General features: G+C 36.2%; 1 long non-coding RNA gene across 1 annotated transcript; it reads right to left on the bottom strand.

Annotated features, from left to right (window-relative positions):
* Window positions 1-80,029: 80,029 nt before the first annotated feature.
* On the bottom strand, window positions 80,030-143,197 carry LOC129059347 (uncharacterized). The gene is made up of 5 exons (XR_008525163.2): window positions 142,750-143,197; window positions 115,598-115,680; window positions 115,072-115,227; window positions 109,283-109,702; window positions 80,030-80,578 (listed from the first exon to the last, which is right to left on the bottom strand). It is a non-coding gene; the product is annotated as an uncharacterized LOC129059347 (long non-coding RNA).
* Window positions 143,198-144,179: the final 982 nt, after the last annotated feature.

The following is a 144,179-nucleotide window of genomic DNA, read 5'->3' as shown; positions in this document are numbered from 1 at the left end:
TTCACATAAATACCTTTTTGAAATATGAGATGCAAAAATTCCCAGAATATGTTTAAGATGGGCTCAGTTTTACTTATTTTAATATCATGTGTTGGGTACTTTCATACTGACTATGTAAAATGGGATTTCATCATAAGAAAGTTATAATTAGATCGGTATTTGCAATTATTTCTTCCCTTATATGTGTTCTCAATCTTCCCCAAAAGTTATCTTCTGATTGTCTATGTTCTGTGCTCCTTATATACCATCTTCATTATTTTCTATTTTTCAATTATTCAAATATAACATAACTCTATTATGGTTTGCTTATGATATGACCCTATTTCATACATTGTGTTTTTCTCTCAGCCTAAAAATCTGCATTCTCACCTAAAATTGTATTTTTTGGCTATTTTTTTATTAAGACAACTTTCCTAATGTTTGACATTTCAAAATTCAATGATTTCTAAAGTCTATTTTCAAAAGTAGTTTTTTTCAAAAGTGTTTTGTATTTATGCTTCCTAGCTGTCATGCTTTGTAATATTTGGTAGGTTCTATATTGGCAAGTTTGCATTTAATTATTTGAAGTAAGACAGGTGTAATCAAGCCATTCCCTTCCATGACCTCTAGTTAATGGGGATAGGTCTTACGGCCAGAGTTCTAGTCACTTGTCCTTCCAGTGAATCAGTGGATTCAATGGAAGATGCTTTTCTCTGATCTTGGAATACTAAGTATATTTAGGTGTCAAAATGTATTCATCCCAGGGAAGAGCCAATTTGGATCTGAATTAATGTCTCCATGAGGATCAGGAGGCAGCAAACACAATGATCTTATTTGGCTGACTGACATGGCAAGAAAACACCTTTGTGCTGTACACTTTTATCCTTCTCGACATCTGGTATTAACTGTATGCTCAAATTTTTAACCCCTGATTATATTGGTGTCTAGATTATGTTTTAAGAATAAGACAAGCAGCTGGGCACAGTGGTTCACTACTGTAATCCCAGGATTTTGGGAGGCCGAGGTGGGCAGATCACTTGAGGTCAGGAGTTGGAGACCAGCCTGGCCAACATGGCAAAACCCCGTCTCTACCAAAAATACAAAAATGAGCCCAGCATGATGGCATGTACCTATGGTCCCAGCTACTTGAAAGGCTGAGGCACGAGAATCACTTGAACCCGGGGTGGGGCGGAGGTTGCAGTGAGCTGAGATCCTGCCACTGCACTCCAGCCTGAGTGACAGAGGGAAATTCTGTCAAAAAAAAAAAGACAAGCAAAATGTTGCTCATAGTGTTTGATGAGTTTGTGGTGAGTGCTTCCCTGTGTTATTTTATGCCACAGTCATCTTGAAAGATAAAATAAAATCAAAAACCGCAGGTTCTCACTTATAAGTGGGAGCTAAATTGTGAGAACACATGGACACACAGATGGGAGCAACGCACGCTTGGGCCTATCGGAGGGTGGAGGGTGAAGGGTGGGAGGAGGGAGAGGATCAGGAAAAATAACCTAGTGGGTTCTAGGCTTCATACCTGGGTGATGAAATAATCTGCACAACAAACAGCTGTGAAACAAGCTTACCCATATAACCAACCTCCACATGTACCCCTGAACTTAAAAGTTTTTTTAAAAAAAGAAGATGGTTATTGTGAATAGTGCCACAACAAACATATGTGTGCATGTGTCAAAGACTTGGAACCAACCCAAATGTCCAACAATGACAGACTAGATTAAGAAAACGTGGCACATATACACCATGGAATACTATGCAGCCATAAAAAATGATGAGTTCATGTCCTTTGTAGGGACATGGATGAAGCTGGAAACCATCATTCTCAGCAAACTATCGCAAAGACAAAAAACCAAACACCACATATTCTCACTCATAGGTGGGAATTGAACAATGAGAACACATGGACACAGGAAGGGGAACATCACACACTGGGGACTGTTGTGGGTGGGGGGAGGGGGGAGGGATAGCATTAGGAGATATACCTAATGTTAAATGACGAGTTACTGGGTGCAGCACACCAACATGGCACATGTATACATATGTAACTAACCTGCACATTGTGCACATGTACCCTAAAACTTAAAGTATAATTAAAAAAAAAAAAAGAAAAAAAAGGAAAATTGTTAGGCAATCAAATTTTAAGGGAGCAATTTACATTTGCATAGCTGAATAATAAATATACTCATCAATTTACAGTAAAAATTTGTATAGAAAAATAATGAGAATTAATGTTGGAAAGGTATAAGGAAACATATGGCAATTTACAAGTGCGAATTTAAGGATCCTGGACTTTATTTTTCTGGGAAAAAAACATTTTGTCTTGTGCGCACTTGGAAGTGTTAGGATGTAAGAATTTCTTGGGAAGCAGGGACCTGAAAAAGAAGCAACTAGGACGCATAAGAAAAGAGGAGAATAGGCAATATTTGGAGACACAGAGAGGTCGTGACATTGGTTGGAGTTAGAATAATGTAAGCTAAGTTGATACAAATTACAGTAACTTTTTTTTTTTTTTTGAGATAGAGTTTTGTTCTTGTTGCCCAGGCTGGAGTGCAATGGCATGATCTTAGCTCACTGTAACCTCTGCCTCCCAGGTTCAAGCGATTCTCCTGCCTCAGCCTCCTGAGTAGTTGGGATTGCAGGAGTGCGCCGCTATGCACAGTTAATTTTGTATTTTTAGTAGAGATGGGGTTTCTCCATGTTGATCTGGGTGGTCTTGACTGCCAACCTCAGATGATCCACCCACCTCGGCCTCCCAAAGTGCTGGGACTACAGCCGTGAGCCACTGCACCTGGCCTAACGTGTCATTTTTATATAGTAATGTTCTTCTTTAAAGACTTTTCAAAAAATTGAAAGCATACATTTATCTTGTGGAACTTATTTCATATATCAATAATTCTACTTGGATGTTTGTGCTCACTATATAAAGACAAGCTCCTCAGGGAGCAAGACTGTACATAAATCATCTTTATATCTTCTAAATTCAACAAGATGCTTTATAAGAGGATCTTAAAAAGTGATAGTCATATATAATTATATTAATGGAAATAGGAGCTTGTTAGTTATGATCTAATCTAACCCCTTCATACCAAGATGAGGAAATTAAGACTCAAAGAGTTTTAATACTTTCTTCAAGGTTGTGAAAAGAGTTGACTGAGCTGGAATTTGATGTCAAATTTTCTAATTCCTAATAGAAATCAATTTCTATTATAGCATGCTTAATTACTGAGAGAATAATAAAACTTTTAACAAATAAAATACAAATATATTTGAATATAATTATATATGACAAATCATTTTCTAAAGTCTGGATGTTTGTCTAAAAACAAGTAGCCTAATTAAAAGAGCTGTAGCATTAAAATATTGTTAAATATTAAAAGCTATGTGTGATCCCAATGCACAGGATTGAGGGTAAGTCATAGTTAAAAACTTATGTGTGGTCAAAAAATATTAAAGATGGAAAAATGTTCAAGTTAGAAGGCCTTAGACACTAGGCAGAATTATCTTGGGCAAAATACCATTACTGCTCTCATATTTATCCATTCAATGTGTTTAAATCATGGCACATTATATAGATCATTATATACCATTATATGTAAATATACATATGTATTAATTGCCATCCTGAGAAATTACTCAATTTAAAAAAGGTTTTCTGAGCACTTATTTATTTAATAGAGAATTATATTTTATAATTTAAAAAAATCCTTTTGAACCTAGCCATTAATGTGAATAATGACTTAATATTTGGTTCAATGTTCATTTTAATGCCACTTTTTAGTAGTAAGAGCTTAAATGCTATAAATTAACAAATGCATTTGTGATGTAACAATAATTATGTTTGACTCATATTAATGAAGAATGCTGCAAGGATATGGTGGCAGAAATCTGAATACCATCATTTTAAGTTCAAGAACATTAAATAGTTCGTGTAATCCTGCTAAAGGATACAAATACTTTAAGTCAGTCAAGTTAAACGGAAATGTTAATTCCATTAAGTTCCTGACAGAAAAATCTGTATTATGTTTACCATAAATTTCTTATTAGATACACTCATAAAATGGATGTTTAACCACTGTGCAATTTTATATTTCAATTAGTTAGTATACATTTAATGTAAAACAATCTTGAAGACAATAAATTTGAATATAATTTTTCTTTGAGAATAAGTATTGTAACTAGATATAATAAAATGAACCTGATATCCCTCAAAAGAGAAGACAGTGGGCTGACAATCGATACCCCCAAGCCCAATCTTCTCTTTTCCCTTGAGAAATTGCTTGCCTCCCATTTTACTCTTTCTTCTTGTGTAAGCTAGATTGTGAAAAAGAGACAAGATCCTAGGGAATGGAAGAGCAAGAAGAGAGAAGCAGCCGGGTTTCTGAATGATCACATAGAACTGAGCTAACTGTTTCACTCTGCACCACCTAGTTGGCTTTGAATTAGTACAGAAGAGAAACATTTGCAATGCTATGCATCATGGCCATTTGTTACTGCAGTTTGAGCCCTACAATAAATAAAACAAGCAACAACAGTACATAAAGTTGAATATGCCAGGAAGTTTGGCAAACAGAGTATGTGATAACTAGTAGCATAAAAAACCTAAAATATGTCTATTTCCTTAAAAGTAGGCAATAGATATTAATAAATATTAAGACTTTTTCATATGTTAGAATGCTCAAGTTGAATATATTCAAATTTAGCAGGAATATTACTGAGAAAACTTAGTAAAAGCTAAAATTGTATTCTTATGGGGACAACCATAATGGATTTCACTGCTGTAAAATTCAAGACAGATCCATCTGTGAGCACCACTAAAAGCCGCATAATAGCAATGTAAGAGATGAACTGAAATTCATTATTTCCTCCCTTAGCTACAGTCACAAGAGTTAGGGGTAGAAAAGGTCAAACTTTCATAATGACTATAGTGATAGAAAACTTTTTAGATAAAATTTTAAATGATTCACAAGTCTCCAAACTGGTTTTATATTAATGTGACTGACAAAAATGTGCATCATAAAAAGTGCAATAATTTATCCAGTTAGTCTTTTTTGTTCTAAAATATATCTTGGGAAACTGGACATCCTCATAATTGCCTATAAATTAAGATGCTCTGTTTGAAAGCCATTCATTTGCAGAAAGTTTATTATAATAAAATTAGAAAGGCATGAAAACAATTCAAGATGTGTTCTCAGAAGTCTAGCAGATTCTAACTAATCCATTCAGTTAAACAATTAGTTTCAGTTTGTAAAATACATAGTGGTTAATCCATCTTTTTGCCAATGTATCATTTTAGATGTGCAAAGATGCATTAATAGTGTCATAAAACATGCATAACTAACAACTCCATGGAACGCTTTATGATCAGATAATTTGCATAAAGGATAAACAGAATATGTGAGGAGGATGGATATCATAAATGTTTCCTCTTGAGGGCTGAGGTTATCTAAAGTACAGCAAATAAAAAATGGTTTGTTTCACATCCAAGTTTTAACTTTTCCTTCTTGGACTATTAATTATAAGCCATTAAAAAATTAAACTAAAAATGTTAAGAAAAGCATTCTCATAAAGTTGAAGGCTGAGCTATAGTAGTATGTGCTTTTTATTAGTCTGACTATTCAATAGGACAATGGATGTGTGCAGCTCACATAAAATTGGACATAAATTGTTTAAATAATATCCTTGAGCTTTTGCAGCTCAAGAAATCATTAAAAAGTGTCATCACCCTAATGTTTCTGCTCAGGAAAAGCTCCGGTTTCAGTTTTCATGTGAATTATTGTCCACCAAATAATCAGCAAAATAAAACAGCCCTACTCAACAGCTTGGAAGATACTTAAAATATGCATGAGGGTGATACTGCCAAGCCAAACCAACAAATCAGAAACATACAGGCTATTTCCTGATTTGGGGTCTTTAGGAGTAGGTTATTGAGGACCAGTTTTGAGAGTTGCCTTGGAAATTTTTTCAAAGACTCAGTGTTTATTGTAGACATTGAACAACTGCAAAAAAGACAGGAAAATTTCCCTCATCTTGCTAGAGAGGTAGACATCCAGGTAAAAGAAATTCAGAGAAGGCCTGGAAGATACTGTACATGATGATCATCAAAGCATATAGAAAAAAAACAATCCCATCAAAAAGTGGGCTAAGGACATGAATAGACAATTCTCAAAGAAGATATACAAATTATCAACAAACATATTAAAAATGCTCAATATCACTAATGATCAGGGAAATGCAAATCAAAACCACAATGTGATCCATCTTACTCCTGCAAAAATGGTCATAATCAAAAAAATTTTTAAAAAAGATAGACGTTAGCATGGATGTGGTGAACCGAAAACTCTTCTACAGTGCTGGTGGGAACATAAACTAGTACAACCACCGTGGAAAACAGCGTGGACATTCCTTAAAAAACTACAAGTAGAACTACCATTTGATCTGGCAATTGCACTACTGGGTGTCTACCCAGAGGAGATGAAGTTATTATATGAAAAAGATACCTGCACACGCATGTTTACAGCAGCACAATTCACAATTGCAAAATCATGGAACCAACCCAAATGCCCATCAATCAATGAGTGGATAAAGAAACTGTGGTATATATATACAATGCAATACTACTCAGACATAAAAATGAATGAACAGCATTTGCAGCAACATGGATGAGATTGCAGATTATTATTCTAAGTGAAGTAACTCAGGAATGGAAGAACAAACACCAAATGTTCTCACTGATATGTGGGAGCTAAGCTATGAGGACACAAAGGAATAAGAATGATACAAAGGACTTTGGGGACTTGGGGGGAAGGATGGGAGCAGGGCAAGGGATAAAACACTGCAAATAGGGTGCAGTGTATACTGCTCAGGTGATATGTGCACCAAAATCTTACAAATCACCACTAAAGAACCTACTCATGTAGCCAAATGCCACCTGTACCCCAATAACTTATGGGAAAAAAACTCATTTAAAAATTAAGCTATGGTTTTAAAATACTTTCAGTGTACATTTCTGAAAAATAATTAGCCACAATATATAATAAACAATAAAAATCAACTTTAAAAGATAAATCTTCCAATAGGAAATTGGAAAAAAGTATACGAAAATAAAATTTAAAGCATAAAAGATCATTATGGCCAATTGACCTAGAAAATATGCTCACCCTCAATAATAATCAGCAAATTAAAATTAAAAGAATCATTTTCAGTAGAACAGACTCCCAAAGATGCCCAGGCCCCAGTCCCTAAAAATTGTGACTGTTACCCTACATGGAAAAAATGATTTTGCAGATTAAGATTTTGTACCTCAAAATAGGGAGATTATAGCCTGGATTGTACAGGTGTGCCCAACCTTAATAAACGAGACCTTAAAACCAGAGAACTTTCTCCAGCTAGAATGATAGAAAGAAGATAAGTGAAGTTTGAGAAGTTCAAAGTGTGAGAGGGCCTTGAACCACCATTGCTAGAGGAGAACCACATGGAAAGAATGAGAAAAATTACAGGCAACTTCTAGTAGCAAAGACTACCACTGGCTGCCAGAAGAATTTGAATTGAACCAATAACCTGAATGAGCTTCCAGAAACATACACACACCTGTAAATGCCTCCATTTTGCCCTTGCCTGACTCTGAATGCAGGACCCAGCTGAGCAACACACTATACCCAGACTTCTGACCTACAGAGCTATAGAAAATAAATGCTTATTTTTTCTTTTCTTTTTTTTTTTTTCCTTTTTGAGAGAGTCTTGCTCTATCGCCCATGCTGGAGTGTAGAAATGCTTGTTATTTTAAGCCACTAAATGTGTGGTAATTTGTTATGACTGCTGTAGAAAACTACTAAAGGAACAGTAAAATATTTTACATCTATCAGCTCGGCAAAAATTAAATAAAGTGTTAATGAAGATTTAAGGAATGAGAAAATATATGCCAGTAGTATATTGGTCAGTATAAGCTGATACAAACACCCCAGACAGCAATTAGTCTTTTTCTGGTAAGATTTTTAAAGTGCATATCTTTACAAATTCCACTTCTAGGGCTCTGTCCTGGAGATTGAGCATATGCTCATGGAGACATGTTATCATGTTTTCTCTCTTCCTTTAGCAATAATTAGAAAGGTAAAAAATGGACAAAACCTAATAATTACTCAGTAAGAGAATTTTAAAAGTGGTTTATCCATTGAACGGAATGCTAAGCAACGGTTGTGACTGCTTCAAATCTCATTTAATAAAATTAATTCAAAAACAGAAAAATATTTAATAGCATTGAGTGCTTACTCCATAGAAGGCAGAGTTCTAAGCACTTGATATATATTAGCTGTTAATCGTCATAGCCATTGGAAGTAGCAATAACTATTCTTATTTAAAAAATGAGAAAATCAAGACCTATGGAGACTAAATAACCCACCAAGATCATCAGTAATGAAGACTCCAGTGTTGACCATTTACCTTTTGGGTTATATAAATGGTGCCCCCTGGAGTCAAGCTGCAGTTAAGCCTTGGGGTCCTATGTGGAGGTTCTGAAGGGTTTCACAGTTTACAAGCATTAAAACCTGGACTCCAACCCAAGCATTGTGGCTCCAGAATTCATGCTTTTAACTATCTGCCTATACTTGCTTCAGTACAGAGTTGCTAAGTTCCTAAGTTTCCGGGCACTGTGAAAATCCCTGGGATGTCACAAGCAGCGTGCAGGTAAGGGCTGTGCCATGTTGAAATACGTGGTCTGGGAGAGGCCAATATGCAGCTATAACACTAACACTGTATGATGGTGTTCACCCAAGGATGTGCTGGGTGTAAAGGAAACACAAGGCAGGAGATCCCAGCCTAGGCACGGGCAGAAGGTTGGAAAAAGACTAAAACAAACACACTGCAAAGAGTTCCAAAAGAAGGCAGCTTCACAACAGATAGAAAATATACATTCGCAGCTTTCATTAAAAAAAAAAAAAATCAGTCAGATATATTAATCCCTACAGATATCCAAATGAATTGCACATAATGTCAAAAGGAAATACTTGACATTAGGGGCAGGTGCTTCCTGAAGACTTTCAGAAAACCCACAATCTCAAAGAGAGACCATCACCCAGGGCTTTTGTTTTTAGAAATGTTTTAAGCTAAATTGCATTACTTTTTCCACCATTGGAGCTGGAATTATGTGTATGTGTTGGGGAGGGGGATATTTTAACAAAGAAACAAAAGGGTTTTTTTTTCTGTTTTGGAGGTTTTTTTTTTTTTTAGATTCAGAAGAAAGAGCACCTGTGTAGAGAGAAATCAGGCACATGTAACGAGTATGCCTGGTGGTCGGCTAAGTTCACTCTCAAATACGTGCCTCGAAACACTTATGAATACAGATAATAAACAATAAACAATATCACTCATGAAAAATTGAAGCCCCAAATAGTAAATCTGCAATACCAAGAGACTATTGAATAATATTCAGGACTTTTAAAGGAATAATTTTATGTTCTAAATATAATAATTATAATAAATAACATATCTGAAATTGTTTCACAATGATAATATGAAACAAAACCTCACACTTGATAAGTGGGGTAAACTAATTTTTTATTGCCTAAGGTAGGTATTAGAGTTTAACAACATTTCAAAATGGGTTATGTAAAATTACATCACTGCAAATACTTGGTTTTGTTTTATGTTTTAATAATGGATGTGGGGAAAAGAGCTTTGGGACTGTGAGTTTCTTCCACTGCCTGGCAACATGGACAAATATGGACTGTAGATGCAAAACCAGTGACCTTTCTGTTATGTCTGCCTCTAATGTGTTTAAATGGTTTTGACTGTATCAGCATTACATATACATTTAAGGGACACTCTAGACATGGACAATGCATTGTATTGTCTTTTAGCATACACATTAAATGAACCAATGAGCCCATCCATTTTCAAGAAAAAAAAAGTAACAGAAAACCAAAAAGTGGCTGGGCACGGTGGCTCATGCCTGTAATCCCAGCACTTTGGGAGGCTGAGGCAGGCAGATCATGAGGTCAAGAGATCGAGACCATCCTGGCCAACATGGTGAAACCCTGTCTCTACTAAAAATACAAAAATTAGCTGGGCATGGTGGCGGGTGCCTGTAATCCCAGCTACTCAGGAGGCTGAGGCAGGAGAATCTCTTGAACCCAGGAGGCAGAGGTTGCAGTGAGTTGAGATCACGCCACTGCACTCCAGCCTGGCAACAAAGTGAGACTTTGTCTCAAAAAAAAAAAGGAAAAACAAAAAGAGTACACATTAAAAATTAGCATCCGTAATTACTATTGCAGCATTATTTTTTTTTTAAATTTTTATAGAGACAAGGTCTCACTTTGTCACCCAGGCTACAGTACAGTGGTATGATCACAGCTCACTGCAATCTTGAACTCCTGGGATTAAAAGATTCTCCCGCCACAGCCTCCCAAGTAGCTAGGACTGCAGGCAAGTTCCACCACACCTAGCTCATGTTTTTAATTTTTTAGAGACGAAGTCTAAGTTTTCCAGGCTAGTTTGGAGTTTCTGGCTATTGCAGTAATATTTCTGACTTTAAAAATGTGGTTATTACACCACGCAATATGAGAGATAAATCTACAATATGGATTTTTAGGACAATGTGTTAATACTCTATTTCACTGTGAGAGTATATTAGTAAAAGTCTTTCCCAGAAAACTGAAATATCACAGAGAAGTCTTAGTACAAGATTAATGACTCAGTATTTAGTTCTTTTTCTGGGAATGTTGGCTGGTATTTTGCATTCATATGTAGTCATTAGATATATTTTGTAATCATGAAAATATATTGTTTTTCATAATCATGAATATTTTTGTGAAAATATAGAATTAGCCAAGAAAAATTTTCATGATTTACATTCATAACACCTAGGTAGGATCAATAGCTTCTTATAGTTGTGTTATCTTGGAACAATGAGATTTTTCATTTTTATTGCCTATTGAATTCTCCTGAAGCACTCAAACTGTATATATAGTAAATATTCTTCAACAATGGGATCTCCCTTTTTTATTACCTATTGAATTCTGGCCAAAGAATTCAAACGAACTCGATAGAAAATTTGACTATGCAAACTGGTCAAAAGTATGCTGTAATTAAAACTCGTGGAAAGATGTGGGAGGGGGGCCGGAGTGGGTAAGGGCCCAGAATTCCATCCCTTCACCACTTCCACCAACAGCAACTGAGTGTGCTCTTCCTCCCCGCCCTCATACAAACCATTGATCCACCGCTTGATATGTGACTTAAAGTGGCTTAAATGAACATCTTGCATGAGAATTTGTTTTCACTGTTTGTCCACCCCACTAGACTATGAACACTCTTCTATTCATCTTTCCACCTCTAGCACTAACACATTCTTGGGGCTGATACTTGGTGTCCTTTAACATTTCTTAAATGTAGTACTGATAGCTTCTTGGTGGAATTAGGAACCAAGACACACAAAACACCTTGACAGTTCAACTGGGAAAGAAAGAATAACCTCTATTAATTTAACAGTCTTAGCTCGTATTAGCCGTGGTTGGTGAGAGTGGGGAGGAGGGAAGGCAGGAACTCCAAAGGTTCTAAAAGAGGATTTCTAGTAAGTATTGCCCTTTAGAGAGGTTATTCCACTGGACATATGTCTGGGAAAACTCCTATTTTTTCTTTTTTTTTGAGACGAAGTGCCTCTCTGTTGTCCAAGCTAAAGTGTAATGGCATGATCTCGGCCTCCACCTCCTGGGTTCAAGCAGTTCTCCTGCCTCAGCCTCCCAAGTAGCTGGGACTACAGGCAGAGGCCACCACGCCTGGCTAATTTGTGTATATATTTTTTTCTTAGTAGATATAGGGTTTCACTATATTGGCCAGGATGGTCTGGAACTCCTGACCTCAGGTGATCCACCCACCTTCGCCTCCCAAAGTGCTGGGATTACAGAAATGAGCCACTCCACCTGGCCAAAACTCCATTTTGAAACACACTGTAGCAACCTGACTTCTCCCTCTTCTCAATCCAGATCCCCTATTTTCATAGCATCGAGCCAGCTTCTTTGTTTTCCCCAGGGCTTAAGGCTACCCACTTCATCACTCTCTTCCTTTTCATCTTCAATTCTATTAATTTCAAACCTCTGCTTTTATTTAATTACCATTTTTTAAATGAAGAAATGAGGGAGGCGGTATATTCAAGTAAGTCTCAATTCAATTAAATGACTTGAAGAACACACCTCTACCATTATAATTATTTCAACATCCTAGACCCAAGACCATACCCTGAGGAAACATCAAAATGTAGTGTATTCATCTGTTTTCACGGTGCCAATAACGACATACCCAAGACTGGGTAATTTAAAGAGGAAAGAGGTTTAATTGACTCACAGTTCCACATGGCTTGGAAGGCCTCACACTCATGGTGGAAGATGAAGGAGAAGCAAGACACATCTCACACGGCAGCAGGTAAGAGAGCGTTTGCAGGCGAACTCCCGTTTATAGAACCATCAGATCTCGTGAGACTTATTCACGACCAGGAGAACAGTATGGAGGAACCCACCTGCCCCCCACCCCGCCCATGATTCAATAACTTCCACCTGGCCCTACCTTCAACAGGTGGGGATTGTTACAATTCAAGGTGCGATTTGGGTGGAGACACAGCCAAATCATATCATATAGGGAGTGAGATTTTTTTGAAATATCAAGAATACCACAGATATTTTAAATTTCACACAGAAAAGCACATTTTCACATGACTCAATAAAAGGAAAGTATATTTTTATCTTGTCATTGTGAAATTCTAATAGAAATCAGTAAAGATGATGGCTGAGAAAAGATATTCCTTACTTCAACAAGCGGACTTAGTTGCTCCTTCATCCATGTTCCCACTGCAGCTTGTTCATCCCTTCATCATAGCTTGTACAATGTCATCTTTTGATAGGTCAGGTTTTATCCTGAGTTCCTGTCTCCCCAGCTGGTTCATACTACTCTTGTTGTTTCAGTCTTGTGACTCAGTTCCAGATCATGGAACGAGAGCAGAAGAGAGGTCTGCACCTTCCAGATCACTTTCTTCTTGTCCACAGGCTGAGTCATGGCATGATGGCAAAATGCTATCTTCATCCACTGGGGTAGCCAAAGCCAAGGGCATATCCTAGAGGATGCTCAGTCCCTGATTTAATCACCCATCTGCCCTGGGCAGTGCATAGAACCCCTTGAGTTAGAACAGCTGGGTCTGTGCCACAAGTAACATAAATTATAGACTACTTCACTTTTCTTCATGAGCTTTGCTAATCGTTACTATAAGTCAGAACATAACATGTATCACAAATGTTTGAAAGCTGAAATTGTTGAAACAATTTCAAAGGCGATCAGAAAAGATTCGTAATTATGGAGTTAATCTCTGCACAGAAATTTTACACACAGCATGTTATGTACCACTCAAAACAACACTATCAAGTTGACACTTTTCTCTAGATTTTATGGGAAATAAAAACAGATTCTGAGAATTTAAGTGTCCTCAGTATCAAAGAAAATAAAAAATAGTGAAGGCACTAACTAGATAAAGAAACTACAAATTTAAGATTCCAAAAAGGCTGTACTTTTCCACTCTACTACACTGTCACCTCCTCCAAACATTAGATGTCTACAGATAATTATACTGGTCTACTGCTACCTTTTTCCCAGTTGCACTTATTAGGTGGCTTCATGGGAGATCCCTTGCATTTCAAAATTGGAATCAGCCACGTTGTATCCTCTGCAGGAAAAATTCACTCATGATATTGACAAATTACTCCAAGTTACATTTGCTTTAGCAATGCAGAAAGATGTAAGGTCTGTGGTCTTTTTCTGAACCTGGTTATCAATCTGTTCCTTAGATAAGTGCCCAAGTAACATTTTGAACCTTTAGGAGAAAAAAGAGCTTACATAGTCTATCCAATAACATTCCTTTTTTGTTATTTGGGCTCCCTCTAACAGTCCTTTACTGGTTCCTTCATACCTTCTGAAGGTATGAAAATTCTGACAAATGAAAAGCCCCTGTGTATTTTTGATCCACTGCATGAGGAAGGTACTTTCTTCTTTGCTCTCCTGCATGCCCTCGTCCAAATTGTCCCTGGACTTCAGATTTTCCTGCCCTAATCTTGATGTCACTTCTTCCCTTCCACAATCTGTCTGAGGTGTTCCAACTTTCCAACTACTGACAGTTAAATCATCACCCTAGTAGATGCCTCAGCTAGTTCTGTGGCTGGTTCTCATAGGAAACAAAGCATACCATGCTCTTTTACATTAAAATATAACCCCAGCTTCTCTGATATCTGCCTTTAATTTTTTCATTAAAGAGGCAGTAAAGACTGCAGATTTTGTAACCAAAATATCTATGTTCAACTGGATCTACCAATTAACTACCTGTTTGACCTTGAACAAATTATTTAATTTCTCTGTGATTTGGCTTTCTTATCTGTAAAATGTGGCAATGTAATCATGCCTAGCTCATAGTATTTGATAAGTATTAAATTGTTTAATTCATGTGCACTACTTTAGAAGAGTGTCTGCACATACTCAGCCCTGCTCCTTTCTATTGCATTAACCTTGTTTAAGAACTTGCATCAGACTTCAGGCTCCAATTCCAAAAACACTCCTGCTGAACCTCACATCCTCAGCTCGTTTTTTATGTTTTAATCAATTCTTTTCATTTTATTGTTGGCAGATGTTTCTCATTCTCACATTAGTCTGTGATTCATCTTTAATTTTTATATTCTTCCAGAACTAATAATCACTTCCAATTTCAATTGACTGAGAATACACAGAAGAAATGAGAATTATAATTTCCACCTCAGCAAGAGCAGAGTCATCCTCCAATACCTGCCTTATAGCAGATTGCATAGAGTTAAATTTGCTTGCCTTGCCTAGGTTCTTACTTTCTATCCAAACCAATAGTGCTAGAGAAGGAAGGCAGACAAGTCATAGATAAGCATTTATTTCACCTGTGTCCTCCTTCTGATTCCAAAGAGGTTCACATTGCAACCCAGACCCAGCTGTCTTTGTGACTTAATGGTAACAGGTTACACCTGGTCTGCAATAGGAACTGAAAGTGTGCTTCAAATCAATCTCAAATGTAGTTTGCTTTCAATTATTTATTTTACTGTTATTCTCCTGATTTCCCTGGACATGTATATAGTATATTAATGCTGACACATTCTGAGTGACTGAAAGGCAATTTTTAAAATTCTTATGCTTCCACAGAATTATAAATACCCAGAAGTTAATTTAATCTTTTATGACCTATAATTATCAAAAAGACAGTAATACTAAACACATTTATTCTACACTAAAAGTAGACTGTAAACACTATGATTTAGAGTAATTGACATCTTAGTGAAATCCAAACTGTCAAGTAACTGAAATTATGATTTAAAATGCAATATATAATTAGTATGACTTTTTTCAAAAAAATGGAGATAGTCTTACAGCTCAGAATCCCAATAAAATGCTATTTTTAAATACTATAAATCATGTATGTGATTACATTTTTTTCTTCACAGTATACAGTTTCTTAAATGTCAGCTACTATTGGTGGAAAATAAATATTGGAATTTCCTATCATTTATTTTCTTCAGAATTTACTTTAGCCTTGTCAAAAAATGCTTTGTTTTTAGTAGCACATTTATATACTATAATCATCATAAAGACAGCCACCAAAAATAATATACTATGACAACAACAACAAAAATGCCTAAAACACATACATTGCTGATATTTTAGCAGCTCTATATATTATACATTAATCAATATGAACATAATAGTTTCTCAATGGCGAATGTCAGATTTTTCTTTGTAAATTGAAAACCAGTCTTAGAAAACACAAACTAGCCATAAATAATATATAGAAACATTGTTATAGATTGTTTGTTACTAATGTGGTAGAAACTGATAGTTGTCTCCTTATGGCCACTCTCCACATTTTCTACAAAAATAGGCTCAAGTTTTTACCTAAACATATGACTCCCTAAAATGAAAATTGCATATCCCAGCTCCCATGTACCTGGATGTGACCAAATGATTCAATTTTGACCATTGGGAACAAGTGAAAACGATGTGAACAGCTTCTAGAAAATGTCTTTAAAAGAGTGTGCCTGCCTCCTTCTTTCCACCTTTTGTGCTGCCCAGAATGTGGATATAATGGCTGGATCCTGAGAAATCATCTGAAGCCTTGAGATATTTTTGGTAATAAAAATGATACATAGCAAAACAACAAGAAAGAAGCCAGCCTGGCTGACTTAAAATTCCACATTAGTTAACCATGAAATTCTTTACATTTTCATCATAAATAGAATATATTTAAAAATTTTGGTAAATTTACAAAATGGAATCCTAAATTTAAAAATGTACTACAACTATATGTATAAATATGGTTTTTTTACTAACAAAGCTGAGCAAAGCAAACAAAAACAGTGTAATAGATATGATTTCATTTCCTATATATTATTCTAGAGTTTGGATTACTAACATATATAATAAACATAAAAAACAAAGTAAGAGGGTTGTTAACAAAAATTCTATAAATATAAAACGTTTCCATATCTAAGTAACATGTAACAGAAAACCAATTTTCCTAGTGTAATTATTAGAAAGAAATAGATACATTTGGAAAGTCATATTTTAGAGATTAGAGATCTATGGAAACAACAAGAATGTGATAAACCAAAATCTCAGGCAAGGGAGACCCTTCTGTAGCTGATAATCACTGGCTGCTTTCATCCTGTAAAGCCTTAATTTGGTGCATGGGTGAGGCTCAAGCTAAGCCCTAGTAGACATCCTCTAACAGGAAAAGAGAATCCAACAAAGCTATTGCTTATCTCATGAGGCTGACCTGAGACATGTGAAATTAAAGGAACTCCAGACAGTCAGTAAGTTTCCCCCACAGGACATGTGCTGAAGAAAGTGGAGACTGGGGGATAGGTAAAAGGTTTTTTAAAAGGAGAGTAAAATATCCCACATCCCTACAATGCATAGGAGAACAGTTATACGAGAGAATGGAAGCCCACCACAAATACACAGCCAATCTCCTCCTTGATACACATGCTACAATTTGCATAGGAGAGAAGACTAAAGAGTTAAGCTGATAGTTATATAGTTAAGTTGTAGTTATTCAGCACTGAGGAGAAAGAGATCAGCCAGAGTTTTAATCAAAACCTCAAATGGCCACACCCCACAAAAGTACCAGAAAGAATGTGAATCTTTTTAAAACTGCAACACAACTAAAAACTTAGCCCAATCTGTGCAGCATACAATGGTTCTTTTCAAATATTGTCTAGCAAACAATCAAAAATTAATAGATATATGAAGTAGCACAGAAATTTGACCAATAATTTAAAAAACAAAGCATGAATTATACAAATAGACTCATAGACAATCCAGATACCGGTGTTGGAGGATGAAGAGTTTAATATATTATTAGCATACTCAAGACAAATGAGGAAAAGACAAATAAAATGGATGAAAATGTGGCAATTTTAGTAGAGATTCATATGAAAACATAAAATGAAAATTCTAAATCTGTTAGGCAAACACAGGATCCTCTGTATACTGCAATTAAAAAGAAAAGATTGTTAATCTAAATGACAGTAACAAAACCCAATTATACGCTGGCTTTAGCACAATTTAAACATACACTTTAAATCTTAGGACACAGTTACTCTAAAAATAAAATTATAATGTACTATGCAATTCTATCATCAACAACAATGAAGAATGTCTGGCTGTATTCCTACTAGACAAAATAGATTTAAAACCAAGAGGTATTAGAAAAGATTAGGAGAGATAATTCATAATAATAAAAGGATCAATCTTTCAGGAAGGCATAGCAAATTAAATATGCAGGTACCTAATGATATAACTTCCAAATTTATGAAGTAAAAACAAGGAAATATTTAAAAAAGGAACTATCAAAGTTGAAGATTTTGACGTTTCTTCTTTAGAACACACCGCATTGACTTAATAGACATATATAGAACCCTGTATCCAACATCTAAGGAATACACATATTTTTTAAGTGAAGGAGTATTTAGCAAAATTGAATGTATATTGAATAATCCCAAAATATTAAGAAATTAAGCAAGGCCGGGCGCGGTGGCTCATGCCTGTAATCCCAGCACTTTGGGAGGCCAAAGCAGGTGGATCACGAGGTCAGGAGATCAAGACCATCCTGGCTAATACGGTGAAACCCCGTCTGTACTAAAAATATAAAAAATTAGCCAGGCATGGTGGCAGGCGCCTGTAGTCCCAGCTACTGGGGAGGCTGAGGCAGGAGAATGGCGTGAACCCCGGAGGCGGAGTTTGCAGTGAGCCGAGTTCATGCCACTGCACTCCAGCCTGGGCGACAGAGCGAGACTCCGTCTCAAAAAAAAAAAAAAAAAAAAGAGATTAAGCAAAAACACTTCAAAAATGTATGGGTCACAGAAGACATCATAAAGAAAACTTGTATGTAGGTGAATTGAATGATAATACAATTTATTCAAACTTTTGGCATGTAGTGACATGGTATCAGACAAGTTTTTAGTTTTCAATTATATTTTACAAAAGAAAAAAATTGAAATGAATAGTATATGCTTTCATGTCAATAAACCACAAGAAAATCCAGCAAATTATTCCCAAGAAGAAAGAACTCTAAACTATCAGAAATCAATGAAAATACAAAGCAGACAGAGAGTAGAGAAAAATCAAAGCCAAATTCTGATTCCTGGAAATTATTAATAAACTGATAAACTACTACCAAGACTAATTACAAGGAAAAAATTAAGGAAAGCTTAGAATAGTAGCCTTAGGAATGAAAATGGGGTATCATCAGTGATTTTTTTAAAAAAAAGATAATGAAAGGATACCATAGTCATCAATTTATTAAAAGAATAATAGCGTGCTCATAAATTTGACAACCTAGTTAATATAGGCAAATTTCTTGAAAAACATAATTTACCAAGCTGGACTCGGTAAGAAATACACACACACACACACGCACACACACACACACAGACACACACACAGAATTTTTTTCTGCTCAAACATTTCAAAGTAAGAAGTAGGCACCATGACACTTCATCTCTCAATATTTCATCATGCACTTCCCAAACTGGGACATTCATCTGTATAATGACAGTAACATCATCACACTAAATAAATATTTAGATAATATTATTTTTAAAACAGCGCACAAATTTATTTATTCATCTCAAAATTTTTCTTAACTTTTTCACTATCCAAGATCCAAAGATCACACATCACATTTAGTTTTCATGTTTAATCTTCTTTGATCTAGAATAAACAGCCCCACTTTCTTTTCATTTTATACAATTTTGATATTTTGAACTGTCATGGCAATTGTTCTTGTAGAATATTCTACTATCTGGACTATTTTCACGTAAATTTAATCAGGTTAAACATTTTTGTCATGCTACAACACAGATGACAATACTAGGAATGATACTTCACATTGCCTTAAACTATGAGCCATACAACATCAGCAAATCACATTTTGTGATGCTGAGCTTGATGATTTGTTTAATATAGGCCTGCCAAATGTGTTTTGTAAAGTTTCCATTCTCTTTGTAATTATTAAATAATCTGTGTGGTAATATTTTCAGGCTTTCTGAATTTTTTTTCTCCATCTAAATAATCTGTGTGGTAATATTTTCAGGCTTTCTGAATTTTTTTTTCTCCATCAACTTTTCAACCAATGGTTTCAGCAACCACCGATGGGCCTTGCAGGAATCAATTAATACCATGGTGTTTTCAACATGGCAATCTTTCTAATCCTACTACCCTTTTCCTTTTGAATAGCCAGTAAAACTTATCAATTCCTTGTTATTTGATGTGGTGTAAGTCATTACCATCATTATTTTTTTTCTGATGCTCAGATTAGATGCTCAGTGTGGGAGCCCATTCAAATCAAATCCATTTTGTTTCAACAGGAATTCATTATTATTTGAACATCTCTTGTTTTCAAGCATAATAAGATATCCTAGGCTCACCTCATCATTTATATGTAATGTATTTGGAATTAGATATTTCTCCAAGGTGAGTGGTTTCTATTAGTGGAAGCAGATTTTTTAGAAAACACCATCTGCACTAGCTGTGTTTATGTGGTTGCTACTGTGGTTATCGCTTCTAGGCACTTCCAATGAACATATATGCTAAATATATTGTTCTAAAAGTCATGCATTCATTCACGTTGTTATCTCTAGTTGAAACCCAACACCACAAGGTTCTTCAGTTTCACCCACTCCTGATTTGCATAACCTTCTCCCACAGTATGAATCCTGATTTCAAGCATCAGAACACATTCATTTTCTGTTAGGTTGGTGCAAATGTAATTGCAATTTTTGCCATTACATTCAATGGCAAAAACTGTAATTACCAACCTAAATATATCCATATCATACATAAACTGATAATTTCTACATAAAAGCCACCATCCTCAAACCCACTAAGAATATTTTGAGTTCTTTGCGTTATTTTTGTCACCAGTTTATAGTCTAACAAATCTGTAAAATTAGAGTAATGTGATCAAATGTTACCTTAATTAGTTTAATTTTGTTTGCTTATGTTATCTATTTGATATAGTGCTAAGATGGATTTCTTGAATGGGAGGGAAATAATCTTGTATTTTTTAGGTCACTATTGTTTCAAAGTTTTCTCTTAAAGTTAAAATTAATCCTACAGTTTACACTAGGCATGCTGCACCAAAATAATTGCACTATCTATCTATCTATCTATCTACCTATCTATCATCTATCTATTTATCTATATACTTTTTAGGATAATATAATTATATTGTTATAAATCTTTGATTTAACTAATTCTTAAAAACAATAAAAGGTTAAGTGACATTTTGACTTCTGCTTTTGTGAGAGTTAGCTAAACAAATTCTTTATTTTAATATCTCCTTATTTCATAAAGTGCTGGGAGAAAATATGTGTGATTTTAACATCTGTGTCTCAGTTATTTTGAACCACCCATAAGAGTTTTAAAGTCAAATACCATTTTTAAAGAAACCTATAGAAGTAGCTTCCTTAAAATGAAGAAATAAGTAATAGGTACAATCTGAAAAATTGGAGATTTAACATGAGAGAGCGCTGAATGGAGTCTCCAGTATGACAACCTTGAAAAGGCCTTGAAAGCAGTCAGTGCTAGTGTAGACTCAAAGCAGGAAGATGAAAGACAGGTAAGAAAATATTGCTAGCAATAAAAAGGATCAGATACATTGTCAGGCAAGTTATTAGAAATATTTTATTGAGAAGAACTTTAAAAGGTGGTAGAAGGGTTAGAAAGACTTATCTAAAGGCTCAAGGAAACTGAAAAGTTACATTACAAAAAGTTCTAAAGAAAAAAATATATAATCATCCTACTTTTATCTAGTTATAATAATGAAAATATTGAGAAACATTTTAACATTAAACCAACATATAAATTTAATGGGAGAAAGAAGGAAATAAAGTAGTTTAATTATATTAAAATCCTTATCTACCCTAAGAGGAAGTCAATAATGTTCACAATTTGTAGATCTATAGATTGTACTGTGTGCATAATATTTCGAAAGATGAAGTTAAATGTCAGGGGAAAAATACAACTAACACCTAAAAATGTCTCAAGTTCTATCTATTGAGAATCAGTAATGGGACTACTGGTTACTATATGAACACTTTTTAAACCATGCCTCCATTTTAATAAAATTCAAATTAATTAAAAAAAATAAAATCTTTTACTTCCCTTCTTCATGCTGCTTCTCTCCTTATTTTTAGCTTTTCTATAGTTGCGGTACAATGGCAGCCACCGTGCTATTGATTTGTATTTAAAACATCATTCACATGAACATTGCTCTCAGATGCCATACATAAAATAGCTTTGACATATTTCACCCCTAAAATGAAATGAAATCTTTTTGTGTCACTCTTTGAGTTAAAGGCTGTGATTGTTTTCAAGAGATTTTCTTCTCATTTTGAGCCCAAGGTGCATTTAGTGAAGAGAAGAAGGGTGGATGGCTGAGTTGTATAGCTGGCAGGCTTTATAGAGTGTTGAGTCCACACTCACTTCTGAAATTTTGTGAAATGTACTCATTCTTCCTAGTAAGGGCTTTATGTTTCTACCATGTTAGGATGCATTTGGACTACAGATTGTTCCCACAAATCAGTGGCAAGTCCTGAACAATTGTGAGCCCCTGAAAGTTTCTTCTTTTGTTGAAGGATTGTGTTACTGGTTTATACTATAGAATATTTTACTGGACTATTCCCCTGGCTGATTCTTTTACTCTTCAGCTTGCCTCTATTCAATTTAGAAGGTTTGAAAAGCAACAGTGCGAATTTTGTTAACTCACTGACTTTATCTTCTATCACCTGTGGAAAATGAAGACAGAATGAGGAGGTGTATTATAGCGTAATTGAATTACTGGGTTTGTTTTTTTTTTTTCCATGGCTGCTACTTTTCAGAGTTTATGGCCTGTTAAATGGAGATGTATTCTTATTTCTTTTATTTTTATTGTTACTTGTGAGGTTTCGTTCTCCTTTTTACTTCTGGATTTACCTATTTGTTTTTGTTACTCCATTAAATTTTAGGTAAATAAAATTGTGTAATTCATCATTATTTTTCAAACATTCTTCAGAAATCTAACATATTTTTTTAAGAAAATAAAGCATATAGGAGTCAACACAGATTACGGTTAGTTCTTATATATTTGCTACAGTTGGAAGAAATTTTCTTCCCAGCTAAGGTTTTAGTTAGGGGCAGTTCAGTTTGGTTTTAGTTAAGGTGACTCTGGGTCCGATTTGGACAATTGTCCAAATTGAGACACATTTGAAAATTAAAGTGGGCAGAATTAATAAACACACTTGGACAATAAGTGTGAACAAGGATTGTCCAGAGCACACCAGGATGTGTAATCATTCAAGGTTTAGTGGAATATACAGAAGTCATTTGCAGTCACTTCTAAGCATGCCTAGGCGATTGCTGTCATCTCAAAGGAAGCATGGCTTTCAGCAGTACCCCTACTGCCCACTATGCTGACAGAGCCAACATCGTGACATGAAAGTTCAGGGCCAGAGGTCATAATGCATTGTGACATAGCCAGTGACTGTGTGGCTATGTGGGAAGCAGGTAGCTCCTGGGGAAAAGGAAGAAAACAACAACAGCAAAAAAAAAAAAAAAAAACAGGATATGAAATACATGTAAAGAAAAGCTCTTCTTTAGCAATGTTTCCTGTTATCATATTGTAGAATGGTACGTGAAGATTTTGGTTCCTAGCCAGGCTTAGAAAAAACAGAAGCTTTCTCCTGTCGGAGATACACGAAGTTCATAAAATTATAAATTAATCATGTAGGAATTATCTAAAATAAAATTTGTCAGAACTTTCTTGGTAGGGCACACATCTATAGCAAAAGAACAATGGGTTCATTTATTATGAAGTTGCACATTTTATGCATCCAAATATTGAATTATAAATAATAAACTTTATGTCAAATAACAGATGCAATTATTTTTATTTTGTGTCTGTAGGAAATAAAAGTATGAAATACTTGTCAAAATACAAGTCATTCAAAGACGTTTGCTAGGTCATTAATAAAAAATAATTTTTCCTGTTGTGATGTTTGCAGCATTTGTTGTCTTTTAAAAATTTGTAATTTGTTGTGATTTATTTTCTTGTAGGTACTCATATTTGTATCTAATTCATTGTTTGTAATTTTACATTCTCTTTTGTTAACGGGTGGCCCTCAACATTCTCTAAGCTTCAGGTTTCACAAAACCTGAAATTGTCCTTAAGTGTAGCCTACTTGCTTTGGGTTCAGTCTTAATTCCAAATCCAACTCTGTTTTGTATTACCCAGGTTTAATTTATCTGAGAGTCAATTCCTTCCTTTGCAAAAATGGGGATTCAAATAATCATATGTGTTCAAGTGTATGGACAATTTTGTTCTCAACCAGATACCTACCCCCACGGGGTTGTATAAGTTAAATATTTCTTTAAAAATGCTTAGATCAATGCCTAGCAATATCAATCAACCTAAAAATTGTAGCTATTTAACGATTACTAATCAAATAAAGAAAACACTAGTACATATGATGACTGCTCCCCAAACTTGTCTTCTTTTCACTAGCACATCCTGCTTACAGTTGAAAAGGCCAAACCAAATCAAGAATGCAAACAAAAGAGGGATATTAACAGACCAGTCATTTCCATCAACTATTTATTAGCTTCCTTGCTGCTTTTTAGTTTTTCCAGTTATGCTATAATTTCTCCAAAACTATGAAAAAAAAAATCCACATTTCTCATCACTAAAGCTCAATCATTTCTTCCGAAAGCTAGACTAAGAAAAGTGGGTGATATTTTCAAGAAAATAGAGCCCTACCTAACACAGAGCAGAAATAAACTTTATTGCTCTGGATATAAAAAAGTTCTCATCTATTCCAATTAATATTCTCAGAATATTTGTTCTGCTTTAACTAGTAAATGTAGAAGAAAAGTGCTTTATATTAACAAAATAAGCACATTGAAATAAATTTGCTAATTCATTTTCACTGGCTGAGATAGGTTAAAAAATCAGAAAAAAAAATTGGAGGCTGGGCGCAGTGGCTCACACCTGTAATCCCAGCACTTTGGGAGGCCAAGTCGGGCGGATCATGAGGTCAGGAGATCCAGACCATCCTGGCTAACACGGTGAAACCCTGTCTCTACTAAAAATACAAAAAAAAAAAAATAGCTAGGCGTGGTGGCGGGCACCTGTAGTCCCAGCTACTCGGGAGGCTGTGGCAGGAGAATGGCATGAACCTGGGAGACGCAGCTTGCAGTGAGCCAAGATAGCACCACTGCACTCCAGCCTGGTTGACAGAGTGAGACTCCATCTCAAAAAAAAAAAAAAAATTGGAAAAATATTTCTATCTTTCTGTATTCTTTATATTCTCTTCAGTGTTCACAATTTTACAAAGAAAAAATTTTTTAAAAAAATATATAGAAGTCAATTAGTGTGCCAAAAACTTTAAAATTTCAACTATAAAATATATCAATCATTTCCTATAATTGGACCACCTAATAAGTTGTTGGCTTTCAGAATTAGTTACATGTATAATGTTTATTTATTTATTACTTCTTTCAACAGGACGGATTTGAATTTTGGCAATTATGTGAGAATTTGCAAGCTGAAAATTGGCAGAGAACTGGCTCAAAATATTTGTTGACTGAATGGGTGATTTAATGACTAGATGAATAAATAAATAGAATAAATTATTTCAGATATACTTTCTATAAAATTCGATAAAATGAAAATTTAATTCTCCCATACTTATCTCTGAAATATTTGTTCAGCTATGCTCTGTTTTCATTTTTCAAAATACTTTAGATCTATTTTTATTCTAAAAGAAAATTATGCAAATCATACTTAATCACCCCATAAAACAGTTCTGAATGAAGTGTTTCCAGTTATTCACAATTAGTTTGATAGCTAAGGTTATTAAACCAGTTTCCATGCTTATTTCATCTTGCTAGTTTATGCACTCATTTGCAATTTTTAAGGTTTTCATAGTAATTATAGGGGAGGAAAATTGTTTATAATATATTGAAATACCCTTCAATAAAATAATTTCTTATTGCTGGCCATATTTGCCTCAAAACCAGACATGCAAATAAAACCTCTATGGATAATTGTATTCAGTATCATTTGGGGCTCAGAAAAACACCTAATTTGAAGAGCTTTTGGTCAAAATATTCAAAGAATAATTAGTCCTTTATTTTGTTAAACTTATGGCCTTTATGAGTATAGCTGTAAATCACAACACTTGGATCTCTATATTATAATTAGTCTATACTTAAACAAGTTAAAATTTCCCCTACTCTTTATAGAGAAAATAAAAACAATTTTTTACTCTTGGTAAGTAATGTTTCTGAGAGTTCCAATGTTAAGTCACCATTTACTCCCACCACCATCCTTCCACATCAGCACATGCACGTGCGCACACACACACACACACACACACACACACACACACACGCTCTTTTGAGTACTCTCCTTAGGTAATTTTTCTTTGTTTATAAATCATTTATGCGTTGGAACTAGGATTTTAACTCACTTAGGTAATATATAAACATTTTACCTGAATTTCTTAGAGCAAACCTCAGCAACTATTTAAATTATTCACGGAGTATGTGGAGAAGATTCACTGGGACAAAAGCCCCACTAAAGATTTTAAGTATGAATTTTCAGCCTTTCTGCTCTGGTTTCTCTCCATCTTTGTGGTTTTATCTACCTTTGGTCTTTCATGTTGGTGACCTGTAGATGGGGTTTTGGTGTGGATGTCCTTTTTGTTGATGTTGATGATATTCCTTTCTGTTTGTTAGTTTTCCCTCTAACAAGCCCCTCAGCTGCAGGTCTGTTGGAGTTTGCTGGAGGTCCATTCCAGACCCTGTTTGCCTGGGTATCACCAGCGGAGGCTACAGAACAGCAAATATTGCTGCCTGATCCTTGCTCTGGAAGCTTCGTCCCAGGGGGGCACCTGCCTGTATGAGGTGTCTGTCGGCCCCTACTGGGAGATGTCTCCCAGTCAGGCTACATGGGGTTCAGGGACCCACTTGAGGAGGTAGTCTGTCCATTATTGGAGCTTGAACACCATGCTGGGAGAACCACTGCTCTCTTCAGAGCTATCAGGCAGGGACGTTTAAGTCTGGAGAAGCTGTTTGCTGCCTTTTGTTCAGATATGCCCTGCCCACAGAGGTGGAGTCTATAAAGGCAGTAGGCCTTGCTGAGCTGCAGTGGGCTCTACCCAGTTCAAGTTTCCCTGCTGCTTTGTTTACACTGTGAACATAGAACCATCTACTAAAGCCTCAGCAATGGTGGACGCCCCTCCCCGTGCCAAGCTCCTGCATCCCAGGTCGATCTCAGACTGCTGTGCTAGCAGCGAGCAAAGCTCTGAGGGATGGGACATGCTGAGCCAGGCACGGGAGGGGATCTCCTGGTCTGCCAGTTGCGAAGACCATGGGAAAAGTGTAGTATTTGGGCAGGAGTACCGCTCTTCCAGGTACAGTCACTCACGGCTTCCCTTGGCTAGGAAAGGAAAATGGCCCAACCCCTTGCACTTCCTGGGTGAGGTGACGCCCTGCCCTGCTTCAGCTCACCTTCTGTGGGCTGCACCCACTGTCCCACCAGTCTCAATGAGATGAACCAGGTAACATGAGTTGGAAATGCAGAAATCACTTGTCTTCTGCGTCAATCTCACTGGGAGGTATAGACCAGAGCTGTTCCTATTCGGCCATCTTGGAAATGAAGGCAAAAATAAAGATGTTCTTTGAAACCAATGAGACAAAGATACAACATACTAGAATATCTGGGACACATTTAAAGCAGTATGTAGAAGGAAATTTATAGCACTAAATGCCCACAAGAGAAAGCAGGAGAGATCTGAAATTGACACCATAACATCACAATTAAAAGGACTACAGAAGCAAGAGCAAACAAATTCAAAAACTAGCAGAAGACAAGAAATAACTAAGATCAGAGCAGAACCGAAGGAGATAGAGACACAAAGAACCTTTCAAAAAATGAATGAATCCAGGAGCTGTTTTTTTGAAAAAGATCAACAAAACTGATAGACTGCTGGCAAGACTAATGAAGAAAAGAGAGAAGAATCAAATACATGCAATAAAAAATGACAAAAGGGATATTGCCACCGATTCCACAGAAATACAAACTACCATCAGAGAATACTATAAACAGCTCTATGCAAATAAACTAGAAAATCTAGAAGAAATGGTTAAATTCCTGGACACATACACCATCTCAAGACTAAACCAGGAAGAAGTTGAATCTCTGAATAGACCAATAACACGTTCTGAAATTGAGGCAATAATTAATAGCCTACCAACCAAAATGTCCAGGACCAGACGGATTCACAGCTGAATTCTACAAAGAAGAGCTGGTATCGTTCTTTCTGAAACTACTCCAATCAATAGAAAAAGACAGAATCCTCCCTAAATCATTTTATGAGGCCAGCATCATCCTGATACCAAAGCCTGGCAGAGACATGGATGAAGCTGGAAACCATCATTCTCAGCAAACTATCACAAGATCAGAAAACCAAACACCTCATGTTCTCACTCATAAATGGGAGTTGAATAATGAGAACACATGGACACAGGGAGGGGAACATCACACACCGGGGCCTGTGGGGGGTAGGAGGCTAGGGGAGGGATAACTTTAGGAGAAATACCTAATGTAGGTGATGGGTTGATGGGTGCAGCAAACCACCATGACACGTGTATACTTACGTAACAAAACTGCACATTCCGCACATATAACCCAGAACTTAAAGTGTAATTAAAAAAAAAAAAGATTTTAAGTATGAGCCATCCAGATCTTCTATTTTAAACTATAGAGCTAAGAATGCTGGGGAGAAGAAACCTAACATAAAGAAAGAGTTTTCATGGAGAGATTTGTGAATGCTGTCTTTTGTCTAAAAAAGTAAACTCAAAAATATTTATGGAAGACCTACAAAGATTTTAGGGGAATTATATTGGTGTAAACACCATTAGCTTGGATTTTAAGAAACAGAAACAGTTCAAGCTGAAAATAGGTCTTGGACCCAAACTTCTATAGACGGAAAGCAGGCTAAGAAAACTGCTCACCTGTAAACATGGGCTATCCTTTATGAAAAAGGAAGAATAATGAAAAGTTGAAAAAGTGGAACCAAGAACCCAGAAGGTAAAGCCAAGAGCTATGGAGAGTCATTACTAAAGAGCAGTAGAACTGAGTCCTAATCAAGGAACTTCCAACCAATGCCCAGCTGTATTTTAAAGGCGCTATAGAACAGCAACTCCTGTGTGCCTCTTGTTTTTGTTTGTTTGTTTGTTTTGTTTTTGGGTTTTTTTTGGAATAGTATAACAATTATGCAATTTTTTCCCATCATTTTGTATTGACAGTATGTCAGAAGGGGATGCAGAAAACTCATCTCTATTTTACAGGTCTTTTGATTTTAAAAAGCTACGCTTGCAAAACTATACTCTAGGTAACACGATCAAGGAGTTGTGTCTGTACCTGGATCTGGGTTAGATGATAAGATTCTAGACCTAGAACTGTTGCCAAGATGAGACTTTTGGGAGCTTTGGAAGAATTGAGAGTGTCTTGAATGTGAGAAGAACATAAATTATTGAAGTCCAGCGTGCAAACTATGATAGGCTTTCCCCAAAACGGACAGCAACAATCCTAGCCTCGTGGTGTTTATACACCTCAATAGTTTCCTTCTACCTTGAGTCATGGATGGTTGTCTAATGTGACTAATAGAACACATAACCACACTATTAAAATTATTGACAGACCTACATAGTTGAATATAATAATAATAACTTATTTCACTTCAAGTCAGTGTAATGAAAGCATGAAGGCTTCTACTTCGGCAATGTATTGCTCAGTCTGGAGGAAGCTGGCTGTCATGGTGGGAGGGTGCAGGGGCAACCTGTGGTGAGGCTCACATGGAGCAAAAGCCATTTGCCAGCAGTTACTTGCCCACCATAAAAATTGAACACTCCAGCCCTAGGCAAGCATTCAGATATCTCTAGCCACAGTCAATTTCTGACTGCGAACTCTCAAAAAACTCAAACAAGAACTTTACCCACTGGATTTTTCCGGAATTCATAACTCACAAACTTACACAAAACTCACAAACTCACAAAACTCACAAAAAACTCAAACAAGAACTTTACCCACTGGATTTTTCCTGAATTCATAACCCACAGACATTGTGAGAGATAATAAATGATTATTGTTGCTTTAAATCACTAAGTTATGGGGTGATATGTTAGGCAGCATCAGATAACTCATATAAATTCTCAATTTATGATGTCATTTATATAAAGTTTATAAACATTGCAAAACAAAATTATAGGGTTTAGGGTTGCATAGTTAAGTGGTAAAAATACAAAATTATAAATAGCAAGAAAATATTCATTAAAAAAATAAGCTCATGGTTTTCCTTGTAAGCAGGGAGAATTTGCATTTCCTTCTCCTTTTCTTTTTCAATAGGGGTGGGGTCTTATTATATTGCCAAGGCTGGTCTCAAACTCCTGAGCTCAACCAATGCTCTTGCCTTGGCCTCCCAAAGTACTGAGATTACAGACATGAGTCACTATGCCCAGCTTGCATTTTCAAATACCCTATCACATGTAACTACACTTTTCAAAAAACATTTTAATTAAAATAATGAAAAGTAAAGTAAAATATAGGATGATACATTTTTTTGTCTGATATATTTTAGATACTAATGAAAATTTTCTGGAGGAGCAAGGACCATGGGTGACTCTTGAAAGAAAGAGTTAAATAAGAATATAAAACTAAGCAAAGAATGGAAGAAGGTTGTTCCTGCAGTGGAAACTGTAAGTTCAAATGCTTAGAGACATATCAGAGTTTGAGTATTCTTCCACAGGCACTTGCAAGCTATTGAGATTTTACATTCAGGCATGATAAGAAGAGATTTGCGTTTTCAGAAGGAAAAAGCTAGTGATGTTATGGAGAGTAGTTTGGAAGATGTCAACAGTAGAACAATGAGGAGGTTTGTATAGTTCTCTATGGAAAAATTATGAGGGCTTGAATTAAGAAAATGGCAGTAGCCATGGAAAGTATTTGCCATACCAGTTAACGACAACTCTTTCTAATTTCTGAAATCAAAAAAGTAGGTATTATTGACTGTTCTCTCCCTCTTTCACACCTCATAGCTAATATTTTGCAAAATTCTTTGCCAAGTATATTTTACTTTCAAAATATAACCATATTTCAACTACTTCTCATCAGCTCCTGTGCTACTACCGCTGTCCAAGTCACATCTATCTCTCCTTTTGGCCATTACTGTAATTTCTTAATCGGTCTTCCTACTTGCATGTTTGCCCTTCCTCCTTCAGGCTATCCAGAGTGACCTTGTAAACACAGAAATTAGATGCTGTCAATCCTCTACCCCCAAACCCTTGAATGGCTTCCAATATGGCTCAAGATAAAAGCTAAAGTGTTTTAAGTGGCCCTATACATGCAGGTCCCCCATAAACTGTCTTTCACTCTTGTTCACTTTAGTGCAGCCATCCTAATCATCTTGCTCTTTCATACTTAAGATATCACCCCTGTTTCAGGGATTTTGCAATCTCTGTTCCTCTCCTTTCAGTGCTCTTTCCCCAAATATCTGTAAGGCTCACTTGTTTGCCTCCTCCAGGTCTTTACTCAAGTATCACTTTCTCAGAGAATCCTTTCCAGAACATCTTATATAAAATTACAGTCCTTTCAACCTCTTCTATTCCCTCCCCTACCCTATGATTTTTTCTGAGATGTCATCTCATTTATTTTACTGAATTATGCTATTTATAACCTGTTTATCCCACCTGATCCATGGAAGCTGAAAATTTATATACAAAGCTTGTAGGAAAAGGACTGGCACGTGGTAGGTGCTCAATAAATTTGTTCAATTAATTAATTAATGGATGGATTTAAAAGGTACATTTTATTATTTTTGTGATGAATGAGGACAGTGAAGAAGTCAAAGTTAGGTTCCAAATTTTGTCTGTGTTAGAACTATCTGGGACCTCTTGTCACTATATACAAACCATATACAAACTCCTTTTAGTCACAGGTCCTGAAAAGCCCATGTCAGTTAAGCTAGAAACAAAAGACTCAGAAAACTGAAATCTCCACACGATATTTTTCTATTTCTACAAAATTTTAAAGAATTGTCTGAACGTCATTTGGAATTTTTTATAGCTAAAACAAACAAAAAATAGTTAAATATATCTGCTCTATATAATTTTTAAATTATTTTGAGAAGAAGAAATAAAGAGTGGTAAAATACACCTGAATATCTAGAAAAGACTAAAGAATGATGTCAGCAACTTGGCAGAATAAGAGGCTCCTGACTCTCACCCCGTGCATGGAAGCACTGAATAAACAACTATCCCTAGACAAATTCCCTTTGAGAGAAATTCAGAAATGAGTCAAGAGACTCCTACCAATCGAACAACTGAAAAAAATCCATTCAGATGTGTAGGAAAAGCTGAGGCATACTTGGGCATGGGCCCCACCCAAGCCACTGTACCATACAATCTGGAAGGAGTTCCCAACACCCAGCTTCTCCCTGAGAAGTGAAGGGTTTGAACCACACAAATAGTGCCCTAACTGTAAGTTTACTCACAGGCTGGCTCTTAATTCACCAACTTTGAGAGTGGAGGAGATTAGGCACCCATGTGTCTCTCTAGACCACAGAATACAATGGCGGTTTTATGTAGGCACACGGGCACTTCTAGGGGCTGGAAGCAAGGCAGAAAAGGGGTTTAAAAATTCAGCTTCCTTTTTCTGCCTAGAAGGAGTTTATGACACACTCTTCCAGTGTCTACTTGACAGCCTGGCTTCTAACTAACTTGCATTGGAGAGTTGAAGGAGCAGACAAACCGTAGCCCTCTGGCAGCCTCTAAACGCAGATTGGCACTTCCCAAGTATTCGCCCCCCAACCCCTGGCTTCTGAGTGTTCCACTTCCTGAGTATTCCCTCTCCAGCAAGAACTCCAGGCCTACCAATCCCTCCTGAAAACAGCTTATACACTTTGAGTTCCCTGACTTTCATAGATACCACAGGGGAAAAAAAGAGAGAAGACGCAAATAAATAAAATGAGAAATAAAAGACTGGACATTACAAGTGATATCCCAGAAATTCAACAGATCATAAGAGGCTACAATGCACAATTACACACTAGCAAATTGAATAGCCTAGAAGAAATTAATGAATTCTCACAAACATATCACTACCAAGATTGAATCATAAATAAATCAGAAATATGAACAGACCAATAATGAGTAAGGAGATTGAATCTGCAATAAAAAGTCTCCCATCAAAGCACAAGACCAGATACCTTCATGGATGAATTCCACCAAATATTTAAAGAAGAACTAATACCAATTCTTCTCAAAAGCTTTCAAAAATGAAAAGGTAGGGCCAGATGTGCTGGCTCATGCCTGTAATCCCAGGAATTTGAGAGGATGAGGTGGGAGAATTACTTGAAATCAGGTGTTTGAGACCAGCCTTGACAACATAGAGAGACCCTGTCTCTACAATCAATCAATAATAAAAAATAAACAGGAGAGATTACTTCTAAACTAATTTTAAGAGACAAGTATTACCCTGATACCAAAGCCAAAGACCCTACAAGAAAAAAGAAAAACTATAGGCCAGTATCACTGATGAACATAGATGCAAAACTCCTCCATAAAATACTAGCAAACCATATTTAACAGTCCATTAAAATGATCATTCACTATGATCAAGTAGAATTTATGCCAGGATGTAAGAATGACTCAACATATGCAAATCAGTAAATATGATTTACCATATTAACAAAATTAAAGTCAAATGCATTATGATCATCTAAATAGATGCAGAAAAAGTGTTTGACAGAATTCAATAGCATTTTATAATAAAAAACTACCAAACTAGTATATGACTAGCATAAACTAACTAGTGTTAGTTTATACCCGGGTATAAAAGCTTGGTATAGAAGGAATGTATTTCCACACAATAAAGGCCATATATGACAAGTCTGCACCTTATATCATACTCAGTAGTAAAAATCTGAAGAGTTTTCTTTAAGATCTGGATCAAGAAAAGGATGCCCATTCTCACCACTCTGTTCACTTCTGTTCTAGCTAGAACTGGAAGTACTAGCCAGAACAATCAGGAAATTTTAAAAAATAGTAAGAGGCATTTGGATAAGAAAGGAAGAAGTGAGATTGTTTCTGTTTGCTGATGACATGACCTTACATATGGAAAACCCTAAAGGTTCCACAAAAAAATAATAAATGAATTCAGCAAGTTCCAGTATATAAAATCTACATACAAAGATCAGTAGCATTTAGATGCACTAAAAATGAACTATCTGAAAAATAAATTAAGAAAAAACCCATTTATAATAGGATTAAAAATACCAAGGAGTAAGTTTAAGGGAATAAATGATCTGTATATTAAAAACTGTAAGACATTGATAAAATAAATTGAAGGTGACAGAAGTAAATGGAAAGATATCCCATGTTCATGGGTTGGAAGAATTAATGTTAAAATGTCCATATGACCCAAAGTAATCTACAGATTCAATGTAATCTCTATCAAAATGCTGTGTAATTCTTCACAGAAATAGAAAAAACAATCCTAAAATTTGCATGGAACCACAAAAGACTCCAAATAAACGAAGCAATCTTGACCCAAAGGAACAAACCTGGAGGCATTGTGCTGCCTGATTTCTATACTACAAAGCTATATTAATCAAAACAGCATAGGACTGACATAAAAACTGGCACATTGACCAATGGAATAGGATAAAAAGTTTAGAAATAAACCCAGAATATCTACAGTCAATTGATTTTCAACAAAGGTGCCAAGAACACACAATGGGTAAAGGACTGTCTTTTCAAGAAATTGTGTTGGAAAGACTGGCTATCCCATGCAGAAGAATAAAATGGGACCCTTATACTCACCCTGTATACAAGAATAAATGCAAAATAAATTACAAATTTAAATGTAATACCTGAAACTTTAGAACCACTAGTTGAAATCATAGGAACAAAGCTCCATGACATGGGTCTGGACAGTGATTTCTTACATATAACCCCAAAAGCAAAGGCAACAAATGCAAAAAATAAACAAATGGGAGTGTCTCAAATCAAAAAGCTTCTGCACAGCAAAAGAAACAACAAAGAGATAATCTACAAATTGGGAAAATGTTTGCAAATCACACATTAAATAAAGGCTAACATCCAAAATAAATAAGGAACTCAAACTACTCAATAACAAGAAAACAAATAACGCTATTAAAAATAGACAAAGGACCTGAGTAGACATTTCTGAAAAGAAGATATATAAATGGCCAACTGCTATATGAAAAAAAAATGCTCAACATCACAAATCAGAGGAAGGCAAATTAAAAACTCAATGAGATAACACCTCACACCTGTTATATTGGCTATTATCAAAAAGATGAAAGATAAGTGTTGGCTAGAATGTGGAGAAAAGGGAAAACTTGTACACTGTTTATGGTATTGTAAATCAGCACAGCCATTTTGGAAAACATTATGGAGGTACTTCAAAAATGTAAAAATAGAACTACCATCTGATCAATCCATTAATTCTACTTCCAGGTATATATCCAAGGAATTGCAATCCATGTGTGAATGAGATATCTGCACTACCATGTTCACTGAAGCTTTATTCACAATAATCAAGATATGGAAACAACCAAGTGCCCATTAATGGAATAAAGAAAATGTGATATATATATGTACACATAATGAAATACTATTCGCCCTTTAAAAAAAGGATATTTATCATTTGCAACAACATGGATGTACCTAAAGGACTTTATGCTAAGTGAAGTAAGCCAGGCACAGAAAGGGAAATACCACATGATCTCACTTACATGTGGAATCTAAAATTGTCAAACTCATAGACGTAGAAAGCAGGATGATGCTTACCAGAGACTAGGTTGGGGGAAGAATGCAGGGAAAGGGAAGACATTGGTCAAAGAGTACAAAGTTTGACTTAGGAAGGATAAGTTCTGGTGTTCTACTGCACAGCATTGTGACTACAGTTAATAATAACACATTGTATATTTCAAAATTGCCAAAAGAGTGGATTTGAAATTTTCCCATCACAAAGAAATAAGTATGTGAAGTGATAGATATATTAATTAGCATTATTTAATCATTCTGCAAAGCGTACATGTACCAAAACATCAGTTTGTACCGTGTAAATCTATACAATTATTATTTATCAATTAAAAATAACATTTAAAAAACTGAAGCAAATGACACATTTGGTTAGTTTCAGTTAGAAAACTAGAAAGAAAATGCATTCTATACACAATAATTTTGTCTATGTTTGTCTCTGAGAAGTCTAACATATTAATTTTTATTCCAGATATATAACATATATGAAGAATTTTCAGGATGTTACAATAATGTAAAAGTTTTTAGAATTAAGTTTTTGAGAGTAATAGTCTAAGGAAATTGCCAAGACTTTTTCCTTCTAATAAAACTGTTTCCTACGTATATACATTGATCATTATCGTAAGTAAAATACTTTGCTTGTCTTAGTCCACTATAATCCAATTAAATTCTCAATAATATTTAAAACAATATCACTCATCTTTTTATGTATTTCTCAAAACTGAGACATCTAAAAGAAAAAAAGTTCACATAGTCTAGTTGCAGATTTCTGAAGAGTCAACATGATATTAATATTATGAGACTATTTTGTAAATCTATGTCAAATTTTGGCCAATATTTCAGAGTTAAGTTGTGCTCCTGGCACAGGAGAATCTCTCATAGGAATCAAGTACAAGAGCATCCATGTGGATAATGAATGCTGGTCTATTTCCCAGATGTATAACAAAGCTATGGGGAAAGTGGAGTCAGCTCACACTTCAAACATAGTCTATAGATTCTGGTGATTAAATGCAATTTCTTCTCCAGTATATTTTTCATACTAGTGTATGCATTTGACTTGTAATTAATACATCCTGGAATAAGTTCTGGTTTATAATAAAGACCATGTAGTTTCACCAAATTTTAACATGTAATGTTTTTTAAAATAATAATTACAAGTATTTTTAAAAGTTTGTTACCAGGACAAAAATCCAAGATACACTTGTTTTGTTTCACCTATAGCATTTTCTATGTCTTTTGTACTTAGAGCACAAAATACTAAGTTTTATAGGACACTGGGGTGAATTTGAGTAAAGCAACCCAACATATTTCCTAGAAATAAAAATGTAATTTTAAACTATAATAAATATAGCTGTGCAAAGAAGGAATCTAAAAGCAAGAGCAATGGGCCAGCTTTAAAATTACAAGGTGGTTTATAAAATCTTAACATTGCTTTTTGTACATCTAATAATATTCATCTTGGCAATTACATCAGAGTGCAATTTTATGGAAATGTATATGTACTCTTTTTATGGTCAAATCAAATATATCTTTCAGATCTTGAATAGTCATATAATTTCTGCTATCCTTAACAGTTATAATCATTTTAGAACTGTATATTCATGTTTTGTGTTTTTATTGCAAACAGAGATCTAAAACCATCATAAATAGCTGATGAGAAGTATACAATGGAATCACTTTGGCAAACAATTAGACAATTTATTTTCAAGTTAAACGCAAACCTATCATGTGACTCAGCAATTTCATTTCTAGATATTCAGACAAGAGATGAGAGAACACTTTCACAAAAAAAAAAAAAAAAAACTTGTGTGAAGATGTTTATAGCAATTTCTTTTCATAAAGGCCCCCAATCGAAAATGCCAAAATGTCTATCCATCAACAAGATAATGAAAAGATTATCTGAGATATTTTCATATAATAAAATACTACTTGGCAATAAACAAGAACAACTTAGTGAAACATAACCAACATAGATGAATCTCAAAAGCATTATGCTGAGTGAAACAAATCAAATACAAGTATATTATATGATTCCTTATATCTGAAGTGACATAGAGAAACTATTCTATTGTGATAGAAATCAGAACAGTCGTGGCCAATTGTGGGTGGTGGTTGACTAGAACAGAATGTGAAAAAACACATCTGGGATGAAGGATAATTGAGATGTTGTTTACTAGGTGTATACACTGATCCAGGTTCATTAAATTACACACTTAGGATATGTGGTTTTCATTGTATGTAAATTTTATTTCAAGGAGAAAGTAAAAGAAAACATGTCAAGTGATAAACAGGTACGAGGATGTACACGTCCTTAAAATTCCTAAAATGTACATAATTCTTATTCCAGGACTTGTACTTCTACCTCCTAAGGAAGGTGTACAAAATATACCTCCTCATTGGTATATAAATAAAAAGAGCTATATCCACTTATTAATTTAAACTCAAATCATTATATATTAGTGAAAATTGGAGCTAAATTAAACCGTCATTTGTGCATTGAAACACTAAGCAAGCTGTAATCCCAGCTGCTTGGGAAGCTGAGATGGGAGGATCACTTGAGCCCAGGTGGCAGAGACTGCAATGAGCCAAGGTCTTGCCACTGCACTCCAGCCTGGGAAACAGAGCCAGACCCTGTCTCAAAAAAACAAAAAGAATTTTTAAAAAGGATATAAATAATTTCTCAATATATATTTTACACTCCTAAACTCCTTAACTTTGTTACCTGCTATCTGTGAAACCTTACCAGGTTACTTCATTCTTTCTATAAATTGGTGATAATGATAATGTCTCATTGAGTTTTGTGAGTATTAGCTACATTTAAAGTACATAAAAGTGACACGGAATATATAAGAGGTTTATAACATAGTTAATAGACTTCTTATTATTATTATTACCATGAGATTTGTAGGCTATGTTGAGCAGGAGTGGGTCCCAAACAAAATTAAACTTTTATTAGGATAAATGAAATTTTCAGTGAGTAGTTAACTGATGGTGTCTTCTACCAATACTTACTTCTTAAGATACTCTACTGAAACATAAGAGATTGGTTTATTTTTAAAGATGGTTAAGGCTGTCATTGATTGTATAACTTATAAAAATTACTTTGATGAAATTAACAACTCATTCCTTGGTTAGTCATTCAGCTTTTTGGTCACAATGGGGCTCACATGCCTTTCCTTAATGTTCTATGTAAAAGGACAAAATGGTAATGAGCAACTTTAACGTGACTCACACAAATAAATTATTACAGTCCCTCTGGATTCTTCAGTTGATCATTTTAGAGAATTAAATATAAAGTATTTGAAAAAATTTAAAAGGAGACTTTCAATACATGAGGTTGACTTTGGTAAGGAGAATAACAGCTTAAAATCTGTCATCATTTAAAAGAAATAAATTAATTAATTAAAATTGAGTGAAGATTGTAATTTCAGCACTTTGGGAAGTCCAGGCAGGCAGATGGCTTGAACTCATAAGTTCCAGACCAGCCTGGGCAAGATGACGAAATCGTGTCTCCACAAAAAATACAAAAATTAGCCAGATGTGGTGGTGTATGCCTGCAATCCCAGCTACCTGGGAAGGTGAGATGGGAGGATCACTTGAGCCCAGGAGGCAGAGGCTGCAATGAGCCAAGGTCTTGTCACTGCACTCCAGCTTGGGCAACAGAGCCAGACTCTGTCTCAAAAAACAAAAAGAATTTTAAAAATAATATAAATAATTTATCAATGATATATTTTACACTCTTAAAGTATATTAACTTGCATACATTTTTATTAGCTGAAAAATAAGTATCCAGAAAAGGATAATGGGACCACAATGTTGGTTTAAATCAATCTGAATCTCTGGGACCTGGGTACCTTGGATGGGGGAACTCCAACTAATAATATCTCCCATGATTTACTTCTAAGTATAGAAATAAATTAAAGCTTTTTCCTCAGATGTCATTTAAAAAAATAAATGTTTATATAAAATAAAAATATTTAATGTTCAGTTATTGCTAACATATGTCATATTGCTTTATATACTTTTTCATAAGGGTAATTCTATAATTTTTCAACTATTCTTCCTCAGTTGAATGACATTTTTAATTGTGCACTTGCTCATTTGGGGTTTTAATGTAAAATAAATAGATGATATTTTAAATAGTTAAGTAGAATTCTGCCACTCATTATTGAGCTTAACAATTGTGTTGCCTTATTTGGATAGATCATTTTTTTAGTGTTCAGAGATAGATTGATTGGAAAATGTCTAAGTTCCAGCCAATAGTCATTTTGGGAAATACTTTGTACTTAAGAGAAGTAAGAGTTGCAAATTACTTAAGAAATTAATGAATGTGTATTATGGATTTAAAAATCATAATTTAAAAACAATTTTAGCTAAGTCCAGTTTATTGCAAAAATTTTTGTATATTCACCACTTTTTATTCCATAAGATTCATGCCTTAGTGCACATTAATGTCTACCTTTTAAAAGGCAGTTCATTTCCATTGCTACCTTGTATAATGGGAGGTCAGATAAAGTATTTGCATGTGGTAGCAAGTGCTGTGGTATAAGCCTTTTGTTTATTCAAAAAGTGTGAATAAACCAGTCACCATAGCAGTCATTGGGAATACAAATTTCAAAAGAATCCACTTCCTTAAATAACTTTGAGTTTGATGCTGAGAATTAAGATTGTCCCACAAAATATCACAATAAACTTACAAAGAAACTGTTCTTTTTTCTTTACTGGGGGATGGGGGAAAAGAAGATTCAAGGGGAAGGGAGCAACACACTATTTTAAGTGTGGTAAAATAATATCAAAAGTGAAGGCTTAGAATAATTTATTTCCAAAATTGACCAGGCAAGTTAATATTTAAAATGGATTGACTAATTTTAATAAGTGGGAACGTTTTCTTCCCACATCCCGTGAACACCAGTACCCTTTTACAAGTATATATACCAAGGGCCACAGAGATTAATTTTTCATAGGATATTTTTGTCTTTGTCCCAAAATATTATTTTGTGAATCAAAAATATAATTATTTGTTAATAACATGTCTTGAATCCCATTAGATTGAAACTAATTTTGGCCACAAATTATATATTATGCTATCTAGGCTTAGACCTCAATGCTTAGAGTCAGAGTTGAAGCAGAGCCCTCCTGCTGAATGTGATCAGGCTCTCTCCTCTACTCCAATCGCTAACCCTATATATCTGGATACATTTCTTGACTCCATTATCTACTTAAAATGCTCACATTCAATCAACCATCATATGTAACACTGCCACATGTTTCTTTGTCTCATGAGTGTCCAAAACTCTCCATCCCCAGTAGTATCACTACTGTAGTTCTGAAACTTATCATTTCTCTCCTAGATTTCTACTGCAGCCTTTATTCCATTTCTACTGCACACGGGTTGGTGCCAGTACGGAAAGCCCTGGAGGCTTGCTACTTTGGTCAGGCTTCTTTAAACCAAAAAGGCCTACACTTGAGGGCATTCCAGCTTGTTGGCATTTGATATGACGGTCTTCTCAGTCAAGAATTAAAGCCTTATTAAATCTTTACATTCCAAATCTCAGATAATAGGCCTTGAAGTAATTAACAACAGATCTTTTTTATTTCCTTTTGAAATATAGTTACTTCACCTGGTACTTGTGATGAGGTAGAACCTTCATATTCAACAATTAATAAAAAAAAATCACATAATATTTACAAAGTGCTAATTTCTGCAAGGAATATTATGAAGGCATTGATTGTATATTGAACAGCATAACTTTTATTTGACAGAAGCATAAAGTATCTCCTATAAGAAAAACAGTATTAAATACAATGAAGCCAGCACACACACACCAGCAGCCCGGGATCTGGCGAGGCAGCACATTAACAGCATGGAGTCAGCCTCAGCATGCTGTGAACATATTCATAGCAGCCTCATGAAAGCCCCAGGACTGCTGGGCCAGCAGCTGCTCACCAAGGAAGCTCCTGTTATTATAGGGCAATCTTTTTCAGTTATCCATACAATCTTTTTATAGCACGGGGCTCCATTGCCACAAGGGCTCATCACCAGTAAGGGACTGATTGAGCAGAGAACTACTAAACATAAATAGCACCTAGTTAGGTGGACACACAGAGCCATGAAAAAAGCAATCCTGTATATCAATATAGCAAGCATGTTTCTATTTACATCCAAATCCAATCATGGCAAAGATGTCTGAACAATGCAAATTAACCAGAAATTACATTTTCAACCCTTAAGAAATAAATACAGACAATAAGATGATTAGAAAAATAATTATTTTAAAGCACACTTCATCACACTCTTCCTGTCACTCTAAAGAAAAGATAAGTTGTATTCCTGAGTACTTTATGATGCCTTTCTCAGTCAAGAGAAAACAGGATATATTTTGCAAATTTAGTGTAAGATTAACTAATACTTCTAGAAATGGAAAGAAATCGGGAGACGTTGATTCCCTGATGTTCCATAGATTATCTAGGTGACTTGACACAAGTCACTTATATGTAAAATAAAGATAATAGCTGCTCTACACTGATTACCTCAGAATTGTTTAGAGAGCAAATGAAATCACGCAGATGAAGCCCATTATATTTTATAAAGAGCTATAAAAATATAAGGTTTTAATACTGGTTATAACTAAAGTAATCCCCTAATCCTTTTAGAACAATTATCTATATTTGTACTTCTGGGATAATATATAATTAATATACAGTATAAGACTAAATAAACATTTCATAATATTTTTCAATTTTAGAAGCTAAGGAATACCACCTATGTATATACAAAATACACTTGGTTTTTGAAAAATATATATAGCCTGCTTTTTGCTTCCATCGTATAAAATCCTTATATTTTGACTGCTTCATATGCATATGTTATTGTTTTTGTAGTGCCTGTATTCCCAAGTCTGACTACATATCAATCTCATGTTCTCACTAATTTACCTTAAAATATTCTCTTTAAAAATCTTCACAATTAAATTTTGTATTTTTGTCTCAACATAATGGTTAACTCTCTTGATGTTAATTTTATAACCTACAAATGAATCCAAACATATATGTTTCTTTTTATAGCCCTGCATACATTAACCAATGTTTCTAGAATATGCTAGGTGAAACTGACATTTTTGGAATAAACTGCTATAAGAGGGATTATTATAAGTATCTCTGATGTACACGTACACACCTGTACATGCACACACACACCCACGCACACGCACACATACACACAACAGAGAAGAAAGGGTGTGATCCAGCTCTCTCTCCAAATGCACATCCAGTTAGCATTGCATGTAGCAATGCTCCCTCTCATAAGCTTATTGTACATAAAGGACAATCCAGAAAATTTAATTTAATTTTTTAAATTAAATCTTGATTTCTATTTAATTGCACACTACACCTTCTTCAGTGCTGAAACATAATGAGCAGGAAGCAATTTCAAACGTGCTTAAAGGTCTTGCACTGCTCCAATGTGGAACTAGTTTCCATAGCAACTGGCATACCACCCTCTATTTATTCCAAATAAATGACAAATCAGAAGTGCAGCTGTAATATCGGGGGATTCCATTTCTCCCAACACAATATAAAGCTACACATACTTCTACTAGTATGGTTGCTGCTTGCTATAACCTAATAAGTGAAAAAAGGAGGCTTCAAAACACAGTCTGTGGCAGCAGCTTTCTGCAGTGTGACGTCCGTTACAGTAACCTTGACTTCTAATTCTGGAAAACGCCCTTGGATGAGAAAGCAAAACAGAAGGCATTATTTTAGATAGTTTACACTGTAAATGAGATTTGTTTGTCTTAACCTAAGAAGCAAATCCGATTCCAAATTACATCATCTAATAGCTACTGCTGCTAGATGCCCTCATTAGGATTATTAATCTGGAAACCCAACATCTGCAAAAGGCTAACCTGGCCTATTAAGCTAAACAAAGGCTTTAAGGATCAGCTGATCCCGTTTTGTCGTCTTCACCATGCTTTCTGTTAAATGAGTCTAACACAGAAAATAAGAAGAGAGGTTGGTGAGAGGCCATCAAGCTGGTCAGTGACAGTACAGGTGAGTATCAGTCCTATCTCATGGAAAATCTTCATTCCCACACAAGCATGCCCATGAAATCCTTGCCTTTTGTGTGCAAACACACCCACACCCACCCACACACACACACTCTCTCTCTCCTTTTGAACACCTGAGCTATAGTGCTTAAGAAAAAAATATCTGGACCTTTTAATTTGTAAGTCTCATAAAATCTAAATGTTATAAATGTTCAAAGCTTACTTTGAAACAGAAAATGCAAATAAATTTTACACCATTTTCTCATAAAAGCTGACAATGTATACTCAGAAATATTGGCATCTTTATTCGTTGAAAAATATGCTTAAAGATTTTAGGTGTAAGTCACCAGCATAATTCTGATGAGATTGTTTGTGACCAGTTATTACCAAAAAAATCTATTTTTCATTTACACATTGGAAAGATACAATTATTAATTAAATGCTAATTAAAACACACACACACACATAAACCCACATACTCATGCATTTTGTTGCAGTTTATCAGCAACGAAAGCTAGGGGCCTCCAGAAGAGGTCGAGTCTGTGGCCTGTTATCTTCTGCCTGCTCATACACTGCAAAATGTGCTATATTCTGGTGTCAGCCATATATCACTATGTTCATTTTGCCCATTGTGTGTCTGCAAGACTGTCCTTTGTTCATATGCACAGATGAATTAATGGAGCTATTTTACCAATGGACTATTAATCCCTTTGTAAGTTTTCAGCATTACTGTTCTTCTTTGACACTCTCACTTGTTTTCATCACAGCAATAAATGCAGAAAATCTAGAGAGAACATAGTCAATTTTGAGATTCTTTAGAAATGATTGTCAAAAGTCCTAAATATGCTAAAACATATATTTCTTCATAAACAGTAGTTAGAACAAAATACCCTTCACTTAAAAATGAAGATAGTACATAAAGCCATAAGCTTATATTTAGCAAAGCCTCTCAAGACTTGGCAGAATATCAACTCTATGCTAATACATCATTAATTATTGATTTATTGCTAAAATAGTGTGTTAAGATTTAATCAAATAGCAATAGATAAATCAAGTTGCCATATAATTAACTAAAAATTATGTAAGCATCCAATACTTACATTTAGCAAAATCTTGTTTTTAATTAACCACCTACACCTATATTAAATTAAATGAAAATTGATATAAAATTCTAGACTTGGCTATTTTACAAGAGCAAAACTGAAAGTTACCTTTGAGTTGTCTATTTCTAATGGAATGAATGTAAACAAGATTGTAGTGGGCATATTTAATTAACACAATGAAAGGGGTTTTTATTTAGTAAATGAAGCAAATTTTACATGCAAAGAGTTGCTGCTACCCACGGATTCAGTTTAGAGCCCTGAACAACTGAGGCTTTTGGAGTCAGTTATTGCTCTGACACTAAGAGGCCTGGTTTGTTTGAGCAAGTTCTTTAACATCTTGTTATTAGTCCCCTGCTCTAGAACATGGGGCAAGAAATATCTGTTACAGTGTTACTGTTATAAGTAAGTGAGGAAACTGAGTAAAGCATCTTCACAGTGCCTGGCACGCTGTGGGCAATTATTGAGGTTCTTTGTCTGTCTCCTGCCTTCTTCAAACACAACCGTAGGCCTGGCCAGAATTTTAAAGTTACTGAAATTTATTCTTCCTAATTTTATACCTGGTCCCTTCTCCATTAGCTGTCCTGCTATTTCTCCTGTTCTATCCAATCCTCAAAGATTCTTTCTCCTTAAAATTCATTCACAGGCTTCATAGTCTATGGGACATGGAGGAAGTAAGGAGATTTTTTTTTTTATTATACTTTAAGTTTTAGGGTACATGTGCACAATGCGCAGCTTAGTTACGTATGTATACATGTGCCATGCTGGTGTGCTGCACCCATTAACTCATCATTTAGCACTAGGTACATCTCCTAATGCTATCCCTCCCCCCTCCCCCCACACCACAACACTCCCCAGAGTGTGATGTTCCCCTTCCTGTGTCCATGTGTTCTCATTGTTCAATTCCCACCTATGAGTGAGAACACGTGGTGTTTGGTTTTTTGTCCTTGCGATAGTTTGCTGAGAATGATGATTTCCAGTTTCATCCATGTCCCTACAAAGGACACGAACTCTTCATTTTTTATGGCTGCATAGTATTCCACAGTGTATATGTGACACATTTTCTTTTAACAACAAATTTAGACTTATATAAATTTTATAAAAATAAATTCAAGTAATACTAAGGTTTATGAAGTAAAATGTTCATATTCTCATTATACTTGCTCTTTGTTATCTTTATCATGATTATATAAGTACATAGTTTGAAAAACTTAAATTAAGTGTATGATTAAAAAAAGTCAATTTTGCTGAATATATATATAAATATATATATATAATCTTCCTGTGTATTTGCCATAAGCAATGATTTTCAGCTCTTTAATTCCTCCATTTATTTACTGCCATGCTGTTCACAATTGTGCTTCCATTGTCATCTTTATCTTTTTAGTTTTCAATATTAACATATTGATTCCTTACTACAAAACATGAAGATGTTGATGTCTATTTTGCTTCCCCAACCCTATACACACACATACACACCTTCTCTGCCGAACCTCCAAAATAATTTTACTGCACTTTTGGCGGATTCAATACTTAGCATTTATTATTTAATGTTTATACAACTTTTTGTTGTCGTGGGGATTTAACATTGTATCTTTTTTGCTTTGCCTATTTACTATATCAAATATATCAAGAAAACGATTTTTTTTTTTTTGGAGATATCTTTTCTGGAGACTCTTTCTTCCTAGTTAAGTTTGGATGGGACCTGTGTCTGTCCAAGCTAGATGCATACTTGCAGAGGTGCAGTGACCACCACTGACGTGCACCACTGAGGTGCTTCATCCCTGTGTGAGATTCCTCTCTTTGTCTCTCCGATGATTACGTTACATTGTATAAGACTCTTCCTTGCTAGTAGACCTGCTCTTGAGTTTCTCCATGCTGTGTGAAGAAGAGGCAGTGCTGGAAAAGCTCATGTGGCTAGGGCAGGGTTAGGGTGAGGGTTAAGGCCCGTTTGGAACTGGGCTGCACAGCGGAAGGTGAGTGGCAGGCGAGGGAACATTACTGCCTAAGCTCCACCTCCTGTCAGATCGGCAGTGTGCTTAGATTTTCACAGGAGCGTGAACCCTCTTGTGAACTGACCCACACATGTGAAGGATCTAGGTTGCACAGTCCTTATGAGAATCTAATGCCTGAAAACAGTTTCATTCATTTCCCACTGCCCCCACCAAGACCCCATACCTCTAAACACCCCCATCCACGGAAAAAATGTCTTCCACAAAACCGGTCCCTGGTACCAAAAAGGTTAGGAACCTCTGGGCTAGGGATATGGTAGCCTTTAGGAGCTTATGGAAGTCTCTAGTCAATAGTCAATATCCTCGGTTCTACAACTGTAAGTGAAGAATTCTACTAACAATCTTAGTGTGTTTGGAAGCACAGTCTTCCTCAGTCAAGCATAGGGATGTAAATGCAGCCTAGCTAACTTTTTTTTTTTTTTTTTTTTTTTTGAGACAGGGTATTGCTTTATCACCCAGGCTGGAGTGCAGCTGTGCAATCATAGCTCAGTAAAGCCTGGAACTTCTGGGCTCAAGCAATCCTCCTACCGAGTAGCTGGGACTACAGGTGTGTCCCACCACACCCATTTCCAACTGACATCTTGATTGTAGCCATATTCGACCCTAAACTGAGGATCCAGCCATGCCATGCCAGGACTCCTGACTCACAAAATCTGCAAAATACCACACATGTGTGCTTTTAGCTAGTAAGTTTGTAGTAATTTGTTAGCAGTATAGAAAACGAATACTTCTTTTCTTTCCAAATTATCTTTCTTATTTGTCCATTTTGACACCTACACTCAAATTAAAGGATTTTTTCTCAAATATCACATGATCCTCAGCTATTTTCTTATATTTAATCATTCTCCAAAAAGATAAGAGAATTTGCACATATAAAGTTTTTGGAAGCTTTGACACCATGTTCTCACCACCACCCTAGAGCTAGGGAGATGGCTCTATCCAGGAATAAAACACTGGTTTGTTCAAGCAGGATACTATGTGATATTAACTTCTCACTTCTATTTCAAGGTTAATCCATAGGGGTAATAGAATAAAGTATCAACTCTGTATTAAAGCACCTCTAACTAAGATGCCAGGAGAAAGTACTTTAGGCTGTGCAATATCAAGGCCGCATCCTAATCAGCATTGTCCTTACTTATCCTAAAAATTGGCTAAATCTTTCAGCTTGAAAATTCTTTTAGTCAATATTCAATAAAGTATGCTTCAGTAACAAATTAAGTAGTTTAACACTACAAAACATTACACAAGATTAATTCTCATGGACAGATTATCTGATATAAGTGAGGTGATGTGATGGGTCAGTAGTTTTCTATGTATGGGATATTCATTTCTTGTTTGTGGAAATATATATGATACAGATGTTTTGGAAAACAGTTGACAGTTTCTTATAAAGACACTTTTTTTGTGAGTTTAAAAAAAGCAGACTCCTAGCAATGACTCAAGAAAAATGTGTAACAAAAAGACTTGTCCACAAAAATACTTTTTTACATGATGTCCATGGAAGTTTTGTTTGCAATAGACAAACTTGCATATAAACCAAATGTTTATCAACTAATCAATGAATTATTCATACAGTGGAATATAGAACTCCACAATATAGATGAATACACTACAGATACATATAAAAATAGGAATGGGCCAGGCATGGTGGCTCATGCCTGCAATCCCAGCACTTTGGTTGGCTGAGGAGGGTGGATCACAAGGTGAGGAGATCAAGACCATCCTGGCTAACAGTGAAACCCTGTCTCTACTAAAAATACAAAAATTAGCTAGACATGGTGGCGCATGCCTGTATTCCCAGCTACTTGGGAGGCTGAGACAAGCGAATCACTTGAACCAGGGAGTTGGAGGTTGCAGTGAGCTGAGATCATGCCACAGCATTCCTGCCTGGCAACAGAGCGAGACTCCGTCAAAAAAAAAAAAAAAGAAAGAAAGAAAAAAGAAAGGAATGAATCACAAAAGAATTATGCTAAATAAATGTAAAAAGACAACTACAAAAGACTATATGCTTTATGATTTCATTAAATTAAATTCTATAAAAGGCAAAAGTATAGTGACAGCTGATTAGTGCTGCCTGGGGCCATGGAAAAGGGAAGCGACTGACTGCAAAGGAGGTCATGGAAACTCTTTGAGATGATGCAAACATCCTATATCTTGATAGCTGTGATGGGTACAAGGATGTAGACATCGAATTTTACACTGAAAGTCATGGAGGCTGAGGTGCAGTGTCTCAAGCCTCTAATCCCAGCACTTTGGGAGGCCAAGGTGGGCTAATCGCTTGAGCTCAGGAGTTTGAGATCAACCTGGGCAACATGGCAAAAGCTTGTCTCTACAAAACATACAAAAATTAGCCAGGCATGGTTGTGCACACCTGTAGTCTAGCTACTCAGGAGGCTGAGGTGAGAGGATGGCTTGAGTTCAGGAGGCAGAGGTTGCAGTGAACTGAAATCACACCACTGCACTCCAGCCTGGGTGACAGAGCAAGATCCTGTCAAAAAAAAATTAAAATTAAAAAAAGAAATCCTTGAATTTTGGGGTGAAAAGTCTTAAAGGATAGGCAGATTTCAATCTTCTTTCCATTCTAAAAGTCCACATATCCCTACATATGTAGACTCAGGCAACGGGGTGAACACAGAATTGAGCCTGAGCACTTTGTTCCGCAAAGTGGCAAACAGATAAGAAGCAATTCTCACACACATGGCATGGTGACAATGGCTGGGAAGGAAGTGCTTTATCTTGAGAGCAGTTTGGAGTGGGGACACTCAGATAATGTTTCAGTGGAGGCTCCTTGAGACCAATTTCTGAGGCTTCAAAAGAAGAGCACAAGAATAAAGAGAAATTGAGAAAGTGATGAAGTTCTAGAGCTATAACTGGACAGTGTAAAGAAAAAAGTATTATGTTATTACAGAACCTTTTGCTTCCAGTCTGGTGTAGCCTTGGAAACAAAAACCTATTAAAGTGCATTCATTATTTTTTAAATTATGAAATGAGGACATTACTTTTAATGTCTAAAACACTAATTATATTAAAGTTTAATTACTGTAGTGACTACTACAGCAGAATGTAGTTATAGGCAAAAATGTTGCCTACTCAGTAGGTGCTGTTTTCCAGGGGATGAAAAAAATCTCACACCTCAGTTGCTCTGAATAAATACTTCAGGGGTGCTACAGCGTCATCTTTTAGTGATTGATGCAATCAATGTTTCTTCCTAATGTTTCCAATAAAGATAAGTTGTCATCCAGATTTGTTTCAGCTTTTAATTAGCATGCCAGAGCTGTCTTTAGAGTAAAATTCTGAATGTATGTTTTTCAAGTAACTTTAAAAACTTTAAGGTATTTTATAAAGAAAGAAAAATGTGGCATTTATTTTTAAATTATGACATAATGATATGAATAATTATTTACAGAGATGATATATAGAGAAGACTTAAAAATTTTTTTATTTCAATAGTTTTGGGGGAATAGGTGGTTTTTGGTTACATGAATAAGTTCTTCAGTGGTGATTTCTGAGATTTTGGTGCACCCGTTACCTGAGCAGTATATACTGTACCCAATGTGTCATCTGTTATCGCTCACCCCACTCCCACCCTTTCCCCGGAGTCCCCAAAGTCCGTTTTATCTTTCTTATGCCTTTGCATCCTTGTAGCTTAGCTCCCACTTATAAGTGAGAACATACAATATTTGGTTTTCCATTACTGAGTAACTTCACTTATAATAATGGCCTCCAACTCCATCTAGGTTACTGCAAATGCCACTATTTTGTTCCTTTTTATAGTCAAGTAGTATTCCATGATGTATATATGTATATATTACATTTTCTTTATCCACTCATTGGTTAATGGCCATTTAAGCTGGTTGTATGTTTTTGCAGTTGTGAATTGTGCTGCTATGAACATGTGTGTGCAAGTGTCTTTTTTCACATAAATGACTGACATAAGATACATTTCTATTCTACACATAAAATTACCTAATATTGGCTGGGTGTCGTGGCTCACGCTTGTAATCCCAGCACTTTGGGATGCCAAGGTGGGTGGATCACGAGATCAGAAGTTCGAGACCATCCTGGCCAACATGGTGAAACCCCGTCTCTACTAAAAATACAAAAATTAGCTGGGCATGGTGGCACGCACCTGTAATCCTAGCTACTCGGGAGGCTGAGGTAGGAGAATTGCTTGACCCTGGGAGCACAAGGTTGCAGTGAGTTGAGATGGTGCCACTGCACTCCATCCTGGGAAACAGAGTGAGACTCTGTCTAAAAATAAATAAATAGATAAATAAAATACCTAATATTTTCATTAGAGCAAGAACAAAATAAATCTAACTCTTAAAAGTTATTAATTAAAAAATCTATTATTTTAGCTTTAGAGGTACATGTGAAGGTTTGTTACATAGGTAAACTCATGTCACAGAGATTTGTTGCACAGATTATTTCTTCACCCAGGTACGAAGCCCAGTACCCAATAGTTATCTTTTCTGCTCCTCTTCCTCCTCTGACCCTCCACTCTCAAGTAGGCCCCAGTGTCTATTGTTCCTTTCTTTTGTTCATGAATTCTCATCATTTAGCTCCCACTTATAAGTAAGAACATACAGTATTGGTTTTCTGTTCCTGCATTATTTTGCAAAGGATAATAGCTTCCAGCTCCATCTATGTTCCAGAAAAAGACATAATCTTGTTCTTTATTTGGCTGCATAGTATTCCATGGTGTATATGTACCATATTTTATTTGATGGGCATTTAGGTTGATTCCATGTCTTTGCTATCACGAATAGTGCTGCAATGAACTTTCGCATACATGTGTCTTTATGGTAGAATGACTTACATTCCTCTGGGTATGTACCTAGTAATGGAATTGCTGGGTGGAATGGTAGTTCTGCTTTTAGCTCTTTGAGGAATTACCATACTGTTTTCCACAATGGTTGAACTAATTTACACTCCCACCAACAGAGTATAAGAGTTCTCTTTTCTCTGCAACCTCAGCATCTGTTATTTTTTGACTTTTTAGTAGCCGTTGTGACTGGTGTGAGATGCTATCTTGTTGTGGTTTTGATTTGCATTTCTCTAATGACCAGTGATACTGAGTTTTGTTTCGTATGTTTGTTGGCCACATGTATGTCTTCTTTTTAAAAGTGTCTATTCACGTCCTTTGCCCACTTTTTAATGGGATTGTTGGTTTTTCTCTTGTAAATTTGTTTATGTTCCTTATAGATGCTGAATATTAGACCTTTATCAGATGTGTCATTTGCAAATATTTTATCCCATTTTGTAGGTTGTCTGTTTACTCTGTTGATAGTTTCCTTTGCTGTGCAGAAGCTCTTAAGTTTAATTAGATCCCATTTGTCAAGTTTTGCTTTTTTGTGATTGTTTTTGGTGTCTTTGTCATGATATCCTTTTCAGTACCTATATCCAAAAGTTATTCATTATGTAAGAGTTTACTAATATGTTTTCCTTGAATCCCCTAAGATAGGTTGCAAAGCTATATATATGAATACATTTTTCTCACATAAAAGAATTTGAGTATTGCTGGTGATATTTGAGTCTTGAAGGTGTCTGCGACCTAAAGACAATTAGCATTTGCTAATAACAAAATGAGAAACTACTTTAGGTGTCATCTTTATTTATATCAATAAACATTTTGTGCCTTGGTGCTAAAATGATCTGGAACATTACCTAAAACGTAAGTGTGACTTTAAATTTAAACCTATTCATTGGTCCCAATAATAAAATATATAATAATAACGGCAAATATTTTATAGCAACTACCATCTGCCAGACAATGTCCTAAGTATTTCATACATAAAATCTCAGCTACCTGCTGCAATAACCTTATGGACTAGGTGTAGAATCATCACGCTTCTCAGATGAGGACATTAACATTTAAGTGGCTTGCCAAGATGAGGCAGCTAGCAGGTGTCACAGCAGTAGTGTTAGAGCCAGGAGTCAAACCCTTGCTCCAGAGGCTGCTTTGAACCAGCACATACAGTTGTCTTTTAAACTATGTATGCTTTCAAAGTTTTCCTTTCAAAAATTCATACTATGAAAAGTTTAATTTACATGTATTTTTAAAATCAATTTGGTCATCAGAATGCAATCTACCTGGGTTAATGTCATAACATGTATTATCACTTATACTGACAAGCATTCACAGCTTCAGTAATCAACTCTGATGTTGTTGAAAAAAATTTAAATATATATTTACATTGATTTTTAAATATACCTCTGTTAGGAAAAAATAGAATGAAGTGATTCTTTATATGACTCTTCTACTTCTTTGCATTGTAGTATAGCCATAGGATAATCTGGATTGATCCTTTATTTTGGTACTAAGTTGCACATTTGCAAACAAGGTAATAACTACGTAAAGTTCTTCTATAACTTTTTATATGTCTTTAAATTATTGTTGTTTTTCATTTGTTCTGTAACAGCCACATTATTTAGTTTCCCTTACATTTAGCTTGATAATGACTATATCCTTGAACTGATGATAATATTTTAGGGATAAGGCAGCTATTTTAGAGCTCCAAATGACATTATGTGCAATGAGAAAAGCTTTGGCCAATATTAATCTTCATAGGGCTGGGTATCCTTCTACAGTAGAAGCTGAAATATTCATTCCTCTATAAAAATTGTTTCATATGTTGAGTATCTACTTATACAACAGTAATATAGTATGTAGCTAAGAAATGCTTTCTGGTTCCTACACAAAAAGACTTAAAAGATTTTTACTTTAAATTTTTGTTGTCTGAAGGATAAGTTATAACATCTTGAGGATTTCCTTGTGTTTGAGAAATCATAGACAGCATTTCTTATCACTGAGCAATATTTTGTGCAATATTTTATAGAGCTTGAATTGATAGAGAATTTAGAATTTTGGTCTTAATTTTTTTTAATCACCATTTTAAGTGAGTTGACTAATGAGAAGACAGAATTTTTTTTCTTTTACTCAAAACTTTTTTTTTTAAACATACGGTCTTTTTCCCATCACCCAGGCTGGGCTGGAGTGCACTGGCACAATCACAGCTCATTGCAGCCTCTAACTTCTGGGCTCAAGCCATCTTCCCATCTCGGCCTCCCAAAGTGCTAGCATTACAGGTGTGAGCCACCACACCTGCCAAAAATCTTGTGAAATATTGTTAAAGAAATCCTCACACAATCTAAAATACTGTGAAATTGTGGTGTTCTAATTTATAAAACTATAGAAGTTGAAACAAGAGGATGGAAGAGACTATAGATTTTCTCAGGTAGACCAGGGTCTAGAAATCACAGATGTAGCTAGACTCAGTGGCTCATGCCTGTAATCCCAGCACTTTGGGAGGCAGAGAAGGGTAGATCACGAGGTCAGGAGATTGAGACCATCCTGGCCAACATGGTGAAACCCCGTCTTTACTAAAAATACAAAAATTAGCCAGGCATGGTGGCGAGTGCCTGTAGTCCCAGCTATTCTAGAGGCTGAGGCAGGAGAATGGCGTGAACCCAGGAGGCGGAGGTTGCAGTGAGCCAAGATCGTGCCACAGCACTCCAGCCTGGCGACAGAGCGAGACTCAGTCTCAAAAAAAAAAAAAAGAAAGAAAGAAAAAAGAAAAGAAAAGAAAAAGAAATTACAGATGCTCCTCGATTTACAATGGGGTAATGGGGTAATGTCCTGATAAACCCACCATAAGTTGAAAATATCATGTCGGAAATGCATTTAATACCCTTAATCTACCAAATAGCAAAGCCTTAAACATACACAGAACAGTTATATTTAACCTACAGTTGGGCAAACTCTACTGGCCACATAGCCCACTGCAGAATATCAGTTGTTCTGGGAGTTGCAGGTTATTGCCACGGCCCAGCATTATGAGAGTGTATCCTGTCACATGTTGCTAGCCCAGGAAAGGATCAAAATTCAAAACTTGAAGTACAGTTTCTACTGAAAGCATATTATTGTTGAATCATCATAAAAATCCTAAGTTGAACTATCGTAAGTTGAGGACCTTCTGTAATGAAATTTTAAATATGTGTAATTCTAATATATATCAAATTTTCAAATGAAAATAATAGCTATACACATGTGCATATTTTGTTAATTTAACAGAACCACTGACCTGGTCCAGTTTTTTCATTATATAAGAACACATACAATTCAAGAAAAGTTAAATGACTTTTCTGATAAGTAAAGAAGGACTGGATGTAAGACTAGTAGGTTCGTTTTTTGGGTTTTTTTTTTTTTCCAAATTTGCAGGTCTATCTGTATGTTGGTAATTTCTCACTGTTACATTTTTAATTTCTATATATAATATTTGGACTTGCACTTTCTGCAGAATTCTGCAATTTGTTATGCTTGATCTCAAAATGATTTTAATCATAGTATTTTATGACTGAATCTTTGACTTACTTTAAATATTTTTATCATGGAGAAAATAACCTAACTGTATTGATTTTATAAAGTATCATTCATTTATTTTTTCCTGGATGTCATACTTTAAAAATAATAGGATAAAGTTTTATTTGGCATAGAACAAAATTGCCAATTTGAAAAGAGTATTGTCAAAATCCTTTGACATTTTACAATTTGAAATGATCCTGAAAATCAAAATTGTTTCTCGTAGTTTCAGCCAATATCAAGAGCCTTCCTGGAGTGTGATGAAGTAGTTGTGTCATCTGAGTTTCACTTATTCATCTCATCTTATTTGATCTCACTATTGCTATAAACTTGAACCTCGAAAAATTCTCATCTATATCCACATAATTCTTGTTCTTTTAAGTTTTATGCCACTTTACAGTATATGAAAGCTTTAAGTGGGTTTTGATACATTAAGAGAGAGATAGTTAAGTCTGAAATGTGAAGTCTTCATCATAAAAGATTATTATCCTCAAGGTACTAAGGGAGAAATTGTTACATATTTTACTACCATTGAGGGAGAACTCTATATGTAGAGGACACTTTGAAAAACATCCCAAACTCCATCTCATGGCACATGCAGCTCATCAGTAACTTGGCACTGACCCTTGTCCCTTCTCAAGTCCTGCCTCTCCCATTTTCTTCATTTTACATTCTGTATTTCAGTCCATAGTTGTTGGCCAAATTGATTTCACATTTCTTACCATTAGCATGATACTGCACCTACCAAATGGTTTTTTACTCTTCTATTTATATGCCAATCTTCTCATTAGACCTAATTTAAATTCAGAGACTCAATTGTGTTGTCCATTCCTTCCTGACCACATTCAGGTTACAGGACGGTGACTGCCACATAGTAAGTGCTCATTAGTTAGAAACTGAGTGTCCTAGGAAGACTATAGATAGAATTTTATCAGCATTCATACTATGAAAAGATTACTTGGATGAAGGGGTGAAAGAGGACAGGTTTTAGAAAATGAGAAAAAGCCTTGTTGTAGAAAATAACTTTTGTATTATGCTTCAAATGATGAATAGGACATTCATGGAATAAAATGCTAGAAAATGGACTTGAGAGGAAATATTGAACAAAGATAAATAATCGAGACAGCATGTATAAGAAAGAAGAATTACTCCTATCCAGCTAGAATAGCAGGAAGGAAGTGAAAGGCAAAAAGGTCAAGACTATACTTTAGAACACTCTGGGGTTTAAGAGTTAGGATTTATTTTGTAGGTAATGTAGTAATTGTATTTGGATATTGCATAAGCGTAAATGAAAAACCATTGAAGAATTAGTCTACCATTTTTTTAAATGTAAAAGGAGGATAATTAAAACAGCATCTAACAGAATGCCTTGCATACAGCAGGAACTCAACGTATTTTTGTTGAACAATGAATGACTCAATGAGCTGTATTTCAGAAAAAATAATTTTTGCAGAATGTGGAGGAAGGAGGAAAGTTGAGAGACTATTAACAATAGTTAACCTGGATTCCGTCTTCATCTTAAAGAAGGTAATAGCAAAATGGACTACACACTTTTAGTGATCAGCATGAGTCAATTCCCATCAACACAAGGTATTATGAACTAAATGTGTACCCCCAAAATTCATATTGTTGAAGCCCTAACTCCCAGGTGATCATATTAGAAAGTGGGGCCTTTGGCAGGTAATTAGGTTTAGACGAGGTCTTGGAAGTGTGTCCCTCGTGATGTGATTAGTGTCCTTAGAACAAGAGGAAGAGACACCGGAACTTCTCCTTTAAACCACCTGAGGACACAGTGAGAAAGGGGCTATATACACAAGTCTATATACACAAGGGGCTATATACACAAGACCTCACCAGACCTCGACCATGCTGGCACCCCGATCTCAAACTTCCCAGCATCCAGAACTGTTGTTTAAGCCACCTGGTCTATTTTGTTACAGCATCTTTCTATGGTCTGAATTTTGGTCACCCTCACTCCAGAGTGAGCTTTCACCAGACACCAGATCTGCTAGTGCCTTGACCTTGAAATCCTCAGCTTCCAGAACTGTGAGCAATACATTTCTGTTGCTTATAAATTACCCTATATAAGGTATTTTTTATGGCAACCCAAAAGAACTAAGACACAGCCTAAACTAACTAAGATACAAGGATTACCCAATGAAAGTGTATGTTACTGGGCTTGCAAAAATATGGAACAGGTATTAGCCATGAACATGCATAAAAATGTTCAGGCCTGTCTGGCCCATAAAATCTATATCACTTATGAATAGAAATGTATTTGATTGACTTGCTCCCTTTTCATCTTTTTGGATATGCAATGCTTATACATAAGAGGAATATAAATATTACATACTGTTTTTTGGTCTCTTTTAACTTCAATTGTCTCTTCAGTAGAATTTAGATACAATTTCAGTACAATAATTGTGTGTGTCCTTGACCAGCCATTCTACCATATTGATTTACTGGAAATAATTTGCATTTATATTCTTTGTTATTTATGTTTGACACGTTCCCAAGTTAGTTGGATTAGGAAAGAATTCACTTATCACCTCCGAGTTAATGAACTGGAGAAACATTTTTCTCTTTATGGTTTTAAGTCTTTCTGCCTAATTACTATTTTCTAATAAGCTAATTTGTATATGTGGCAACATGATGATTAGGACTATACCTTTCTATATCTTTGTCCTTTATTTTTGCACAGAGGTCAATAATTCAGAAATATGATCTCTTTCTCAGACCTTCAAATTTCTCCCATGATAGGAATTTTTGCCTTTATTATTCATGTGGTATCCATAGTCAGGGGTTAATAAATGAAAGAAGATTGTATAGAGATTCCTTATACATATTCTACAGTTTCCCATAACTTAGTTCTCCTCATTCTTTATCTGGATGTGTGTAAGTTCAATAGTCTTCTTCGTTGGCTCCCTGTGCTCATTAGCTTTCATAACTGAGACATAAGAATCAAGTAGACTATAGAGAGCATTGCCTCTGAAGCCAAATATTCTGGGTTACTATTTTGTTTCTGCTACTTACTACCTCTGGAATCAAGCCATTTCTAGACCTCTTTGGAGCTAAGTTTCTTTACCTCTAAAAAGTGGATTACAATAGTACCCTTCTTGTAGGGTTTTTGTGCAATTAAATGAGTTCAAACACATGAAGCGCCAAGAACTATGCTCTGTGTTTACCATTAATGTGACTCTGAGATTTCTCTGTCATCAATGTTTTATCTCCTTTTTGTTCATTTTCTTAGATATTTCTTATACTTCTTTCAGATTTAACTTTCATGCTAATAATTCTCAGAGCATTTTTCTAACTCCACCTCATAGGTTTGCTACAATCCATATTTCTACCTAGAATATCTTGACTGAATTCTGAAATTTAATATGCTTATAGTTGACAAATTATTCCTAACCCAAGTTATGAACCTTCCCTATTTCACTGTGTTACTACCACTAAGTGTTTGATTGTTAGTTTAGAAAGCTAAAGTCATCCCCTCATGTGTTATATCAAAATTATATTTTCCCTTCCCTCAAAGATCCTCTTATGTTCTATTTTTATATTGCCTTTTAATTAATCTTATCCTCTTCTACTTACACCATTTTATGACTGAATTTGGGAAATAGCCTTCTAAAGTTTACCTTGTTTTCAATTATCTTTCTACTTTTTGTTACCTTTTGTAACATTATTAGGTAAATTATTCTATAAAATAATATTTATTTCATAACCTGGTTGACAATGTATAATAACTTATTACCATCTAATACTAAACCTTAGTTTGCATTAAAAGGCTTTTCCTGATTAACCACGATTTATCTACCAGTTTTATTATCTTCTTTCACTGGTAAGATTGTTCCTTCATTGTTACATATGTTTTATGTTACAGAAAGCTTGTTATAATGCAAACCCTTGACCCTTCCTCAGAGATTCTTATCAGTATGTAGAGCCAAGGAACCCGCAGTTCCAACCATCAAAACAATTCACTATGTAACAGATGATCTGTGAACCACAATTTGAGAAACTGTTTGGGATTCTGCTTTAAAGATTTTTTTTTTTTTTTTTTTTTTTGAGACGGAGTCTCACTCTGTCGCCCAGGCTGGAGTGCAGTGGCACTATCTCAGCTCACTGCAAGCTCTGCCTCCCAGGTTCACGGTATTCTCCTGCCTCAGCCTCCCGAGTAGCTGGGACTACAGGCGCCCGCCACCACACCCAGATAATTTTTTGTATTTTTAGTAGAGACAGGGTTTCACCGTGTTAGCCAGGATGGTCTCAATCTCCTGACCTCGTGATCCGCCCACCTCGGCCTCCCAAAGTGCTGGCATTACAGGCGTGAGCCACCGTGCCTGGGCTAAAGATTTTTTTTAATCCTGAAATATAATATTGCGAGGGAAATTCCACAAGTTAATAAGAATTTTCTCAAGATAACAAAACTCAACATGGAATTATATGTAAGTATTGTGAAATTATAAATAAAAAATATATTAAACATATAACATTTGCCGTGCTGAAAAGAGAGAGAATTGAAGTTGGAAGTCTTAATTCTGTCTTCACTAACTTTGTAAACATCACTAATCATTGAACTCTCTAAGTTATAGTCTATTAAGTTAACAAATAATCTGCCTGCAACATGTAATTGTTAAGATCATATGACAAAAAAATATATAAAATGTTATCAAAATTGCAATTTACAATAAAAGGAATTATTTTTATAATACTGGTGTTTTGAACCCCAAAGACTTTTTGGAGTTCAGATTATGAACTTCTAAGAAGTTTATATTGATTTTTATTCAAATACATATCATTATTTTAAAATACATAGTTAATAAGTCTAGCTTCTTATTTATATACTTGGAAACAAACTATAGGGAACATTAGAGCTACAAGGATTTTCATATTTCTAACTATTATGAAGAATTATAAGCTAAAACAATAATTACACATCTTCTTTAACATTTAGTGTCTATACTAAATTTTCATTATAAGGATGCCTGCTTATTTAGCACAATGGACTATATACTTTGAACCAATCTGGTAAATACATCAGAAAATAACTTGGAGTGCACAAATTTAATTTGTTCTTGGATAATTTTGTTTCCAATAAAAATAATTTGCATCAGACTTGACTGAGAAGTAAGATTATCTTACATTTAGAAGAAAATATTTAAGAAAGCCAAATCTTTTCTCAATAGTTGTTGTGGACTTTAGAAATCTGACTTCTGTGCCTAGAAACTTTAATAGAGTCTTAGAGTGTTGTTAAACTGAAACCTGAAATAGTGAATATTTATTATGCAAGAGCCAGTTGTAAAAGCTGCACTCCATTACCAGGTAAGTCAAGTATAAAAAGAAAAAGTGGCTCAAAGTAACTTTCAGATTCCTCAACTGTTCCTCCTAAAATTAATTTTAAAATATAATCACTTCATCAGTGTTATTTTTATCTTAAATTATTATGTTATTTTATCCTTAACAAAATAATCTCCAAATTATATTTATACTTAACTGCAAATAAAAAACTCCACAATAAGTTAAATTTAATTTCCAGTTATAAAATTAATTGTAAGCATTTTGTTATTTTTCTTATGCAATATTTATTTATTTATTCAATATATAATGTATGATACATCCTTGGTGCCAAGTACCATTTTGGGTAGTAATAACACATGTCCCAGCCTAGGAATCATTACATTCAAATAGGAAATAATTAATACTAGAAATGCTATTATTCTAATAAAATATTTAGTTTGAAGAATGTCAAATGCTATGAATATTTATAGCATTTTACTTACTTTGAAGTCCTTGGAATAGTATTTTTAATAAATCTTCATTTACCTCCTATTTTTTGTCCTCAAAATCTTTTTCTTCATTTGTCTTCCCCCAACCTCAATACACATACAGTTAAAAAAAATCAGAAATGAAATGATTAACAGTAAATCCCCAGGCACTGACAAGGATGTGTTTTATGATGTTACACAGGAATTGTCATGCACCAAGAACATTCTACAAGCAAAATATCAAGCAAGCCTAAGATTATAAACTATGTTTTCTACATTATTTAAAAATATATATAAACATAAATATCAACTATTTAAAACACATTTAAATTAAGCTATTTAAAACACTATTTTTAAAATGGTTGCACAGCTACAGAGAGGCAAGAATCATCAAAATCCATGTATTTATTTCATGAAAAGGAATAATCCATATAATGTCTAAATAATATAGGTTCTCTAGAGATACACATAAATGTCTTAAATGTAATTCTGAGTGTCAAATATCCATAAAAGATTTGGCCCCAAGCATTCTATGAGACTGTGTAATTGAATGATATTTCAATAGTCCATAGCAATTAAAGAGAAATGAGTTATATCACAATTCACTTGAACGCTTTACTTAGAAAGCATAACAATGTAAAATAATATTAGAAACTAAAACCACAATGATTGAAACAAAATTGTCATCTATTTTAAAAGTTAGAAGACATTATACGTATATGTCATTTTCCCATGACCTCATGGTCTCCTCTGTTTGATTAAACATTGGCATTCTCTTTCTCATCAGCAGTACCATCAAGTAACTACATAGATTTTGTACGCATGAAGAGGCAGATAAAAATTGAGTGTAAAGATCAAGGTTAAGATTGTGATATCACCAAAGGAAGGACAAAAGAAAAAACAGGAAATTTTGAATTCCATTGTTAATGCATGACAGTTCTGATAAACATGGATTCCCTATAATTTTTTCAAGAAATCTAATTTTTCACACTTTCTTGGTGCCAGGAGAATCTCAACCCATTTAACCATGTTCAGGAAAGAGGCACACAGTAAAACTGTAATATCACGCTTTGGAAATTAAACTGTTTAAATGTGAACCTTTGTCTGATAACTTACCTGTTGTGTGACATTGAACAGTTTACTTAACCTCAAAGTACTAAATCTTCTTCACGGAGAAGAAGTAAATGAGGTAAGTTGTATTTTTAGTCACCTTTATATCCAATGGATCTTTTAGTCACCCTCCCTTTGGAAAAACTATACACTCCCAGCCTGTTGAACTCAGGCATGACTACATGACATTTTATGACCAATGAAATGTGTATGGAAATGGCATGTGTATCATTTTTAAATCAGAGGAGCAGTCCAAGGTTCTCAGGGGCTCTGTCCCTCTGCCACAATGTCTGGCCATGTCCTTCAAAAAACGTGGAGTGGAGCCTCAGTAAGCCCATCTTGGACCCACAGCATAAGGGAGAAACTTTTGTTGATAAGCCGCCGATATGCACCAGTTGTCTGTTAGCCTGGCTGAAGCTTAACCTAGTTTACCATGGTTGAGATGGCAGTATTCACTGGTTTTGATACCAAACACTTATGAATGCAATAAAGAACGGGAAAGGGATTGACTATACAAAGAGATAATAATGGAAAATGAATTGATGGAAAAATCTTATTATTTGAATAACTATAATACATTGTTTCCATGCAATCAAGCACTGCGTTAATAAAGTTTGCTTTTTATCTGTTTCTCCATATTGTCGCTTATTCCTTTCTCATTATATATTTCCAGCTTTTATGAGAAAAAGATGCCAAATCGCTTTTAGAAAAGAAAGGCATAAATGACAAGACCATTCTAAATGTTCTTCATCCTGTTTTAATGTTTTTTAAAGCTATTTTTAAAACATGGGAATGAATCTGTTACTCCATATAGCCAAGAAATACGATAGCCACTTAAGAATCAAAAGCAATTTGTTATTTCAATTAAAGTCATTAAAATCATAGTTGTTAACTAGTTAAATCTTTTATAGATTCTTTATAGAATCTTAATGGGGTAGAGGGACAAATCATTGAATAAATAGTACTTTTGTCAAAGATATACTAGGTACTAAAATCATTTAAATAATATATGTTAATTTTATCTGTTCCTTTAAACTATACTTGCACAAATTTCTAAATTTGGGGATTCTTGTGTAACAGTTCTACAAGAAATATATTCATCATCTATATTAATAACCAAGAAGTTTTGGGCAATGACTATGAGCCAGAATATTGGGGCCATACAGATTCCAAATGCCTCTTAAATAGGATTCAAAATCTTGACAGAAAAGAATAACAAATAGCCACTGATGCCCCAGATATCAGAGAAATTGGCTACAGAACATTTTTTATGCCAGTAAGTAGAAAGTCATATGTTTAAGAATGGTAAGTATAAAGAAGCAAAATGCCCCAGTGTTCTCATGAATCTTCACGTTCGTAATTTTTCCAGCATTTCAGATCAAGTCTTGCTAACCTAGTGCTTACTTTTGCTCCTACTAGTAACATGTAGTGCATTCAATTTCCTAAATACTGCTCCCCTTATATGCATGACTGGAAAAGAAAAGGGATAAATATAAAGCCTGTTAGAGAGACAATCAGAAATTCCAACTGGCTTGGAACAGGGAGGGCAAGTTTCTTAGAGCTTGAACACAATGTCAAACTGGCAGAGCACAAATTGTAGAGGTGAGCAGGGAACTGAAGTCAGAATGTCTGAGAAAGAAATCTGGATGGTTTGCTAACAGGGGCAATTGCAAATTGGAACCTGAGAGAAATAAACTAAACTTAGGGAATTCGAGTCAAAGGGATAAACACAGAGCACAATGTGTTAGACTAGTCATGACTGATCAAAACGAGGTTTTATCTGCCTACTTTGGGTAATATCTGAAATGAAAGAAAACTTCATATTAAAGGAGCCAGAGAGTGAAATGTTATCATTCCCAGTATAAGCCTTCCCTAGCTCCAGCAGAATACCCTTTCATCTTATCTACCTGGTCTTTTACTCCTCTTTTTCATTTTACACTTTTAAATCACATTGTAGATAAACTCACCTTTTTCTTTCTCCTGTATTATTGACCACACTTAGCCTAGCCTTGAGGAGACAGAATGCCATTCCCTCCAATGCTCTCCTAAGGAAGATCTGCTGTGTTGTTGGCTTCAGTGACAGAAAGGTAAGTAGGGCCAGTACTTCCCAATGATAGTCCTCTCAATGCTAATATGGTTAGGCTTTGTATCCTCACTCAAATGTCATCTTGAATTGTAATCACTAGATGTTGAGGGAGACTGGTGGGAAGTGGTTGGATTATGGGGGCGGTTTCCCCCATGCTGTTCTTGTCATAGTGGGTGAATTCTCATGACATCTGATGGTTTTATAAATGGTAGTTTTTTTTTCCTGTGTTCTCATGCACTCCTTCTCTCCTGCCTCCTTGTGAAGAAGGATGTGTTTGCTTACCCTTCTGCAATGATTATAAGTTTCCTGAGGTGTCCCCAGCCATGCAGGACTGTGAGTCAATTAAACCTCTTTCCTTTATAAATTACCCAGTCTCAGGCATTTCTTTATAGCAGTGTGAAAATGGACTAATACATTGACCCATTTGTTTCCTTTTTTCTGATCCCAGTGGATTCAAATAAGGTATGTGTATTGGACGTCATTAAAAGTGTGATGATTCAGAAAAGAAAATACAGGATGTTACTGGATCCTTTACCAAATATATTTTTACCCAATCTAAGAGATTTAAAAAGTTGGCCCTTGAATAGTGTCATTTCGGCTGAGAGGTAAAGGATGAGGAGGAGTAGGATAGGAGAATAGAAAAAAAAAAAGAAGAAGAAAAATTAGAGGGAACAGCAGTGTTTTCTAATCTTTGTAGTCTCTCACTTTTGAAAATAATTATAATTCTGTGAAGAAAGTCATTGGTAGCTTGATGGGGATGGCATTGAATCTGTAAATTACCTTGGGAAGGATGGCCATTTTCATGATATTGATTCTTCCTACCCATGAGCATGGAATGTTCTTCCATTTGTTTGTATCCTCTTTTATTTCCTTGAGCAGTGGTTTGTAGTTCTCCTTGAAGAGGTCTTTGACATCCCTTGTAAGTTGGATTCCTAGGTATTTTATTCTGTTTGAAGCAATTGTGAATGGGAGTTCACTCATGATTTGGCTCTCTGTTTGTCTGTTATTGATGTATAAGAATGCTTGTGATTTTTGCACATTGATTTTGTATCCTGAGACTTTGCTGAAGTTGCTTATCAGCTTAAGGAGATTTTGGGCTGAGACAATGGGGTTTTCTAGATATACTATCATGTCATCTGCAAACAGGGACAATTTGACTTCCTCTTTTCCTAATTGAATACCCTTGATTTCCTTCTCCTGCCTAATTGCCCTGGCCAGAACTTCCAACACTATGTTGAATAGAAGTGGCGAGAGAGGGCATCCCTGTCTTGTGCCAGTTTTCAAAGGGAATGCTTTCAGTTTTTGCCCATTCAGTATGATATTGGCTGTGGGTTTGTCATAAATAGCTCTTATTATTTTGAGATACGTCCCATCAATTCCTAATTTATTGAGAGTTTTTAGCATGAAGGGTTGTTGAATTTTGTCAAAGGCCTTTTCTGCATCTATTGAGATAATCATGTGGTTTTTGTCTTTGGTTCTGTTTATATGCTGGATTACATTTATTGATTTGCGTATATTGAACCAGCCTTGCACCCCAGGGATGAAGCCCACTTGATCATGGTGGATAAGCTTTTTGATGTGCTGCTGGATTCGGTTTGCCAGTATTTTATTGAGGATTTTTGCATCAATGTTCATCAAGGATATTGGTCTAAAATTCTCTTTTTTTGTTGTGTCTCTGCCAGGCTTTGGTATCAGGATGATGCTGGCCTCATAAAATGAGTTAGGGAGGATTCCCTCTTTTTCTATTGATTGTTCTTTCATATGGAACCAAAAAAGAGCCCGCATCGCCAAGTCAATCCTAAGCCAAAAGAACAAAGCTGGAGGCATCACGCTACCTGACTTCAAACTATACTACAAGGCTACAGTAACCAAAACAGCATGGTACTGGTACCAAAACAGAGATATAGATCAATGGAACAGAACAGAGCCGTCAGAAATAATGCCACATATCTACAACCATCTGATCTTTGACAAACCTGAGAAAAATAAGAAATGGGGAAAGGATTCCCTATTTAATAAATGGTGCTGGGAAAACTGGCTAGCCATATGTAGAAAGCTGAAACTGGATCCCTTCCTTACACCTTATACAAAAATCAATTCAAGATGGATTAAAGACTTACATGTTAGACCTAAAACCATAAAAACCCTAGAAGAAAACCTAGGCAATACCATTCAGGACATAGGCATGGGCAAGGACTTCATGTCTAAAACACCAAAAGCAATGGCAACAAAAGCCAAAATTGACAAATGGGATCTAATTAAACTAAAGAGCTTCTGCACAGCAAAGGAAACTACCATCAGAGTGAACAGGCAACCTACAAAATGGGAGAAAATTTTCGCAACCTACTCATCTGACAAAGGGCTAATATCCAGAATCTACAATGAACTCCAACAAATTTACAAGAAAAAAACAAACAACCCCATCAAAAAGTGGGCGAAGGACATGAACAGACACTTCTCAAAAGAAGACATTTATGCAGCCAAAAGACACATGAAAAAATGCTCACCATCACTGGCCATCAGAGAAATGCAAATCAAAACCACAATGAGATACCATCTCACACCAGTTAGAATGGCGATCATTAAAAAGTCAGGAAACAACAGGTGCTGGAGAGGATGTGGAGAAATAGGAACACTTTTACACTGTTGGTGGGACTGTAAACTAGTTCAACCCTTGTGGAAGTCAGTGTGGCGATTCCTCAGGGATCTAGAACTAGAAATTCCATTCAACCCAGCCATCCCATTACTGGGTATATACCCAAAGGACTATAAATCATGCTGCTATAAAGACACATGCACACGTATGTTTATTGCGGCATTATTCACAATAGCAAAGACTTGGAACCAACCCAAATGTCCAACAATGATAGACTGGATTAAGAAAATGTGGCACATCTACACCATGGAATACTATGCAGCCATAAGAAATGATGAGTTCATGTCCTTTGTAGGGACATGGATGAAATTGGAAATCATCATTCTCAGTAAACTATCGCAAGAACAAAAAACCAAACACCGCATATTCTCACTCATAGGTGGGAATTGAACAATGAGAACACATGGACACAGGAAGGGGAACATCACACTTCAGGGACTGTTGTGGGTTGGGGGGAGGGGGGAGGGATAACATTGGGAGATATACCTAATGCTAGATGACGAGTTGGTGGGTGCAGTGCACCAGCATGGCACATGTATACATATGTAACTTACTGCACATTGGGCACATGTACCATAAAACCTAAAGTATAAAAAAAAAAAAAAAAAAAAAAAAAAAAAAAAAAAAAAAAAAAAGAAAATAATTATAAAATGAAGGATTGCCAACTATCTCAGGAAAGCCATTTAATAAATGATAATGCCCAAACCTAACAAATGACCTATGAAGAGGCTTTTCACATGAAAGGTAGAGAACAAGACTAATGAGGAGGGTAAGGAACAAAGAGAACACAGAGACTGTGTAGGGAAAAGAAAACTTAAAAACTACAACAACAATAAAGGATCATGAATACTCTTAGAGAGACAAGATACTGAAACCATTTTAAAAAGAAAAGCATTCCGTGAAAAGGAACATTCAGACAACAGATGATCACAGCAGCGGGGAAAAAAAAAAAAACCCTGCAGGTTTGGGAGGTGTAATAGGAAATATAAAGGCCCCTAAATATGTCCAAGTTCTAATCTCTGGAACCTAAGAGTTTATTAGATTACATGGCAAAGAGGAATTAAAGTTACAGAGAGAATTAAAATTGCTAATAAATTGACCTTAAAATAGGTAGAGCAGCCTGGATTATCCAGGTGTGCCCAATGTAATGACAAGGTTCTTAAATGTGGAAGAGGGAGTTCCAGTGTCCAATGTGAAAATGAGTCAATGGGTCATTGCTAGCTTTAAAGATGGAAGGGAGGCATAAACCAAGAATACAAGCAGGAAGCCTCTAGGAAGTGTAAAAAGCAAAAAAGATGAATTCTCCTTTGGAGCCTGCCCTAGGGCCTCCAGAAAGGGATGCAGCCCTACTGATGATGGTGGTGGGAGGCAAACAGGTTCCTAGGAGGTGAAAGATAGATCCATGATGAGGTCTGAACTTCAAGCCAGGAATGGCCTGAAACCTAGGGGGTCGGCTGCCATTTCTGGGTGGAGTTTGTAACCCAGAGTGAGAACTTCCTTGATGCCTCTCAGCCAATTGGATGGTTGTAATGGTTAATACTGAGTGTCAACTTGACTGGATTGAAGGATGCAAAGTATTGATCCTGGGTGTGTCTGTGAGGGTGTTGCCAAAGGAGTTTAACATTTGAGTCAGTGGGCTGGGAAAGGTAGACACACCCTTAATCTGGGTGGGCACCATCTAATCAGCTGCCAGCATGGCTAGAATATAAAGCAGGCAGAAAAACGTGAAAAGACTAGACTGGCCTAGCCTCCCAGCCTACATCTTTCTCCCGTGCTGGATGCTTCCTGCCTTCAAACATCGGATTCCAAGTTCTTCAGTTTTGGGACTTGAACTGGCTTTCCTTGATCCTCAGACTGCAGACGGCCTACTGTGGAACCTAGTGATCATGTGAGTTAATACTTAATAATACTTAATAAACTCCCTTTTATATATCTATATATCCATATCTATATATCTTCAGAGATATATAGATCTATGTATCTTCAGAGATATATAGATCTATGTATCTTCAGAGATATATAGATCTATATATATTCAGAGATATATAGATATATCCTATTATTTCTGTCCTTCTAGGGAACCCTAATACAATGGTGGTTTGTCCAGGCCCACCCATGGCCACCCATAGATCAGTCAGCACACACTTCCTCCCACCCATGGACCAATCAGCATGCACTTCCTCCTTTTTGAGTTCATAAAAACCTGAGACTCAGCCAGACTCAGCCACTCATTGGAACTACCTGCCTGTGGATAGGAGCTGTCCACTTTACATCTCCTCTTCACTGAGAGCTGTTTGGTTGCCCAATAAATCTCTTCTCCACCTTGCTTACCCTCCAATTTTCTGTGTAACCTCATTCTTCCTAAACACAGAGTGAAAACTCAGGACTCACCTAACAGCGAGAGCAAAAGGAGCTGTAATTCTTCCCTGGCTGGCTCTTAGAGCTGCAGGGGATAGATAAAGGGTCCGTAACACTATAGCCCTCCTACCCGGTACAGGTGCCAGGCAGCTGCCCCATGCAATAAGAAACAGTGGCAGGCCCAGGCCAGCCCAGGAGCCATGAGTTGGAGCAGGGTGGCAGGACTGAAAGAGCTGTAACACAAATGAGCTGAAACACACTCCCCTGCCCAAACATGCCTCCCCACTCACTGAGCTGTGGGTAATGAGAAGGAGAGAAGAGCTGCCACCCTTCTGGGATCCCAGACCTCAGGGCTCCCCAAGCCAGGGCTCTGACATGCTATAACACCCTCTTTGGGGCTCTGTGGTTCCTTGCATCTCCAGGCTTTCAGGCACCACTGCATTCCCCTCATCCAGACACTAGTGCCTGCAGCAGGAGCCACTTGACTATGTCTGTTCCAGCTGCAGCCTCACAGAGCCGGTTCCTTTGCCAGCACCTGGAGCTACCCACTCTGCTGCAGCAGCCAGCATGCCTGGCTGGACCCTGCGTTTGCTCACTCACACATCCCTCAGGGCTCCAGGCCTGACTCGCCCTTTGCAGGCATAGGATCTGGGCTGGTAGTGCAAGCCGAGCATAGTCTGCTGGGATAAGTTGGCAGAACAAATCCAGCAGATGTGAGCAAAACTCAAGCAGAGGTGCCACTGGCCACAGAGGTTTCTGGCTAGCCAAGTAACACCCTGAGGATCCTGTTACACTGACAACTTGATTTAGCTCAGTGAGACCCATTTTAGACATCCAGCCTCCAGAAATGTAAGGTAATAAATTTCTATTGTTTTCAGGTATAAGTGAGTGGTAATTTGTTACAATGGCAATAGGAAACTGATATGGAAGGTAAATTTCAAAAAATGTCTCAGAGAATAGACAAATAAATACAAATTAATAGAGAAAAGATAAGAAAATAAGATGATTCCAAGATGACCATATCCAAGAACAAAAAATGTAATTAAAAAATGGAGGGGAAGAAACAGTCAAAAAAGTTTCAAGAACATTTCTCAGAATTAAAACACATGGGCTCCATTTATGACAATAATGGAAGCCCATGGATTGAGAGAGCTCACCAGTCACAACAACTCATACATTCAGAAGGGTGCACTTGAGAAAATGCTGGCCAAAGTCATCTCTAAAAGTCAAATGTTGCTAGGAGGAAAGCTGCCCCATACTGTTTCAGAGCTAAAAATTGAATGCATCCTGGTCTTTCTTATTTTATATTTATAGACCAAGCAATGATCCTGAAAAAACTCCCCAGGGAAATGCTCAGCAGAATCATACAGTAGTTCTATCTGCACTCAAAAACTGATGTATAACAGCAATTATCTATCATATCTTAAGAATATCCAGGGCTACTTCTTGAGACTAATAATAATTACAATGTGAAAAAAGCACTCAGTAGATCAGTTAAATAGTGGTGTCAGAATACAATGGACTGTTATGCTGCCATTAAAATGATTCATCTCTAACAATAAACAATTTGCAAAGTATTTATGCATATACAATTAGAGAACAAGTTACTTGTTATAGACCAAGATATTGGGGCTTTGTGTAAAAATGAATGGAGATGTTGAGTGGATATGAATATATATATATATGTAATTTTTTTCCCATCTGTGAAGATTGATGAGAGACTGCTAAAAGTGGTTTCTTCTTAAAAGCAGATCCAGGGAAATAGAGATCAGGAGTCAGAGGTAGACTTTTATTTCTCTACATATTCCTTTTCATCCATCCATTGCCTTCTCACCAAGAAATAAAAAAGTTTAAAGTGTTCCCCAAATTTAAAAACAAAAGACGGGGAATTAAGAGTCAACCCTTATTAAAGAATCAAGCAATAAAAGAGATGAAAATTGTACATTGCATTTAGTGACACAAAGGTCAGCAGTCATCATAGAAAAAAGCAAATGTATTGAAGTCAAATGGAACAAAGGCAGACAGGAGTAGACAGGCAAGAAAGTGGGAGGTGAAGAAGTGGATGAAGTGGGTATAGGAGAATTTATCTAGATGTTTGGTTGTGTAGGATAGATACATTTGGGATGGTAGGGAGGGAGAAGTTCAAGATGTTTTTGGAAAAATAGAAGAGAATGTTTTAAAACAGAAAGACATGGGGAAAAAAAGGAAATTAAAAATACAAAAAGAGAAGTACAGAATTCATGGCAGAAGCATATACCCCACTCTTTGGAGACTCAGCGAGACTCAGGTAAAGCCTCCAAGGGTAAAAAAAAAAAAAATGCATGAGCTGCAATACCAGGTTGAGTAACTTACAAGCTAGGTAGGGAGAGGAGGATAGCTACAGTCAAGAAGGACATTAGAAGTCAATGTCCAGAGCATGTGGAGAGAGATAGAGAGAAAGGGAGAGAGAGAGAGAAGATCAGAGTGGCAAGAGAAAAGGATACAGAAGGAAAAGAGAGATAAATCACTAGGAAAATTATAAAGCATAAGAAATAGGATAAAATAATGCTATTATCTTAATGTAAGCATTCCACTTAAGGCAGAAATGTCTTGGTTCGTGATATGGTTTGATTGTGTCCCTATCCAAAATCTCGTCTTGAATTGTAATTCCTATAATCCCACCATGTCAAGCCAAGGGGAGTTAATTAAAACATGGGGGCGGTTTCCTCCACGCTGTTCATGTGATAGTGAGTGAGTACTCATGAGATCTGATGGTTTTGTAAGTGTTTGGTAGTTCTGCCTGCATTCGTTCTCCTTCCTGCCACCTTGTGAAGAAGGTGCCTTGCTTCCCCTTTACCTTCCACCATGATTGTAAGTTACCTGAGGCCTCCCCAGCCATGCTGAACTGTGAGTGGGTTAAACCTCCTTCCTTTACAAATGACCCAATCTTGGGCAGTGCTTTATAGCACTGTGAAAACAGACTAATACAGTTTGGGACAATAACTTATTGAAATAAAGGGTGAGCCCTGAGAAAAGGAGTTAGTAAGCAACAAAAGAGATTAAAGTCAACTGCATTGGGAATATAACAGGACTAATGGAATAAAGAAAGAAAGGGAATCGACCCATGCAGAGGGAGAAGAATGACTCAGCAATGTGGTGAAGGAGCTAAAATGAGTTTTAGAGTTAAGAATGCCTCATCTAAAATCAAACCTAGAGAAAGAAGGAAGGAGGCCACTTAAATTAGATGTACGTAAAATACCAAACACAGGGCTTGGCACATGGAAAGCTATCAACAAATGTAGTTATTATTATGGGGATCTAAATATAATGAAATGGTAGGGTTTATTTTCAAGTTTTCTTTCTTTTTGTATTTATAGCTTGGATTTAAGCTAGTAAAAACAAGGAAATTTCTTTAGGCTAATAAAAAACAAGGAACTGTTGAATAACAAATAATACTTCATCTTCAATTTTAAACCTGTTTATATTGCCACAGGGCTAAGTGCTAATCTCTCTGGTATCATCAAATATCCAATCTATTGACCACATGATCAATACTTAGCAGTTACTTTTAACCTGTCATTCAAGCAAAGTAGCTGAGTCCTATGCCTAGTTCTAGACCTAGCACAAAACAGGAACATCATCCATCTTTAAAATAAACCACTTCCATAAAGCAGATGCTTAGAGCCAGAGTTGATCATGAGAAACTAAATTTTCTGGAAATACACTGACATTTTAAGAAGATAGTAAGCTTTTAACAAGTCATGGGATAGCATTTTGGAAACAAATTTCTGTATTTTAAGGAGCAGAGAAATCACAGAAGACATAAATGGCATTAATAAATTTAGACATTATCCTGAAGTTAATGATAACTTGTTACTGCAGAGTAACAATAAATTTCGGTAGTTATTTGTTTTAATAATGTGTCTTCAATGTTGTAAATAGATTTCTTAATTCAAGCCTATAGATAAGGAAACTGATTGAGATTAATCCAAGTCTATAGATAAGGAAACACAGTGACATGGTCCCAGCCTCATCTTGCCCACTATGAGCCCCAAACCTTCCTCCTACATAGTGAAATTGGTGTCCACCCTCTATACCCATAGTACAATACTTGTCTTCCTGCTTATTATTTTGTAATTCAGTTGAATTTTGTCCATTACCTTACTACTTGGACACACTAAATTTTGTAGCCATACAGATTTTTGGCCAACCCTTGTCCATATCTCAGTCATCCTGAGCATTTCTACCATTCTGGTAAAGAGCTATTCCAAACTCAGTTTCATCCAGCAGCATGGATGAAAGCAATAATAAATATTTGAAAATTCGAAAGCTGGAATCAATAGATGTGAGACTGAATGAACATGAGAAGTGAGAGTGGGAGAAGAAAAACAGATTTGAGCCTAGATTTCTAGGTGTTGGACTGCATAGCAAGGGCCGTTAATCTCTTCTATGGCACTAGAAACATCTGTTCAGTTGGGTTCAGGGCTGCCTGAAATAACAGCTACATTAACCAGCTTCCTTTGAAGCTTGCTTTGGACTTGGGACTGAGTTCAAAGCTCTAAGCAGTGGTAGCATGTACAACTTCATGGAAATGTTCTTAAATGGAATCATAGTGGTTTTTTTCTTCTATCTGGTGTCATCATGATGATGATGTTAGCTGAAGCTCCACCAGCTGTCTGTGACAATGCTAAACTGGAGAGAAATGTAGGGGTGGCAAAGGAATAATCTAGAAGAAAATGATTTCTAAAAATGCATGGAACTGTCATACAAGCCCAGAACTGCTGACTTCTGGCCTTTTTTACATAACAGAATAAAATTTAGGATGGTTAAGCCAACATCAATTTGGGTTTTCTGTCACATTCATCATCTTAACCAATATAGCTATCTCTATTTATGTTGATATCACTCAGTGCTAAAAAATACAAAAAGAAGGAGTTTGTCAGGGAAAGAAAAGGAGTTCAATTTTGCATACATGGAATTTAAATTGCTTATGAAACATTCAGATGGAGATGGCAGTGAGACGAGAAGAGGGCCAAAGACAGATACTTTTTTAAAGTGAAAAATTAAGAATCTGATATAGAAATAAAAGCCAGAAAGAAGACTAATTATGCAGTGGCTAAGAAAACATGAAGTTTCAACATCACAAGAACCAAGAGTGAAGTTTGTTTCAGGAAGAATCAAGTGGTCAACAAGGAAAGATGTTCAAATGCCAAGGAAAGTAAGCAGGGAAGCATGTCTCTTGAATTAAAGGATAACAAAGTTATTGGCATCCTGGGTGAAAGCAGTTTCAGTAAAGAGGAGCCAGGAGAAGGCAGATTGCCAGTGAGTTGAGGTCAGAATGACAAATAGAGACAGGCAACACAGTGACATGGTCCCAGCCTTGTCTTGCCCACTATGAGCCCCAAACATTCCTCCTACATAGTGAAATTGGTGTCCACCCTCTATACCCATAGCACAATACTTGTCTTCCTGCTTATTATTTTGTAATTCAGTTGAATTTTGTCCATTACCTTACCACTTGGACACACTAAATTTTGTAGCCATACGGATTTTTGGCCAACCCTTGTCCGTATCTCAGTCATCCTGAGCATTTCTACCATTCTGGTAAAGAGCGATTCCAAACTCAGTCTATCCTCTTAAAGTTCCCAACTAATCTTCAAATCCCTAATTCTACAAATAACATCATCTACTACTTCATAAAGCAGCATTCTCAACCTAGGTACCATTGATATATTGGGCTGAATAATTCTTTTTATGTGGGAGGTGCAAAGTAGGTTCACTGTGCACTAGTTACCAACTTGTTTGAGTCTGGCCAGACATCTACACACACAGCAAGTTACATGAAGTGGGTTCGTTATTTACAGATAGGCAACAAGGGACAACAGAAGCCTAGGATTTATTACTCAGGAAAGCTACCTGGGGCAGATGGAGTCTGAACTATGTCTGTCCCACTTGCACCACAGCTGAGGGCCCCCGGAAAGCAGTTTGCCCTGGGTTTTATACCCTGGGGGTCACATGCATGCTGGGCTAAAATGTTCAAAGACACCCTGCTTGGGGAGGGGTCAGGGCTGAAACAGATTTAGGCCTGCTTCAGCCACCTCCCCTTTATCTCAAGATATGGCATTCCCAGCACATTCTACAGTTATTCTTGAAAACTATAAAGGAGGGAAAATTGGGCTGATCCAAGACCACCCACAGATCGGCCCTGAAGTGTGTTCTGCTGTGTTTTTGCAGAATGTTTAGCAGCATTCCTGGCCTCCATGCCTTAGAGGCCAGTAGCAATGTCTCCACCAGTTATTACAACAGTGTCTGCAAACATTGTTCCATATTGATATCTACTAATGAGGAAAAATTACCCCCAGTTGAGAACCACATTCCTCTGGTAAAAGAGGCAATCTGTCAAGAACTTTGCCAATCTCCCTCCCCTACAGCTGCAGACTCAATAATGCTTTGCATTCTTCACCTAGACACTCGAAAGATAGGACTCAAATCATTTTGAGAATGAACTTTTCACACCTTTGTGTCTTTCAGCTTCTCCTCTCTACTGAGCAGCTCCCCCTCAGCCTATATGCAGGTTAGTTGGTCCTGATAAAATGTCTTTATTCTGAATCTCCTTTAGCAATAGTCCTTCCTCTCACCTTCTCTAAAAAGGCAATATTTATCTTCTCTACGTATCCACCTAATTTCTTACTTCAGAACACCCAAACCCTACACATCAGCCATGCTAAACCACCTACTTATAGATTTTATTCCTGCCTCAGTTTCTCAAACCTTCTTTCTTTTGCCCTTCTCTTCTCTCTACATAAAATGCTCTTTCTCTCTTTCCTTTTCATTCATTTGTCTAACACTGATGTATCCTTAAAAACTCAATACAAGAAGTCTTCCTGGCCCTAATATTATGGACAAGCTTCCTTGCTAGTGTACTTTCAGACCCTATGGGTTGACTGTTGTCACTATACATATGACACTCTTACATTCTATTTTCCTTTCCTTCTGTTTTCACAGCTGTAAACTCCTCGAGGGCAGGGTCTATAGCTCCTTTTCCTTTGTGTTTAGCTTTTGTAATCCAAAATGAACATGAATGGTGCCATATTGTCACACTTAAGCAGTTTTTGTTCCTTTGACTTAGTTTTACTCTACTATGTTCAGGTACAATGGAAGCTGTTAGGAATTTCATTTACACCTTGGGGCCCTGCAAATACATCATCTTCAGCTCTATTTTGCTCAACTCATTTTTTTCTATCAATTTATCTGCTCATCAGGAGAGATGAAAGTAATGGAAATAACACATTCTGCTAAGGGACGGGTTAATAACTGCTCCTATCTGACAATGCAGCTGCAGCTTTCCAATTGGAACCAAGCTGCTTATTCATTGACTGATGGCCCTAACGGAAATGGTTTGCTTTCCTCACTTAGAAAGGTAAGCCGCAGCTCTAAAAGAGGCTTTTTAAGACCTCTTCCTGAAAACTTTCCATGAAGTTAATCAAAGATAGTGGATAAAACTTTATTTTATGACACTACCAAATGACCTAAATAACCCATTTCCATTTTTGTTTAGTTGAGACTATACTGAGTGATCTAAAATTATAACAGCATCAGATAAGCTTAGAACCACAAGACATCATGCACTGTGCTATTACTGGGTTGACAATAAAACATATATTGTTTAGTTTTTATTTAAATCCAATAGCTCAGAAGATTTGACTATGATTTTTTAAACAAAAACCCTGTGAAACTACAAAAACAGTTAGCCTTTTTTGCTTTTTTTTTTTTTTTTGAGACGGAGATTTGCTCTTGTTACCCAGGCTGGAGTGGAGTGGCATGATCTCAGTTCACTGCAACCTCCACCTCCCGGGTTCAAGCGATTCTCCTGCCTCAGCCTCCCAAGTAGCTGGGATTACAGGTGCCCACGACCACACACAGCTAATTTTTGTATTTTTAGTAGAGACAGGGTTTCACCACGTTGGCCAGGTCTCAAACTCCTGACCTCACGTGATCCACCCACCTCGGCCTCCCAAAAAAGTTATCCTTACATAATTAAAGTGTTTCAGGAATCTTAACTATTTCTTCTCATAAGGAAAAAATATATACCTTGTACAAAGATAGCAGTTTTGTCCTAGAGTTATGAGAACTTTATTATAATAATGTAATCACATTTTAAAACAAATGTATTCTAAGCTGTTATGGGTTTATCTAGTTAAGAAATTTATAACTCCGCTTCTTTGCTTGACATCTGGGAATGAAAACACTAGGTAAATAACAAGAAAATCTTTAATCTAAACTTGCAATTTTGCCTCTTCTGTTCTACTTGTTTGAAATCAATTCATTTAAAGATATATTTAGATATGTTTTACTAATTAGGTAGGTAGAAAGGTGAGGATACTGTTCAAAACATTTATGCCTAAAACTTTATGCCAAAACTGTGCAATTAAGTGAAGAGAGAAGGACAACACTGGTATATTTACAATTGTTTCTTCAAAATTTCAGTATAAAGAAATTAATTGCAAACACAAGCATGCATATGAAATCCAGGTTTTAACTAAGGGTATTCTTCCCTGACGAGATTGAGATAAATAGCTCTTCATCATGAGAACCTAGTAAGGTTCTTTGAGGCAAAGCCTATGAAAAGGTGGAAGACCCTTAAGATTGGGGCCTGCAGGAGGTCCTCACACTCACACTAGTCCATACTCAGCTTCCAGCAATCGGTCAAAATTACTATTTTCATGTTTTTATGAGTTTGTGGCTCAAGCAAAATTTGTTCCTGGTTAGTCAATCTCAGCAGTGCCCCTCTGGATGCACCTGTCTTTCCAGATTTTGGAGTGCTGGTTTGGACTACAATTTCAATTCTTTGGTGGATCTGAAAAAAATCATTGATTTTTAGTTTTTCTAGATTTTTCTTGTTTTAATGATGAAGTGAAGACTTTTAAGCTCTTTACCTCTGGGCGATGAAGCCAAAAATCCTTCCTGGTAATCAATTCAACAACATATTTTTAGTTTTCCATGTTAGGTTTTGATAAATTGAATCACTGTACTTCTTTTTATAAAAACCTAGTGAAACTACTGCTATCACACCATAAGATGAAACTATTGCTCTCATCTTGACACTTGTAAGAGTCAATAAAATAGAAAGGTTTCCCCTAACTAGAGCATACGTGCAATGATTTTCTCAACAGCTTTATAGAAAAAAAAAAAAAGAAAACTTGGAAAAGTAAATATCATCATATTTTTTATCAAAGTAAAAATTGATCTAGCAATAATTCAAATTTCAGGTACAACAAAAGTCAGTGTCAATTTAATAATGTCTACTTCCCAAATTTTCAAATTAGGAAGGATTTTAGAATTCGTTTAAACAAGTGATTTGAAATGAAATCCAAGGTTTATGCAATTCCCCAAGGGCAGAAGATTGAAATGACAGCCTGTGAGCACTATGGTGCAGTGTGCACTTCTCAAGAGTACTGGCTGTTTTGCACCTGCATGAACAAGACACAGGCTCAGCGAGGAAGGCAGTGCTGGGTTGTTTGTATCGAGTGAGATGCCATGGCTGTTTCACAGTGTCATTTCTGCTGCATCTTCAAGTGATATTTTCATCAGTCCCCATCTTCATGTGAATTTAGGTCATCTTTCCTACTACAGTGGTTATCATGAGCACACATCAAAACTCTTTTCCACCTCTGTACCATTTTTAATGTTGCTTTTTTTGTATGATTTTCCCCACAAAATGAAATGAAAATGGAAAAACTCACTTATGTAATGGACATAAAAGAAGCTCTAATACCATAGTACAAACACTCAAACTTGCTATTCTCAAAACAAAACTTTAACCACAGTTCTTGACAGTATCAATATCAACACAGTGATGCCAGCTGTCATGAGGCTGACCAGATCATGACTGAGATCTTGAAGTCATTTGTTTTTGTTTCACTTAAGAAGCTATTTTTACAGATGAACAAATGTAAGCTCATAACTCAAATATGACTATGGTTTCTATTTCTTATATGTATTTCTATTTTGAGCATCAATCCAATCACATGGAAGAAATTTATTTTCAAGTCCCTACCTAATACATTTTCCTATAGTTGGAACTAACGTGCAGGGGACTCACGTAGTTTTAGGGAACAGAGATTTGTATATGCATGTATGTGTGTGTACACATGCCTTATAATCTGAGATTCTGCCATTTTATCTACAGACACATCTTCTGAAATATCCATCTTCCTGTGTTGTTCATAATTATATGTCCAAGTAGAAATACTGCTGTGTCATATTTCTTTTCCTTTATGCCAGGCCTCTTCAGGTATGACCATTTTGTTTGTTATTTCTGTTTCCCTCAGGGTTGCAAGATAATTTATATATTTATAAATATATATATACATCATATAGAGTAAATATGTATATAGAATCTCTTTGGGGACTTGTACTATATTCTGAACTCATTTCTCCAAAATACTGCTACTCACGTGCCAATCAGCATATGACTCTGTAGATATCATTAGCTCCACCCCAACTCCAACATGAACAGATGTAAACATATAACATATATTCAGAGTTTTTATGGAAGGGTAGATAAGGCTGGATAAAGGTACAGTTCCCACTCCCCTTAAGACTGGAACTAGAGTCACCCCTGATTCTTTCAAGAAGCTTTTTATTCTCTACACACTAGCATCAGTGCTACACAGAAAATGTGGACATGGATGCAGGCACAATTCCCCTTCTCAGAGGGAGCTCTCAACGGACTCAGGTTAACTGGTGGGGTTGCCATGTCCTAGCCATATTCCACACCACTTCCTCCTCATCAGAGTCATTTTTCTGTCTCTGAACATAGAAAATCTCCAATACTAGAGAAGAAATGAATTAAAGTCTACTGCTTAAATTGTCAAGAAATAAATAGTACACACTCTTGGCACACTTTCCATAACCTCCTAAGCCTCATTTTCATTATGCATATAATTATTGTGGTGTGTTTAGTTTTCCTATTGGAAAAGTGTAAGTATGCCTTTTGGTTTCATTGAATCCATAGTGGTTACCTTAGAAATATAATCTTTCTTGGGATGATCACTATGTTTTCTAGGGTTACTTTGGATCCTAGCATCCTAGTGTCCAGAGGATGTCAGAAGGGATGGCATTCTACTTGCACTCAATTAATTACACTTAAAGATATTAAGGAACATGCTAGTTTGGTTGCTTTTGCTTGCTTGATGAATAATGTTAGTATTTTTTTTAATCTCTCCAGAAAAAGATTCACTTATTTTAGAAATTCCTATTTCTAGATACAGACTTAAAAATCACTTCCCACATCCCTCCTTGTTTAAGTGTTCTCAGAACTGTCATTGGAAAATTGAATTTCATGTTTTTCTTACACTCTTTTCCTTCTGAAAAATCACCCTTTTTCTTCTCCCAGGGCGCTCATAACATTCTATGGAATTACTTCAAATCTCTTCTCATATAGGACCGTGGAAATTCCAATTTAGCCATACATTCTGAAAATCTGCCTAATCACTGACAATTTGTATTAGGCTGCTTTGCATTGCTATGAAGGAATACACGAAGCCGGGTAATTTATAAAGAAAAGATGTTTATTTTGTTCCATCGTTCTGCAAACTGTACAGGAAGCATGGTGCCAACGTCAGCCTTTGGTGATGGCCTCAGGAAGTTTACAATCATGATAGAAGGTGAAGGGGGAGCAGGCATATCACCTGGTGAGAGAGGGAACAAGAGAGATGCTAGGCTACTTTAAACAACCAGCTCTTTCCTGAACTAATAGAGTAAGAACTCATTGCTATAGGGAAGGCACCAACCCATTCATGATGTATCCACCCCCATGGCCCAAACACCTTCCAGCAGGCCCCACCTCCAACATTGGGGATCATATTTCAACATGAGATTTGGAGGGAAACACACATCCAAACCATATCACAATTCTCCCAAAAGAGAATAGACCATGATTCCAGATTCAGTGATTCAAGATACTCTTGCATTCATTCTAGTTGACTGTTGTTTATGAGTTATAATTCATATAAAATAAAATGCATCCTTTTAAAATATACAATTCAGTGCTCTTTAGTATATTCCCAAAGTTGTTAAAACTACAATTTTAGAAGATTTCACCATTTCCAAAAAAAAAAAATTCTGTACCTTTTTGCAGTAACTCCACCTTCCTCTCTCTTTCAGCCCCTAACAGCCAGTTGTCTGTTTTCTGTCTCTATAAATTTGCCTGTATTATTCATATAAATGAAATCATACTATATGTGGTCTTTTGTGATTTGCCTCTTTCACCTAGCATAACACTTTTTTAAGTGTTTTTATTTTTTATTTCTCCATTTCTAATTTTCTTTTTTCCTTTTAAAATTTTTTTTCTAGCATAATACTTTTCCAGGTTCAATCCTATTGTAACATGCAACACTATTTTATTTCTTTGTATTGCCAAATAATATTGAATTGTATGGATATACCATATTTTATTTACTCATTGCATCAGTTGATGAGCACTTTTAATTTCTTCCATCTTTTGCTCATTATGAATCATGCCACTGTGATCTTTCATGTCCAAGGGTTTGTATGCATATAAATTTCCATTTCTTTTGGGTATAGTCTTAGTAATGGAATTGCTAGGTCATGTGGAACTCTACATTTAGCATTCTGAAGTACTACCAAGAATGCTTTCCAAAATGGCTGCACCATTCTAAAAGTTCACCAGCTACATGTAAGAGTTTCAATTTCTCCACAACTTTCCCAGCATTTGTTATTTTCTGTCTTTTTTATTTTAGACAGCCTAGTGGGTATGAAGTGGTATTTCTTGATTACTAATGATGTTAAGTATTTTTTTACGTATCTGTTGACCGTTTATAGATCTTCTGTAGAGAAAAGTATATTCAAGTCTTTTGCCCACTTTTTTCGGTTGGGTTGTTCTTTTGTTGTCTAGAACTCTGAAGTTGTATACAGAGTATGAGGACCCTCTTGAGGGACACATTGGCTTTTTAGATATCTTCCTTTCTCCTTTGACTGTTTCTTCCCCTCCCCAAACCTGAGAAAACTTCATCTAGACTTGTTCAGATTCATCGTGTGTTCTTCATATCCCAAGTCCCACAGGGTCCTAGATTTTCAGTACTTAAAATCTTCTGTTTTTCTGTAATATTTTAGTTTCCCTGAGGCATACTGTATTATAATGCAAGTAACTGAGAGGAAAGAAAGGGGAAACAAAATGAAGAAGAGAAAAAAAGTTTAACATTTCAATATCTTATTTGAACACAAAGTATTCTAACAAGACATCTAGTTGTGTGTCAAGAAAAGGAAGGTGCATAAAATTGCTAAAATATGTACATCTTATGCATTGGAATTTTTTTAATTTTTAAATTTTAATCATTATAGATATATAATAGTTGTAGATATTTATGGGACACATGTGACATTTTGATACAATCATACAACATGTAACAATCAAATCAAGGTAATTGGGATAACCATCATCTAGAGCACATATCATTTCTTTTTGGTAGGAAATTCCAATTTTACTCTTTTAATTATTTTGAAAAATACAATAAATTATTTTTAACTATAGTCTCCCTATTGTGCTACTTGAACACTTGATTTTATTCCTTCTATCTAACTGTTGTCAAATTTAAAAAGGAACATGGTAGTTTTCTTGGCCTAATTACCAGCTTTATTCTGAAATTTGTGACAGCCCAGCTGTCTCATAGAATAGGAGATATCAATATTGGTCTTCTTATAAAGGGCACTTTTCTTCAGAGGCCTATTTATGTTGAGGTTAAAATCAGCTTATGTATTTGTTTGATAAATATCATAGAAGGGTTATTCTGTGAATTACTGCAATTAGTTTAGTGCCCCTATTATCAGAAATTTCTTATAGAATTATATGGTAAAACTTAATCGTATAAGTCAGTTCTATTAATAAGGCACCCATAAAAAATAAATTATAACATGTTGCCCACTTAAAGAAATATTCACATAACAGAATCACAAAATATATTCTGCACTGTTATTTTAAGCACTTGCTGCAAAGTTTTTCCTACAAATTTGAATGGCTCCTAGACTACCATTGTTAGTGCAGTAAATTTACTTGAAGCCACACAAAATCATCACCTATTCTGTAGTTACGAAAAAATGGATAATGAGTATACTTTATTTTCTATAAAAGAGTGAGTTTGCCTTCCACAGTCAAATATTTATCCAAATTTCAAAAAGCATGAAGATGTATTTGTTCTTTTGCAACCAAAGAAATAAGTTATGTAATGATTTAAAATAGAGAATTTATTCTCAGCTAGCAGAGAGAATAGACATATCAGAATACAACACAGTAATGACTAGAGTTTTAGAGTTTTATTAGAAAATTTTCATCTTGGATAAGGCAATTCAATAAGGGAAATTGTATTGTTCCATTCCACAATAAAACATATTTCCAAAAATAAATATGCAAATACAGAGATAATAATTTGCAACAATTGAGTGACTCTTTATGTGGGTAAAATTCCTCTAGTGATATTGATGAAATAGAAATAAATAGATGTTAAATTAATTTATTTTACAATAGATTGCAATGACAATGGTGATTTAATGAAAGACCATTTCTCAGTTATGAGGCAATGGCCACATGTGAGTGGAATGTGAAAGGGTACAGTTGGAGAATATCTGACATGCTCAACTCTCATATTTTTATAAATTATGATGTCGATGTCACTGAAGTTTGTTCTGACATTTGCTTCTACTACCTGCTGGTAATATACAGTACAGAATTTTTATCACAGAATTTTTATCACTTCTACCATAAACAAAGGTCAGCAATCACTTTAAAATACAAATGTTGACACATGGTTACTTTATCAAAAGTTTCCCTTTGCTTAAACCTCATTGAAGAAAATCTAAAGAAACACAGCAGTGTGTGGGAGACTCACATCCTGAACTTTTGCTCCAGGAACTACCACAGGAACATACCAGGAAAGCCAAGAGTATTCACAGACCCTTTGAAGGAAGCAGACTTCTCCTGCAGGACCCAGGAGAGAGCTGAAAAACTTTGAGTGCCCCAAGTGTGAAAGGGGGATCGATCATCTTCCCCAGAACACAAACCCTCACTGGGGAACCTGAAGGTCCAGATCATGGGAGAATTTGACCTTTCCTGGAAATCAGACAAATTTAGAGAGCTGAGCAAAACATAGGGGTCGAAGATGCAGTGGGAAGAGCACTGTGGGCTCTCTCAGTCCGCAGGGAAGCCATTTCTGACTTTGCCTTGCAGAGGTCCTTGGGGAGGGCTTACAGGGGAACTGGGAAAAGACCACAGGGAAAAGGAAACTTCCAGCTGAACTCTGTAACAATTTCAGCTGAATGGGAAGTTTCCTGGACAGAACTCAGGGGAGGAGGTGAATCAGGAGTGCAAACATAGCTCAGAAGCCAAGGCAGGCAGGGAAGTGCAAAACCTGAAAGCCTTGCTTGCTTTCTCAGTGAGGAGGCTTGCAGCCTGGGGCAAGTTCTCAGCCCTGTTCACCAGCTGCCTGGAAATAAACTCAGTGCTCTTGGGAGAGGGCATGGTGGGAGTGAGACCAGCCTTTTGGGCTGCATGGGAGCTGGGTGAGGCCTGTAACTGCCAGCTTTCCCCTGCTTCCCTGGCGACCTGCATGAGGCAGCAGAGGCAGCCATAAACCCCCTGGGAAAATAACTCCACTGGCCTAAGAACCATACCCCCGTTCTCCACAGCAGCAGCAGCAAGTCCCACCCAAGGAGAATCTGAGCTCAGACACACCTAACCCTCCCCCCACCTGATGGTCTTTCTCTCCTGCCCTGGTAGCCAAAGACAAATGACATAATCTTTTGGGAGCTCTAGAGCCCTGCCCACCAGCTGATCCTCCCTATACTACCACAGTTGATGCTCTCCTGAAAGTGCCACCTCCTGGCAGGAGACCAACCAACACAAAACTAGTGCACTAAATAAACTATAACTAAGGACCCTCACAGAGTCCATTTCACTCCCCTGCCACCTATGACAGAGCAGATGCTTCTATCCATGGCTGAGTGACCTGAAGATGGTTCACATCACAGGACTCTGCAGGCACCTGCCAGTGCCAGCTTGGAGCCCAGTAGTTCTGCTGGGTGGCCAGATTCAGAAGAGAAATTACAATCATTGCAGTTTGGCTCATAGGAAGCCACATCCCTAGGGAAAGGGGGAGAGCACTATCTCAAGGAAGAACACTGTGGAACAAAGGAATCTGAACAGCAACCCTTGAGCCCCATATCTTTCCTCTGACATAGTCTTCCCAAATGAGAAGGAAATAGAAAAACAATTCTGGTAATATGACAAAACAAGTTTCTTTAAACCCCCAGAAGATCACACTAGCTCATGAGTAATGGACTCAAACCAAGAACAAATCCCTGAATTGCCAGAAAAATAATTCAGAAGGTTGATTATTAAGCTAATCAAGGAGGCATCAGTGAAAGGTGAAGTCCAACTTAATAAAATCAAAAAAAGTTATAAGATATGAAGGGAAAAATCTTCAGTGAAATATATAGCACAAGTGGAAAACAGTCACAACTTCTAGAAATGAAGGACACACTTAGAGAAATGCAAAATACCCTGAAAATTATCAGCAATAGAATCAAACAAGCAGAAGAAATAAACTTCAGAGCTCGAAGACAAGGTTTTTGAATTAACCCAATCCAACAAAGACAAAGAAAAATGAATTTAAAGAAATGTACAAAGCCTCCAAGAAGTTTGAGATTATGTTATATGTCCAAACCTCAGAGTAATTGGTGCTCTTGAGGAAAAAGAGAAATCTAAAAGTTTGGAAAACATATTTGAAGAAATGGTAGAAGAAAACTTCCCCAGCCTTGCTAGTGATCTAGACAACCAAGTATAAGAAGGTCAAAGAATACCTGGGAAATTGTGTCACAAAAAGATCACCTATGCACAGAGTCATCAGGTTATCTAAAGTCAAGACAAAGTAAAGAATCTTAAGAGGTGTAAGGCAAAAGCACCAGATAATCTATAAAGGAAAGCATATTAGATTAACAGCAGATTTCTCAGCAGAAACCCTACGAGCTAGAAGGAACTGTGGCTCTATCTGCAGCCTCCTTTAAAAAAAATTATCAGCCAAGAATTTTGTATCCAGTGAAACTAAGCTTCATAAATGAAGAAAAGATACAGACTTTTTCAGACAAAAAAAAAATGCTGAGAGAATTCACCACTAGCAAGCCAACACTACAGGAACTGCTAAAAGGAGCTCTAAATCTTGAAACAAATCCTGAAAAATACACCAAAATAGAACCTCCTTAAAGCATGTATCTCACAGGACTTATAAAACCATAATACAATGAAAGAAAAAACACAAGGTACTCAGGCAACAAATAGCGTGATGAATAGAATAGTACCTCATATCTCAATACTAACATTGAATGTAAATGGCCTAAATGCTCCACTTAAAAGATACAGAATGGCAGAATGGATAAGAATTCACCAACCAAGTATCTGCTACCTTCAAGAGACTCACTTGACATGTAAGGACTCACATAAACTTAAGAGAAAGAGGCGTAAAAAGACATTTCATACAAATGGACCCCAAAAGGAAGCAGGAGTAGCTATTCTTATATCAGACAAAACAAACTTTAAAGCAACAGCAGTTAAAAAAGACAAAGAGGAACGTTATACAATGATAAAAGGACTAGTCCAACAGAAAAAAAATCACAATCCTAAATATATATGCACCTAACACTGGGGCTCCCAAATTTATAAAACAATTACTACCAGAGCTAAGAAATGAGATAGAGAGCAACACAAGAATAGTGGAGACTTTGATACTCCACTAAAAGCACTAGACAGGTCATGAAGACAGAACTTCAACAAAGAAACAATGGACTTACACTACACCCTAGAACAAATGGACTTAACAGGTATTTACAGAATATTTTACTCAGCAACTACAGAATATATATTCCATTCATCAGCACATGGAACATTCTCCAAGATAGCCCATATTATAGACCACAAAACATGTCTCAATACAATTAAGAAAACTGAAGTTATATCAAGTACTCTCTCAGACCACTATAGAATAAAACTGAAAATCAACTCCAAAACGAGCCCTCAAAATCATGTAAATACATGGAAATTAAATGACCTGCTCCTGAATGATCATTGACCCAACAATGAAAGAAAAATGGAAATTTAAAAATTCTTTGAACTGAATGATAATAGTGACACAATCTATCAAAACTTCTGGGATACAGCAAAGGTAATGCTAAGAGAAAATTTCATAGCATTAAATGCTTATATCACAAAGTCTGAAATTGCAACAGCCTGACCAACGTACAGAAATCCCATCTCTACTAAAAATACAAAATTAGCCGGGCATGGTGGTGCATGCCTGTAATCCCAGCTACTCGGGAGGCTGAGGCAGGAGAAACACTTGAACCTGAGCAGAGATCATGCCATTGCACTCCAGCCTGGGCAACAAGAGCGAAGCTCCATCTCAAAAAAATAAAAACAAAAGAAAAAAATCTGAAAGAGCACAAATAGACAATCTAAGCTCATACCTCACAGAACTAGAAAAACAAAAACAGACCAAACCCAAACCCAGCAGAAGTAGAGAAACACAAAGATTAGAGGAGAACTAAATGAAATTAAAACAAAAAAAATACAAAAGATAAATGAAACAAAAAGCTGGCTCCTTAAAAAGATAAATAAAATTGATAAACCATTAACAAGATAAACCAATAAAAAAAGAGAAGACCCAAATAGGCTCAATTAGAAACAAAACGAGATGTTTACAACCAATACCACAAAAATACAAAAGATCATTCAAGGTTAATGAACATCTTTACATGCATAAACTAGAAAACCTAGATGAGATGGATAAATTCCTGGAAATATACAGCCCTCCTAGATTAAACCAGGAAGAAACAGAAACTGTGAACAGACCAATAACAAGCAGTGAGATTGAAATGATAATAAAAATAATTGCCAACAACAACAACAAAAAGTCCAGAACTAGACGAATTCACAGCTGGATTCTATCAGACATTCAAAGAAGAATTGGTACCAATGCTATTGACACTATTATACAAGATAGAGAAAGAGGGAATCTTACCTAAATCATTCCATGAAGCCATTATCACCTTAATACCAAAACCAGAAAAGTTTTGGTATTACAAAAAAAAACGAAAACTATGGACCAATAATTTTGATGACTATAGATGTAAAAATCTTAAACAAAATACTAGTGAATCGAATCCAACAGCATATCAAAAAGATAATCCACCATGATCAAGTAGGTTTCATACCAAGGATGCAGGGATGGTTTAACATATGCAAGTCAATAAATGTGATACAGTACATAAAGAGAATTAAAAACAAAAATCACATGATTATCTCAATAGATGCAAAAAAGCATTTGACAGAATCAAACATTCTTTTATGATTAAAACACTCAGCTAAATCGGCATAGAAGGGGCATACCTTAAGGTAATAAAACACATCTAAGACAAACCCACAGCTAACATAATACTGAACCAGGAAATGTTGAAAGCATTCGCCCTGAGAACTGGAAGAAGACAAAGATGCCTACTCTCACCACTTCTGTTCAACACAGTACTGGAAATCCTAACCACAACAATCATACAAGAGAAAGAAAGACATCCAAATCAGTAAAGAATATCAAACTATCACTGTTTGCTGATGATATAATCGTATAAGTCAAAAATCCTAAAGACTCCTCCAAAAAGCAACTAGAACTGGTAAATGAATTCAGCAAAGTTTCCAGATACAAAATTAATGTACACAAGTCAGTAGCTCTTGTATATACCAACAGTGACCAAACTGGGAATCAAATAAAGAACTTAACCCCTTTTACAATAGCTGCAAAAAAAATTTAATTTAATTTTAAAAAATGTACTTAGGAATATACCTAACCAAGGAGGTGAAAGACTTCTACAAGGAAAACTACAAAACATTTCTGAAAGAAAGAATATACAACACAAACAAATGGAAACACATCCCATGCTCATGCACGGGTAGAATCAATATTGTGAAAATGACCACACTGCCAAAAGCAATCTACAAATTCAACACAATCCTCATGAAAATACCACCAACATTTTTCACAGAACTGGGAAAAACAATCCTGAAATTCATATGGAACCAAAAAAGAGCCTGCATACCCAAAGCATGACTAAGCAAAAAGAATAAATCTGGAGGCATCACGTTACCTGACATCAAACTATTTTATAGGGCCATAGTCACCAAAACAGCATTATACTGGTATGCATATAGGCACATGGACCAATGAAACAGAATAATAATAACAAAAAAAACCAGAAATAAATCCAAATAATCACAGCCAACTAATCTTTGACAAAGCAAACAAAAACATAAACTGGGGAAAGAACACCCTGTTCATCAAATGGTACTAACAAGCCACATGTAGAAGAATGAAACTGGACCCTCATCTCTCACCTTATACAAAAATCAACTCAAGATGGATCAAGGACTTAAATCTAAAACCTGAAACCATAAAAGTTCTAGAAGATAACAGCAGAAAAACTCTTCTAGACATTGGTTTAGGCAAAGACTTCATGAGCAAAAACACAATAGCAAATTCAAGAAAAACAAAGATAAATAGATTGGACTTAATCAAACTAAAAAGCTTCTGCACAGCAAAACAAACAATCAGCAGAGTAAACAGACAACCCACAAAGGGGGAGAAAGTCTTTGCAATCTGTACATCTGAGAAAGAACTAATATCCACAAGGAACTCAAACAAATCAACAAGAAAAAAATTAAACAATCCCAATAAAAAGTGGGCTAAGGACATGAATAGACAGTTCTTAAAAGAAGATATACAAATAACAAACAAACATATGAAAAAACGCACAACATCACTAATGGTCAGGTAAAAGCATATCAAAACCACAATGCAATGCCATCTTCTGCAAGAATAGCCATATTCAAAAAATCAAAAAAAAAAAAAGATGTTGGCATTGATATAGTGAAAAGGGAACACTTTTACACTGCTGGTGGGAATGTTAACTGGTACAACCACTATGAAAAACAGTGTGGAGATTCCTTACAGAACTAAAATTAGAGCTACCATTTGATCCAGCAACGCTACCATTTGATCCAGCAACCCCACCACCGGGTATCTATCCAGAGGAAAAAAAGTCATTATATAAAAAAGATGCTTGCACCCACATGTTTATAGCAGCACAATTCACAATTGCAAAAATACAGAACCAGCCCAATGGTCCATCAATCAGCAAGTGGATAAAGGAATTGTGGTATATATACCATGGAAGTCTACTCAGCCATAAAAATGAATGAAATAATGGCATTCATAGCAGCCTGGATGGAATTGGAGACCATTCTAAGTGAAGTAACTCAGAAATGGAAAATCAAACATCTTATGTTCTCACTTGTAAGTGGGAGCTAAGCTATGAGGATACAAAAGGCATAAGAATGATACGATGAACTTTGGGCACCCAGGGGAAGGAGTAGGAGGGGGATGAGACATAAAAGACCACAGTTAGGGTACAGTGTACACTACCTGAGTGAGGGGTACACTGAAATCTCAGAAATCACTACCAAAGAACTTATTCATGTAACCAAACCCCACCTGTTCCCCAAAAACCTACCGAAATATAAAATAAATAAATAAACCACAAAATAAACTCCACAAAAAAGTATCAAGGAAAAACATAGTAACATATATGATAGTAACATTTGTGATATATAGAAACATATCACAAATTACACATAGACATGCAAAAGATTTATTAGGGGAGATTTTTCTGAAGGACAAAGAGTAGAGGGAGAAGGACAAGGACAGGTAATAATATAAAAACTGAAATAAATCTATGTTAATTATCATATACCTAAGAGAAGATACATTTAAAAGATGGTAAAAAAATATGTTCTGAATTTGGTGCAAATGTTGACCACATATGTGTTTGTGAAACTACTAGTTTAAATGCTTTTTATATTGATTGACATTGGATATGTAATAATGAAGCACAAGCGTAACAACTTAAAATATGTTTTTCAGTCAAAAAAAGAAAGAATGATACAAGAAAGCACTACCAAAAAAGAAGAAAATCAATTATCATCAGCCAGCTTTACATTTAATGGACTACAAGTTTTAACAATTTATATGGCACTCCAGTGACCAAAAAGATGTGGTCTTTGCATGATATAATTTATAATAAAAAGAGAAAAGCTAAAGAAAAAGAATCACTGTGTAAATTTTATGTATGTGTAATATTATTGTAAAATTGAAGTCAATTTATAACTTTAGGTTACAGTTTATTGTTAATGATTACATCTACTTTAAGAATGGAACAACAGATCAAATTTACAAATGCAGAAACAAAAGACCTGAAAATGATGTAATTTCTCAAGGTGACAGCTTGATTAAGAAACAAATTCCAGATTTTTCTGACTCTAAGTGCTATATTATTTTCATCATAAAATAATGCCGAGTCAAGCAGCTATGAGAAATGAAAAATGGCATCCCCAGTATTCATTATACAGCAATGTAAAACACTCAGATGCTCATGCAGTTTCTCTATTGGATGGATGACCTGGTCATAGAAAACAATGGCTTTCCCCTGAAAAGCAGGCAGAACTAGGTCTATAGCTGGCCCTGCTAAGAAAGTCCAAAGGTCAAAGCTGAATTGTTTCAGAGTTTCGAATTTACTGCAAACCCAGTGGGCCCCAAAATAATGATTATCCTGACCAGTCATGCTTCTAAATTCCAGAAGGCATGATGATGATTTAACAAATAAGAAAGCTCATGATAATAGCCTAATTCTCTGTAAAACGTGAGATTAAATCCCAGCAAGTTGTCTTCTGAAGGGAGCTACATTTTCACATCACCCGATAACTGTGTTGATTATCAAGTATTACAAAATTCTTAATGCTTATAACCCTTTAGCATTCATACTTTACCCCTATGTGGTTGTGGGTATTGTAAAATATCACCAGTATATTGACTGTGTCTCTGTTTTCAAGAGAAATTTGAACACAAAATTTGCTCAACCTAAGAACATAGCAATGAATCCTCTCAATGCTCCCATGAAGCAGGCACTTAGTGTCCTGGAAGCTGTGTTGGACGGTTGGTCACCACTTACTGCTGGCCGCAGTTGCCATGGGGGGTAATTTGAGAAGCTGCACATGTTGCAGTGATTGTCCAAAGAACAGCAGACTGTCCAAATAGGTAATCAATCTGTTGGGGCCAAGCAGAGAGAAAGCTTCCAAGTAATGGTGCCAATGGCAGAGAAATCTGGAACACCAGACTGGAGAGAGGGTCCAAAGCAGATGGTGAGAGTTGTAGCCACCTGGAGTAATTCTCTGGGTCAATTAGCAAGCACCTGTGGTGGCTTTTTGGGTAATTCTTCAAGCCATGGAAGGAAAAATGGCTGCCATAAGAATATAGTTTGGAGTCTAAGGTGAGAGAGAGATTTTTTTAATTTACCTTCCCTTGATATCATGACTACCAGCTCCCTTATGTCATCACCTCATTCTCCACTAAGCCTGGACCCCATTGATGTTGACCTTAATTTCTATCCACAAGAAACATTATCTAACTTGCTAATGTTACCTTACATTAGGACCTTAGATGAACAGCACAGTGCTGGGTCTATTCCTGAATTTAGGCTACCAAGTAGAATACAGAAAAAGAAAAGCATGCATTATTGTTAGACGAATTCCAATCTTCAGAGAATATTTGGTTCTTCTGAGAAACAGGACCAATGAGATGTGTGGCGAGGGGTTGGGGGGAATATAGTATGTGCCACATAATGATATTTTGGGCAACCATTGAATATAAAACAGCAACCCCATAAGATTATGATGGAACTAAAAAAAATCCTATTGCTGGCCAGGAGCAGTAGCTCACACCTGTAATCCCAGCACTTTCGGAGGCTGAGGCGGGCAGATCACCTGAGGTTGGGAGTTTGAGACCAGCCTGACCAACATGGAGAAACGGCATCTCTACTAAAAATATAAAATTAGCCGGCGCGGTGGCACATGCCTGTAATCCCAGCTACTCGGGGGGCTGAGGCAGGAGAATCATTTGAACCTGGGAGGTGGAGGTTGTGGTGAGCTGAGATTGCGCCACTGCACTCCAGCCCAGGCAACGAGAGTGAAACTCCGTCAAAAAAAAAAAAAAACTTCCTATTGCCTAGTGACTGTATAAATCTGTAGCTATCACAGTGTTGTAGCACAATGCACTACCTTTTCTGTTTAGATAAGTTTAGATACACAAATACCATTGTGTTAAATTTTCTATAGTATTCAGTACAGTACCATGTGTATAGGAGATATATATATATATAGGAGATATATATATATCAATAGGGGATATATATATATATATCAATAGGAGATATATATATATATCAATAGGAGACATATATATATCAATAGGAGATATATATATATATCAATAGGAGATATATATATATATATATATGTGTCTCATGTAGCCTGGGCGTGTAGTAGGCATACCCTCTAGGTTTATGTAAGTACACTCTCTAATGTTCACACAATGAACACGTATGAGCCCGTTTTCACACTGCTGCATACCTGAGACATGGCTAGGGAGGCCTCACAGTCATGGCAGAAGGCAAGGAGGAGCAAGTCACTTCTTACATGGATGGTGGCAGGCAAAAAGAGAGAGCTTATGCAGAGGAACCTCTCTTTATAAAACCATCAGATCTTGTGAGACTTACTTACTATCATGAGAACAGAACATGAAAGACCTGCCCCCATGATTCAATTACCTCCCACCAGGTCCCTCCCACAACCCATGGGAATTTAAGATGAGATTTGGGTGGGGATACAGACAAACTGTATCAAAACCATTTCTCAGAATATATCCCCAGTGTTAAGCCACTCAGGACTCTGTGTGTGTATATTTAAATCTCTCTCTCTCTCTCTCTCCCTTCCTCCGTCTTATCTCTCTCTTTCTCCTCTCCCCATCCCTCTCTCTGAGGGTATATACCATATGTATTACAGTCCTATATGTATAAATCTACTGAGAGAGAGAGAGAGAGATGGAGATTATTTTAAGTAATCAGCTTATGCATTTGTGGAAGTGCAGGTTCAAAATCTGCAGGGTAGGTCACTAATCTGGAGATGCAAGGAGAGTCAGAGTCTAAGCCTGAAGGCAGACAGGTGGCAGAATTCCTTCTTGACCAGGTGATATTAGTCTTTATTCTATTAAGACCCTCAATGGAGTAGATGAGACCACTCACATTAAAGATGGTAATCTGCTTAAAGTCCACTGATCTAAACAATCATCTCAGAGGTCTCCAACCCTGGTCCATGGATCCGTACTGGACTGTGGCCTGTTAGGAAACGGGCCGCACAGCAGGAGGTGACCCGCGGACAAGTGAGCATTACCACCTGAGCTACACCTCCTTTCAGATCAGCTAGCAGCATTAGATTCTCCATGGAGCACAAACCCTATTGTGAATTACACATATGTAGAATCTAGGTTGTGTCTCATTATGAGAATCTTAAGCCTGATCTCAAAACCATCACCCACCCCAGCCATGGAAAAATTGTCTTCCACAGAACTGGTTCCTGGTGCCAAGATGTTTGGGGACCACTGGCAAATCTCATTCAAAAGACACCTTCCCAGAAACATCCATAATAATGTTTAACCAAATATCTAGGCACTGTGGCCCAACCACCTTGGCACATAAAATTAACCATCACATTATGAATCCTGGACCTTCCACCCATTTCTCTTTACTGAGTTCCATAAATATGTAACATCGAACATTCCCATGTGAATGTAGCATAGGCACCTTCAACTCCAGGGATGCAAAAGTGAGCTTTTCTACCCTAGAAAACCAGCTCTTTATCCTGCATTTTCTGTTCATCCACAGCATCACCAGTTACCTAGTCTCTAAGGCAGAAAGCTCCTTTATCTTTGTCTCTCCCTTATAATCAATCACAAACTCCTCTCACAGTTATAGCTTAGATATTTCTTGACTCTCCCTCTCATCTTGCCCCCTGACACCACTGCTCTGGTTCACCCTTACGACACAGTTTTGGCTGAACATAATAAAAATCCATGTGCTGAAGCCAGCCAAGAATGTCAGCCAGATACTCCCTAAGAACACCACTGCTGGACTGAAACTGCCTCAAGTCTTTGAGGCTTCAATCCTCTAAGCCCATAACCATGGTCATAATATAGCTAGGACCTCATCCTCACTTGCCTCATTGTGCTGATTGCTGATACAACAACCACAGATGCCAGCTTTAAACACCAAAAGGAATACCTAAGGGACACACTTATCAGACAATTAACCATTCAAGCCACAGGTAAGTCTGTATGGTCCAAAGATCCATGGAGCTCCAAGAAACTGTTAGAACCCAAATTCTCCATGTCCATCATCTTTGTTTAACAGCTAACTACTGGCATCTATGCACATAAATACACACACACACCCCCTCTGAGGACCCTCTAAGAATGCACCCCTCTCATATTTGCCTCATCAAAAACATCACCCACAGTACTTGTTAAAAGTTCAAATTTCTTGTTCTGGGGATCATACCTGGGATGAAAACTGGAGAAATGTATTTTCACCTGGGTGCAGTTGAATTTTATGCATAAGAAAGTTTGGGAAACACTGCTTTACCAATATCATCTCCACAACTCACTGTGTGCTTTTAATGTACAACAAATTCCTCTCTTCTCTCTTTTTCTCTTGCTCACTTTCTTCCCTTCCTACTATACCCCACCATTGTGCTCGCTAAAATTTCTCTGGCAAGATCATAAAGCCCCAATAAATTCTGAGCTTCTTTCCTGAAGGCTAATCCTATGTTTTGACCTAACTGAAATCAGGTTCTCTGCTAAGGACACTCCCTTGACATGTTTTCAATGAGGCTGCTCATACCCCATGTACATTTGGATTAGAAAGTTGAGGCTATATCTTTATTCCTTCCTTCTAATATTTGCATCTCTTGCCTTTTTAAAGACCCCTTTAGATACTTGTAACTGTGAACAGAGTGACAGAAGGGCTGTAGATAGCATAGCCTGGGGATAATATTGAATCCAGGAAAGTATTCCTGGTTACAGGAGATATTAGAGCAGGGCCTGAGAGGGAAAAAGTGGGGAACATATGAAAGATAAAAGAATTGTAAGATTTCTGGAAATCAGAATTCCGAGCATACATGGAAAAAATTACCTTTCAAAACCTGAAGGGACACTTCCTGCATTGTAACATAAAATGAAAAGAGGACTGTGACTATAGACACACTTCAATCTGTATATTTTTGGGGGAAAATTGACAGAATTCCCACCTAATAACTCTTATTTACTCATTCAAGAACGAGGCAAGGCTCTCTTCCCAGAATAGGGAGCTTGAAATGGGCTATTAGAGCTTTGAGAAGAATAGGAAAGATTTGAAGTTGTTGCTGTGAAGAGTGTAAGAGCAAACTGTCTGAAGCAATACAGGATTGAAAACTCTGTACATTGACATTGGGGTGTGTGTGTGTGTGTGTGTGTGTGTGTGTGTGTGTGTGTGTGTTTCCTTAATAGGTGATCTGTTTTGTGGTTACAGACCCAGAGAAGGCAGGTAGCTGAGTTTATCCATGCAGATGGTAGGGGTGTATGTGGCATGGGTGTTTAGATCATGAGTGTAAGAGAGGAGAGAAGAGAGTTTAGAGAATTCACAAGAGGCCAGGCCCTGGCTCACGCCTGTAATTCCAGCACTTTGGGAGGCTGAGGCAGGTGGATCACCTGAGGTCAGGAGTTCAAGACCAGCCTGGCCAACATGGTGAAACCCCATCTCTACTAAAAACACAAGAAAATTAGCCAGGCATGGTGACACATGCCTGTAGTCCCAGCTCCTCATGAGGCTGAGGCAGGAGAATTGCTTGAACCTGGGAGGCGGAGGTTGCAATGAGCCAAGATCACACGACTGCTGTCAAGCCTGGGCAACAAAGACAGGCTCCATCTCAAAAAGAAAAAAAAGGAGAATTCACAAGAGAGTGATTGAAATGTTGACTATTGCTGAGATTCTGCTTGGTGTGAAGGACATCTATCCCCACCATTATGTACCTGGGATGATGACCGTAAATATGCTCAAGGTCTCTGTTCACTTTCTGTAATTTGGACTGAAGTCAAAATTCCATGGATCTATTGAAATTCTGAGTCCTATGAAATTAATGTTACCTCAGAGCCAACACCAATCACTCCTGAAAATCCTAGGTGTTTGTCATTCACCACTACCCATCATCTATGCACATGACTGTGAGTCATATGAGGAAGACTAAATGGAAGATCCCTTTGATGTTCTTGTCTTATTATAACATGATCTTTCCCTAAATAAACACAGTTATGTTTTGTCTTTGTTTTTGATATAATGTTTGTGCATATTCATGGGGTACATGTGATATTTTGTTACATGCATAGAATGTATAGTGATGGAGTCAGGGTATTTAGGGTATCCATTACTTCTAGTATCAATTTATGTGTTGGGTACATTTCAAGTTCTCTCTTACTAGCTATTTTGAAATATGCAATACAATGTTGTTAACTATCATCACCCTACTATGCTATTAAATGTTAGAATGTATTCCTTCTTTTTAACTGTATATTTGTACCCATTAACTAACCTGTCTTCATCCTCCCACCCCACTCACACACCCTTCCTAGCCTCTGATATCTATTATTCTACTCTCTTCCTCCATGAGATCAATTTTTTAGACTTCACATGTAAGTAAGAACATGTGATATTTGTCTTTCTACACCTGGCTTATTTCATGTAACACAATGACTTCTAGTTCCATCTATGTTGCTGCAAATGACAGGACTTCATTCCCTTTTATGGCTGAATAGTATTCTACTGTGTTTATATTCCATGTTTTCTTCATCCGTTAGTTCACTGATGAACACCAAGGTTGATTTCATGTCTTTGATATTGTGAATAGTGCTGCAATAAACATAGAAGTGCATGCACCTTTTTAAAACACTGATTTCTTTTCCTTTGGATAAATACCCAGTAGCAGGATTGCTGGAGTGTATGACAGTTCTATTTTTATTTTTTTTTAGAAATCTCCATACTATTTTTCATGTCTGTACTAACTTACATTGCCAGCAACAGTATGTGAGTCCTGCTTTCACCACATCCTCACCAGCATCTCTTACTTTTGTGTTTTTATTAATAGCCATTCTAACTGAGATAAGATGATATCTCACTATGGTTTTGATTTGCATGTTCCTGATAATTAGTGATGCTGAGCATATTTTTTTAAATATATCCATTGTCATTTGTAGGTCTTCTCTTAAGAAACATCTATTCATGTCCTTTGCCCACTTTTAAATGAGATTATTATATTTTTTTACTATTGAGTTGAATTTCTTGTATAGCTGTATATTGGTGCTTTGTCAGGTAAAGAGTTTGCAAATATTTTCTTCCATTCAACAGGTTGTTTCTTCACTCTGTTTTCTATTTTGCTGTGCAGAAGCTTTTTCATTTAGTATAGTCCCATTTATTTATCTTTGTTTTTGTTGCCTGTGCTTTTGAGGTCTTATCCCTAAAATCTTTGCCTAGACCAATGTCCTGAAGTGTTTTTCCTGTTTTCCTCTATTAGTTTTATAGTTTCAGGTCTTATGTTAAGTCTTTAATCCATCATGAGTTGATTTCTGTATATGGCAAGAAATAGGGGCCAGTTTCATTCTTCTGCATTTGGCAATCCAGTTATCCCAGAACCATTTATTGAAGAGGTTGTTTCATCTCCAATGGATATTTTTGGTGCCTTTGTTGAAAATGAGTTGGCTATAAATGCATGGATTTATTTTTGTGATTATTTCTATGATGTTCATTCTGTTTCTTTGTTTATAACAATAACATGCTGTTTTGGTTATTATAGCCTTGTGATATATTTTGAGGTTAGGTAATGTGATATCTCCAGGTTATTTTTTCCTCTTCGAGATTGCTTTTTCCCTCCGGGATTGCTCTTTCTTGTTTTCATACAAGTTTTAAGATTGTTTTTCTATGTCTGTGAAAAATGACATTGGGATTTTGATAGGGATTGCATTAAATCTGTATATTGATTAAGTAGTATGGTCATTTTAACTATGTGAATTCTTCCAATCCATGAGCACATGATATCTTTCCACTTGTTTTTGTCCTCTTCAATTTTGTTCATTCAAGTTTTGTAGTTTTCCTTCCAGAGGTCTTTCACCTCCTTGGTTAAATTTATTGCTAGGTATTATTTTGTAGCTATTACAAATGTGACTGCCTTTTTTATTTCTTTATCATCTAGTTCATTGTTGGTGTACAGAAACGCTACTGATTTTTGCATGTTGACTTTGTATCCTGAAACTTTACTGAATTTATTTATCAGATCCAAGAGTGTTTTGGTGATGTCTTTAGGTATTTTTAAATATAAGATCATATGATCAGCAGAGAGGTAAAATTTGACTTCCTTTTCCAATTTGGATGCCTTTTATTTCTTTCTCTTGCCTGATTAGTCTGGCTAGGACTTCCAGTACTACATTGAATAGAAGTGGTGAAAATAGGCATAGACATCCTCAACTTGTTCCAAGTTCTAGAGAAAAGGCTTTCAGCTTTTCTCCTTTCAGTGTAAAATTAGCTGTTGGTTGATCAAATAGTTACATCACATAGCCCTCATTTGATGTATGTTCCTTCTATGCCTTGTTTTTTGAGAGTTTTGTCATGAATAAATATTGAATTTTATCAAATGTTTCTTCTGCATCTATCAAGATGACCATATGGTTTTTGTTCTTCATCCTGTTGATGTGACAGATTACATGTATTGCTTTACATATATTGAATCATCCTTGCACTCCTGAGATAAATTGCAGTTGATCTTTTTGATGTGCTGTTGGATTAAATTTGCTAGTATTTTGTTGATGATTTTTGCATCTATATTAATCAGGGACATGGCCTGAAGTTTGCCTTTTTTTGTTCTGCTCTTGTCTGGCTTTGGTACCAAATCCTTGTCTGGATTTGGTAATGCTGGCCTTGTAGAATGGGTTAAAAAAAATCATCTCTTTTTCAACTTCTTGAGTAGTTTGAAAAGAATTCATGTTAGTTCTTCTTTGTAATTTTGGTAGAATTCAGCGGTGAAGCCACCTGGGCTTGGACTTTAATTTCTTGGGAGAATTTTTATTGCTGTCTTATCTCAATATATGTTATTGTTCTGTAAAGGTTTTCTATATCTTTCTGATTCAATCTTAGTAGGCTGTACATATCCAGGAATGTATTCATTTCCTCTAGGTTTTCTGTTTTTTGAAAAGGAGTCTCACTCTGTTGCCCAGGCTGGAGTGCAATGGCGCAATCTTGGCTCACTGCAACCTCCGCCTCCCGGGTTCAAGCGATTCTCCTGCCTCAGCCTTCCGAGTAGCTGGGACTATAGGTGCATGCCACCACGCCCAGCTAATTTTTGTATTTTTAGTAGAGATGGGGTTTCACCATTTTGGCCAGGATGGTTTTGATCTCTTCACCTTGTGATCTGCCTGCCTTGGCCTCCCGAAGTGCTGGGATTACAGGCCTGAGCCACCGTGCCCAGCCTAGGTTTTCTAGTTAATTAGCATATAGTTGTTCATAACAGTCCCTGCTTATCATTTATATTTTGGTGGCATCAATTGTCATAATCACCTTTTTCATTAATGATTTTATTTAGTTCTCCTCCTTTTCTTGGTTAGTCTAGCTAGAAGTTTATCTTTTCAAAGAAACAATTTTTCATTTTGGTAATACTTTGTTTTTGTTTTATTTTGTTTTGTTTTTTACTTTAGTCTCTATTCCATTTGGCTCTTTTCTGATCTTCATTATTTCTTCCCTTCTGCTAATTTTGGGTTTGATTTTGTATTACTTTTGTGGTTCTTTGAGGTACAGTTAGATTGCTTATTTGAATTCTTTCCACCTTTTTTCATGTAGATGCTTGTTGTTATAAACTTGCCTTTTAGCTCTGCTTTTGCTGTATGTCATAGGTTCTAGTATATTTGAATTCTCATGTTTCAATAAATTAAAAAAATTACCTCTTAATTTTTTCCTTGACCTAATGGTCATTCAGGAGCATGTTGTTTAATTTTCATGAATTTTTAGTTTCCAAAATTCCTATTGTCATTGACTTATAATTCTATTCCATTGTGGTATGAGAAAATATTGGTATAATTTTGATTTTTAAAAAATTTGTTGAGACTTATTTTGTGTCCTAACATATGGTCTATCCGGGAGCATATTTCATATGCTATGAGAGGAATTTACATTCTGTAGCTATTAAGTAAAATGTTCCATAAATGTTTGTTAGATCCATTTGGTCTAAAGTGCAGTTTAAATTTACTGTTTCTTTGTTAGCTTTCTATTTTAATGATCGGTCCAATGCTGACAGTGGGACATTGAAATCCTCAACCATTATTGTGTTGGGTCTGTCTCTCCCTTTAGATCTAATATTTGCTTTATATATCTGAGCACTCTGGTACAGGGACCATATATGTTTAAAATTGTTAAAAACTTCTTGCGGAATTGATCCTTTTATCTTTACATAATGACCTTTTTGCCTCTTTTGACTGTTTTTGACTTAAATTCTGTTTCATCTGATATAAATATAGTTGTTCCTACTACTTTTTGGTTTCTATTGGCATGCAATGTCCTTTTTCATCCCTTTACTTTCAGCCTAAATGTGTCATTACTGGTGAGATGAGTTTCTCGTAAGCAACATATAGTTGGGTCATTTGGTTTTGTTTGTTTTAATCCATTCAGCTAGTCTGTATCATTTAAGTGGAAAGTGTAATCTCTTTTTATGTGAGGTCTTATTCTGTCCTTTTATTAATTGATTCTGGCTGTTTTATGTATCTTTTGTCCCTTTATCTCTTATTGTTTATCATTGTAGTTTGGTAGTTTTCTGTAGTGATAACATCTGAGTCCTTTATCTTCCTCATTTGTGTTTTTGCTCTACCTAGTGGATTTTATGTTTTTGTGTGTTCTCATGATGGTAAATATTCCTTCACTTCCACCTGTAGGACTCTCTTGAGCATTTATTGTAGAACTGGTCTAGTGGTGATGAATTCCCACAGCTTTTGTTTATCTTAAAAAGATTTTATTCTTTTTTCATTTATAAAAAAAAACTTGGCTGATTCTTTTTTCTTTTAATATATCTTTTCTTCAGCACGTTGAATATATCGTCTCATTCTCTCATGGGTTTTAAAGTTTCTGGTGAGAATTTTGCTGTTAATCTGTTGGGGGTTACTTTATAAGTGACTAGACAATTTTCTCTTGGTGTTTCGCAAATTTTTTCTGTCTTTGATTTTTGACAGTTTGACTATAATGTGCGCTGGAGAACTTTTTGAATTGTATCCTTTTGGGGGGAATCTGTGAGCTTCCTGTATCTGGATATCTAAATCTCTTGCTAGACTTGGCAAGTTTTTATCTATTATCTTATTATGTAGGTTTTTTTCTTCCTTTCATTTTTCTCTTTGCCTTCTGGGACACCAAAAAATGGAATATTTTGTCACATTTGGCAACCTATATGTCATGTAAAGCTTTATTCATTCTTTTTTATTCTTATTTATTTTTGTGTGACTAGGTAATTTCAAAAGACCTGTCCTTAAGTTTCTAAATTCTTTCTTCTACTTGAGTTAGTCTATTGTTAAAGCTCTCAAATGTATTTTGTATTTCATTTAGTTAATTCTCCAGTTGTAGAATTTCTGAGTTTTTAAAAATAATATCCCTCTCTTTGGTAAATTTTTCATTAATATCCTGATTTTTTCCTGATTTCTTTGTATTTTTTTATATTCTCTTGCAATTCACTGAGCTTCTTTACTATCATTATTTTGAATTATCTATCTAGGATTTTATACATTTCTTTTTCATTGGAATCTCTTGTTGCAGAATCATTGTGTTTCTTTGGAGGTATCATATTTTCTTGTTTTTTCATGTTTCTTTTGTCCTTACATTCATACCTGTGCATCTGGTGTAATTTTTTTCAGTTTTTAAAATTTACTTTCTTGTAGGATAACTTTTTCCTGAAGATGTAACTATGGTGGGTAGGGCACTTTGGCTTTTATTCTGGGTTTGTGCTGTAGTGTAGTCTCCACATGATTTACTTGGCTGTAAAAAGTGTCAGTGGTGTCTTTGATTTCCTCAATGACTTAGGGTATGGTTTCTAGGGGTAAACTTTTGCTGGGGACAGGGACATCAGTTGACCAGTCCTCAGGTCCCAGTGGTGGCCCAGTGGGGCCCAAGCCTGGCTGTCCTAAGGCCCCAAGGTGGCACTTGCTGTCACTAATGTTATTGAGTCAAGGCAGTCTAATTCCTGGACCTCCAGGCAGCTTGTTTAGGTGCTAAGGAGTGGCAGAAGTTGGCTGAGTGAGAAGGTCCTTAGGTTCTTGAATATTAGACACGATATGGGAAATGGCAGTAGTAATGATTGAACAATCTTCTGGTTCCCAAGTGGTCCACACTGGTGTTAGCAGTGATTGCAATGAGCTGTGCATGTCAGTTCACAGGCCTGGATGTGGTGCATGAGGGTGGGTGCCAGCTGTTGTGGTAGCAACAGGTTGGTTGGGCCCATCATCAGGCCCTCATGGGGAGTGCTAAGGTGCCAATTGTAGTGAATGAGTAGGGTAACACCTAGGAGTCTGATGCTGGGTGGGGGATGATGGAAACCAGGTCAGCAGACCAGTCCTCAGTTTCTCCAGTGGGACATGTGGGCACTGGCTGTGGCAGGCAGGGGTGGGGTGATCCCTAGGCTCCTGGTCAATTGTTCAGATTGGGTGGCAGTGGCTATGCTTCAGCCTTGCTGCTGGGGAAGGTGGGGTTGCTTTCAGTGGTGGTAATTGGGCTCCAAGGATGTGGAGATGAAAGGCTATTGGGCCCCAGGGTAAGATGCAATTTGGCAGGGGCTGGGATCTCAAAATATTGCCTTTCTGTAGCTTCTCAGGACTCAGGAGGCAGGTGTAGAACCTGGTGTGCGCTCCCTCTTTGGAGCAATCCATGATGTGTTCTACAGGAAGCCACCTATCTTAGTCTCAGGGCCCACATGGGTTGACATTTTCTTTTGTGGCAAGGTTTACAAGAGTCTGTGGTGGAAATATGAACCACTGAGGGTCACTCATTTACTCTTTCCCTGGATCGGAAGCCTCTTCAGGCTCCTGGCTGATCCTAGATGGACAGATTGCCTCACTTTCCTCTCCTTTCTTGCCTTAGGTGTTTCCTGTCACTTCTGTGTTTAATTCCAGCATCATTCTCTCTTAGATGTTCTATTTGAAGTATAATGATCTCCTCACAATTTTGTTTTTTATGAGGGAGGGAAGTACTGAATGCCTCTACTCAGCCATCATGAAGCCCCATTTCAGGAAACCCAATTGGTTTTTTTTCCTTCAAACTGTCTATGTCTATGACCACCCTGAGCCTTCATCTGATACTGGGAAAAGGTGTATATAGTCTCGATCATGTTTACTCAAGTCAGATCTCTATTCGTGATAGTTGGAATTCCTATATTTAAACAACTGAAGAAGAACATAAGGACTATCAGAAACAATCCTAGATACCTTACTACCAACTAGCCAGTGTGAAAGAACTCAGCAGATCCTACAAACCACAGAGATGTGATGGTAATGCCAGTCCTACCCTCTGTTTTAAACACCACATCCACTTAGTTATTGAAGATGAATGTGCTCCAATACAGTCTCTGCACACTGTGATTGTTTCATCCCCATTGACTATCGGGTGTCTATATGAGAGTCTTCAGATTTGTCTCAACCTCAGGGCTGTTGATCACCACCACCCACACCTGGCCACAATAGAAGTGGCTCAGTCTGTATGGGTTCTAATGACTTCATGTAAGTATAACCCAATAGTACATTCCCTCATGCCATTACCCTACATATGCTTCATTTCCCACCCAAGGCTTCCCTGGTGGATTTTAAGATGCAAACCCGAGTAGATAGTGTTAGGGACACACAATGAGAATACAATGGAGACAGTAGTTGATGAATAAATTCTTCTTTCATCCTCCAAGATGTACTATCCTGAGATGTAGTTCACAGGACACTCCTACAAGATCCAGCTATCAGTTTTACTGCCAGCCTGTTATTAACACTCAGATATTTGTTCTCCCTCCTTCTCTGTCTTACTCCTACATTCCTGGGTTTGCATTCCCTAATAACAGCATTTGTCTTAGGCCCTTCTCTTTGGTAAACACCAAAGTAACAACCCATTTTATTTGTAGTGTTTGCCACCAGCATTTCTACCTTGGAGAAAACAATGAGTAAATCACTATTATAAAAAGACCAAGTGATTTCCTCAACACTGTATTTCTCAAATCCTTAGTGAAGGGCAGTTTCACTGGATTTCTCTCAGGGATCCAGGGCTTGAGCGAATGGAATGGGATACATGTGTAGAATTGAATCTTGACTTTGAATACTTCTTTCTATGTTTGCCAAATTATTTCTGAACTCTCAATTTTGTTAGTATGAATCAGAATTGGTTTGAATTGTGAATGACTGCTACTCAGTACTTATAAACTCTAAATGGAAAATTATTCTTTACTTAAACAGCCCTTGCAGGAGCTCCTCATTGTCTTTGAGATGAAATGCATGCACTTTAGCCTTCTACACAGGACCCTCTCACATGGGGCATCTGTGCATCTCTACAGCTTTATCAATTACTACCCCCAACCCTATAATTTACAAGCCAATTTCAGTTTTCCACATATTACATGGTGATATTCTGCATCTGTACTTTTATTTATGATGTTTCCAATTCCAGAAACTCTAGTTCTACACTTGTCCTTCTTATAAACTTTTCATTCATAAAGACTGCACAAAAACTTCAGCTTCCTCCAAGACAGTTCCTGGTGTTTCCTGCCCCAACCACAGACACCATAAGAAATTATGTTATTATAAAATCATGTGATAATGTTGAGGTTATTTCCTTGATATCTTTCCAAATAGATCAACTTTTTTGAGAGCACAGATCAAGTTTTATTTGTGTATGTGTTCCTAGGATGTTGAATAATATTGGTTATACAGAAAGTATCAAATAAATAGTTGTTAAATTGTTGTTAAAAATTTCCAATAGGGGACATTCAATGAAAGTCCACTGGATAAAAGCACAATTGATTGTAGAATGGTACTCAAGGAAAAAATGTTTAAGTTTAGCTACAAGAAAAAGACACAAGAAATAGTGTAGGAAACCAGGCAACGGGGTTCAGGAAGAAACACAAAAATCAAAGATGACACCGGACATCTAACTTCTCCCTAACTGTGGACACTTTTCCTAACAAACAGTATCTACTTCTTAACATTTATCTATGAATAAACTCTTTAGCTTCATTATTGCTATGGTCTGAATGTTTATGTTCCTCTAAAATTCATATGCTGAAACTTCACCCCCAAGGTGTTCATATTAGGAGGTGGCAACTCTGGGAGGTGGTTAAATCATGAGGTCATGTGATATGATTATGTTATTGTCAAATATCTTTGTTTCTAACAACTTTGGACACTTGAACTTAAAAACTCTGTTTAGGAGTATTTACCACAAATGTAATAGAAACAGTTGATACCTTGAAGATTAAAATAAATCATTACAATAATGCTAATATCAGATATAATAATCATAATTGCTACCTTGTATTAAGTGCCTACCACATATGATAGGTCCCATATCAGACACTTTAACTTTCATAAATAAAATGTAAGTAGCATTTTTTCCACTTTAAAGCTAAGGAAAAAGAAAAGAGCGCAGATAAATTAAAGAATTGGATCTCAGCTCAGGTCTATTTGAAGCCAAACTTGTGCTCTTAAGAATACAAATTGACATAATATAACAGAACTAATTTAATATAAAATGGATAGCTTCGAGATGGTAAAACTTGAAAAACAAGGATAAGAGTTAAATTTGCAGCATTTAGTCCCAAGAGACAAGATTTCTGAGGAACACACTGAACTGGATTTCTTCTTGCCATTTACCGCTGGCATTCATTTCCGTTTCATTTGCTTTAAGTGTTGTATTTCATTTCAAATTGCTTCCACTGTTACTAAAAATGAATTTAGAGCACAGAGGAAAAAAATGCAGACAAGTTATTTCCAGTTCCTTAGATGAGATTTTCAGGGCTTCTGTCATTTGAAAGCAGAATCTTTTCTTTTGCTACTCTTAGAAGTAATTATATAACTAATGATTAGAGTGATTGTGGCTTTTCTTACTGGTTGGGAAATTGCCCTCATAATCTTGTACCACTCTAACCCACCAGTCTCTCAAAATCTTCTCCACGGAATCCAGCAGATAAAAAGATTCAAGAGTAATCATTTGTCATCTTAGCTTTAAAAATTAGACTTGTAAATGGAAAACTCAGTTTTTGTAAAGAGCTGAGGTTTTTGTTTTTGTTTCTGAACAAAGACCAGGATTTAATAGCATACAGTCGAAAAGAAAAGGAGAACATTCTCTGTAAGACTGAGGTTTCCCCAACCACAGTAGCAGAAATGGACATTAAGGCCACCTAAACGGGAACTTTAACAGAAGGGAGGGAAGGTCAGAGCTGTGATTCAAGCAGCACCAGAGCTGGTTCTGGGAAAATGACCAGCCGTGGCTGGAAGCCCAGGCTGGACCAGCCATCCTGGATTAGAAACCATGCTTTGGGGAAAATGTCTGAACATGTAAGCATTAACCAATGAGCCTGACCTGAGAAATCCAAGTATGAGCCTCTCCACGTTCCAGGCAGGGACTGTGCCAACCTGTGTGTGTTAACCACACACTGGATTACATTGAGCAGCTTGCAAGACAGACATGTTATGGCAACAACAAGAACAAAAACAAGCAAAAACCTGATTTCACTTGTGCACTGAGTGAATTCTATAGTTTGTCTTTAAATAAAATTGGGACTCTGGAATGGGTTGTTGGTATTGAGTAAGTCTCTGAATTATCTTAACAAGTCATGCAGGCAGTGAGGGATTTCTTTAGAAAGATGCTGGACTTCCTCCTAATCTGAAAAATGGGGTCCCTACCAGTTTTAATTTTGAAATAAGAGAGATATGTTCATATTAGCACTCCAATCTGTTAATGTGTATCATACCAGTTGCATATACATTTCTGCTAATTGAGTAAGCTGAATACAGCTTCTCTGTTACATTATATGCAAGCAATTCTAATTTATGATTTGCATGTATTGTGTTAGAGGGAGTAGATCCTCCCCAACCAATGAAATTAAGATTGCAGAGTCCCGAATTGGCAAAAATGAAGCAGAAGTACCCTTAGAGAAATCTGTTTTAATAAGGCTTATTTTAGTCTGATTGTGTTACCCATTACAAACTCACAATTTTCATAACACTGAGAAGCCCTTATTTCAAGTTGACCACATGTTGATGATCTTAAACAAATTATTATTTCTCTCAGTTAACCAAGATGAAATCCTCACATCAGCACTCTCACAGTACTGTAAGCTGAATGATTGTGATATATATTATATCCCAGGTTCACAATGCAATTGTTTTTATAAACATAGGTTTATGACTTTATATTTTTGGAACCGTAATATTTTTTGTAACATCTAACTGTAGCATTCTTTTAGGAATGCACAGCAATGTAATTGTATATTTCAAAAGGTAGAAGTACTAATTAGGGCTTTAAATGTAAGTTGAATATCTAGACCTTATTGAGGATTTGCTGCCTTCTTAATTCTACATAATATTTATGTACTACGTTACATATTTTCAAACTACTCTTCTCATTGATGACTTATTCAATCTCACTATCAGTGAACTTTGAAAAGGGTGAGCATAAAGCCCCCAACTGAGGGATTATAGAAAATAGTAGCTTCCCCAAAATCTATAGATATGAACATACATCTTGATCTTTTTGGAGATTGTTTTTTAGGAGGAATAATCTTCACAATTTCTCTGGCTTGACATCTAGACTTTCATAAGCTCCAAGAGTTTAGAGGGACTGGGGTCTTCATCGCATTGATCAGTTTATTATCCAACAGTCCCAAAGTCCTACTAAAATTAGATCCCAACTCCACTGCTGCTTGACAAAAAGCACTAGGTAAGTTATCATGTACGGCCCCTCCTCCTGATAGGCCTAGAATACTGTATTGATCTCTGCTTGTTGAGTGGAACAACAAATATATTTATTCCTCAATGAAGCCAAAAATCTAGCTTTGTGCCTAGACACCAGATTTCCAATATTTAGAAGAATTAAGACCATTTGCTCAACTGCCCAGCCAAACTTAAAACAAAGAAAAACAACGAAATGTTCTTGACTTTGTGTTCCTCTACATTAACTAATTAATGCATTAATTAATTTTAAGTTTCCATATTGGCCTCTCTCAGCAAATGAGGTTAAGCATTTGTGAAAATTCTCAGGAATCTCCAAGGCTAAAGCACCAGTGTGAGCAGGTTTTCTGCCTGATGTTTCTGGGTGCTTACCAATCAATAGCACTTCCGTTAACTGCCAACTGATACGCGAGTGCTGTAAACCAGACACATGACATTCCACCTTCCATCCCACAGCATTGATTGGTTGCAAGACATGGAGCTTGGCCACCGACTCCTCTCAAGACTTCTGGTAATAAGAAAAAATAATCAAAAAAAGCAAAAATTGAGGGTAGCCTGATTTAATCTGAGATGGATTTCAGGTGCTGCAGAGGTAAGAAAATATGACCCTGTACCTAGTAATCATATCTTTAATAGACTACACTTTTGAAATTTAGTATTTGTTAATTTGAAATGAACAATGTACTTTTCACCTTATTCCTCTATCAGGGGTACATTGATATCTCTGTCTCTTTAAATTCATCATATTAGCATTTTCCAAAGCAGTAATCATACATCCAAATTTATCTCTTTCTGTAATAGAAAGAGATTCGTATGGTCAAATATCCTACTAACACTGATTCAATCTGAAAAAATAATCACAGTTAAGTGTCTGTATCAGGAAATTAAAAAAATTAATTCCTCTCCAATTGCAAATTTCCATTACCTCAAAGACAAGCACATCACTTGTTTATATCTAGTAAAGCACATGGGAATTGCTGTCTTGAAGGATAATTAGGAAAATAATAAAATTTTGTTTTTGTAATACATAAAGAGAAAGAAAAAAATGCAAAATGCAAAACAGGAGTAAAGTTTCAACAAAGGAACCAAAGGTGAGAAAAAGATAGTGCTGGGAGATGATTCATGGAGCTGCCATTTCTGCACATCTGAGCAAAAGGCACTGGCAACTTCTTCAAGGAAACTTGTCCAAGGTATTTGCAAAGATGTTTCTGGACAGGAAGCAGATATGCTTAGATTCCAAATTTCTAAAGTTGGAGTCCTCCTCCCATCTCCTGACATGTTCCAGGGTGATAAAAGTAACATCTCTGTCCAAAGGCAGATTTGTTTTCTGACCTGAAAATTTGTTTCTGATTAGAATTATAAAGATAATGTCTCTCTCCAGAGAGAAAGATAGGCAAATGTGCTTGTGGTCACCTCATAAGGTTGGAGAGCTTTCTAAGCTCAGTGTTCTTCAGGCATAACCATGACTCACCGTGTGAGCAGCATTCACCTGGGCCTGCTCCGCATCACCTTATTTGGGACTGGGAGGACAAGAGGAAGTGATGCAAGCCTAAGGCTCGTGCTGTCTATTCATGAGCAAGAAACTGTCTAACTCCACTTAGGCTCACTGTCGTCTTGCTGTGATTGTGTGGCAGGCCCACCCAGCAGCTTCAGTAGTAACTGCTGCTTAGGAATTGCTTGATTGATTGGCAGGTGGATTTAGAAATGTAAACTTTGGTCTTAGACTTATATTCTTTGCTCTGTTTAAAAGAAGGAAACTAGAAAATGTGTAACAGGCCTGTTGGCACATGGTGTGGAAAGAAGTTTTCATAAGAAAATATCAGTACAGGGTTGAGAAATACCCCACCTCTGCTGAGAAGGTCAAATAAAGGCTATCCAACATGTGTGTGCGCGTATGTGTTTGTGTGTGTGTGTCTCCAATGTAGTGTGTGTGTTTTCATCTCAAGCATTCAAGCTATCTGTGTCTGGGATTGAAATGGGAATTGGGAGACAACAAATCTGAGATGTTCCATATGTAAATATAAGATAAAATGGACTTTTACTACATGCACTATCAGAAACACACATATTTGTAAGCTCTAGGGGAGAAATGTTCTGAAAGATCCTGTTGACCAAGGGGAGATAAATTTAAATTAGTAGCATATTTCCTATTAATATTAACTTATTATATATAAAATAGTGTTAAAATTTCCTTAAATTTTTTACTTCATTTCAGTGAAAATAAAAATACTGTTAATGATTTCATAGAATTAGCTATTTCATAGAAACAACTTATTTTTCTAAACACTAGTCAAAAAAAGAACTAGACAAAGCACCAAAACTTTACCATTAGTGTGAAAGTTTTGATTTCTGTAAAATGCAAATATCTCTAGAAGGCACAAAATTAGCAATAATTATCAAAACTGATAATTGTGAGTCAATTTCAAATTATCTGGAAAGAGAACTTTGGTTAAAAAAAGGAGCAAACAATGAAATTATTCATGACCAACTAAAACTCAAAATGGTTGAATTGATTGAAAGGTCGTTAATCAGGAATATTGCTTTACATAGTGGCGTATCTGACAAAATCTGTGTCAAAGAGGTTATTTTCAGCCGGGCGCGGTGGCTCACGCCTGTAATCCCAGCACTTTGGGAGGCCGAGGCAGGCAGATCACGAGGTCAGGAGATCCAGACCATGCTGGCTAACACGGTGAAACCCCGTCTCTACTAAAAATACAAAAAAAAATTAGCCAGGCGTGGTGGTGGGCGCCTGTAGTCCCAGCTACTAGGGGGGATGAGGCAGGAGAATGGCGTGAACCCAGGAGGCGGAGCTTGCAGTGAGCCGATATCACGTCACTGCACTCCAGCCCGCGCGACAGAGCAAGATTCCGTCTCAAAAAAAAAAAAAAAAAAAAAAAAAAAAGGTTATTTTCTATCTAAACCAATTTGATCAAAGACTTTATAAAAGCCAATGCTTTCAAACTAATGAAATACTAGTATCTGCTTTCTGAATGTTAGCACTCCCCTTCTCCTTTATAAATCTCATCTGTCATTTCAATATTTACCTTCAGTTTCCCTTCCATGTTTTCTTATGTTCCTCCAACCATATCCAGCCCTTAGTGTAATGGAAAATTATATTCTCTAGATCAATCCCTCACCCGAGAAACATCAGAGCAAAGCACTCAAAAAGAACACAGAACAGAGTGGGCAAGTATTCTTTCTACAAAGAAAATGAATGCTAGGAATTAGAATGAAACACTCAGTCCACCCGCTATATCCACAGGTTCCTACGCAACTGATTCCAACCAACCAAGGATCTAAATATTAAAAAAAAAAAAAAAATGCAATAATAATAAAAATCACACTAAAACAATAAAATATAGTATAACAACTACTTACATAGCATTTACATTGCACTAAGTATTATAAGTAACATAGACATTATTTAAAAGTTCTATGAAAAAACTATGCCATTTCATTTCACAGACTTGAGCATCCCACCTGGGTCTTGGAACCAGTTACCCATGGACACCAAGGGACAACTGTACTAATTAGATATATGCATTTACTTGCTAAATTGCTATTAAAATATTTATTTGACATGATTAGTATTTATTATCTTTAAAATCCATTTTGCCCAACATTTTTTATTGAAAGAATAAAAATTTCATTTTGAGGTCAAATGATTGTACAGTATTTACAAGCCTTAATGCTTATTATATGACAACATGATGTATTGATGACATACACATTTTTCAGTGTGGCCTGCCTAACATTCCCAAACTTCATATAAAAAAACTTTATTAAAAATTTCTCTATTTTTTCTTTTAACGTAAACTTACTAATGCATTCTGATAAGTATACACATAAAAGAAAAAAATGGGATTGTTAATAGTATTTCTTGTTTGGTATTTATGAGGAACATTTTTTAAATAAAAGAATCCTGTTTACCTTCTCTTCAAAGAAAAAAAAAATCTGAAGAACTATTTCACGAAATCACTAAGTTTTGGACCATTGACAAATTGCTGGCATAAAATTGAGGGATAAATATTTGAAGGATATAAATGAAAGTTAACTTATTGCAAATCAAATTCTAGTTTGGGAATTTTAAAATTTCCATGTGTTTATTCATTATTAGAGAGATTTATGTTTTATTTATACTTTTGCAAAGTTAAATAACTTCAAATGATAAAATCTTGTTACACTTTTTCCAATGCTTATCTAATGATATGGTTGTTTCATACCTGCACTTCATAGTTTTAGCATATTTTTCTGCTGTTTTATATTAATAACTTACTGCTGATATACCAAAAATCTCATGTCTTTGTTATCACTGACCAACAGTGCCTGTGATAAATGTTGTAACTCAAGAAAAGTTCCTGTTTCAGTAGCTAACACATGTAGCAGGTGGCATCTTGTCTTTCAGTATCAGCCCTTCAAGTAGCCAGGGTGGGCTGACCAGTTTCCCAGTTAGAAGAGTGCAAAAGGCCAGGCATGGTGGCTCACGCCTGTAATCCCAGCACTTTGGGAGGCCGAAGCGGGCAGATTATGAGGTCAGGAGTTCGAGACCAGCTTGACTAACGTGGTGAAACCTCATCTCTACTAAAAATACAAAAATTAGTATTTTTGGTGGCACGTGCCTGTAATCCCAGCTACTCAGGAGGCTGAGGCAGGAGAATCGCTTGAACCCGGGAGGCAGAGGTTGCAGTGAGCCAAGATCATGCCATTGCACTCCAGCCTGGGCAACAGAGCGAGACTCCATCTCAAAAAAAAAAAAAAACAAAACAAAAAAACTGCTCAATCCAGCCAGGTTCTAGAGAGTTAGCGCTTTCCATTACCCCAATTATATGGTGGTTAAAGCTGTGAAAATTGGGGACAATTTCTGGGATCCCTCCAGAATAAGAATTGGTCTGTCACTGAGACAAGGCCCAGATACCAAAGAATTTCTTTAGGTTAAATCTGCTCACAAAAGGGCATCAGGTCAATTTGACTTGTCCCCAAGTATGATCACAGCTGTGACGACCTTGATGTTTTAATTCTCAGATTAAGTAGTTCTCCTAGGTCTAAACCATTTCCAATAGAATGTGATGGAAAACACTCTTCCTTTCTGCTCTCAATTTCCTGGCTGAAACCAACCCCCTGGATGCCTCATCCCTAACATCATGATAATTTTACTTGTTTCTCCAATCACCTCCCTACCTCTGTATCTTGGTTTCACCCACCCAAATTTATTCCAAAAATGTTTGAATTCTGAATCCTGGAGACAGATGTTTGAAGACTATTGATCCCTTCTTCCCAATAAACAAGAAGCACTTAGACAAACTGAGTGCTTTGGGAGGCCCTCACATTTATACCAGGAGGAAGGGCTTAATGTTAAGCCAAATAGAAGATTGTAATGGTCTCAATATCTTTTTTCTTATCTGTGATCTGCCAGGCTTATATCTAAAACAAAATCCCACAAAGTCTCCCCAAAAGTGTTTTCTACCATTTTCCTTAATTGAGGGGAAAAAAAAACCAAATTATTCTTCAGTAGGCAGAAGAGAAAAATGGTGCTTTTGTAGTGCTCCGTCTTACAAATGTATTACCAGCTCCCAACAAGAGTGCACAAGGAACTCCAAGGGACAGCCTGACTTGTGAATACAGATTCAAACTCCTAAATGGAAATTAGCAAATCAAATCAAATGTGTATGTATGCTTTCCATTCCACCACATTCCAATAATATTTATATCAGAATTGTAATGCTGAGGTAACATCAATAGATCATTTTAATATTTAATTGGATTTTTACATTTTAAATATTAATTTAGTTGTAAAAATTCTCATATGATGAAATGAGAAATAATACTTTTATCCCTCCCAAACTCCCCTGTCCCATATCACTTTCAGATATAGTGATGCATTCTTCTTTCTAATGGCTGGGGTATTATTTCATTGTTTAAATTGACCATAATATATCTAATTAGAGTCCCTTTAGTAAGATTAAAACCACTTCCAAATTATTAAAAAGCTGCACTAAACATTAGGTGTTTGAGTAATTTCGTTGCTTAAATTTCTGAAATTAGAGCTGCCTGATCAAAGGTATTTTAATTTGCTAAAAATTTTAAAATAAGTTTATAGACAGAATATGCCAATTTTAACGCATGAAAGTGCCTATTTAGACCATCTAGATGAAAAAGCTTACCTCAATATTGTTTATGTTGTTTAAAGTTGTTCTTGAGATTTAGTTTACTTTAATGTATGTATTGGTTCCTTGTATTTCTTTGTGAACTCTGTGTTCATAGCTTTGCCTGGCTTTCTCTGGAACTGTTAATGATCTTGTTGACAAGAAAGAATTTTCCTTAAGAAAAATTAAAGAATTTTCCTTAAGAAACGTTAAAGAAGTATTATAAACTGAATACACAATTAAAGTTCTATGAAAATTCACCCATTTTCTGAAAACATGTTTCTACTCGTTTAATATTTGAAATTTATATGGTGTGCTAAGAGCTTATTACTATTATTGAATATGAAGCCATTTAGAGAGTAGCAATTGATTTTAATCAACAATGAGGTAAGATACAAAAGAATGTGGAAGGCTCAGTAACAAGCAGGATAGATGTCTGGAGGTAGAGTGCTACAAAAGTTACCAACCAGCCATCAGCTTGAATGATAGATTACCTTAGTGTAAGCATCAAAATAGGAGATAGGTGCCAGTAAAAACATTTTACCTTGTTATATTAGTTTGGCCCATACATGCTGAGGTGAAAAGCCAGCAAGTTCTCTTCCAGGATCTAAACGTATTTGGACTAGCCTGCAAAAATGGAAAAACACAAGGGTTCTGATTCTTTCATTATTTGAAATTGTCGCAATAGGAACAATATTAAGAAGTATTAGCTTAAAACCCAGAAAAATATTATCTCCTAAAAAATATACATGTAGCAACTCCCCGGTTTCCACAATTGAAGGGACATCTAAAATAGGTCACTTTTTGTATACCTGTTAAATTTTGTTCATGTTATTCATCTATTAGTGATGTTTGTTTCATCTTATGTCAATTTTGTTAATTTTTATATTTCTATTAAACATAAATCAATTTGACATAAATTATCAAATTCATTGGAAAATTCTATTGTGGTATTTTAAATCTCTACTTCATCTGTAACTAGTCCTATGCTTTTTTTGATATTGTTTATTTCTTCCTTTTTAAGTGTTTCTTGTATGTATGAAATGAAAGGGACTTTTCTGTTGTCTGATGGAGTGTCTGTGTATGTGTGTGCACGTGTGTGCGTGTGTGTGTGTGTTTCATGTAATTCTTCATTTCTGAAAATTCTGGACCATTTTATATTTGAATATAGACAATTTGTCTTTCTATTTTCTCTCTTCTGCACCTTCCTTTGGTCTTCTGTTAGAGCTTCTCATTCTGTTCTCTAGGTCCTGTGACTTCTATATATGTATCTGGCTCTGTTCTGGAACAATTCCTCATATCTATCTATAATCCCTCATAGAAAGCAAAGAAAATTTGTTTTTATTTTTACTTTGTTGCATAATTGTATTCTTTTTTCATGAGTATTATTTACTTATCTTTTTAAGAATTTTTGTTATATTTATTTTGAGATCCGCTTCCAAAAGTATCCCATCAACTCTATTTCAACTTGGATGTAAATTCTTTCATTGTTAGGTTTAAGAATATCTCTTAGTTTTAGATTTTCTTACCTGCTATTTATTTATTTATTCTTTTTAAAAATTTTATTTTATTTTAAGTTCCAGGATACACGTGCAGGATGTGCAGGTTTGTTACGTAGGAAAACGTCTTCTGTTTTTAATTCTTCTTTGTGAGTTAATTTTGTGCAGTTCTTAGATTTATCCAGTTCCTCCCTTGGGGAGTAGAAGCCTCTTGATGTAATAACTCTGCAACTGTTGTGATCTTTCCTGCTTCCTACTGAAAGAAACAATTCTAAACAAAGTCCAAGGTGAAAATCCTCCTTCTGGAGTCTCACATCACAAAACTGGAGTGAATGTAGGGAAAGTAAACCCTAAGTTTGTGCATGAACCAGTCTTATGATTCCAGTATGACATGGGTGAGTCAGAGACAGCAGCTCACTTCCAGCTGAGACCCTGAGCCAACCATTTTAAGTATCCAGATCTTTTCAAGCAGAGAGCTAAAGTAAAGCAAGATCTTAGGCTGCAGCTCCAACCTCATGCTGGCATTGAAACAGGAAGCCTCACAGCTAGGGTGCATTCCCCTGCGTGTCATGTGCTCCCCATGGAAAGTGTATGATTTTTTTTTCTGTTTCACTGCCAATAAAAGCAAAATAATATTGCTTTAATCATTTATTTTCTATTAATCTCAAGTAGCTACTATTTATCTAAAGGATTTTACTGTACATTGTACTTTGTTGTCCTTTAAAAGCCATTACTTTGTTATAACTTGGCACAGTGATTATTATGACATCTTCTAAATGACATCATATGATAGACAGATTCGACATAAAAACTACAGAAATACTTAATTTTATTTAGCTTATTCAGGTCTTTTCAAAAAACCTGTGGCTAGTTCTGAGTTCCCAACTTAAAGGTTAATTGAAAGACAATTCATAGAATAGCTTGATTTCATTTTGTTTGCATGTTGTCTTTCTTTTCCTCACTAATGCCAATAATTCTTATCATTTTGGTACTATTATTCTCTAGCTCTAGGATGATACAATGAACCGTTTGTTACTATGGGGGAGATATTTCATTTTATTTGCTATGCTTACATTTGTCAAATGATTCCCCAAATAAATATACATCTTTCTAGTCTCTGTCCTTTCAAAATTTCAGAATAATATTTCAGAAAAAAATTTATTTTGTTATACTGGGTATAATAATAATATAAGAAGAGAGAAAACCTAATAATATTTAAGAGTGTTGGCGTCTAACTTAAAAAGATTTTCCATTTTGAAACATCTCTTACTAAACAATCTATCACTTAGAAAAATTAAACTTCATGGTTAGTCTCATGTGTATGTGTGTGTTTCATGTCATTCTTCATTTCTGAAAATTCTGGACCATTTTCTATTTGAATATGGACAATTTGTCTTTCTATTTTCTCCCTTCTGCACCTACTTTTAGTCCTTAATTATTATTATTATGCAAAGTCACATGTATTATTATGCAAAGTTTTATGAGGTTCAAGAAAACCTTTGAATGTTTAAATTTGTTTTAAATTATTCTTGGAGAATTAGAAATTATCTTAACTTCCATAAACTAAAATCCTTAAAGGATTGTTTTAAAATCTCAAACATTTTAGTTAGTTTAAACTTGGCAAATTTAGCTTCCAAAGCATTGTGTTTTATTTCAATGATTTCATGACAGTTGGTTGGAGTGTGTGTTTGTGTGTGTGTGTGTGTATGTGTGTGTGTGTATGAGTGCATGCCTGTATTGGGGTGTGCGTGTACATACTTGTGTATGTACTTACTAGAAAATGCTTTCTAACTCTTTTTCCAAATATATAAAATTGAATTTATTTGCTTGGCTCCACATTCAAAATTTTATAGTAATGAAAGACTAAAATATGTTATTATAGATATTGCTTAAATATATTTTTATCAAATTATGTCATAATTATATAGATATGCTGGGGTGATGGGGAAAGAATTGCATTTAATTAGCACAGCAATAGGAAGAATTTATATGTTAAGCACAACCATAAAGTCTATTTAAAAATAAACTAACATATATGTATTTAGAAAATATATTTTGGAATCAATTTTATTTTATCTAGCTAATGTACATGACACCAAACATTGAAATGACATATGCTCCTCTGGAATGAACTCTGATTTTTTTGGTCTTACTCCTTATGCTGATCCATATGCTATAATATATATAAATCAACCTGTGGCCAAAACTCTGTTGTCAGGATTGAAATATCCTATTTATATGAGATTAAAAATAGCTAACAAAGAGTATCTCTAAAATGGATCCAACAATAAAACAATTACCCGAGATAAACAGCCTGAAATAGAGAAAAACAGGACAGGTTTCTCACATTGCACATGTAACATTACAATATGCATTTATAATGCAAATTAGGTAAATGAGAGAGATGAAATGGTATTGTTTTGCGTGAAAGTATTATATATAAAAATAGAACATAATGGACTATCATGCCACAAGGGTTTTTTGTTTTTGTTTTTGTTTTTTTAGTATCACACAGTTCTATTCCATATTTATCATTTGGTTCTATTTTTAGTCCCCAACTCTTACTGTCAAAATCAGACCTTCTTAAATTAAACATTAAAATACATCATATCAACCACGTACCACACAATTCCCCATATGGCGCTGTCCTCACATTCCACACACTACTCTCTCGACTTTTGCACGCATTCTGTTGCTATGGCCAAAAGTGAGTAAATTTAGCCTATGTGAAAATAAAGAACGCTTATCACCAGACACAGGCATCCCACCCAACTCAGAGGTTTCCTTCCTTTTTCCATCTCAAAGACAAATTTACAGAAGAAATTCTCCATCCCCTTGAATTTGCAACCAGAAAATCTGATATAAAGTTTACAACTAAAATTCTCCCAACCATCGTAAGAGTAAACTCTGTTGAGGAAGAGGATTTTCATTCAATTAACCATTCAATTAACCGTTTTCGATTGAGCACCTAGTATATGTCATGCACTTTGGTAGGCACAAAGAATACAATTATGAACAAAATAGACACAGTCCCTGCTCTCAAAAAGCTTTTACTATATATGTGACAGGAGATATTAATTAAGTCACAGTGATAGTATTATAATTAGATGACACACTAGTTGGCTGGCTGCCACAACAAAGTTCCACAAATTTAGTGGCTTAAACAAAGAAATTAATTGCCTCAGCGTTCTGGAGACAAAGATTCTGAGATCAAAGTATCAACACAGTTGGTTCCTTTTGTTGCCTATGAGGAAATATCTGTTCCATGCTTCTATCCTAGCTTCTTGCGGTTTTCTGGAAATCTTTGGCATTCTTTGGCTTGTAGACTCGTCAACCTCACCTCTGCCTTGATGTCCACATGGCAGAGTGTATGTGTGTGTGTGTGTGTGTCCAAATTTCCACTTTTTATAAGGACACTGGCCATTTTGGTTCATGGGTCCACCCTAATATAGTATGACCTCATCTTAACTAATTAAATCTGAAATTAACCCATTTTTGCATAAGGTCACAATCTGAAGTAGTAGGGATTAGAACTTCAACATATGACTTTGGCATAGGGAGAAGAGGACACAATTTAACCTAGAGCAGATAATAAGTGCTTTTAAATTAAAGGCCACCATTTTACTAGAGTCTAACGACATTCTGCAACCTGGAGCAGGATGTGAGGGCTGAATATTGGTGAGGGATAGTTTACCTAACAGTATGACTTGATGAAGAAAATAGAAAAAGAGAAATTGAACATAGATGCAGAAAGAGGGAAAAAGGCCACCCTAGACTCTCTCAAGTTTCCAGGTGATTTTGTTCCATTGTGTTCAAAACTAGGGGAAGCTAACCCATCAAAACATTGAATGAGCCTATCACTTTCTCTTCTACTGCACTTGAGATAAATGCCTATGAATGATTGTAGCATAGACAACACCAATGAACAGAAAACCTACTTTCAATCACGAGTCCCATCCAGAGACTAGAAAGACTAGACTCACTAGAGAGATAAAAAGCAGAAGTATATAAGAAAAAAATTCAATAATGAGACCAAAATATGTAGAACTTCAGTATGTACAGTTAAATTCATACAACATGCAATGTGTCACAGAAAAGGATTAAGAAAGATATATCCAGAGAACAATGTGAATTTTACAAGATAAAAATTGGCTAAATAGTTGCAAGATAAATATTGTATGATAAGTAGACACAGGAAGGCAAATATAGAGTAATTTTGTAAAGATATGATGAAATAAAATGTGGGACAAAGACAGTAGCAAGAACAGAGACGAGACCAATTGTAGAAACACCAGTGTATAGTAACACTTTCTGATAAGGTCTAAAGTGTATTTACCTCAGATTTTGGTACCTATTGACCTTAAAAGGCAGCCCCTGGAAATTAATATGGAAACTCTTGTAAGAAAGAAATGCTGGCAAATGTTTAATAGTTGACTTTCTGAAAAAAAAGTGTATATGAACAATATAAGTATAGATATAGATATACAAACCTAAATCCATTATAAATTTAACTGATATAAAGGATATGCAGCATATAACTTGCAAATAAGATATACATTACTCTTTATTGTAAATTTCTTATGGTGAATTTATTCAAACAAAATGGTATCATTTATTTTTTGCCAAATTCTTATATAGTCAACCTAGTTTTGCAATTAACAAATGAGCATAATTCCAACTGAATGTTGGTTAATATGAATGTTAACTTATTAATGAGTAAGATGACATTGAAACAATAGAGATATGTGTTGGAACTTCACTCATTCATCAAGGACTGGAATGATTTATTTGCCGATTGGATACCAATATTTAGGTACCAGAATATTTTCACCATGTGTGCTATTCGCAATGTAACAGCTACAGACACAAGATACTTTTAAGTTTAATCAGAATTATTATATTTTATCCATTACTTTATACAGTCTATACAGTTAAAAAATATATGAGGCTCTGACAATATCTGCAATGTATAAACTTCCACCATGGCTGATTTCAAGCTACCAACCTGTCATCATTGAATGCAAATTTGAGAAGAGATGCACAGAAGTACCACATCATTTGACGCTTTTACCATTTAGATATAATAGATATAACCTCAAGAACTTAGACAATAGTAAAATTACTTAAAATTGATGAGCGCTGAATATTTACTACTGTTTTAAAATGAATTGTCAGATTTTATAACTTAATTTTTTAGAATGATGGTGTTTAACAATTGGCTCCAAAATTACTGCAGATTTAACAATCAGCCCTCAAGCTTGTGAGAGCCAGCTCCAGTACTCCACTGAAACGAACTCACCCTGAAAGTGGAGAGTTTTTAGTCATCTAAATTTGGTTCAAGAGTAAGAGAGAAGAGAAGTTTCTGGCAAAGATAAGGTCTGCCACTCCAGTTAACATCGGGACACACCACTGGGTATTTTAGGATGAGGGGACTACAATAATAGAGTAAAAACTGAAAGAGTCATCATGTTAAAACAAGAAAGGCATTTGGTTATTAAAAGTTTAAGTCCAAAAATGAACCAGGAGTGAGAAATGTAGAGAGGTTTCAGTGTTTCCCTAAGGCAAATACCTAGACTGAGTGAGGATCAGAAGAGTTAATAAAACTTTCATTAAAATCCCCAAGAAAGCAGTGAGAAAGCCATCACTCAAAAACTAAGAGTTTATTGAATTTTGAGAACAACCGGTTCCAGGTGGCACCTGAAGCTGATATCCGAAAAGCTACTCTTGTTAATGTCGCCAGTGACCTTGAAATTGCCACCTAGAGTTAACAAATTTAGTCTTCAACTGACTTGACTTATCAATATTTGACATCGATGTCGATTTCCTTCTTCTTGTCTCATCTCATGCCCTGTCCTCGATGGTACCACTTATTTTTTCTTATTTGTTTTACTTCTAGCTACCTGGCATTTCTCCCATGTACCATTATTGACACATTTCAATGCCAGAGTTCCCCAGGGATCCATAATCATCTTTTTCCCCTTCTTACATCACACAGTCCAATGGTTATCAACCAGAGAAACTACCCTGAGGAGACACTTGGCAATGTCTAAAGGCATTTTTTGTTGTCACAGCTTGGAAAGAACTACTGACTTCTAGCAGGCAGAAACCAGGGGTGCTGCTAACCATCCCACAATGCACAGGAGAAGCCCCCACAACAAACACTTATCCACCCCAATGTCAATAATAACATAGTCTCCTCTTCCACTCGTACACTAATAACTCTCAAACTTGTATCTCTGGGCCAGAATTAGGCTTGAAATCTGCCTCTCTCAGTCCATTGTACTTTTCAGTTTTGAGTTTCACAGGCAGCTCTCATGGAACATGTCTAAGAAAAACTTCATCATTTCTTTCCCGAATCTACTCCTCTCCTTGCAGGCTCTAATTTTGCCATTGACACTAAAAATGGAGCTGAGATTTAACCTAGTCTACTCCACTTGTTTTACCCTTCAGGTCTCATCAGTTTCTAAGTCCCAAAGCTTCTGACTCCAATGCCTCTCTCAAAGGTGCTTCCTTTGCCTCAATACTGATACTTATCATATCATATTAAAAGCCTCTTAACTAATTATCCTGTTTCCAGATTTAGCTTCATTTAAGCCAGGCTCCTACAATGCATTCCTAGAGATCTTTCTAAAGTGAAAATCTGAATATAGTCTTCCCTTTATAAAAACTGTAATCGTTTCTAACTTTTCAAGGTTTATCCCTTTAGGAGGGATGCAAACATTTCATGATGATAGCAGCCAACTCTATGACGCTGATCCTCAATGCCATGATAAATTCCAGCTTTTCTGAAAAATATCATATTCTGAGAACAGCATTTCCTCTGTGCTGCCATACATTTGCTCATGATTTCATCTTACCCATTATTCCGCAAATTCCCATTTGCCTAGCTAGTATTCATTCATCCATCACAATTCAATTGAAATACCACCTGCTTTCTAATAGAGTGCAATTTTTTAAATGATAATATCCATTTTAATAAGAACATGAGAAAAAAGGCATTTTCATATAATATTGGTAGCTTTATAAACTCCAACAACCATTTGAAAAAGAATTTTTCCTTTCTTTTCTGGCAATTTTAAACACTTATTTTATGTTAAAATGTTAATATTTTTATTTTTTGGCAATTTTAAATAAGAATATATTTGCAAAGATGCTTTTTGCAACATTGTTTTCTAAGACATAAAAATAGAGATAACAGAATTACTTTAAAATATGTAAATTAGCTTCATGGAGTAACTTACAGGCATTTTTAAAATAAGGTAGATTCATATGTATTGATCTGAAAGTGAACCCTATATTGCTGGGGATGAAGATAGAACAGTATGTTATTATGATATGTCAGTGAAAGAAAAAAAGATTATTATTTGCTTATTTTAAATAAGCTTTTTATGTTGGAATAATTTTAAATTTATAGAAAATTTGTAAAGACAGTTCAGAGGATTTGTAAACACTTCCTCACCTATTTTCTCCCATTGTTAATATCTTACATTTCCACAATAGATTTCACAAAACTAAAAGAAAACAACATGGGTAAATTACTATTAACTAAACTCCAAACTTTATACAGTTTCCATCTGTTTTTCCACTAATATCCTTTTTCTGCTTCAAGATCTAATCTAGGGTACCACATTATATATATAGTTTTTTCATTGTTGGCTTTATACTCTTCTGTATTATTCGTATTTTTTTCAGTGTGCATATATAGTTCTAGCAGTGTTAATCAAAGGCTCAAGTGTTACTTCCTGGAGTTCTTCCCTATCTGAGTTGAATGCTCCTCCTCAGTTCACAGGGAATCTTGAGCATCCTTCCAAGATTACATGTATTACATCCTGTTATAATCATTAATTTTTTTTCTGCCTTTAAAACTGGTTTTAATTAGGCAACCCTGAAATAAGACAGCTCTCAGAATTATTAGCTTATTTTGTTTCTTCATGTCATTATACTCCTGGAGCCAATATGCAAGTACATTAATAAAAAAAAATAAAATACATAAATAATAAATATCATACATTGTAATAACAGACCCAAGGGATAAAACTACATAAAATATTTTTACTTGCATCTTTTTACGTGGTAATGAAATTGGTGAGCACTGAGAGGAAAGGTACAAATCTCACCAGCAGAAACTTAGAACCAGCTAACAAAATTTTCATTTTAAATTAATTGGGTCATTAAATGATTTCATAGTGACATCTTAATGTCAGATAGGGCATCAATAAAATCTGATTGTAGGGTCTGATAGCTAGAGATAACATATGTATAGCATGCAAATAATGCTTATTACTTTTCAGTGGGTGACAAACATTAACACTAATCATTGAGAGGTTTTGTAGATAATTCTAAATTGTTCTTTCAAAGAACCCTTTAGGGACCATTTTATTGATTAGAGATTTTAAAAAATCCTTCCCAAACAGTACACATCTGACCACTGAATGAATTTCCAATTCCCTGAAGGGGGTGGGTCACCCCTTCACAGCTGTGGGTGTTTCTCGTTGGGTGGAACGAGAGACTTGGAAAAGGAAAAGACACAAAGTGAAGAGAAAGAAATAAGGGGACCCAGGGGACCAGCGTTCAGCAGATGGAGGATCCCACTGGCTTCTGAGTTCCCTTAGTATTTATTGATTACTTATCGGTGTTTTTTAGAGAGGGGGATGTGTCATGGTCACAAGACAATAGTGGGGAGAGGGTCAGCAGACAAACACGTGAACAAAGGCCTTTGCATCGTAGACAAGGTAAAGAATCAAGTGCTGTGCTTTAGAAATGCATAGACATAAACATTTCAATGCTTTATTAAGCAGTACTGCCGCCCACATGTCTCACCTCCAGCCCTAAGGCAGTTTTTCCCTATCTCAGTAGATGGAACGTACAATCGGGTTTTATACCGAGACATTCCATTGCCCAGGGACAGGCAGGAGACAGATGCCTTTGTCTTGTCTCAACTGCAAGACGTATGCCTTCCTCTTATACTAATCCTCCTCAGCACAGACCCTTTACGGGTGTCGGGCTGGGGGACGGTCAGGTCTTTCCCTTCCCACGAGGCCATATTTCAGACTATCACATGGGGAGAAACCTTGGACAATACCTGGCTTTCCTAGGCAGAGGTCCCTGCGGCCTTCCGCAGTTTTTGTGTCCCTGGGTACTTGAGATTAGGGAGTGGTGATGACTCTTAAGGAGCATGCTGCCTTCAAGCATTTGTTTAACAAAGCACATCTTGCACAACCCTTAATCCATTTAACCTTGAGTTTGACACAGCACATGTTTTAGAGAGCACAGGGTTGGGGGTAAGGTCACAGATTAACAGCATCTCAAGGCGGAAGAATTTTTCTTAATACAGAACAAAATGGAGTCTCATGTCTACTTCTTTCTATACAGACATATTAACAATCTGATCTCTCTTGCTTTTCCCCACAATTCCCCAAGGAATATAATGGCCTCTGCTTTTAGAACTTTGATACATTTTATAAAATACATTTCAACTAGGTCTTCCGTTTCAGTGCAAAATATTCCTAATCTATTGCAAACATTGCTTGGAGTAATCAGATTAGTAGTAAAAAGGAGATAAGGGAGATGAAAAGTCGGTGGACTTTGATGAGAGCAAACACTTTAAGCCATAACAACAAAAGTATTAAAAATTACAAAGTAGCTACTGTTTCGTTCCATTTAAAATTAAAGAAAATCTCTTATAGCAAGTGAGTACAGCCACCTCTGCTTACACAATTTGAAAGCAGTAGATTAGGAAACAATACAAGGAAATTCTTTTTAAGGTTTGATGTAGCTTATGAGTCATCATGTAATTGAAGAAAATTGGTAAATATTCCTCAAAGTCAAGATCTCAGAAGAAGGAAGTTAGTCATAAGATCAAAAGAATTGAGCATGAACACCATCTTTAGGTAAATATTTAGAAACTTCCATAATATACACTCTCCTCAACATAGTACCACTGTAATATAAATAGTGTAACTGCTTCAAAGTCTATGCAGACCTTCTAACCAACCCAAACAAGGCAAAATCATCCAGTTTATACAGATATCCTCAGGTAGAGTTTATGAGCAAGGTGGAATTTTTACTGGTTGCATAAAATAATTGTTTAAAGAAAAGCAATAGCATAAAATAAGGAAACCCAGCAATTTATCAGAAGCCAAATAAACACCTTGGTATGGATGACCCAAGGCATATTTCCATATTACAATGCCAAACCAGGTCCACCTTTTGTTGGTCTTAGTATATAACACTAATGAGAGAATTCTTTTTAAACAAACTGATAAAAATTATTTAGCAGTAAACCTAGTCTCCAGCCTATATTAACTGTAAAGCTCTTGGCAACATATGAGTCAATATGTAGGTACATATATGGTATGTGTGTATACATATATAATATGGAGATAGAGACTGAGAGATTAGGTTTGATAAAATAAACCAAAATATTAATAACTAGAGCAGTGAGACCTTGGCTGATTTTTCTTTTCTTGATATTGTTTATATGTAAATCCAAAATTTTCTACTCTATTACTTCTGTAATAAGGAAAATGACATTAAAATTGTTTTTACAAACACAGCTTCCACTATTATATACACACATAAAAAATGAGTATGGGGACATTATGGGTATGTCAAAAATATATATAAGAGGGAAAATATCTAGTAACTAGTGTCTTCATTTTAACATTTATAGATGATAATATACAATCTCTTCGAGTTCTATGTGAGTTTAAATGTACCAGCTTCCACTTTTACGTTTTCTAATGCCTCGAGGAGATAATGATAAAGTGCATTCATAGGATAAAATAAAAAGGAAACAGCTCACAGTCTACTCTTGAAGGCACTATGCTAGGCATTTATTTATAATAATATCACATAAGATAGGCTTTATAATTCCAATTTTGCAGATGAGAAAAAATGCTTTGAGGAATTAATGTTTTACACTTCCAGAGTCAGAAATTAAGAATCCAAATTTAATTCTAAGTCTTCTCAGGGTATCAAAGAGTCTCTACACAGCACATACTAATATAGCCTGAGTAGCAACTGATATGACCCATTATAAGAAGAGTACTTTGGTTCTTACCCATTTCATTCCATGATTCATGGACAGTCCAGAAAGCTTCATGATTTCTGCAAATTCTCGGCCACTCTCCTCATTATAACAAGGAGTTGACTCACCTTCTCATGTCATTATTGGCTTCAAATGCCTCTTTGATCTAATTGCTGAATGACTTTAGTTTATGGATTGTACACATGCTGTCCTTGTTTTATAGCTCATCCAATCACAAATAGAAGAACATCTTTTTTATCTCTCTCAATTGCTTTCACTAAAGTATTTGCATATGGTTGAGAGATTAATTAAATTCTTGGAAAGTCAAAGTGAGATTAGACTCCAGTACTGCAAATGACTTTGTTCTAAGTAATAGGTGTACCACTTACTACTGGTCTGCAGCAGGCTGAATAAAGGCCCAACAAAGATTCTGTCCTAAGTCCAGAAATCTGTGAATATGGTAATGCCTTACATGGGAAAGGGACTTTACAAATGTGATTAGCTTAAGGATCTTGAGACAGGGAGGTCATTCTGAATTATCTGGGTTGGTCCAACGCTATCACAAAAGTCCTTAAAAGAGGGAGGCAGGAGCATCAGCCTCAGAAGGGAGGACATATGGCAGCAGAAGCAGAGGTTGCTTTGAAGATGGAGGAACGGGTAGCCAATGAATTCAAGCAGTTTCTAAAAGCTGGATAAAGCAAGGAATAGATTCTCCCCTCAAACATTCAGAAGGAATGCAATTCTACTGACACCTCGACTTTAACCAACTGAGACTGATTTGAAACCTCTGATCTCTGAAGCCTAAGAGAATAAATCTGGTTTGCTTTTAACCACTTAGTTTGTGGTAATTTGTACAGTAGGAACAGGAATCCAATATAAGATTCTTTTAGCTTCCTCTCCCAGTAGCAGGAGCTGCAACCTTCTGGCGGGCAGACACACAACACACTAGTCTGTAGTCATTTTTTCTTGATTCTATCGTTGTTCTCTTTCTTGCCCTTTTCTGATCAGTGGCAGGGCTACAGGTTAAGGCAAAAGTCCTCCTCCTTTTAAATCAGAAAAATTCATTTTTCTCCTGGACTTATTTCCAAATCCCAAACTTGGCAGCCTTTTGTAAACCAAAGATTCACAAGCATCTTCTAAATTACAAAAAACTAATTAGTAGTTAAGGAAAAGCAATGATTTATCCTAATTTTGACTTCAGAGAGGGATTTGTTAACATTTGGTTAATATTATATTTCTACATTCATCTGAAAAACGAGAACATTTCACTTGAAACCAAAGAAAAAGTAATAAAAGGATTATTGTGTATGAATTAGAAGCTTTTAATCCTAAGATTTCAAATTTTATATTTTATAGTTATTTACATTGTACAAAGCGGTAATGAGGAAGAGGAGGGTGAGAACAAGGGCTAACTGCTCATAACCCGCTAAGGACTTGGCATACATTCTCAGGCTTCATTCTCTCAACAAGGTGTTTGATGCAGGTACTTTTCTGCACTCCACTTTATAAATGAGGAAAGGGAAACTCACAGAGGCTGGGAACCTTGCTCAAGGTTACATAGTGATGGAGAAGCACTTAATTGAAATTAATTTGTGTCATGTCCTCCCCTCTAACTAATAAAAAACTGAGGCTCAGTTTAATTTCACTAAATGCAAGATCATGGAATAAATCAAATCAATACTACAGAAAGTTTGTAGAGCAAAAGGCTTGTTTTACATATAAGGGTTTTGTTCATGTCTGGTACCGATAGAAACAAGGCAAATGTTCAAATGCCTTTTATTTTCATAGGCTTTTTTAATAGTCTTGAGAGACACAGAAATCTAGCCTTTATCTGAATTGTGATAAAGACTAAATTGGTTAGGTGCTTCATGGCAGATTTTGAAGTGTGTCAGTTTTGCTAAGCTGGAGCTCTTTTCTCCAAGACTTTTTCCCTTGCACTTTTGCACTATTCCAGATTAGCGTGAACCAAACACACATTTGCATGAGATTTAGAAGTTGGAATTGAAGCAGTAACCATGTTCTTCTTACGCTCAGAGGCCAGTGCAGAGTGTGAGGGCCCGCTATGGCTCAGTGACATTCTCACTCACCTATGGCACACATGGTTCATGCCAGGCCACCTTTGGGCCCATAGCTTCTTCAGCTCTTGCTAGGAAAACTGAGTCAGCTTCTCCAACACTTAGGCCAGGTGTGTGCTAGGCACTGCAAGGAGAACAGCAGCTTCTCCTGCAAAAAGCTCCATCATTGAAGTTGCAAGCTTGGAAGCAATGAGAGATACATGTGGTGCCTCTCCATGTTCACAGGTTCCGGATCAGCCTTTCCGATTCCAGTTTGTCCACGAGTCCCCCCATTGTGTCCATTTTTCCTTCCAAACTACTTGCCCTGTGGACTTTCGCTACTAAAGTCAGACAGAAAAACAATAGTCTCACAAAGACTACGTATGTAGCCCGCACACTTGCGTAAAATCAAATCTCTGTAATAAATCCCTTATTGTACACCTATACTGTAGGTCCTCTTTTTCTGATCAAACCCTGAATGACCCACAGAAATTCTTGGGTTTGCAAACAAAAAAGAGATAGATAGATTAAAACACACACACACACGCACACCCTTGATATTCCTAATTGGAGTCAAAACTTCACCAAATCTTGATCATTGTAACTGCAGGACAGCCAGTGATAACGTATTGGTCTCAATGATTCTAAAACAACCAAAAATAGTTTTAAACAATCCAAGTATTAAAGCATATTCAAATATCATCAAAAAGGAAGAATGTCTACAGTGGTATCCAGGATCATTTTATTTTATTAAGGGTTGTATAACTTTCATGTTGGGTTTTGTTTTCCTTTTAACTAATTCAAGATGACAAGATTATAATTTCTAAATTACTCCCCCTTAATTGTAACTATTTTAATTTTGTAGAATACCACTAATTTTTCTTTAAATGCAGCTTAAGAAGGAAATATATTGAAATATTTCTTGTCCTCATGGGTATTTGAGAAACTGGGCAAGCTATGTGCCCGTTTGTTGATGGTTCAACTTTTTCCTAATGACAGACCAGAGGAGACCCCTCTGGCTAGTGTGACCTGTTTACAGTGGAGCTTGAGTCTGTTCATGTATTTTACTAAGTATTTTTGAATTTTCACATTGTTAGATACACAAGTTTCTGAACTTTAGACACCTATCTAATCTACTAGCTATAACACAGATTGCCTTTAGGCATATTAATTCACCTGATGGATTCCAGTTATTTGGAGACTTTCTGTGATATGTATAAAAGAGAGTGACTGTGACTTCTTAGTCACACGAGGAAACATAAAAAGTATAGCTTAACTAGCTGCTTTATCTGTTATGTCAAACTGACAAGTTGTCTTTAAAACTCTAACTTCTTGCTACCATGCAGACCAATAAAAGGTGGAATAAAGTTCAGTAAAGAGGAATTATTGAGGGATAATTAAGCCAAATTTGAAAGAAGAAATAAATGTTAAAAATCACCTCTTTATTTTATAGAAAACTGTATCAAATGCACGGCTGGTTGTTATGTAAAAATAAATTATTGATATAACTTATATTTGCCTCTCCATTTAAAAAGAGGACTGAGGAGAATAAATTATAAATGAGGTATTTACTGAGCAAAAGCCAATTTTTCTTTCTATTAGGAATCACACATTTTTGCCATTCTATCTGATGGCTGGAGCTGCACACTTGAGAGTTGACTCCACCTTAGCAAATGCTTCCGTACCTTATCCAAACACTCTCTTTTCTTATTTGCCTGGCACGCATTTAAAACAAATTTTCTTTGCCATCTTAAAAACAAGAAACAAACAACAACAAAACAAACATGTAAATAGAGTATTTAATCACAGAGAAGGGGATTAAGGCAACTTTGTCATAGGCCCCTTAAACTTTCTTTCTCCTTGGCAAAATGTCAACTTATATGGTTCTGTTTAACCCATCAAAAGTTTTTCAAGAATTTTGAAGGGCCTGAGATTTGACCCTACGTGCAATGTAACAAGTTTGTGTGCCACAGTTTCATGGAGGCTGATCAAAGACACAAGACTCCTGGGATAGAAACAAAGGCCTTTATTACTCATAGCACGACAGGAAGCATGAGTCTCATGGTTGTGTTGGTTCCTCTTGCTCTCTAAGTCCCACAGGGGTGACAGAGAGGCACCCAAGAGAATGCTGTGCATGCACAGGGTTTGCATCCCAGCCAAGTGACCCCTAAGCTTAGGAGGAGATATTACCTCTACCTTCCAATGTTGTTTGCTATAGAAACATCCTTGAAAAAAAAATAGCCAACAACAAAGATTGCTGGTATCTCTGCTCACAAGATGTGCAGAATTGTGAGAAACCCATGGAGAATTATCTCTCAACAAGTGTAAGCCAGACTTAGTTCCAAATCTTCATTATTATAAAGAGCTGATATTTGCCTACTCTTAACCTCAAAAAACGTGATCTAGTAAAGGGAAGGAGCATTCTCTATAGCAGGTGAAATTATTTCAAAGTAATTTATTGGGCTTCCAATTACATGTGGTATTCATTTTATTAGGACTGTATCAAGCAAATCACCTGTTAAAAAAACAGTTCATTCCTTAACTACTTCACCTTACATATATTAAGAGTAATGCTCTCAGGAACGTGTCTTAACCTGTTTGGGCCTTTAAAAAAAAAATGCACAATTTATCCTTCACATCTCTGGAGGCTGGGAAATCCAAGATCAAAGCACCAGATCCAGCGTCTACTGAGGGCATACTTTCTGGTTCTGTGTCTTCACATCGTGGAAGGAATAAATGAGTTTTCTTTGGCCTATTTTTATAAGGCCACTGATCACATTTATGATGATGTAATCACTTCCCAAAAGGCCTTCATCACCTAATACCATCACTTTGGGTGTTAGGATTTCAACATATGAATTTAGGGGTTAGAAACATTCATATCATAGCAGAATGTATTTATTCACATGCTATGAGAATAAAATGCTGCCTCAAAAAATAGAGTGTCAATTAGAGGAAAAATGGTGGATAAGAGGCAGGACTAACTTGTAGCTCCCACTCAGAGGGACAGAGCTATGAAGACTCATATCATGAACTTTTGCTCCAAGAACTACCACAGAAATATACCAGGTAAGCCCACAGAATCCACAGACCCTCTGAAAGAGGTGGATTGCTGCTGAAGATTCCGTGGGACAGCCAAGCTTGCTTTCTCAGCTGGGAGGCCTGTAGCCTGGGGCAAGTTCTCAGCCCTGCTCACCAGCTGCCTGGAAATAAACTTCATGCTCTTTGAGGGGCACGGTGGGAGTGAGACTGGCCTTTTGGGCTGCGGGCTGCATGGGAACTGAATGAGGCCTGTGGCTGTTGGCTTTCCCTCACTTCCCTGGTTACCTATGTCACACAGCAGAGACAGCGATAATCCCCTTGGGAACGTAAGTCCATTGGCTTGGAAACCACACCCTCATATGCCACAGCAGCCACAGCAAGCCCTGCCCAAGGAGAGTCTGAGCTCAGAAATGCCTAACCCTGCCCCCATCTGATGGTCTTTCCCTACCCAGCCTGGTCGCTGAAGACAAAGGACATAATATCTTGGGAGCTCCATGACCCTGCCCACCACCTGATACTCCCTATACTACCAAAGCTAATGTGCTTGTAAAAATGCTACTTCCTGGCTGGAGGCCAACAAACACAAAACCAGTGCACTTAACAAAAATACCACCAAGGATCTCCTCAGAGTCCACTTCACTCCCCCCACTACCTCCACAGGAACAGGTACTGGTATCCATGGCTGAAAGACTTGAAATTAGATTATATCACAGGACTTTTTGCAGACACTCCCCAGTACCATCCTGGAGCCTGGTAGCTCCACTAGGTAGCCAGATACAGAAGTGAAATAGCAATCAATGCAGTTAGGCTCTGGGGAGCCCCATCCATTGGGGAAAAGGAGAGAACACCACATCAAGGGAACACCTCGTGAAACAAAAGAATCTGAACAGCAGCCCTTGAGTCCCAGATCTTCCCTCTGACATAGTCTACCCAAATGAGAAGGAACCAGAAAAGCAATTCTGGTAATATGATTAAGCAAGGTTCTTTAACACCTCCAAAAGATCACACTAGCTCACCAGTAATGAACCCAAACAAAGACAAAACCTCTGAATTGACAGAAAAAAAATTAGAAGGTCAAGTACTAAGCCAATCAAGGAGTCTCTAGGGAAAGGTGAAGCCTAGCTTACAGAAATAAAATATATATATATATATATATAAGATATGAAGGGAAGAATCTCTAGTTAAATAGATAGCATAAATGAAAAACAATCACAACTTTTGAAAATCAAGGACACACTTAGAAAAATGCAAAACGCACAGGAAAGTCTCAGCAACAGAATCAAACAAACAAGTAAAAGAAAGAACTTCAGAGCTCAAAAAGAAGGCTTTTGAATTAACCCAATACAACACAGACAAAGAAAAAAGAATTTTAAAAAATGAACAAAGTCTCCAATAAGTTTGGGATTATGTTAAATGCCCAAACATAAGAATAATTGGTGTTCTTAAGGAAGAAGAGAAATCTAAAAGATTGGAAAACATATTTGAGGAAAAAATTGAGGAAAACTTCCTGGGCCTTGCTAGACATCTAGACATTCAAATACAAGAAATTCAAATAACACTTGGGAAATTCATTGCAGAAAGGTCATTGCCTAGGCACATAGTCATTAGGTTATCTAAAGTCAAAATGAAGGAAAGAATCTTAAGAGCTGGGCGACAAAAGCATCAGGTAACCTATAAAGGAAAACCTATCTGATTAGCAGCACACTTCTCAGCAGAAATCCTACAAGCCAGAAGGTATTAGGATTCTATCTTTAGCCTCCTTAAACAAAACAATTATTAGCCAAGAATTTTGTATCCAGCAAAATTAAGCTTCAGAAATGAAGGAAAGATACAGTATTTTTCAGACAAATATATGCTGAGAGAATTTGCCACTCCAAGCCAGCACTACAAGAACTGTTAAATGGAGCTCTAAATCATGAACCCAAATCCTCAACGTACACCAAAATAGAATCTCCTTAAAGTATAAATCTCACAGGACCTATAAAACAATAACACAATGAAAAAAAAACCACAAAAGGTATTCAGGCAACAAACAGCATGGTGAATAGAATAGTACCTCACATCTCAATATTAATATTGAATGTATATGGCCTAAATGCTCCACCTAAAAGATACAGAATGGGCCGGTGTGGTGGCCCATGCCTGTAATCCCAGCACTTTGAGAGGCCTAGGTGGACGGATCACCTGAGGTTAGGAGTTCAAGACCAGCCTGGCCAACATAGTGAAACCTCATCTCTACTAAAAATACAAAAATTAGCCAGATGCAGTGGCATGTACCTGTAGACTCAGCTACTTAGGAGGCTGAGGCAGGAGAATTGCTTGAACCCAGGAGGCAGAGGTAGCAGTGAGCCAAGATTGCACCCTGCACTCCAGCCTGGGTGACAGAGCAAGACTCTGTCTCTAACAAAAAAAAAAAAAGATACAGAATAGCAGAATGGATAAGAACTCATCAACCAAGTATCTGCTGTCTTCAACAGACTCACCTGACACATAAGACTCACATAAACTTAAGGTAACAGGGTGGAAAAAGACATTCCATGCAATGGACACCAAAAGTGAGCAGGAGTAGCTATCCTTATATCAGAAAAAAACAAACATTAAAGCAAGAGCAGTTTAAAAAATACAAAGAGGAACATTATATAATGATAAAAGAACTAGTCCAACAGGAAAATATCACAATCTTAAATATATATGTGCCTAACACTGGAGCTCCCAAATTTATAAAACAATTACTACTAGACCCAAGAAATGAGATAGACAGCAACACAATAATAGTAACAGACTTAAAAAAAATAATAATACTCCACTGATAGCACTAGGCAGGTCATCAAGAAAGAAAGTCAACAAAGAAACAATGGACTTAAACTATACCCTAGAACAAATGGATTAACAGGTATTTACAGAACATTCTACCCAACATTCTATGCAGAATATACATTCTATTCAACAACACATAGAACGTTCTCCAAGACAGACCATATGATAGGCCACAAAACACGTCTCAACACATTTAAGAAAACGGAAATTACACCAAGCACTCTGATGTAATTTACATCAAGCACTCTGATGTAATTTACATCAAGTACTCTGATGTAATTTACACCAAGTACTCTGATGTAATTTACACCAAGTACTCTGATGTAAACTCTGAGCAAACCAATAACAATCAGTGAGATTGAAATGATAATAAGGAAAATTACCAACAAAAAATAGTCCAGAACCAGATGGATTCACAGCTGAATTCTCTCAGACATTCAAAGGACTGGTACCAATCTTATCAACACTCTTCCAAAAGATAGAGAAAGAGGGAATCCTCCTGAAATCATTCTATGAAGCCAGTATCATGCTAATACCAAAACCAGAACAGGACATAACAAAAAAAAAAAAGGAAACTATAGATCAACATCCCTGATGAACACAGATGCAAAAATCCTCAACAAAATACTAGTGAACCGAGGCTGACAGTATATCAAAAAGAGGATACACCATGATCAAGTGGATTTCATACCAGGGATGCAGGGATGGTTTAACATCTGCAAGTCAATAAATGTGATACACCATATAAACAGAATTAAAAACAAAAATCCCATGGTCATGTCAGTACACACAGAAAAAGCATTTGTCAAAATCCAGCATTCCCTTTTGATTAAAACTCTCAGAAAAATCAGCATAGAAAGGACATAGCTTAGGGAAATAAAAGCCATCTATGACAAACCCACAGCCAACATTATACTGAATGGGGAAAAGTTGAGAACATTCCCCTTGGAAACTGGAACAAAACAATGATGCCCATTCTCACCACTTCTGCTCAACATAGTACTGGAAGTCCTAGTCAGAGCTCTCAGACAAGAGAAAGAAGGAAAGGGCATCCAAATTGGTAATGAGGAAGTCAAAGTGTCGCTGTTTGCTGATGACACTATTGTATACCTAGAAAACCCTAAAGACTCATTTAAAAAGCTCCTAGAACTGGTAAATGAATCCAGCAAAGTCTCAGGATAAAATATTTGTGTACACAAATTAGTAGCTCTGCTATATGCCAACAGTGACCAAGCTGAGAATCAAATCAACAACTCAACCCCTTTAACAATAGCTAAAAATAAAAAATAAAATACTTAGGAACATACTTAATCAAGGAGGTAAAAGACTTCTACAGGGAAAACTAAAAAATACTGCTGAAATAAATCACAGATGACACAAACAAATGGAAACACATCTCATGCTCACTCATGGCTAGAATCAATATTTTGAAAATGGCCATACTGCCAAAAGAAATCTACAAATTCAATGCAATTCTCATCAAAATATCACCACCATTATTCACAGAACTAGAAAAAACAATCCTGAAATTCATATGAAACCAAAAAAGAGCCTGCATAGCAAAAGCAAGACTAAGCAAAAAGAACGAATCTGGAGGCATCACATTACCCAAATTTAAAGTATACAATAAGGCCATAGTCACCCAAACAGTGTGGTACTGGTATAAAAATATGCACATGGACCAATGGAACAGAATAGAGAATCCAGAAATAAACCCAAATACTTTTAGTCAACTGATCTTCAAAAAGCAAACAAAAAATAAAGTGGGGAAAGGACACCCTATTCAACAAATGGTGCTGGGATAATTGCTGAGCCATATACAGAAGAATGAAACTGGATCCTCATCTTTCACCTTATACAAAAATCAACTCATGATGGATCAAAGACTTAAATCTAAGACCTGAAACCATAAAAATTGTAGAAGATAACATTGGAAAAACTCTTCTAAACAATAGCTTAGGCAAAGACTTTAAGACCAAAAACCTAAAAGCAAATGCAAAACAAAACAAACAGATAGGACTTCATTAAACTAAAAAGCTTCTGCACAGCAAAAGAAATAATCAGCAGAGTAAACAGACAACCCATGAAGGGAGGAAAATCATTGCAATCTATATATTCAACAAAGGAGTACTATCCAGAATTTACAAGGAACTCAAATAAATCAGCAAGAAAAAATCTATCAAAAAGTGGGCAAAGGACATGAATAGACAATTCTCAAAAGAATATATACAAATGGCCAACAAAACATGAAAAAAAATGCTCAGCATAACTAATGATCAGGGAAATGCAAATCAAAGCCACAATGTGATACCACCTCACTCCTACAAGAATGGCCATAATCAAAAAATCAAAAAATAATAGATGTTGACATCGATGTGATGAAAAGGGAACACTTTTACACTGTTGGTGGGAATGTAAACTAGTATAACTACTATGGAAAACAGTGTGGAGATTCCTTAAAGAACTAAAAGTAGGTCTACCATTTAATCCAGCAATCCCACTACAGGGGATCTACCCAGAGGAAAAAAGTCATTATATGAAAAAGATACTTGCACACACTTGTTTATAGCAGCACAATTCACAATTGCAAAAATATGGAACCAGCCCAGCCCAAATGCCCATCAACCAATGAGTGGATAAAGAAACTATGAGACATATATATATATATATATATATATATATATATATATATATATCATGGAATACTACCCAGCCATGAAAAGGAATGAAATCATGACACTCACAGCAACCTGGATGTAACTGGAGACCATTATTTTAAGTGAAGTAATTCAGGAATGGAAAATCAAACTTTGTATGTTCTCACTCATAAGTGAGAGCTAAGCTATGAGGATGCAAAGGCAAAAAAATGATACAATGGAATTTGAGGACTCAGGGGAAAGAGTGGGAGTGGGGAGAGGGATAAAAGACTACACATTAGGTACAGCGTATACTGCTTGGGTGATGGTGCACCAAAATCTCAGAAATCACCACTAAAGAACTTTTTTATGTAACCAAACACCATCTGTTCCCCAAAAACCTACTGAAATAAAAATAAAAAACACACACATACAAAAAGATGTTAATGCCTTAAATGAAATGATTACTTTTAATAAATTGTACATGTAAATTTTTCAAAAACATAATAAAAACCATTCCCAAGTTTCACAACAACAAAAAAATGCAATTCTAATTAGAAACAAGGTCCTGAATAAAATCTTATTAAGACCTTTTTGATTTTCATCTTCACAAAGAATTAATCAAACACTTCCAGTTTATTTTTTTTTAAGTGGGAGAATAACACTTTATTAAAACACCACTATATGTTTTCTAACAAAAAACCTCAATTTAACAATTAATTAAAATGTAAAAAATAAGGTATTAGGTAAAATTAAAATGAAGACAGGGAAATAAAAATAGACAGTAGATGATTTAATATATTAGCTATATAGGCAGATAGATGATAGATAGATAGATAGATAAAGATAGACAGATAGATAATGGACAGGTAGATTGCTTTTATTTTTCAGATTTCACACTAACACAAAATATTTATTGAGAATTGACTGATGGCCTATTATTGTACTATGTTCTTGAGGGTGGGGTGAAGGAGGATATTGAGTAAGGAGATACAATTGCTATTAGCAATGACTCAATTTCTCTATACTACCAACCAAAACCATTTTTATTTTTTAGGCAATGTTCACGGACAGAAATGAAATGACTGAACTCACCCATAAAAGAAGGATAAAACTGAATTTAATAAAAGATAGTTTGGGACAGTTTTGTTTAAATTATGCAAAAATAAACAACTTGACATTTCAAGAAAATATGTATGTGTTATATAGGTGTGCAACATTGCCTACGTTTTTTATATTGGTTGTTACTTTTTCAATACTAGAATTACAGCTTTTTAATGTTTTTTATATCATCTAGTTTCTCTATATGTAAAATAATGGCTAAACGTACACTAATTATAGATGTAATGCATCTTAAAAGTCTCATAAGTACGGATGGAAATAGGAAGCCAATACTGACACTGCTGTGGATAAAGCAGTAACAGTTCTGAGGCTGCCAGAATCCAGGGCTGTAACGGGTTGACTTTCATTTTTAAGGTTATACTTTGAAGTAAATATTAATTGGAATAAGATAAAAAAACAAGAGTCACACTTGACTGTGTGATTAATGGCTCTGAAGTAAATATTAATGGGAATAAGATAAAAAAACAAGAGTCACACTTGACTGTGTGATTAATGGCTCAGTGAAAAAGGGAGAAAGAAAGTATAATCTGTCTCTCCACAGGTGGGAAGTCATTTGTCCTGTATTTCATGCTCTGAGCAAAGTGAACATCCTATCCGCAAATGAATGAGCACCTCATTCTGCTTTACCTTTAACAGTATTCTCCTTCTTGGCAATGTTATCAGTTTTTTTTTTTTTTTTTTTTTTTTTTTTTTTTTTTTTTTTTAGCCCCTCAAGTTAACATCTAAATTCTCTCTTTAAACAGAACAATCACTCAAAATTTTGCCATTGCATACAGTTCTTCATATTTGATCATTCCACTGATTGTTGCCCAAAAGTCTATGTGAGAACTGAGAAAGCAACTACACCATGTTAATCAGCAAAGAAAGACCTTATATCTTGTAACTAAATAATATACAGTTGAATTAAAAATTAAATTGGAATATTTTAAAGTTGAATGCATTTTAGAGTTGAAATATCTCATATTTAAGAATTGTATAAAATATAGCAAAAAGTTTCCAGTGAATAAAACTCACATATGTGTGTGTGAAAGTAATGACTTAAAGTCATTGAAAATAATGACCTAAATTAAAACCTAGCAATTATTTTCAGTATTTTAATTAAATTATTTTAATCATCCTCTCCAGCATTCCTAAAAATGAAAAAGATCACCTTAACTCAGAGTCTTCTGCACATGTATAGCTATTCTTATGTTAAAAAGTACATGAAAACCAATTACCATGCTAGAAAGAATTTGTTTGGTCATCAGAAGAGCAGGAGAAAATGCATTGTTTGGTTTAAAGGCTTTAAGCAAGCATATTGTTGTATTTTAATTACTTCAACAATACTTTTGTGGAGCTTTATGCTGCTACAGAAAAAAAAAATTTTCTCCAGCACAGAGCATGCAGCATTCTCCTTGGCAAATTTCCCAAGTTTTGGCAGGACCTAGGCATCCCAGTGATTGACAGCTGGGAGAATCTTCGTGATTGGCAGGAGACAGCATGCCCTCCAGCAGGACTGTTTGCCTGCTGACACTAAAATCATGCCAGTTTCTCTCTCCTACTTCTTTATCCAAAATCTTTTACTAGTAAACATATCCCGCCGTTCTACCTGAACCATTAAATACATTACAGGCTTGCATTCCCATAAAGAAAAGAACAGTATGTTAGCAAACAACAGGTTTCAACATGAGCACCGCAGAAACTCAACAACAGTAACATGTCAGAAAGCCAGGTCAAAATCTCCACGTGAAACAGTTCAATCTTTTATTCTTTCTTTCTGAAGACGTGCAGAATGTCCTACATCGCTCTCCACCGCTGTCATTCTCTTCTTTCTCCAGTCTTTCCTTATAGAACATGGCTCTTAGACATAGTAGATGGTCAAGAGAGAAAGATCTAAAACATTCTTCTAAATTTGATTCTTTTTCCAGATAAGAACATAAAATTTTGAATATGAGACCTGCTCAGCCCCTCCATTCTCTACTTTCTAAGTAAAGTTATTTGGAAGATAAGGAGAAACTCTACTCCACTCCAGCCACACTGGCCTTTTCCTGCCTCAAACATTCTGAAGTCATTTCTGTGTCTGCAACAGCTATGTTTCTGTCTGCATGTTCTCATCCCAAACCTTCACATGGCAATCCCTCAGTCATTTAATACATTCTAAACTCATTAATAAATAATAAAATAGGATAAAATATGTAGTAAACAAAACAAATTATTGTAGAAGTTCCATTTCATGGAAAATAAAACAATCCTTCCTCTTTTTCCCAGACAAGAAAGGGTTAGGTATCTTCAATTTTTATTTATTTATTTATTTATTTATTTATTATTATTATACTTTAAGTTTTAGGGTACATGTGCACAATGTGCAGGTTAGTTACATATGTATACATGTGCCATGTTGGTGCGCTGCACCCACTAACTCGTCATCAAGCATTAAGATGGGGTATCACCGTGTCACCCAGGCTGGAGTGCAATGGCATGATCATAGCTCACTGCCACCTTGAATTCCTGGGCTCAAACAATCCTCCTGCCTCTGCCTCCCAAAGTGCTGAAATTACAGGTATGAGCAACCATGCCTGGCTTGATATTTAATTGAACAAATTTCTAGATCTCTCTATATCCTCTCTGCAGCTAAAGAGAGTGGCCATTTTAAAGGGTGAGTGGCTCATCAGCAGATCTGTTTCTATTTCTAAACTGATCTGATGGGATGAAATATCAGAGGAATGCAGGAAAAAACTGATGTAAGTGAACTAATATGGCCGGCAACTAGCATGGCTAACATTTATATGTTAGTTTACTTGGTTAATTTAGGTCATCACTTTCAGTAATGTGAAGTAGTATCTCCAACTTAAAAGCAGTTAGGAATGTTTCTCTTTCGCAATGGGGAGCTAGATTACACAATCTCTGATAACTAACATTTGACCTTAAGAGATGGGGATGAAGGAGAAGGAAGAGATTACGTAATCTGAAGAGTAAATAGCCTGCAATTTACATGGGTGAATAAACGGGGAAGGGGACAATACTTGGGGTGTTCACCCCCTAAACCACTTGCAGTACTTGGCATGCTGAATACTACCACAGACCATCCTCCTGTTGCCCCCTTCATTACCCTTAGGAAAAGAAAATTCTCTTGACCTTGAAAAATGTAAGTGTAAAGTAAGGGGCTGGATCCTGGGCTGGATCTATGGGTAGTGAGGGGGATTTCACAAAAGAAGAGTAAAACTTTAATGATGGAGATAAGAAAAATATGTCTCTCTCAAAAAGAGGCACAGTGACAGGACCAGGGTGGGCATTCCAGAACACTCAAACATAAAAATGTTTACATTCTAGAGTGCATTTTGGGCACTAGGAATCAAACATTTGGTGTGTATTTCAAAATTTTTCCCTTCTAGTTTAAAATTTCCCTTAAGTCCCATTAGGTGACATCTGATGCATACTTTCTAGAACTTTCAGCCATAGAACTATAGAAAATGAAAGCACCAAGCAACAAAGGGATGAATGGCCCACCCCACATATACCTGTCAGCTGGCCTTGAATGCAGGAAACGGCGTGAACTGAAGGGTCTTTGTCAAGCAGTTCCAGTTGGTGGACATCAGTGAAGTGAGTGAGGGTTCACGGTGAAGCAGGCACAAAGTGAAAGGCCACATCATGTCTGGGAGCAGTTGCATGTCGGACATGACAAGGGCAGCTATGAGACAACCCCTCCTGTCTTTCTAGTGTGATAGAAGGAGGTGATCTTCAATGACAGAGAAAACAACTGACACACAGGCTACACGTGTCACAAATCACATGCTTCAGTCTGAGATGTCTATGAAGCAACAGCAAAATATAAATATGACTCAAAGTTTCCCTACATTGCAAAATAGATGAGTTAATGATGTTGGACTTAAGGGTACTATGTCATGAAATGTACTAATTGCTGAAATGTATACTAAATCTTGTGGTTTTAAATCATTTTTAGGAAAAAGCTTAATGTTAGCTTATTAATTGTTTATAATGGGATGCTAATAAAATCTCTTGGTTTCCACACAATAGCAGTTTTAAATGGAGACTTTCAAAAAAATGAACAAAAAGTGACTAATAAGTAAGGTCACTGAACCAATTAATAAAAACCCACATTTAACACAGATTTACTAGGAGGTAAACATATTTTTCATAAAATGACTCAGTTGTGTATTCATTTAAGAGGTCAAGATCTGGCTGGTCACGGAAGCTCAGTCTGTAATCCCAACACTTTAGGAGGCCAAGGTGGGCAGATCACGAGGTCAGGAGTTCGAGACCAGCCTGACCAAAATGGTGAAAATCCGTCTCTACTAAAGATACAAACATTGGCTGGGCGCAGTGGCTCACGCCTATAATCCCAGCATTTTGGGAGGCCGAGGTGGGTGGATCACAAGGTCAGGAGATCAAGACCATCCTGGCTAACATGGTGAAACCCCGTCTCTGCTAAAAATACAAAAAATTAGCTGGGCATGGTGGCGGACACCTGTAGTCCCAGCTACTCGGGAGGCTGAGTCAGGAGAATGCTGTGGACCCAGGAGGCAGAGCTTGCAGTGAGCCTAGATTTTGCCATTGCACTCCAGCCTGGGCGACAGAGCGAGACTCCATCTCAAAAAAAAAAAAAAAAAACAAACATTAGCCGGGCATGGTGGCATGCGCCTATAGTCCCAGCTACTCAGGAGGCTGAGGCAGAAGAATTGCTTGAACCCGGGAGGCAGAGGTTGCAGTGAGCCGAGATCACGCCACTGCACTGCAGCCTGCGGGACGCAGTGAGACTCTGTCTCAAAAAACAAAAAAAGGTAAAGATGTGTAAAATATACATAAGTTCCCCAAAACTAACACATTTAACTTTTCTAAAATATGAATTGCCAAAGCGTGTGCATTTGCCCTCTGGAACACTCTGAGATCATTTCCCTGCTTCCAGGTACTCCTGTCCTCAGGTGACCTC

Source organism: Pongo abelii, chromosome 4 (genome assembly GCF_028885655.2).
Source record: "Pongo abelii isolate AG06213 chromosome 4, NHGRI_mPonAbe1-v2.0_pri, whole genome shotgun sequence".
Classification (NCBI taxonomy): domain Eukaryota; kingdom Metazoa; phylum Chordata; class Mammalia; order Primates; family Hominidae; genus Pongo; species Pongo abelii.
This window is presented reverse-complemented; position numbering and strand designations above follow the sequence as displayed.